Genomic DNA, 102,724 nt, shown 5'->3' on the forward strand with positions numbered 1-102,724 from the left:
CAACCGCCCCTCCCAGTATCTTTCTTTCTCGCTCCTTCCCCAAGCTGGCTGGACCGGCGCGGACTTGCCCCAGACCTACGGGGAGCGCCCCAGGTCTTTAATGACAGCTTAAAAGTGGCTGTTGGAAAAGTCGAAAGGGATGGGGCTGACATGGGGCGTGTTTCGCTCCTTTGCAAGACTCGAAAAGGGAGCTGGGAGCTGTGCGGCTGGCCCCAGGCCCCCGCGCCTCGCCGCCAGCAAGTAGGTGGGGGAGCCGCCGCCAGCTCCGTCCCGCTCCCAAGCCTCGCCCGCTGCGCCCTGGCCGCGGGCGCAGAGAGGGTGCGGGGCATCGCCGTGCCTTCTCCACCCTGCTCATTAACCTGCCTGCTCCACTCCGCTCCTCGCAGCCCCAGACACGGGCTTCTCGAAGCAGCACCCACGACCCGCTCAACGCAGCCGCCTCCCCGAACCCCCGGCTCCGGGGGGCAATGAGGGGGCGGTGGAAGGGGCACTGCTCCTCGGGCATTACTTAGAGAAGCGAGACCGCCCCGCCCTCCCGCCGGCCCTCCCTTTCTCCCGCCAGGGCCCGCGCGCCAGTCCGCCAGAGGGTAAGTTGGGAGTTTTTCACCCCCTCCGACAGCTCTCCCTCCCCTTTCATTTTTTACCCCTTCAAAGTTTTCCTAGAAGTGGGGAGAAGGGTGGGGGAGAAAGAGGGTCCAGCCAGCCTCCGTCCTCACTCTCTCCCTGTCTAACTTTCCCCACCTCCGCTCCATCTCCTGAGCGCCGCTGCCCCTCCGGAGCTGCGCTCCAAACTGACAATTGGAGCGCGGCTCCTTTAAGAGCCCAGCTTTGCCTCCCGGTAGCTGAAGGTCATTAAACACAAAAGCTCTCAGCGCTGCGGTCCAATATAGCGCATGCGCCCTGCCCGAGGACTGGCAGAGAGACGGCAATATGGCGAGAATGCCTGGCAGCGGGGACTGTAACACCAGCGCGGGCGGCAGCGCCAGCGCCGCCGCCGCCGCCGCCGCCGCCGCCGCCGAGAACAATGGGGAGCGGGGCGAGGGCGAGCGCGGAGCAGGGGGCCGCGGCCGCCGCCACGGCCGCCCACACTACTGCAGCGCGGGCGAGGAGGAGGAGGAAGAGGAGGAGGAGGAGGAGGAGGAGGACGAGATCCAGGAGGTGCGGATAACGGGGGACGAGGAGGACGGAGGTGGGGGGCTGGAGGAGGACGAGGAGGAGGAAGAGGAGGAGGAAGAGATGGGGCTGGACTGGGACGAGCCCCTGGAGCCCGAGGACTCGGCCGGGGAGGAGCTGGAGCCGGAGCCGGTCCATATGATCCATATGGACCAGAGCGCCGCGCTGGAGCCGGAGGCGCCGCCGCGACTGCTGGCGCCCCGGGCCCGCGGCGGCCCTCCCGGGGACGGCGCCGAGCTGGACCCCGACGTGCTGCAGCGCCCCGAGCGGGCCCGGCTGAGCGAGAACACCCGGCTGGCCACCCGCTACGCCGTGCGCATCTTCCGGGAGTACCTGAGCGAGAAGGCGCAGAGCCCGGACTTCGAGACCATGGACAAGGGGGCGCTGTGCCGCGTGCTGCGTTCCTTTTACGCCGAGGCCCGCTCCAAGAGTGGCCAGCTCTACAGCAAGTCGTCGCTCATCAGCATTCGCAGTTCCCTCAACCGCTACCTCAACGAGCCCCCGTACTGTCGCACGCTCGACCTCACCAAGGACCCCGAGCTGCGCAGCGCCAACCTGACGCTGGCCGCGGTCATCCGCAAGCTGGAGGAGCAGGGCGCCGGGCCGGTGGTGCAGAAGCAAGCCATCACGCGCGCCGACCTGCGCAAGCTCTACACCTCCAGCGTATTCAGCACCAACACGCCCTTTGGGCTGCTCAACAAGGTCTGGTTCGAGACGTGCATGTATTTCTGCACGCGCGGCCGCGAGAACCAGCGCGAGCTGGAGGAGGACTCTTTTGGGCTGGCCATGGACGAGGACGGCCGCAAGTTCGTCTACTTTAAGTCCCTCGGGCCATATCACAAGTCGCGCTCTTCGTCGTGGAGCAAGAAGCGCGCGGAGAGCAGTGATGAGGAGAACTTGCCCCGCATGTACGAGACGGGCACCGAGTTCTGCCCCTATGCCAGCTTCGTCAAGTACCTGTCAAAGCGCAACCCCCTCTGCAAGGCGTTCTTCCAGCGGCCGCGGGACCACTGCAGTGAGGGCGATGTGACCTGGTACGAGAACAAAGCCATCGGCAAGAACTTGCTGGGCACCAGGATGCAGATGCTCTCCAAGGCGGCCAAACTCTCCAAGACCTATACCAACCATTGCATCGGCGCCGTCTCCATCGCCACGCTCAACAGCATCGCGGGCATCGGTACCAAGCTGGGCTCTCCCGCCCTGCAGGGCTGCTACGCTGAGGCTCTTAACGGGGCGGCTCGCCACCACTCCCACCACCCCCCTACACATCCCTCCCATCACCACCGCCCCCAGCCGCCGTCACTGGGGAACACCTATATCCTCCCCAAAGACAGTCAGATCGGACCCGACGTGAAATCCGAGGCTGCGCCCAAGCGCGCCCTGTATGAATCGGTGTTTGGGTCGGGGGAAATCTGCGGTCCCTCTTCCCCAAAACGACTTTGTATTCGCCCCTCGGAGCCTGTGGATGCGGTGGTGGTGGTTTCCGTGAAACACGACCCCCTGCCTCTTCTTCCAGAAGCCAATGGGCACAGAAGCACCAATTCTCCCACCATAGTTTCACCTGCTCTTGTTTCCCCCACCCAGGTAACCAAACTAAACTCTATGCATGAAATGTTTCTTTGGTACCACTTGGAGACTAACTTGTGCTAATGCAGGTCTGGGTCAGGGGAAGTTTGAAAAGGTAGCAAATATACTGAATCAGATTCGATTTCACCCTTAGAAGCTTAACTCTTGATTCTTTTCTGGAAAGTTTACACCTCGCCTTAAAAGATGTGAGAGGGAAATCGCCCTAACAATCACTGCTGCATAGTAATGCTAAAATCTTCAAAGTTTGGATAACAAAAGGGTTAGCTCAGCGCTCTACAGCCTCTCCATTGAATGCATGAGTTTTTATAAGGCAAAGAGTGCAGGAATACTGTACATATCAAGGAAGCAGTTACCTAAAATATATTTGAATAAAGTAACCATTAAATTACTCTTACATATTCACCATAACATAGGAAGTTAGAAAAACAGTTATAAATTATTAAAAAGAAAATATGCCAATCCCACTTCCTGTAGGGGGGTGGGAAGTGGAGATACTGGCAGTTGAGTGCCAGTAACATATAGTTGAATGTAAAGTGACATCTGGGGTATAGTTTCCATAAACTAAAGTCAGTTGTTAAAGTTACTAGATGGAAAGAATATCTGGCCTACCAGCCAGGCTCTGAGTTGGAGTATATACCCTGTGATGCCCAGCACTGAGGGCACTAAAACATTGCTCTTTCCCTAGCCCCATGGAGCTCACCACCCAGGGGGTAGATAAGACTTAGGACTATAGATGATTAAGACAAACAGCACAGGCAAGAACACCAAAGTAAGAGTCATGGCCCAGAAGCTGAGCCACCTTGGGCAGACCAGTTTACCTCTCTGGGTTTCAGTGTCCTCATCAAAGAAAAGGGAACTGTTTTAACTTTTAAATTATTTCATTCTAAGCAGTACCAAATTCTAGGTTGAGACTGGGGGGCTTACATAGATGCTTCTTATCTTGTGATTTTTCCTGGAGGAATATATTTGCATTATTAAAGTGATGCTCATCTTCTGGATACTCTTGTCTAGGAGCCAGAAACCAGAGGTCTTTGAGGGGCTATGCTCTATTCTACAGGCAGGAGTAGACACCTGAGGCTTTATGACTGTGACTTCCCTGCCATCAAGGAGAAGTAGGAATTTGGACTGTAAATCTAGAGGTTTAGTGCAGGCCCTTCAAGGAACAGATGTCAGGTACCTCTGTGCTTTTTCCAAAGTGGAAATTCCAGTTCTGGACCAACACACCCTTTCAAACATTTACCAGATCATCAGCAAGCCTCAAGGCCAACTGAAAGGGGCTGTGAATGGTAATTTAAACAGCGAAGTTCTCTAAAATACATGAGACCTGTAGGCTCTGTGTCTTTCTTTCTGTACTTCTAGTGTGTGTAGTACATTTCTGGCAGACCAGGAGGTTGTTTTAGGGAGTTTTAAGGATGGAGAGGAGAATTTGGATTTGCTTTTTCTTTGAAAAGCAAAAATAACTTCACATTCTTTCTGCTAAAGTAAAAACCCTTAAAATGTCCTGGTGCTAAAGTAAAAACCCTTAAAATCTCCTGGTTCAGAATAGCATCTGATTAAGAATTAAAAGTCTAAGAGAGTTTTTAAATTATATACCTGCTTGGAATCATAAGGAAACAGTTTGTCTACTGGCATCTGTCTGACACCAGTATCATTACAGAATCATGACTTACTGTCCACAAAAGTTAGGCTGGGTTTGTTTAGTTGGCTGTGTTTTGTTCTAAGGAATGCAATGACTCCGTCACAGTCTTTTATTTTAACTGAGTGAGATAAATCAATTCTATAAACCTGGATACTGATTCTTTTATTTTTCTTAAATTGCCAGTTAACTTCCAAGTTAAGTATAGATTTAAGTACCCATATGTTGGTTATATCATTACCATGGCTCTCAAACTAAGTCCCCTGTAGTTAAAGTACTTCAAAAAGTTGTTCTCCTTGCACATATTTAATAGCTTTTCACTTATGTTAAAGTAATTTTTTTTAATCAGCATTAAGATATGTACAGGAACTCTTTGGTGACTCCTGTAGAACTCATTTTATGAAGTCTGAGGATTCTAAGTACACAACAAATGTTTGCTTTAAGTGAAAAGCTGATTATTAAACATTTTCCTCCTCTATTTATTAAAATCACTGTAATGATTGAGGTCCAGGGCATTTCCTGGAGATTAATAACCAGCCCAAGGCATTGCTCTAGGTTGTCAACTCCTCTAGCTGGCCATCACTCCCCAGGAAATGCCATGTGTACTTTAAGTTTCAGTCATTATTTCTTAATTATAAACATGGGCTGTCTAAGCTTAATACTGACTGGTCCTCATCAAGTGGCGTGTCACTGAATTCCACTTTTGACCATGTTATTCTAGACTTCTTTAGAATACAGTCACACCCTGATGATGCTTTAATTCTCTTCTAACATTGCAAGTTTCTCAAGAAATGAGGAACCTATTACTTTAAATGCATTGACTCTTTACTTCTTGAGGACATTCACAAGTGTGTCATTTATGGGATTAGTTGAAAAATGAATGTACTTAAGAATTAACAAAGATTATGGAATTTGTGGTTTTTACTCATGTGAAGTGCCTGGATTTTAGTTTTTATTGGGGAGGGAGTTGAGATGGTTGCTTTAACTCTTAAAAATATATGGCTTTGTTTTATTTTATTTATTTTATTTTTATTTATTTTTCTTTAGAGAGGAAGGAAGGAAGAAACATCAATTTGTTGTTCCACTTATTTATGCATTTATTAGTTGGGTTTGTATGCGCCTTGAGCTGGAGTTGAACCTGCAACCTTGGCATATTGAGAAGAGATGACACTCTTAAATTGATTCACTCTTTAATTCCCTTGAATGGGTGTGTTCAGAGTAGATGGTAGTTTTAGTTCCCTTTTCCCCAATGAGGTGTTGTTATCTAAGATGATCCAGTTATTGGTGTAACTTCATAGCTCCCAGGTGATCATTTAGAAAGGTTCATCAGCACCCCCCCCCACGCACACACATCTTTATAACTGTTCTCTTTGCATGAAAATACAGCATTTTTCCTTCCTCCAGAGAACAGTACCTCAACTCAGATAGATGACAGGGAATTAGTCTTTATAATTTACACAAAATAAAGTATTAATAGGAGCTTAGATTTTAAATATAGTTTTGTTGGTTAAGTTTTTATAGACTGTGCCTCTCTTAAGTACCAGAGAAAAATGTGAACACTCGCTTCCTAAAATACACTTAGAAGCACTTATGAGCTTGTGACAAAGCTGCGCGTTGCACTTACTTGACCCTAACCCAGATTACTTCCAGAAATACTTTTAATTCTGAAAGGAGAAAGTCTGTTAGTGGAAGGATTCTGGAGTCAGTGATACACATCCACTGTTTCCGTATCATTGTCTTTGCTGCAGGCCAGCGTTGGTCCTTATGGGTTCCAAGCCGAGAATTGGAACAGTCTCCCTGTGGGGCACGTGCAGTCAGTCATTCCTGGCCTGCCTGTGAGAAGCCAGATGCTGATAGCACTGGGAAACCAGTTTTCATTCAGATTCAGGTGCTGCAGGGTGGGAAGGGAAAAGGAATATTCACTCTATTTACTTAATAGTTCTATTTTGCATTTGGCTCTAGGCAGAAGGGATACTCTTTTCTACTGAAAGGTGGATACAGGCTTCTGTGAAAGGTGTAGTGTGTTTAACAGCGGTAGCAATTGTAAGAACTTTTTTGCAATGGTTATCTGGAACTATTAGGATTAACTGCTCTGTTTAAAATGGATATTTTCCTGATTTTTAATGTTATTTTGTGGCTACATTTTCTTTTTCTGCTATTACGAATGTTTGCTCTGCTTTAGGAAAAGTTCTAATTGGTGGAGAAGCTAAATGTCATTAACATTATGTAGCTTTTTTTATTCATTCGGGAAACAATGACTGAGCACCTACTACTCTGGCTCTTGTACTAGGAATCTCTATAACTTAATCTATTTTCCACTTGGCAAGTAGGATTATTGGCAAGATTTTGGCCTCATTAAATATTAAAACTAGATCAAAATGAAGGAAGTTAAAAGGTAATGCACTCAACGTTTTGCAACAGTTATTTTGGGAAAGAAATCTGTACTTTTACTCTTGCATATTGTAATCAGTACTCAGGTGTATTATTTTAAATTGCTATGAACCCACATGTATGTCAGCTCATATTAAATCTGATTCAGGAAATAGAAAAAGAAATGTTTGCTGCCAACAGAAAAAGTGGATCCCACTTATCTAAAACATAAGTCCTGGTGTCATCCTGGTTTAAAAGCCTGGCTCCCCTAAAAATCACACCCAAAAGGTCATTCTCTTCTCATTGCATATGGATTTGCAGTGAGAAGAATACCTTCTAGTTGTACATGAGATTACTTTGGCAGGTTCTCACCTTGGCTTAGTAAACCAGTCAAAACTCCGCTTCGGTCATCTAATAAAAAGTTCAGTTTCAAGTTATCTTTTGGTATCATAACTGCTATTTTAAAAGCAAAATCTATATAGGACTTACTATGTGTTCACCTATGTTGAAAACCTTAGGGCCAAACAGCTAGTAGCCTGTGGGTCTGTCATATGCTCAAACTTCAATTTCTAGGACCTAATTTACTTCTCTTGATTGATCATTTACTGCAATATACCAGGTAGTCAGGTTGCCTTTTTAAAGGATTTATTGGAGTATCTAGATAGGGGATAAGGGAGTGGGAATTAATTAGTCCAAGAAGGGATATTGATTGACCTTGATAAATAAAACATAAGAAAACATAACTTTAGGATTTAACACATTGTACTGATGAGCTTTTTTATTTAACATTAGCAGTATTCTAAAAATGCTGAATTGAATTCAGCCACTGTTCTGGCACCTCTTTCTACCTGCTGAGCGCTGCCAGGAGGACAGGATTCAGTAGTCCTGTCCTCATTCGGGGTTTTCAGGGGCCTGGCAAGTTTGTGGGCTGCAAGCTGAAACGATTCTCTGTTTGCTACATGAACATCACAGTGGCAACAGATGAACTTTTAAAAGTTTCAGCTCTATAAAGTTTTAGGCTCCGTGGATTTTCAGATTGACAGGAGTTTCTCTTTGCCTGCTATTCTTCTTTGAGAGAGGATGTGCTCTGAAAGGTGTTGAATCTTTTGAACAGAGAATGAGCTTCTTATTCTATATGATCTAGAAATCAATGAGTATTTAAGCCGTCTGAGGTAACTTACTATAAAAAGGGCTCTGGGCTAAGATTAAACCTGCATATGAGGTTGTATTACCTATACCCATGGCTGTAAACTAAACAGCAGAGCACAGTATATCCCCTAGAACTGCTACAGGAGGCCCAACCCAATCTGACGTGTTTTAGGTTTTCAGTAATTCTCTACGTCCATCTGTTCAATACTCCTTTTACAGTCAGGCTTCCTTCCTTGCAGCGTATACTTCAGCAACCTGACGTAGATTCTTCTTTCTCCCTAAAAAGATGCATTTATATATGGCAGTAAACTTTCATTAGTGACTGATACATTTTTATTCATATCATATCCTAAACTTTGCTTAAATCTTGGGTAACAGAATTTTCAAGAATAATGGAAGTAGGAGTATCTTACAATAGTTAGATGAGTGTCTCAGCTTTCCTTGGCATTTTCATCACAGCTGCTGGCTTTGGGCTGCTTTGGGAACCTCAGTGGGAACTTGCTCTTCCTGGTAACGCTCTGCATTCTTAGATTTGCGACTCTCCACATTCTGACTGTCCAGGCAGTATGCTGGGTTGTTTTTAATATATGGGGTACAGGGAATTCCTAAGTGCGTTCCTCACACTGAAGGAGCAGCATGAGGAGGTAAAGGTCTCCCACGTTGAGTCCATTTATATGACCTTGGAAAACTGGGGACTTTGGGGAGATCATGAATGAGAGGATGGGGATATGCTAGAGCAGCTCAGTTATTCCTGCATCACCAGCCCATCCTCTGCCTTTCAACTCCTCAGCCCCATCTCCACCCAAATATAGACATTGAAAATTATCTTTATAATGCAAACCTTTCCTGAGTGTATCTAGACTCTGTTAAGCCTTGAATTACTGCTGTTCCCAGATCACCTGGCAGTGAACACTGGAAGATAGGTGTTTCGATATGATCTGTGAGGAAGGAGGTAAAAATGTGCTACCTGAAAAGGGCAACAGATTTAAGAAAGCATCTGGTAGGAGGTTTCTGGGAAAAAAAGAAAGAATTTGGAAAGGAATGCTGAAGGATGGCAGATAAACGTGGCTTCCTTTGTGAATAATTCGGTTATTACCGAATCAGAATGTCAAGACTAGTTTGGCAGATTGTAATCATCAGCTTCTAGTTTTATTCCATGTCTCCTGTCCAGGTTACCCCAGTTTAGTCAGATGTCCCACCATTTAATCCCCATCCTTCCTCTCTTAACACAAGGAAAAGGGAACTATTATTTATGGCACCGATTCCCATTTGGGCACTTTCTACCACATACCAGCGACCTAGCTAGTAGTTACACTATATGTATTCTTATCTAATAATTGTAGATTTCTCTACCTCCCCATCTGTTTAGACAAAATGTTCAAGTATAGATTTAGATAAACACACAAATTTCATCCATGAGAAAATCCTCTGTTTTATTATGGCAGTCTGAGATATCAGTGTTTAGAATGAGTTTCTTGAGCTTGTGGATTAGGTCTGATACATAAACTTGCTATGGTTTTTGCCATGTCGTTTTTAAGGAACTAACCTTAGAAATGTGAGTTATTTCACCACTCCTAGCTTCCTAGCTATTCTGAGTCAGTGCGAGGACAACTGGAACAGACCCACACAGGAGTGGTTGAAGGGAGTTTTGGGTCCATGAGGCTGTCATTTCAATGGGCTGCAATCTCTAGAGATAAATGTGACTCCCTTCTTGCAGAGTTTTGATGTCCACTGTCCCATCCTCTCACAGATTCTGTATTTATGAAGCTGACTGTAATCACTAGGAACAACCAAGGTGAACTGTGGGCTTTAGAGTGGTCCGCCTGCTGGCAGCATCTGGATCATTTGGGAGCTTATCAATGATGTAGGATCTCGTGAATCTGTTCCCCCGAATTAACACTTTGCATTTTAACAAGATTCACAGGCAATTTATATGCCCAGAACATCTTGATGAGCAGTGGTCTTATGTGGTCTCTCATTTAATCCTCACACAGCCCTTCAAGGAGTTATGTTTATTATTTCCATTTTACAAAGGAGGAAACTAAGGTGAATAGGTGTTAACTAATTTGCTTAAGGTCTAGGAACTGGTAAATAATTATGCTGGGATTTTAATCCAGGCCTGTCTGATCCCAGAGTCCTTGCTTTTAAATCCATAGTTTGTTGATTCCCAAAGGCTTATCATCCATTTAAATAAAAGAATCCAATAAGGGGGTGATATTACATTGGATTCATATCACTACCTTACATGCTTTTCTAGAGCAATGTAAGAAGGGAGAACTTGTTAAAACAGGGAAAAATTAAAAAGCAGAGAACAGAATCGAATATAATTGGCCCTTGAACAATGCAGGGGTTAAGGGCGTCCATCACCCCACCCCATGACACACAAAGTTGAAAAATCCACGAATAACTTTTACTCCCCCAAAACATAACTACTAATGGCCTGCTGTTAACTGGAGGAGGCCTTACTGATGGCATACACAGTCGATGAACGTGTTTTGTATGTTATATGTATTACACACAATAAAGTAAGCTAGAGAAAGGAGAATGTTATTAAGAAAATCATAAGCAAAAATACACTTACAGTATTTATTGGAAAATATCTGCATGTAAGTGAATCCCTGCAATTGAAACCCATGCTATTTGAGGGTCTATGTGTTTCTGTTTTGCTGTGTGTAGTCTTCAGCCTTTGCTGGGTCTGGGACTGGAACAGCCTCTTTTGAGAACCTTTATCTCATAGTGGTTAAGAGCAGGCCAGATCCCCTGGGCCAAATCTCAGCTCAGCCTATAACCTTCCTGTGCTTGAGTTTCCTCTTCTGTCAGTTGGGGTCTGTGCTGATACTTAGGGCTTGTGATCCTCAGGGCTAAATGAGTTGTGTTTTTTCCTGTAATTTTACTATCTTAGTACAGAATGTCTTAGGATTGAAAAACAGCTGATCTGATTAGATAAAGGTCCCAGTCTCAGTCTTTAGTTCTTCTCTTGTAAATATCTTGTCTAGGTGCTGTGCGGGGCCTCTCTGCTGGCCCTCCTTCTGGGGCATTCAGTGACTCAGCTCAGTCACCCTTCCTCTGTCCTCCTCATAGATAGGAAATCTCAGGAGCTTCTGGCTCCCTGGCTCACCCAGGTCCCGCACCCTCCCACTGGTGTTTCAGAAAGCCCATCCATGTGGACACTTTATTTACCCCAAGGCCTGGTTTCCTCTACTTCTAAGATTGGCATGTGCCAAGGCCGAGGCAGGATTTAGCTCACATCTGCTTCTAGGTTTGTTCTGCAGACCCATCTAATTTCTCTTTGTAGGACCTTGGCAAATTTCACGTGCTAAAGGGTATGGGGGAGCTCTGGTGGACATAATTGCTGCCCAAAGTCCAGCAGATTCACAGAAGTTAGATTAGAATGAACTCAACAGCTTTTCACAGAAGATGAAATTTTATCTGGAGTGGTTTGGGATTAGGGGAGCAATCATAATACCGGGACTCTTAAAACATTTTGACAGTTATTATAGCAATAACTTTGGTAAATTCTAATTTCTATATTCTCGGAGTAGGGCCTATATTTGGCTAGATCCTGTCTGGTGCATAATTGGGCTATAATTTTCTAATACTTGACTATTTTCTTAGAGACTATATAAATCAATAAAGTTTGATGTATACTAATATGTATTTTGAATAGACTGTAAAATCAGGGTAATTGGTTGGTGTTTTGATGCAACGTTGCTGACCAGTTAACCCCTTTATGATTTGCTTTTCGTTTGACAAGGTGTTCTTAGAAAATAGAAATGACTGATATGCAGGATTTATTACCTCTAATAACTTATCCCTTTAAATATCTACAGTATTCAGCTACCACAGTCCTAATAGGAAACTGTGTGGGCTTTTGTCATTTTAATTTTAATTAATAATTAATAACTTCAATAATTCTATTAATTTTATTAAGATGGCTTATCTGGAATGTCATTTTCTACTTTGTTACATCCTTTCTGGAAAAACTACATAGAACAGATTTTCAATATTCTAGCTTGAACAAGTATCTCTTTGTTTTTTACTCCAGAAAAAGATTTATAGAATTTATTTTTCAGTGGACTGAGCAGTTTAAAAACACGTTACTACAGAAACATACAAACATGAATAAAAGTATAACAAGATTATTAGAAAACTGGTTATGCTAGCTTAATTTTCTTTTTCTCTAACTTGGTGTTCATTCACATGTTAATATTTTATTATTTTATGGTTTTTAAAGGATTTATTTATTTATCTTCACTTGAGGACATGTTTTTTATTGCTTTTTAGAGAGAGAGAGGAAGGGAGGGAGGGAGAGGGGAAGAGAGAGAGAGAAAAAAAAACATTGATTGGTTGCCTTCTCATGTGTACCCCAACCAGGGATCAAACTCTGAACCTGGGTATGTGTCCTGACCTGGAATTGAACCAATGGCCTTTCGCTTTGTAGGACAATGCCCAACCAACTGAGCCACACTGGTCAGTGTGCATGTTAATGTTTTAAAAATCAACAGTAGGATATTCATAGTGCTGGTGATTTCACTGTTTTTAGGATTATTTTGTAAGGGGATGGGGAGTGGTATAGTTCCAGGTATATTTGTTAAGTTTTGTCTTGTTTTTTTTAATTTATGAAAAGAATCACGGAATCATAGATTCTGTTCCCAGCTTTTAAGTGATGTGTTTTAGAACCACCTCTTGGGTTGTGAGTGATGATCTCAGAAGAGGAAAGTCGAGGGAAAGGAGACTGCTATACAGAAAATCTCTGAACATAGGATTCATTTATAAAAGCTTTTACTATGTACCAGGGTGGGAATTTGGAGGTAAGGAATAACTTAGAAGTAGTTCAGAGATAACACTGGAGAAATTGTATGGGAATACTTAGGGCAAGTCAGAAGGAGGACTGCTGGAGAGGAAGAAGAGGATCTTATCTATTTAATGACTGCTCATAAGTAAACACTGGAGATTAAACAGTGTGTATTACTATCTAAGAAATGGGACCAAAGTTGGCCTAACCAAGACTAAACATTTAAACCTCAAAATGTGTAAGGAGAATGTGAAAATTTGGAATAAATACAATCTTGCCTTGTCAAACATTTAAGCCTTTTCTTCACTGCACATTGAGGCCTCTTGGGAAAGCCTTAGTGCGCTACTATTGTAGGTGTCCCAGCGCGAGAGAATGAGTACTGTGTAGTAGTCCAGAGAAGTTCAGAACTGGTACTATGCCACAGTTTGCATTTTAATTATAGGTCTTAGTGATTACTGAAAGCCTGGTTCCTTTGGTAGCCAGCATTATTTCTGTCATGTCTTGGGTCTGTAGGACCGTACTATGAATAATCAATTACTAAGACACTTGTGAATAGTGCTTCACCATTTGCAAAAGGGCTTTCTTGTATATGATTTCATGCCAAGGAAGCTTTGTAGGGCACTTCCTAGTGTCAGGTATGGGGGAAGATAGATGGTGGGGAGATTCACAGTTTTGTGAGGGAGACAGACAAGCAATCTGAAGAATAAACCCTGACGGTGGGATAAGTCCTGTGATACTTAGTCTGTACACACAAAGTATGAGCAAACTGAAGGTGGAGGTAGGAAGTGAGGTACCCATTCTCCAGATGAGAAAAACTGATCCTCAGAGAGGTTAAGCAGTTTCTCCAGTTTAACTTGCTACCAGGAAGCAAAGTTAAAGTTCCAATCCCAGGGCCAGTCCTCTTCTACAGTGGTAATTTTTTAGCTGTAACTTATAGCTAACATTTTAAAAGTGTTGTTCTTAGTTATTGAAGGGAAAGAGGGACATTGGGTTTTGTGTTTTCACGTTTCAGGAAAATAAAAGGGAACATTCTCTATTAGGGGGACATAGAATAGCCCAGGCTTCCAAATGTCAGCAGGTGCTCAAGGTGGAAGTAGCTGAGAGCTATTGTAATTTGGGGATCTCTTCCTCATATAAAGTCGAGCTCCCCAGGGAGCCCTGCCTGTGGTGGAGAAGTGCTGACGGGCTCCTGAGCCCCACACTCGCTGGCTGGAAGCAGGTGGCTGGCCTCTGCGGTTCTGTCTGCTCCCTGACTCTTGGGTGATGGCAGAGTTGCTCCCCAGGGCCTTCAGTCTTTTCCACTTTACTCAGAGCACTTAATTAAAAGAAAAGGAATACAGGACTGACGCAGAGTTATGACTAGTAAAAAACACCAATAAAAATGACTGTTAAGTGCCTGACAAATAGAAAATGTTTAATAATACTAAGTTGCTTGTGGGGCAAGGGTTTACCCCTTGGCACAGGATGACAGGCCTCTCTGTGGAGGCTTTTCCCGGATGCTGCTCTTGGCAGGCAGACAGTTCTTGCCCAGCCAGAACAGGTGAGCAAAATGGATTCTGTCATCCTGGAATCACCTGACTTCTTACTGCAAGCATATTGTTGGGAAGTCACAATGACAGACATGTAGATAATACAGTTCTGATAAAGAGGACACTTTGGTGACACAGGAGCAAAAAAAGGGAAAATACACTAGGGAAAAAAAAAGGAAAGGGGAGGCAAGTAGCTAAGGTAACTCCAGTTTTATGGGAAGTTTAGAGCAAAGCCACCATTCTCTCTAAGTTCTAACTAGACTTAACAAAGGATAGACCGAGTTCAAGTTACATGAATAATTAACCTGAATGGCAGGTTACTTAGTTTTTCATCTGTTAAATGGGGATAGTGGGAATACTGCTGTTGGGATTAGTAAAATCCCATATTAAGTGCTCAGTAACTGGTAACTTTTTTAAAAATTTCTCTTGGTTAGAAATTATTGACAGGCTAAGTATTAATAGGCCTTCAGTGTTCGGTAAAATTATCCACGTCATAAAAATATATATGATTTGATTTTTTCTCATTATCAGCAATAAATGTATAGAAAATGATCTCTTTATATTTTTCATTAGAATGTTGTGATGCCAGTAAATCATATTCGAAATTTATTTAAATAAACAAATATCTTAATCATGTAGAATACAAAGCTAAGATCTTTTAAACATCTATCATTAAAAGCAATACATAAGACCAGATGACAAATTACAAGGTTTTGTTTTTTTAATAATGGTTTTTAAAACATCTTCATGGCCACTTTACAACCAGAAAAGATCTCATCCAGATACAATAAAGAATATGAAGTTTTCTGGCAATGTATTGGATCAAACAGTGGCACTCTGTTAAAGTGCTAATTTCAGAGAGATTATGTCATTCTCTGAACTCTCTTTTCCTGCTTGACAAATAAAATACTTGCTCAGCTGACAGAAATCATCAAATAATTCACATTCTAGTCTTAGTTTATACCAACTTGTTTAGAAATGAGGTCAGCGAATACTATCTGCATTATGAAGTCTGAGTTGTAATTAGATTATTAGCCTTCAGTGCATCTCTTGGTATTAGGGGTACAAAAGAGCAACAAAGTGGGTTGATCAGTCCCACTATCAAGCAGAAGCTTGTTTCAAAGAGAACTGAGGGACATTTTTTTTTATTCAGAGAATAAAAAAGTCAGATTTCTTCCAAATAGGATCAAGACTATGCAGTAACCTTATTTATCTTTTTGGCTTACTGTGTTTTGAGAGGATAGCACAGAAAAATCAAAGTCCACAAATAGAACTTTGCCAGTCAATCATTCATTCTTTAAACGTCTTAGCCCCAATATATACTAATTATTTCTTGACACCAGAATGCAACCTGCCCTTGATTTTAAGCAAAAATCAAATAACTATCACAGAAGTTAATAAGGCCTAATCCTATGCCAGTAAGGTATTTGAAAAGTTTCATCTAAACATTAAAAAATTTAGTTCATTTGGCACAGGTAGAGAACCACAATGGAAGGAAAAAAATGATGGTTTCAATAATTTGTTCATGTCAAATGGAAAGGTGGGTGTGCCCAGCTCCCAGTGGATTAGTCATGAAGGAAACTGAGCTGCAAATCCTGCAAATCAGGTTTGATGCATGTGATGGAAGTAGTAAGCAAAATCGTGACTATTTTTTTAATGCTTATGCCCTTAGTCATAACCAGTTTCAAAGCTATGTGGAAGTCAGATTTGAATATGAAGAGAACACTTCTCTTATCACAGTCTTAAGTTAGGTCAGAGAAGTTTATTGAAGAGATTCACCAAGTTGTTTCCTCATGGTTTAAGACTCAGCTGAGGACCATCCCTTTTAGGAAGTCTTCTCTTGCCTCCCCACACTAGGTTGGGTGCTCCTCATCCATGCCAGTAACACTCTGTAAGATTTCTTTATACTTTCCTCGTCTTCTGCATATCATGCCTATATGTCTTTCTTCACAGATAGTGTATTAAAAATAGCAACTAGTCATTTTAAAATAGGTTTTCATTAATTATTCAAAAATAATAACTGTGTTAGCATATTTATATTAAAAAATAACTTTTCCAAAACAAAAATAAAATTAGTGAAAAGAAAAATTAAACAGTTAAATTAACACAAGACTAGATTAATAAAAGGAGAACCAATTTAATATGTGCACAAGGGAGAATAATAATATGCTCAGATCATGAAATGAGGCTCAAAGAAATGATTTGAAGCTTTAAAAATTTTTTAGACAAGCAATAAATTTGTGAGAAATTGACAGGACAAAGACAGTTAGTGCTCATTAGAAAGGAATCTAGGCCAGGTTTACAGGCATCCCTTAGTTAGAGGAATTTAAACAAAGTAGTAAATTAGAAAAGAGGCAGTTAAGATCTGATTACACAGACTGCAGTTCTGAGTTGTTTAACCCGAACAATAGTGTCCTCCAGGTGCGAGGAGGTCACCTTTCACATGGGAGATCTGTCCTCCATTCAAGGAGACAAGGGAGGGTCAAGACGCCCTCTGGCCTCCTCCACTCCTCTCACTTGAATTCAAAGTAGGCATCATGCCATAGTGGGATATTTGGGGGTAGCCTATTGTGGGCCCCAACAGTATGTAACATGTTACTGTAAATCCTCAGTGTATTTAATCCCACCTAATCCTCATAAGTAGCCTGCCCCAGGAAGTATAGTTAGTAAATGGCAAACCCAGGACTGCATCCCAGGTCCCTCACTTGTCGGCTCATTCAGCCAGTATTTACTGAGCACCTACTATGTGTTAGGCACTGATGACCCATCGTAGAGGTCTCATTTCTCAAGGACTTGCCATTCATGTGGAAGTGGCAGACATTAAAACTAACAAAACTATCATTAAAATAGACTGAAGTGACTGGGTGGCTCCTCCCTCCTGACATGCAGTCTCTTCCTTCCATCAGTGGGTCCCACGCATACAGAGGCAGGCCACACACGCTGATCACTCATGCTAAGTGATCACAGACAGAGGCTCTGCATGGACCAGCGCAGATGGAGCTGACTGGCCTCCATTCTTCTAGATCAAGTGGTCACTTTTGGATGAGCCACATCAGACGTAGTGTTTCCCTGATTAAAATATTAAGGGAAGGATGGGTAAACCGTATAGAATGGGTGTTAGCACAGTTCCTTTAAGTACTCAGAGTGGGTGGCACAGCGGACCACCTCACCTTGAGACTGAGTGGCAGAGCCTGGTCCAGAGTCCGGAACTGACCTTCATCCATAGGCTCAGCGTGTCTTTCTTGGTCGACAAAGTCCCGTCTCCTCACTTGCCAGGTTTTGTGCCACCTTTACAATGAAATCGGTTCAGACTTAATTCAGTTGGTTCTCAGCCTGGGCAAGGTTCTCCCTGCCAAGAAATACTGCCTAAGTAGCCGAGGGAGTGAGGTCTTTTCCAGTCAGAAAATCTGTGCCGTTCTCCCCACTCCCTCTTGGAAAAAGAACGCAGGTAAGGTGTTGATGGAATCAAAAGAAAATATTAACATAGGGAGGCACTTCTTTGTGAATCGCTTAGTCTGTATTAGTGATGCTAAAGAGCTTAGATTAGCATTTGAGAAGGAGGTATCAGCTGGCCAGCCTCCTGCAGGCTAACCAGGGCTGAGCCGTATCCTAACCTCCCTAGGCTTAATCAGGCTCAGGCACCTAAACCGATTTACCGGAAACGGCTCTCAGTAAGACAGCTATAACAGGAATACCTGGTCCAGTGACCTTTCAAATCCCTTCTGCCCTAAGAACCTATGATATTCTCTCCTGGTAAAAATGTCTGCACATCAGTTTTTGACAAATCAAATATTTGTAAATTAGATGGCAGTATTTACACTGAGGGAAACTGTGTTTTTAGAGTCCTTGTTTGTCCTTGATATGATATCGGGTCAGGCTGTTTAAAGTCAAACATACTTTGGTATACTAACAGCGTCTGTTGCCATTTCTAATTGGAATTTATTTCTATGATATTTGACTTAATGTGATGCATAAAGTAATGAATCCCACTCAATGTATTTCTCAACTTGTGTTTAAAATTTTCTAATTGATTTAGGGCTATTTTATCTTTGTTTAATTTTTTTTTCAGTTACATACAGTTGGCATACACATATTAGATTCAGGTGTAAGCATAGTGATTAGACATTTTACAAAAACTAGGAGTGAGACTTAATCTTTTCATGATTTTTATTCATTCTGTTTTTTTACAAAAGTCCGTTCTCGGGATGTTGCCTCTTGCTCACTGCTCTCTTGCCAATGCCTGACGCAGTGGGTGGCACATTTAAGGTGCTCAGAAGTACTTGTGGATACAAATACAAATATTCTGTAATAACATTTTAAGGTTAATTTATAATCTTTGCCCTCCTAGCCCTGAGCAGAAAGGCTCTTAAGTATTTTGACTGATCTAAAAAAATGAAGACATTCTTTAGATGTCAAGGTTAGAAATAAAAAGCTCCCCCAATAACACTTAAGGGGAAAAAAACCCCACCTTTCCTTAAATATTTGTTGCACACCTACTGTGTGCCAGGCACTGTGCTATGCTCTGAAGGGTCAGGTGATTAAGACAGTGCCCCTGAAGATTAAATCATGTTTCCTGCTGGGTATGTTCCAAATTTAATTTGTCCTCTTCTGTTGATTTCTCAGCACACAGCGAGAATCACATACACCCAAATAAATCACCAGCCACGTTAAATGTGCTCATGGTAGCAGTTCTGTCCTAGAAGGGGTGTGGATCTGATTGGCAGGTTGTTCCCTCTGGGAATCGGGAGGGGCAGGCCTTAGATTGACTTGTCTGAAGTCACCAGACCTGTACTTCATCCTTTTCTGTGCTTTAGGTCTGGACCAATAATCTTCACCTCTCTGCCTCAAGCCGATGCAGATTTTCTTTCCTTTCTCCTTTCTCCTTTCCCCACAACCCTCACTTCTCCCCCCCTTTTCCCTGGCTCCACCTCCAACCCCATAACAACTAAGAGAGATCCTTTTATGAAGGTATCCATTTGATTTCACAGAAGCATCCAGTATTTGGTATTTGCTCAACTTATGGAATTAACAGTGCACAGCTGAGAAGTTCCTTAGGGAGGGAACTACAACTTCAGGGCGCCAGTGTTACAGTTAGGTTTAGGGAAAAGAGTTCCTTTGATTTGTCTGCCTTTCTGCCTGTCCGGCTGTCTGCCTTGGGTTTTTATGGTTGCTTCACCTCTTCTCACTCTCCTATGTTAATTCTATTAATATTAGGACATATCCTATATTGTTTTAAGAAATATTGATTCCTTTTAAGAGATTTGATCATGGACTCCAGACGCCTTTTTGATTGTTTACAGCTATGGAAAATAAAATCAGTTCTCCTACAGTTTAATACTGTCTGGGAAGTTAGCTCTGTTCTGGTTTAAGCACAACCTCCTTGGGTTCATTTTCTTTTAAACTTAAAAAATAAGCTCTGAGAGGACAAAATACAGTTAAGGAAAGGATATAAACATACCAATCTGTTTTTTCTTCTAGGTAATTTTTTTCAACTGGTATATTTCTCTTGGTTCTTATGTTATTTTCCTTTGGGCTTTAACTCTTTTTCACTTGAGTGGGATACAGAGAGAACAGAAAGGGGAAGAAGGATTTTGATCTGAGAGACATGATAGAGAGAGAGCAGTGCATGAGCCGAAAGCCCAGAGACAGAAAAGGGCATAGATATTCCAGAACATTCCAGCACAGAAGCGTATTCTGTGGGCTTTGTGCATAGAGAAGGTTCAGGAAGGGGTGAGAGAGAAAGCTGAAGGTTCAGCAAGGACCCTGTGGTGTCTAGGCCACATTAAAGGTTTCAGACCTCCTGTTGTGGTGTGGGCAGTTATGAAGACTTTTAGCAGAGGAGGACAGGATGCACCTGGCTTTTTTCTTTTTCTTTTCTTTTCTTTTTTTTCTTTTTTTTCTTTTTTTTAACAAGTTCTCTTCAGTGGAGATGTGGCCCATGGTTGCAGAGGGACTATAGAGCAAGCGTGGAGATTATGTTATCTAAGGACTAAGATGGTGGTAGTGGAGGTGGAGAAGGTAGAGACCTCAGGACGTGGACATGATGCTGGGGGACAGAAGGCCATGGACCGGGCACGTGGAAGTGCTGCTTTTTGAAACAGGCCACTGCAGGGGACCTGCAGGGGCGGGGCACCCGGCACGCTCTGCTTCAGAGGTGGAATTTGAAAGTTCACCAGCTTATAGATGATAACTGAAGCTACGTGGGATGGAGTATTTTGCTTAGAAATTGTAGTGGGAAAATACAAGAGGACTCCCAAGAAACCCAAATGCTCAGAGGCCGAGGAGTCGCAGGCAGAGAGCCACCACAGGGGCCGGGCTGCGGGGGAAGGAGGGCGCTCCCCTGCCCGGCGGACCGGGAGCCCAGGGAGTGGCCGGCGTTGTTAATGCAGCTGAGCCTTCAGATGAGAGGAGGCCTCGGTGCGTGTCCCCCGGGTCCTCTATAGGGAAGCCTTGCATGCCTGCGAGGCCTTTGCAGGGCAGTTCTGTGAGGTGGCGGGCAGTGGGCAAAAGCCGGACTGCAGTGAGCTGAGGGAGCAATGGCAGGGGAGGGAGAGGTACCAGCCAGCGAGGGCGGGGGCTTCTCTCAGGTTTGACTGCCTGAGAGAGGGAGGGAGGGAGAGAGAGGAAGGGAGGAGCTGGAGGGAGGTGAGGGCTGGAGAGGAGCTTGTGTGTATAGATTTTGTAACTTTTAATATGGGAGGCACCTGGACATGTTTACATGCTGATGGGATGAAGTCGGTAGAGAATGAGGACAGGTGGTGGCAAGATCCGCAGGACAGGTGGAGTGACTGGCTTTGGTTGTTTTATTAATATTTGATTTACTTTTCTAAAACCATGGAAGGGAAACTCTGGCCCAGGTTGGACTCAGACAACACTGCAGCCTGGGCTCCCTGGATGGTCCTCAGAGCCGCCTCCCTGCATCCACTCACAGTGCTCCCTGGGCGTCCAGGTTCGGGGTCATAAGGGATCTCACCTCCCTCTTAAAGCATGGTCCTCTTTCGACCCTGTAGAGACGCCGCAGCAGACCAGGAACACCCACTTCCCCTCCCAGCCTCCCCTGCTGTGGCTCTGTGCCAGCAACTCCTTCTCTGCCCGGCTTCCTATTTAGGAGGAGAACCTGAACGTCCTTTGTATTTGAACTGAATCTGTGACAAAGCAGAGGATCAAGTTCAAGGCAGGGGCCCCTCTGATTGAAAGAAAGGCTAGATAAAATAGGAACACTGTCGGAAAATGTTTCTCAGACCAGGGGAAGAGGATGAGTTGCATTCTGTGCAATGAACATGCTGGGTTTTGAATTTCTTGGAATTCCAACGGGCTCTTGTTAGTATCACTTTAACGGATTTTAAGTGTCATGCCTGTATGCAGAGAGAGACAATTCCTAGACTTCGTTCTGAGTTGGGCTTGAGTAAAGTAGATGTTCACAAGGGAAAAAAACAGGCTTCTACTTTCTGGCTTTTTCTGAAAAAAAAAAAAATACTGTGTTTTGCAACGTGTAGTTTTTTAAATTAATATTTCTTAACTGGTGAACTTTATTTTTTAGAGCTGTTTTAAGTTCACATCAAAATTGAACAGAAAATTTAGAGAATGTCCATATATACCCTGTCCTGCAAACGTACACCCTCCCCTACTATCAACATCCCCACGACAGAGGGGTGGTACGTTATTACAATGAATGAACTACAAACTCCGTAGTTTACATTAGGGTTCATTCCTGGTGTTGTGCATGTGATGGGTTTTACAAATGGACAATAACAGGTATCCACCATTGTAGTGCGGTACAGGTGGTTCGTTGGCCTGAAACTCCTGTGCTCTCTACCTGTTCATCTCTCCTCTCCCTGTACGTGTTTGCGGCAATCCTTTTCCATGTAAACAAGAATGAAGATCTTGGTATAAAACCTTACTAATAGCTTTGTTTTGGCTTGAGTACCTTTGTACCCAAAGGAAAATTCAGTCACAGAACTGGTGTTATGACTTTAAAGCAGCGATTTTCAATCTTTTTCAGCTCATGGCACACAAACTCCTTACTAAAATTATGCAGCACCCCCCAAAATATATTTTTTTGCTGATCTGACAAAAAAAAATAGGTGTAAGTTTGATTCATTCACACCACATGGCTACTGTTGTGTTGGCTGTTGTCGTTTTTTTATCTGACCATCTAAGGGGAAAGAGGTCAGTGCCCCTGACTAAATCGTCAGGTGTTACATGCTTTAAAAATTCTTGCAGCACACTGGTTGAAAATCACTGCTTTAAAGCCATGACATCTAAAGTCCAGCTTTACTCTTCTCTCTGTAAGTATTCCTGCCCCCCCCCCCTTTTAAGGTCTCAGTAGTGAACATTGCACCAGAAGCTTTCTTCTTACTTCTTTGGGGGACGGATGGGAGGGCAGAGATACCTGCCCTTGACAGTGGCCTGCAGCTGAGGATGATTCTGGGCCCCTCTTGTGTATTGTGGTGTGCATTTCTGTTCCTAGAGGGCTGAGGGCCGGCGGGGCGGGGGGAGGGGCGGGGGGTGCAGTTGTGGCTTCTCAAAGGCACTGACAACAATGTTCATGGCAGGGACACCTTAAAAAAAAGAGAACGGTAGTTTGGTGAGTAAGGGGTTAAAGCACTAGGTAGGGTTCAGGGCTCTGCAGTTACTCATTGCTACTTTGTACAGAAAATATATTGCTTTAAAGCTTAGGGAAACTGGTTAACTAAATTCTGACTTTTGAAAGTTGTTGGGAAATGCGCAGGGTGAATTGAACCAAAATTCCAGTTCTTCAGAGAAGGTCCCCCTCTGCTTTAAGCTTCGTTATCTGTCTGCATAGTGTTATCATTACCAGTCTTTACCCAGCTCTCCTCTGTTCCCACCATTGCTCTGGAGGCCTTGGAGAAGACATAAGAGAAGGAGGAACCGCTTCTCCGATGTCACTGTGCACCATTCTGACATCTGCTTTTTCTCATTGACCAGTATTCGTGTTTACCTAGTACTTTTCTGTTGACTATTTTAGATTCATCCCCAGAGACAGTAGCCAGGGAAACATGGATTTGATGGGCTGGTTATGTTTTCTAAAGCTTATTATAAGTATTTAGAAACAGGAAAATAGCCTCTATGTGCGCCCTAAAATAACTCTGCATCTTGGCTGGTTGGGAATGCCCATCCCCCACAGTCTCCTGGAGCGGGAGGGAACCCCCAGGTGTCCTGAAGGTTATGAAGTGAGGCCTAGCAAATTCCTTATGCTTGTGAGAGGTGGTGTCCCTCCTCTGGGTGCTGGAAATACCAAGGTGGGGCTGCTCCCTTGCTGTCTCTTTTCCCATTCAATTATCTCACAGCTTTGTGCATCCTTGGACTGTTGTTTTCCAACCAGAGGAAAATGCTGTTAAATGACTGTCCTCCTGCCCCCAGGACCGTGAACTGAGGGCCCCTGCCCCGAGGGACAGGGGTTTAGAGATATTTAAATAATTTCCATATCTCTCAACTACCCTTTCATAAACACCTAGCACGGGAGCTGTGTAGTCCCTGGAAATGGCAGCCACCCACCAGGCTGACTAATAGTCTAGGGGATGTGAGCCAGGCTACAAGGGGGAATAGGTCACAGCAAGAAAATGTGCTATAGTAGTTAATGTTCTACAGAGAATAAAACAAAGTGATGTGACAGGTGGTTGGGGGCGAGTGGCGCTGCTTCGATGGGGCCTTCAGGGAAGAAACCTCAGAGGCAGAAGAACATTCCAGGCTGAGGGAATAGTTTGTGCAAACGTTTTGGGAAATCCTTGGAAAATACCAAGTTAGTTCAATCTGGGATGCAAAGAAGGGAACGCGGTGGAGCAGGCGGTTGGACCTCACTGGAGACAGTGGGGATTTAGGAACACTGGCTCTCACAGGGCAGTCCCATCCCAGAAGTCAGCCCCAGGGACAAGGCCGATGGCAAAGCCGACCAGAACGAGTGCACCCTTGCAGTTGAGCATGAGGCCTCAAGCAGGTGATGTAATCTCCTAACTACATTTGCTCTGTGAGGATATCAGCAGCCCTGCCTCCTGAGGGAGGTGTCCGTAGACTAGTAGGCCAGCCGTGTCTTCCTTAACCCAGAAGGCCTTCTGCAAAGTCATTACTGCTGGAAAGAAAGTTGCATTGAGAAATAAGCCGAGATTGTAAAAGCTGGTGTTCAGATAATTCTGTTTTCTCCGGATTCCTCAGAGGAAGGCTCTGGAGACGGGTGGCTGGATTTTCTAGGATAGAGATGTTTTAGGGAAATGAACTCTTGATATTCAGCTTTCTTTCCAGAGGACCTTTTGGACGGAGTTCATCCAGGCAGTACTTATGAACAGTGAGATCAAGGCATTTTGTTAGGGGAGGAATAAAAGTTGTGGCTGTAACAATTAACTCTGGAAGGGCATGTGTGGTTTTGTGCCTTTAGCTATTTTTAAATTTAAAAAACTATTTTATAACTTAACACAGATACACTTTAAAATTTTAAAATATACCATGAAAAATAACCTTGCCTCCTACTTCTGACTCTCAGTTCTCCATTTTCATCCCTAGAGACAACCAGTTATATTTTCTTATGAATTCTTATAAATTCAGACATTTAATATGCATCTCCAAACATATTGCATACATCCTGTGGGCTTTTTGAAAGGCAGAGCTTTCTTAAATGTTTGGGTGTATGGCAATTGCTCAAAGGTTTGGAAAGAGTAAAACAAGATGAAAAGAAGGTGGGATCATTCATGGGGATATTGATTTCTGAGTGAATTTGGGGGATCACATGAATAATAGAAACCATGGCCAAGGGGAAAATAAAAGTCATATATACAGCTAAAGAGAGCTAATTCTATCTGCAGAGACAGAATGTTTTGGAAATACAGTGGGACCTAGAATATTCTCCTTATGTATACTCTAGGGGGATCTTTTGGTGTCTTTTATTCTTTCTCTCACCAAAGCCTGAAATTGGTGGGGGAAACCCGTGGCACCTTTTCCTTGGCACCCCTGGCAGGCAAGTGTGGTCCACAACTAAGGGGGACATGCTGTCCCTAGAGACAAGCAGGACCCCTACTGGAATGTGGGCAGTTAACTCAGATTAGGTTCAGCATCCTAATCTAGTTGTCTGGGTGAGCACCTCACCTCCAGGCATGGGGAAGAGGGGTTCCATTGGCATTTGCATTAGAAGCCACTCAGATAACAGTCAAGAATCTCCTGAGTTCACATTTCCCTGGCCCTACCCCTTTGACCAGTGCCACTGCTGAAGGTCTCAAATCCTGTCCTGGACTCTAAATAATTTCCAATTGAGACAGTAAAAACATTGATTATTCTCCATATATTAGAGATGTAGAAATTGGGTCTTATAATAGCCAAATCCCTAGTCAAGTTTAAATAAGTCATTGTGCACAGTTGATTTTCCTCAAAGTAAGGGACAGGAAACACTGGTCCTGCACTAGTAGGTTTCTGTCTATAAACATAGGGTTCCCAAGTCTGGTAAGTCTGGGGAACAGCGCTATTGTGTTGGAAACCCTATATGAACAAACCTGTTTAACTCAGTGTTTTCCAAATTTATTTGATCATTAACTCACTACCTTCCTCGCCTGGCAATATCTAATAGTACTATTTCTCATACCATTTTGGGAAACAAAAGTCTACAACATCACCAGGAAAAAAATGTAATTTTTTAGTAACTCAAAAAATATATTTTTGTAAAAGTTTATCTGTACTATTTAAAATAATTTAGCTCTAATAATCTTACCTATAATCATTTAGAACCTGCAGAAGGTACCCACACGGCTCCCAGTCACCAATACTGTTTTCTGATTCATGGAACAGCACACAGGCACCTGGGAGATGCTTGAGATCTGCTGTAGGTCTCAGCCACCTACTGGCTTTGTGACTGGACCAAATTACTTTTCTTCTGTAAACCTCAGTTTCTCTACCTGAAAAGGATGTTAACGTTAATTTTTACTTTATGATCGTTGCAAAGGTTAAATGAATGGATTCACATAAAGCACTCAGCACAGTGCCTGGCATATAGTAAATGCTCAGAAAATACTAACCTTTATTATTCATGAGCTCCATGCAGATTTTCTGTTCAGCGGTCTGGTAGGTAGATTCTTGTCTCAGGGATAGATGCCATCAAGATTTGATTATGCGTGAGAAAATCACAGTTGGCTATAGTGTCCAATCTTAGGTAACTAGAGGGAAAAAAAATGTGCCCTCTTGTATTAGTTTCCTTGGGCTGCCATAACCATGTGCCACAGACTGAGCAGCTTCTACAGCTTGAACAGAAGTGTGTTGTCGCACTGCTCTGGAGGCCAGAAGTCACACCATCTCCGGGGCTGGTTCCTTGTGAAGGCTGTGAGATCAAATCTGTTCCAGGCCTCTCCTAGTTTCTGGTGACCTGCTGGCAATCTTTGACGTTGCTTGGCTTATGGTCACACCACCCTGATCCCTGTCTTCCCAATCCCATTCCAATGGTGTTCTCCCTGTGTGCTTATCTGAGTCCAAATTTTCCCTTCTTTTAAGGACACCAGTCATATTGGATTAGGGCCCATCCTACTCCAGTATGACCTCATCTTAGTTAATCACATCTGCAAGGACCCTATTTCCAAATAAGGTCACATTCTGAGGTGCTGGAGTTTAGGACTTTAACATATGAATTTTGGGGGACACAGTTCAACCCCCAACTGCAGTACAGTAGGTCAATCCCAATAAGAGCAAGCAAGAGAAAAGATTTGGTCTTGTACTGTTGTGAAATTTTGTGCTTGCTTTTTTTTTTCTTAGAACTATATTTTGAATCATCTTTATGCAACAAAATGCATCCATTTTAAGGGTGCAGGTCAGTGAGTTTTGACAAACGTATATTCCTATGTAACCATCACCCCAATCAAGATACAGATCACTTCTGTCTTTCTAAGTTTTCTCCTCTTTGTCCCCCACCCCCACAGCCCAGCTTCCAGGGAATCACTGGTCGGCTCCCTGCCACTGTAGATTAGTTGTCATGGTACCTTTTCTAGCATCTCATAGAAATGAAATTATGCAGTATATATATTCTGTGCTGACTTTTCTTGCTTGTGTCTGGTTTTAAAGCAAGGCATTAATCCACAGGAATCTAGTGTAGAAGTTTTTAGTATCTGTAAACCCAGTCCTTAGAATTCTGTAGCTAGGTGGGACATAATTTCGATAGGTCTTTTAAAAATGTTATTATTCCTTACTATGCCTGTGGTCCTATATTAGACACCTCATACTCTCATGAAATTCTCTCATCAGCCTTGCGAGGTAAGTATTCTTTTCTCCACTTATAAAAAGAGGCATTTTCTTTTATTACTGGTCCCTGGAAAATGGGTTTAATTGAGGAAAAGTTGAATGTTTGCCAAGATTATAGCTTCATAATATTGGAATATGCCCGTAATAGTGTTTTTAGTGAAGTGTTACAAGGTCGTTGTAAACATTAGATGAGATTGTGATGTTGGATGTTGAGTAGGGTGCCTGACACACACTAAGGGCCCCAGAGTGCCACTTGTCATTACCATTTCTCGTGGACTCAAAGGCTGTCACAACTGGAGCCCCTTTGTTATAACCCAGGCCCAGCTCTTCACCCTTCAGAGCCCAGGACAGTCCACCCTCCTCCGGAGAGGGGTGGGCCTGGCAGAGGGAGGGTAATCCTGCTCCCTCTTTCATTCCCCTCCCTCACAGTACTTCCTTTTATGCTCTTCATCTGTGACTCAATGGTAAGCTTTCCATGAAAAGAGAAGATTCCCCATGAACAACTGTGGGCACTGGGAGGAGGTCTGCCTCCTCGGTTTGGGATGGGAGAAGGTTTACTGACTTTGGGGGACCAGCCCTCCAGACTCACAGCCTTTAGGAAATCGAGGCAGGAGATGCCTGCCCAGCATGGAGATATTGTAACGTTCCCATTCAAAGCAGGACTGTTCTTACGCATTTCAGTATTTCTGGTGCCAGCCAGGCTAGAGTAAACGTTTATAGGCATAAATAAGTTAATCATTCTACAGTTTCTTGTTTGGGACATATAAAACATTTTAGAACTAAAGCATGGAATTGGGTAGCACCATCTTTTTAGTTTGGGGGTTTTATTTTTAAGTTCTAATTTGTTGTATTTTTCTCATTCCTTACCCTTCATATCACTTTTGAGATATGTGCGATGAAGGTCTATTAGCAGGTGTGTTGACATCCACCTCAAACTAAATCTTCAAATTATCTTCATATAAATCTTGAAGGGGTAGTAATTTCAGCATAAGTGGCCATTAAAAAGCGAGAATTATGTTTAATAACCTCTACAGAGTACCTGAGGTCCTCTGTTGTGGAGGCTTAACAAATACTATTCGTCATCAATAATTTAGATGGGCTATTATCTGACTTCCATTTAGTTTTACAAGGTTACACAGGATTACAGTTCTGTCTGGGGAGATGAGAGAGAAAATTGCTGGGCACATGGGTGCCTTGAAGCAGAGACTATCCGACCATTCTCAGCTATGGGCTCTGAGCAGTCTCCCAGAGCCTCAGTTTCTTTTTGGAGGGAAACATCACGAATCAGCTCTTTTCCAGCCCCGAGTTCATTTGCTATTCATTATCAAAATATTACTATGCAGATTTTGTTACAAAGCTGCTAACTCCAAATGACCCTGTGTTACAGATTAACATTAATTTTGTTATGCGTATTGTCAGTCTTGACATTGAGGACATATTCATGCTAATTAAGACAGGTACAGTGAATAGGCTTGTGCTAGAGCTGTCTCATTAAGACTGAATTGAATTGATTTTGATATGTTCGTGCAAATTTTTACATTAAAAGTAACAAATGGCAATTTGTTCCAAGTATATAGACTTTTACCTCGAACAGCTACCGTCCGCCTCCACAATCGTTATTTTTACATTTAAAGTATGTTAATCTCTTACTTTATCTTATATTCTCCTTTATTCCTATCCAACTAAATTATATTAGTGCAACCAAAAATTGTTTTAGAGAGAGAAGTGGTAATCACTGTTTAATTTGTTGAACATTTTAATTTTTGTACTGTAGTCCCTCTCTATATTGCGGTTCACTTATCGTGGCCTCACTCTATCGCAGGATTTTTAAAAATATTATATTTAATTATTTACTGCGGATTTTTTGCTATATCGTGGGATTTTGCGGTACTGTACAGTAAATACTAAAATAAATCTAAGGTTCCTACTTCGCGGATTTTCAGCTATCGCGGGGGGGGTGTCTAGAACGTAATACCCACGATAAGTGAGGGATCACTGTATATCAATTAAATGAAACAGGATATCAAGTACATTATTAGCATTCCAGTGATGGAATTTATTTTGAGTCCTAATTTATATAAACAGTTGAGTGAATATTAATACTCAGATCACCTTCTCCAAAAGCTGATAAACAGGTGAGAAAGTTAAGTGCTATTATATGAACTTCATCTGATTAATTTTTAGGGTAGAGTTTCCATTAGAAGGCCAGTGCATTTTCAGATGTAAAGATTTAGAATGTTGTGTGTGCGTGTTTCAACAGAACACTTTTCTTTAAAATACTGGACTGGCTTAGAAATGAGTAGTTAGTATTTTAACATCATTGTCATACTAGAGTCTCATATTTTGCATATTTGTCATACATAAGAACTACAGAAAGGAGGGCTGTTCTGTATGTATTTCTGAGGGCACTTCCACTCATGTGGGAGTTCTCTGAGCAGTGGCTAAGGCCATCGTTGGAGTTAGGAGTTTCTGAAGATCTGTTAAAAACACTACTTGTGAGATTTAACATAATTGTGAAAGTTTCGCAAATTATTCACTGTCTTCATTGAAATAGAAATTATACTTAAACAGATTTGAGAATAAAGTAAAGCAGCTTATTGTTTTTGGTGGTTAATAATATCAAACATTTATTGATACACATGTATATCAGATAATGTGTAATATCTTTCCTCGGTGGAAAAGTTAATAATTGTAAAGTTTAAGTTTCTGGATGTAGTCATCCCTTGGTATCCATGAGGGTATTGGCTCCACAAACCCCCCACCATAGGTACCAAAATCTGTGGATGCCCAAGTCCCTTACATAAAATGGTGTACAGTATATCAATGCTATAGTCAGCCCTTCACATCTGTGAATTCCCAACTGAAAAATCTTACTTTCAATCCACAGTTGGTTGAATTTATGGAAGCGAAACCCATGGATAGGGGGGCCAGCTGCATTTGTATAGTGCTGCACACTATGCAGTATAAAATCAGCTGGGATCTCACAGCAAGTTCAGAACCACTGGAAAACAGAGGCAATAAAGAAATAAGAATGTGCCCTGGCCAGGCAGCTCAGTTAATTGGAGTGTCATTCCATGTACTGAAAGGTTGCCAGTTTGATCCTCAGTCAGTGCACATACCTAGGTTTCAGGTTCAGTCCCTGGTCAAGGCATGTATGGGAGGCATCTGATCTCTCTCTCTCTCTCTCTCTCTCTCATCAATAAAATATCCTCGGGTGAGGATTTTTAAAAAAAGAACGAAGAATGGTTGCATGAGCAATATATGTATAGACCAGTATTTTTTAAATATCCCTTAAAAATAATCATTAAATTCTTAAAAAATAATTGTTATTTGTAAAACCTTTAAAACCATCATTGAAAATAATAGCTTACTTTTAAAAGAAGTTTATTTCAGGCATTAGGTAAATGCTTTTCATAACTCTCTACTTTTTAAAAATATTACTAGTTTTTTCACAATAATTATATAAGGTATTATTATCATCTTAACTGGAGAAACTGAGGCACAGAGCAGTTAAATTACATGGCAGGCATGTGGTGGCACTAGAATCGAAGCCTAGCACTCTGGTCCTGGAGCTCATGATTTCACTCTGCCTCTGTAAATCATCACTAATTTTTTCCAAATAGAATTTATAAAGAGTAGCTGTCAATTCATGAGACTATATACTATACTTTTTTTTACTTCATTTAAAAATGTTACTTTTATTACAGAATAAATATCCACCCAAGTTATTCGTAACATTTCCCATAGACTCTGTGTTTAAATAGTGTGCCGCTATAGTGCTGAATTACATTACATGAAGCATTCTGCCTGTTTGAGCCCCAGGTTAGTTTTTTATTTCCCCTTCTACACCTACTCCCTACACTAAAGTGGGCCTAATACCTTATATAGCCATTGGAGAGAAGGGAAAGAAGTCTGTATGAAGGAAGGTGAACAATGGGAAGCTCTGGAGCACCCACGTTTTCCATTCTCTTCTGGAATTCAGTATTAAGTTACTCAGCAATAGTGCCCGCTAAATGCCAGGCTCTGTGCTGGTGACCAGGATCCAGTGAACAAAACACAGTTCCCATCCCACAGAGCCTGCAGTCAGGTTGATTTCCAGGTGACTCTGAATGAGTACATTTCATTTGTGAAAACCCTTCCCTCTGGGTTGGGCCTTGGTGGGATTTGACTCTCTGGTGCTGATCAGCCCCTCCCCACTCACCTGGTCTGTCCCTCAGAGCTGCAGGGATCCAGAGCCAGCCCCACAAGGCTGGTTAGCTGCTGCCTTGTCATTTATTTTAAACCTCAGCAGTACCGACACCCCGGAAGCCCTGCTTCTCAGAGTATGGACTGCTAACCCGGGAGATTCCTCACAGCATGGATGTTTTTACTCTGCAATATGACAGCATCAGGCTTCTGCTTTGAGGAAGTAGGAGGTGTTTACTTAATTTCCACAAAATACCTTTCACTGTATTAGAGTTTAATTTTTCCTTAGTTGACATGGGTGCCTATTAATGCCATGAGATTGTGGGCTTTGTTTTTCTTTTTATTTGATGTGTAGGATGGGTAGGTAACAAACCAAATGGCAGTTGAGGGCCATTGCCCTCAGGGAAAAGAATCACTGAGATCATTTACTGGAAAGAGATCAAAGCACTCAATTATAGAGCCCTATAGACTTGCTTTGTCATCATCAGTACTGTTTATTCATTTTCTACTGTGTGCAAAAATAAAAAAGTATTTCATTAAGTACTGTGGGGGGGGGTGTTGATAGGAAAAATAACTGAGTAGTGCTTACCCACTGGCTTCATTCTGCTTGTATCTGTAGGCTTTCAGTGGATGGCTATAATTCTCCACTCACAGGCTAGAATCATTTATCTGTGAGCTCATTTGTCAGTGAACTTTCCATCTGGGTCAAGTATCGACATGGTTCCCTAAAAATTAGGCATTAGCCCCATGATCTTCAGAAGGAAGCAGTACAGAGTGGGATCATTCAGATTTGTTATCAAGACGATCATAGCAAATTGCAGGACCTGGAGAACTTTTTAAACCCACCTCCTAAACTTCTCTTATGGCTTCCCGCTTGGAGGGATCAAGTAAGATCCTACCCTGGAATAAACAAAGGGAGCCGCGGACAAGTTCACAGGGATTAGAAACTGCCCTCCTGAATAGTTAAGTAGACAGATGCTTGGAAAATGAGATAAACTAGTCCGATCCACCCCACTCCCCCCAACACACACACTGTTTCTTCTTGTCTCTCCTGTATCTTTCCTTTCCACCAGTTTCTCTTCCCATCTCCCTCCACATCACTGGCCTTTTGTTCTCACTTTCTGCCCCTCTTCCATTCCTTTTCATCTTCTCATTTGTTTTCTTAGCCTCTGTACTTGAGCTGTTTTCTGTCCCTTTCTTCTGTAGCGTGGACCGCTCTTTTTCTCCTTACACAAAATTTCATTACCCACCTCACCCGCCACCCCCATGGCGTTATATACCATGTCTTGTGGTTAAATAACCATCTAATAAAATTAAGCTGGGTCTTTTAAGAATACCAAAGACATTCTGCCACACATCCCGCTTCCTGGAGCAGAAAGACTCCAGCGTAATGCTGTCTGCTGCCACAGGCAAACGAAAGGCCTGTTTTCAGAGTGATCCAAGTTCTAGTGGATCAGACACCACCAGATTGCTGCAGACCAAGAGAGCACATTTGAGACAGGAGAATGCAGGCTTAGATCCAGACATTTTCCTTCTCACTTTAAATCAACTAATTTTTTAACCTAAGGCAATTAATCTACATATTCCTGCCTATTTTCGTTTTTTGATTGAGAGAGTATTGGCCTTGTCCTCCTCCCTCTCTGGATCTTTTAAAAGACTTACAGGTTATGATTGTTTATAAGGCCTTTGGTGTTCTGGGTTCTCATAGGTCACTACTTCATATGCATAAGGCACTATATAAATTCCAGGTAATGATTTTTTTCTTAATGCATTTCCATTTTTGTACCACTCTTTTCTTGCTATTCAGGTTGAGCTTTAATAAGTTGTTTTTCTTTTTTTTTTCACTCTATTTGTCATTTATTTTAAGATATTTCTCCCAGAACACAGATGCCTCCTTTATAGTATGACTATTGTAAAGAATAATAGCTCATTGCAATAAAATACCAAGGAGGATGATTACCTCACTGCTGTCTTTACTGCTCATTCGAGTTCTTCCTAATCTGTGATTTCTGTGCTATCTCCTCTCCCATCTGATCCTAAGCAAGAAGTTTCATCAATCAATGTCCCATCTAAAACATCCTGAGAAATAAGTGCTCATACCAGGGATGGCAGTTTAGCTGCAGGCACTGTTGGCCTCCCAAGGTCACTGGCCACAGTTGACTGCCAGCGACCCAGCTTTGGCCATGTCGTAAGGAACAGAGCCAGAGCAGCCCATTGATTCACTTCCACTTTTATTTCAGTTCAAATTAGAATAATGTAATTCAAATGGGAATCATGTAACCAAGAACCAGAATGACCCAAAGAGCCAGAAGAGAATCATCTGTAAGGATAAAGATACCTAGTACCAGGTCCACCTAGGAGAAGTCTTGTTGGTAAACCGGTAGACTGCTGGCATGCCTCTCAACACAACACGCCACCCCCTAGCTTTGGTGTGTAAGCATTGAGACCGCTTCCCTCAATCGCCCCAACTTTTGATTACTCGGTATGTCTTTTTGAAAAGATGACACTGATTCTTCATAAAAGGGATTCTTTATTGAAAAGCATCTGTTTTATATTACATCACCAAAAGTTTTTTTTTTCCTATTTTGTAGGGGAATCTGAAAAGAGATACTTTCAGACCGCTCTAGTATTTAGAACAATGCAACATATAAATAAATAAACAAGATTCCCATGAAATAGGGTGAAGTAAAGAATCTCTCTGAAGGAAGCATTCTGCTTATTAAGCACCATATTTTATTGGCCTTTTCCTCCTGTCAGTGAAGGCAAATGAAAAGCAGTAGTGATTAAAATCAGTCTTCCTAATCAACCAGAGAAAATGCTGTGATAATGGAGAAATCTCTGTGTGTTGGCCTCTTTGTTGTTTTTTTTTTCCCCCACTGATGCTTTTGGAATGCCTTTCATGACCACATCTCCCTTCTTTCAAAGGTATTTTAAATTTTAATTCTGATATCCTAAAATGCTAACTTTCTTAAGACATTCAAACCTCTTCAGTTTACACTTTTTAAAATCATAGAATTGTAAAAAATCAGGACCGAAAAACAGTATTATACACCAACTGACAAAACTGCATGTATGATAAATGGGAAAACATGAAGTGAAAGATGAAATAATTTGCTAAGGCCACATAGCTCATCAGCAACATGGTCTGGGCTAAAACGTCGGTCTCTGTTTTCTTGAATCCTCGGGAAACTGTTTCTGAATTTAGAAACCTTGATTGATGTCAACACCACGAGAAGCAAGGCAACCACTTTCCTCTTTAAAAGGCAATTGGGTCAGAATTAGGAGTGTGATCCTGGTAATGTGGAATTACCAAATATAGGTATGTCTTAATTTAAAATAGTGTGCCCTGGATTCATAAAACCTGGAATGGTGTGTTCCTTGCTGTACCAAACTATCGTTTGCCCCCAAAATGATTCCCTTAGGAGTGTCAATAATTTGAAGCATAATTTGATTTTTAAAATTTTTATTTGCATGGGGATCTCCTGTCATCAGGAATTCCTCTAGCTGCTTCCTCCGTGCCCAGCCTAGTACCAAATGGAGTAGCCAGCCAACATTTTTTAAATGAATGAACAAGAGAGCAAATAAACTTTTTGAACACACCTTCTAAGTTAGAGTGAGCCAGTATATTTACAAACCTGTGTAGCTTAACATTTTTATTTTTTATGCAAATAGGCCAATAGACATCTAAGAATCTTAAGAGGAGGTTCCCAGGCACTCAATTAAGGTTACAAGGAATTTAGCTGTTGACACTGCTGGACAAGGAATTTTTATGACCACATCCAAAAAGTCAATAAGTCAAGTTTATTGTCTATTTAGAGGCAGATGTGTCCTGTAGTTAACATCTAGGACTAGCAGCTAGAGGAGTAAATAAAATGCCAGGTCTCTGTTGTGGGGAAATGGAGTCCATGATGGGGGCAGGAGTCCATTTCCTGGGCCTGCTGGCTCCTGCCCCCTGTATGACCGACCACTGACCGTCCTTTTAACCCTCCTGCCAGTTCTGTTCATCCTGGGACAGACTGACTGGAAGAATGTGGCTGGATGAAGGCAAATCTATTCCTCCTCTTGTGAAAGTCAGAGTACAGAGAGCCTAGTAATGGAGAGAGGTAACCTTATCCTGGTACACAATGGCCAGCGTGTAACTATCCCAGTAAATTCATTACTGGATAATTACAGGCTGAGCCACTTCACCTCAGAGTCAGCTTCCTTCTCTGTGAAATGGTGATAATACTTAACACACTGCAGAGGTTTCTGATTTCAGACTAGAAGGCCCTCTATGAGCTCTAGATGCTGCTTCATTGCCAGCCTTTGCTACTTGTGTCTTCCATCCAAGACTGCGTGTATAGAACACCGGCTTCTCTAAATGCAGGTGTGCGTGTATAGCTTTTACCATCTTACTCACTGTGTTTTAGATCTGGGAATGGAGGGGAGCTGGGAGAGTGGACAGATGACCAGATAGTTCCCAAGAGTGTGGAAATCATAGGCTCCAGACCCTTTCTTTTAGTATCAAACTAAATAGACTTCTGTGTCAGCTAAATATGACTTACAGTGACCTGAGCCCCATTTCATTTTCTGTTCTGCATATTTCCTCTCTGGCAATAAAATATAGGGAAAGGAAGCATTATCCCTATGGTCAGTTTTATTTCTGTATTTATTTATTCAGTCCTTCATTTAAAAATGTCTCCCCCAAAATCCTGATTATGAAGGTGAAATATAGCAGCATGCCAAGTATATGTTAGTTGATTTAATTGGGCAATAAGCTTTTTCCTTTTTAAAAATAGCATTTTTTAAAAATTTCAAAAGTATTAAATATTCAGTACTATAAAGCACTAAAGAATAAAAACAAAATCAAAATTTACTTGTAAGATCATCACCTAGTCCTAACCCCTAGTAATATTTGCTGTGTTTGATTCCAGAAATTTTTATTGTCACATACTCATACTTTTGCAAAAATGGCCTTTCCCTTTAAGAACTGTTACAGAGACTGCTTTCACTTTAATGTTGTTTTAATTTTTGAGGTTAGTAACATTAATAGTTGAGCTGTAGTGTGTATTCAAAAATACTCTGTGAGCCCTGACCAGTGTGGCTCAGTTGGTTGGGCATCATCCCTCAAAGCAAAAGATTGCCGGTTCAATTCCCAGTCAGGGCACATACGTGGGTTGCAGGTTTGTCCCCGTTGGGATATGAATGAGAGGTAGTTGGTCAATGTTTCTCTCTCACATTGATGGTTCTCTGCCTCTCCTTCTCCCTCTCTTCCTCTCTCTCTAAAAATAAATAAAGTCTTTAGAAAAATAAATGAAAATACTCTGTGATGTTTTAAGTACATTTAAAATATCCAAGAAATCTAATTTAAAAATTAAGCTAACTATTAAAAAAAACAGCAAAATTATATGAAAGTGTTCTTTTTTTTCAAGTTCATTTTCCTTTTGGGAAAAAAAAAAAGAAAAAGCAGAGAAATTTTGGCAAATGGTTTTTCTTTTCATGGTCCCAACTTGGTCATCTAGTAAGGGAGCTCCTCAGATACATATTTCATTATGAAAAATGAAAGAACAAAAAGGCGCGTTGAGGGTACTCACCCTGTGTCTGGCAGAGATTGTGCATTGAAATAGATCAACACTAGTAAGAGGAATAACATTTTGCTATTTCAGATCAGGACGTAATTGCAAATTAATTTAACACAGTTGCAGTCATTCTGAAACAACTTTGAAGCCTCATGTTTTTGATTTCTGTTTCTTTAAGCTATGAAATTAAGATTTTGATCTGAAAAGAAAATCAATACAGCTCAAGTGCCATTTCATGTTATGAACCTGCTGTGATGATTCCATTCTCTGCTTTCTTCCATCCACTTCATTCAAAGCACATAACTATCATCTCATTATGCTCTATCCTATTTTTATAATTTATCTATACCCCACAATGTAATATCTTATCAGTATAAAATGCTGTCTTGCTCACCCATGGATCTTTACCTTCCAACTACATTAAAAGTTCTCTGAATGTCTCACTAGACCCACAAAAGTCTCCTCTGTACATCTGGTTTACTGGTTTGTCAAATTTCACTTTTCACATGCAAAAGGAAAGAAAATCCCTTAGCCCCCCCTGTGCCGCACACTGTGTTGTACGCCTTCACAAACATGTTTCTTTCATTGTCAGCTTCACCTCTGTGTAGGGTGGGAAGATTCATCCCTGTCTTAGAGATGAGGAAGCTGGAGTCCGATAGGTTTGGTTACTTCTTCAAGATGACACACAGAGGCTCAGCCTGAGTTCCAACTGCATCTTCAGATTCCAAAAACCACAGTGCTTTCTCCTGTCCCCTTGAGGTATTCTGTATAGGTGACTTTTCCAGCTCTATAATGTTTTGAAAGTTGTTTTTCCTTTAAAAAATGTTTTTCTTTATTCTTTTTGAACAGAAATCTTTCTTCAATAGTATGTTATAGACCATCCAATCAAAGTTAGTCTGGGGTTTGGCCTTGGGATGGCTTGATTTTGGATGATTTTTGTATGGGCTGAAATACCAATGACCACACTTGTTATGAATGCATGAACTAAGAGTCAGTAGGCTCTATGAGTTTGAAGGGGGCTCCTGTGAATAAAGTGAGTGGAAGACTGGGTATCAAATTTGGATGCTCAGAAGACTTCATTTTGATTCTCTGCTGACTTCAGAGATTGACAGAAACTGTCCTCTAAATAAACCGTGTATACAGTACTCATCAATCTTAAAGTGCTGCTGGGGCTTTTTTTTTTTTTTTCAAACTCCTGGGAAATTATAAGAAAAGATTTTTTTTTCTCTTCAAGATCATTCTGCTATTTAGTTTAAGTTAATATAAACCATAGAGCTTGACACCTGGTTGGAGCCCAATAAACAGTAGTCCTTGAATGAATGAAGAAACAAATGAGGCCTCTTACAAAATGCATTGACATTATGGTTGGAGAATCTTGTTATATGATTAAGTAACTGTGGCCAGTAAAGTGATGTTTTTCTACAGAACCATTATGGTGAGTCCAATAGGATTGTGTCAGGCCTGAAATAACACTCCTGAGGCAACCACAAATTACCATCCTAGGAAGAAGGATCCTTGGCTAAGGTACTTTGATTACAGTTTGCATGCCCTAAATGGTTGGCCAACCATCAGGAAATAGAATTAATCAAAACACTCTATGCTCCAGACAGTCCTTATAATATAGATGCTACTTGGGGTGTACGTGTGTGTTTGTGTGTGTGTGTTCACATGTATTTTAAATCAGGTTGAAATTTGTGGAAAAGTTATGATCTGTATTAAATCTGTTTGCTGGTCTTCTGAATGATAAGAATTACATATCAAATAATATAGGTAACTATTTTACTATTGACATGCTTTTCTGGAAATACCCCTGAGAAACATGTTTCTTTTCCCAGTGAAAGAGGTAATATAGTCCAACTTGATAGTGTAACCCGCCATCAGGCAGGGGCATACATTCATAACAAATAAAGTCATTAAAACTTGCAGTTTCAACTTCAGCTCCTTTGTTCAAGGCAGGGCCCCTGGGGCTCCTGTTTGAACAGCACACAGCTAGGTTAGATTTAGGAGGCAAATTTTTCATTAGCTTCTTTTGAAAGATGCCTGAAGTCAAATCCACTGAAGGGTTTTCCTACGAAAAAGAAATCATTCCTGCTCTGTTGGGTAGGTGAGATGGAAGATTAAGCTATAAGGAAGCCGCAGAATGGAAGCATCTGGGAAATGGGAATGTTAAGGGTAAACCAATCAACATGCCAGGAAAATCCATCCAGGATAGAAATGGGGAAAAAAGAATTAGAAATAAAATCTCAGACGGCTGCTTTATGTCAGAGTATGTTAGTCAAATTTGGTGAATCCTATGAAAGGAAATAATAAACATTGTTTTGGCTTTTTAAAAACACCATTTCGTGCAAATTTAAATGAGTATCTGAACAGAAAAGTTTTGATTGGAGGAAGTCTTTCAAGATTGTTTTTGGTTTGTTTTCTTTTAAAGTAGAATTTTGGGGGTGAGGGGAGTGACTTAAGTCTTAGGCGTCCATACGGATACAACTGTGTAACCCCCAGACCGAGATTTAGAACTTTCCTGGCTCTCCAGCGGGCTCCTTTTGACTCTGTTGCTATCAGTACCCATCACAGGTGGCCAGTGGTCTGAGCTTTGTCATTACAGATTCGCTTTACTGTCTGCTACTTCCTGTAAGGGGAATGGCAGAAGATGCCATTTTTGCAGCTGGGGCTTTTTCCCAGCACTTTCTCTGGGAGATCCACAGATGTTGTGTGTGCGCATCTTCGTTCCTTTTCCTCACTGTGTGACTCTTAGTTTCTTTTATTTTCATAAAATCAACAAAGAAGGGAGAAATGGTGTTAGAAGGGGAGAGGGAAAGGCAAGTTTTGCATTCGTATTAAGTTCTAAAACACCACTGTACCTCCATTTCCACATGAGTGATAAGTTCACGTTTGTCATGGTTTGGGCTTTATGTATTAACAGAACTTGAAACAAAGTTACTGTGCTGTCTAACATAATAGCCACTAGCTATGTGTGGCTATTTAAATTAATTAAATTAAAATTAAAATTAAAAATTCAGTTCTTCAGTTGCACTAGCCACATTTCAAATGTTCAAATAGCCACCGGTGGCTAGTGGTTACTGTACTGAATGGTGCAGATACAGGTTTTCCCATTATTGCAGAACGTTCTGTTGGGTGGAGCTGTTTAGAAAGCCGGCTGTTAGTGCCCTTCCTTGTCCTCTTACACTTTTCCAGATATAAGAAGGGTTTTATTTATTTATTGTAAATTATCATTTATAGCTGATCCTTAAACAATGGATGGGTTAGTGGACACTGTGCAGTAAAAATTTTGATTATAATTTTTGACTCCCCCGGAACTGAAGTTGTCTCTTGGTATCCATGGGGGATTGGTTCCAGACTCCCCACAAATACCAAAATCTAAGAATGCTCAGGTCCCCTATATAAAGTGGTATAGACCAGTGCATACGGTCAGCCCCCCACATCCGTGGACTCCCAACCACAGATCAAGAACAGTAGAGGTATTTATTTTTTAAAAATCCGTGTGTATATTGAACTGCATAGTTCAAATCCCTGCTGTTCAAGGGTCTTCTGCAATTCTGTGGTTCTCAGACCATGATGTTACAAGCTTCTGTTCCCTGCATTCTCTCTTCACCTTGGGAAAAAAGAATGCTCTCCCATGTTGGGGGCTTGGCAGTAGTGCTTGGAACCCTCCTTCCAGTGTCCCACTGTGTGTGGACTTCTCATTCATTAGATCTCAGCATAGACCGTCTCCAGGGAATCTTCCCCATCCTACCTTTCTGCCCTGAAGCCTGGTTTACGTGTCTCCTTGATTAAGCAACCATAGTAGCCCAGCCTTCCTGCTTAGTAGGAGTTGCTTCTACTCTGCTTCTCTCTCCCACTGAACAGCAAACCTGGGAAGGCCAAGGACCAGTCTGTCATCTTTGCTATTGACTGTCCCTCCCTTGGTACAGTGCCTGGCACATAGGAGCTGTTCATAACTAATGTGGAAAGAAGGAACAAGGACCTGCACAAGGAAGGGGCAATAATTGAGTAGCTTAGTGTTAGGGCGGGACTCCTCTCCCCTGGGTGAGGAGTGCATTTCAGAAGGAGGTTCATCAGAGACAGCCTTCTGTCTGGCCCCCTTCAGAACACACATCTATCTGTGCTCTGAGCTGTTTCTTCAGTAGTGATGATGCATATCTTAATCATTTGCACCCCTTTCTGGTTAAAGTTTATAGTTTTTGTTTCATCAAAAGTAATATGAAAAGACATGCAAACTGAGATGATGAGGGAGTGATTCAAGGGAAAGACTGATGGCAAAGTAGAGTTGATGGTGGTAATACGATAGAAAATTCTGCTGCACATGTCAGCTGGCAGCTGTCCTTGGCATCATGGGCCAAGTGTCACCAAGTCAATGACCTCATGGGGAAGCATCCAGGGAAAGTGGGGTGGAGGGGCAGGGATTCTGTCAGAATAGGTAACAGAAATCCCAACTCAAACTCCCTTTAAAAATAAGTTTATTTTCCCAAGTAACAGGAAATCTAGAGATAGGAGGCTCAAAGTTGGTTGGTTTGGTGTCCGCACAATGTCAGTGAGACCCCAGGTTCCCTCCAGCTCTCAGCCGGCTGTCCTGAGCAGCAGCCTCATCCACAGGCTGGTAGGGAAATGGCTGCTGCCGGGACAGGCGTCCCATCCTGGACCTTCGTGTCTAGATAAAGAAGAGAAAGTGTCAACTCCTGTCACAGGAGAGGGACAGGGGTTGCCAGAATTGTTACCTAAAGCATCTGCAGTAGGGGCAATCGATACTGAGTAGCTGCTGTGTGGGCCAAGAACTCCCAGCCCCCCAGCCCCAGCCTGTGGGGTTTAAAAGTGCTTTCAGCCTGCACCAGTACAGAGCATACTGAATGAAAACCCTTGACTCCTTCAGCTAATATATCAGTTAAGGCCTTAGAAGTGATCTTAGCTAAGAGGACGATACAGAACAGGAGCCGCTTTCAGAATGGGAAGCGAGTCTAGAAGAGCTGGGAAGGCTCACCAGAGACCTAGGCAGCCAGAGCCCAGCGATCATGAAACGCCCTCCTTCCCCTGAGGGGTTAATCCCCCTCCCCAACCCCAGCTGAAGAAACACTGGTTTGATTTTAAATTTAGCAATAGCCATACATTTATGATTTACACTGTAAATGGTATAGAGTCTGAGAAATCTGGAATCCTTCAACCAATCAGTTATGCTTTTTTATTCTCCTTCTAGATAGACCTCGCAGTTAGAGCTGTGCTGAATGAGGTCACAGTCTAACTACAGTATTAACCCTGCAAATCTGTTCATTTTCACCCAAGTACCCTCAGGCGGGATATAGAATGTGTCCAATTGAAAAACTATTACAGACACTGCAGTGTGCTGTGATGGGCTGAATTATATATAACAAGGAGGGGTTTGCGGGGGATCTTGAGCCAGGAAATCATTTTCTAAAAGGAAGTTAGGTAGTATGTATCTCTTAAAAGTAGAAGTCATATGATTGCATTTTCAAAGGATAAATGTGTTTTCTATCATCCAGATTTTAAAATGCTACTTTTAATATTTCTGAACTTAAACTGTTTTATCTTTCCTACCAACTATATCTTTTTTTTTTTTAGTTTTTTTCTCCCCTCTCCAATACCTCTTTAACTTCTTTTCTCTGCATCACCAGCATCCTTTGGGGTTTTTTAATATCTATCTTGCATTATTGAAAATATCCAGGAACATATAAAGAATAATAAGTGAACACCCATGAACCCAGCACTCAATTTAAGAAACAAAACATCACCTCTTTTTCTGTGACTATTCCTGGGCTCTGTTTAAGTTCGCGTGGGGAAAAAGCACAACACAGGCGGTCAGCACTTAGTGGCAAGACCCAGTCACCCCCCACTTCACGGTTAGATTCAGGGCTTCAGAAAGCATGGGCATCTGTCGTTCTGCCTGGACATGTAGTTAATGCCAAGTAGCCCAGTCGTGCCCCAGGTAACTCCTGAAGCTGTTTCAGATAACAAAATCTATGATGTTTTGCAAATTTGTACTTTTATCACGCTGGGTTGTAAGTACAAAAATTAGATGACTTCCCCCTTTGTAATCTCCATCAAAGGCATTTTTTAAAATCCTTTTATTATGCCTCACCACTGGCTTTGGTACACACTGTTTCCATGTCTGAAGACAGTCCCTGGCTACATTATGAGTCTGAGGGTATATTTGTGGTGTTCAGAATTCAGACATAAATGCTATTTTAGCTTATTCCTCAATTGTAGACTTTACGTATTTGACGCCTTCATTGAGTGCCCGAGATCTGACTTTACTTGTCTGTGGTTTGGGCTCTAGAAGTAATCAGCCATGTTTGGAGAGTGTTTGAAATATTTATATTGTCTCCATGGAAAGGATGGAATATTTCATTTTCTCAGAGTACAGTTTCTTCCCATGTTCTTGTTCTCGCTGCCACTGCCGATCTCCTTCTCAAGAATTCTGTCTGCCCGCATCGTACCTTTGCCTGTAGGTAGGGCTGAACCTGCTACATTGACGTCTGTCTCTGCTGCCCCTGAGGAATTTGGTTTCTTCAAGAGGCCCGTATGGAAGAACAGCTTGCTTGTGGCATATAAGCACATACTTATCACCAGAGGGTACAGCAGTCCCTTTACCTATAGGGGATGCCTGAAACTGCGTATAGTACTGAACCTTATATATACCATGTTTTTTTCTTATGCACATGTACCTATAATAAAGTTTAAGTTATTCTCGTGCTTTGGGGCCATGAAGTAAAATAGGGCTACTTGAACACAAGCACTGCAGTGCTTCGACAGTGGATCTGATAACTAAGACCTCCAGATAAAGTGACTAAGGGATAGGGAGTGTCTACAGCATAGATACACTGGATAAAGGGATGATTCATCCTGTGCGCCACACAGCTGCATGGAGAGAGATTTCATCATGCTACTTAGGATGGCGCACAATTTAAAACTGATGAACTGTTTATTTCTAGAATATTCCATTTTGTATTTTCAGGCTGTGGTTGGCTGTGGATCATTGAAACCACGGAAAGTGAGACCACGAATAGGAAGGACTATTGTACACTTTTTTCAAAGCATCTCCAGACCCACAGCCTTACAAGGAGATAAAAAGGGAACAAATGATAGAGCATGGATAGATTGTTTTTCATCTGTTGGCAGATAAACTTATGGTACCTATTTACAAGGTTGCTTTGAGTATGTGAGCTGATGGCTAAACCAGTCATGCCCTCTTTTTCCTGATTTGAAAAATAGAAATTGAAGAAAACATTTTGCAGAACACAGGTGCTGAAAAGTCTGTATTTACTTCAACTGAATCGCATTTAGGAAGTCTTCAAAGAGAATTATAAAGCATACATGTTTTATTTCAATGTGTATTGTTTTAAATGTTAATCATCTTTTCATCTGGAATGAATAGTGCTTCTCCACATGCCATTTACCGGTTGTCAAATGCGAGAATTCATGAGTAAAATTTGTCATAGTGCTCAGAATGATTTGAAATGAACATTTGTTCAGCTTCTTGATTCTGAGCATGGGAAGTTTTCCCTTTGTTACCGAATTTGTTTCTCTAACATTCATTATAACAAAAGTGAGAGCTTGCTGGTTTTATTGCCTAATGAGTATCATCAGCTCTAGTCACTGGCTTATTCTTTATGATGTATGTGTTTCCTTTCTCGCCTCTGAAAAAAGAAAACGTGTCTAACTTGCTTATCTCTCTGTAGGACAGTCGGCCCAATATGTCAAGACCTCTGATCACTAGATCTCCTGCATCTCCACTGAACAACCAAGGCATTCCTACTCCAGCACAGCTCACAAAATCCAATGCACCCGTCCACATTGATGTGGGCGGCCACATGTACACCAGCAGCCTGGCCACCCTCACCAAATACCCTGAATCAAGGTAATTCAAAGATGGAAACATCACACTCAGAATGCATGTTTGATGATCTAACTGTTGCTTCTTTGACCAGCATAGCAGCTTGCTTGGCCTAGCCAGGGCCACGGTAGGGACACGAAAGCGCCATGCGGGCCACCCTGCTCCCAAGGCTGCTTTCGGACGTGCGTAAATCTTCTACAAGTCAGGGCTTAACGCACTTCTTAGTCAAGGACATGTAAAAATGTCATGGGACAATGGAGTTCTGTGCTATTTCCGTCTACAAAGATCTTCACATTTTTTAGTGTAGTACGAAAAGAACAATGACTTCTACCCTGGACCTTTCTCTATCCTTTTCTTCTAAAACATACTTGCTTATCAGTTTTTAGAGTTTTATAGGCAATCACTTGCCCTACCAACTTGTGAACTAGGGAAAAAAAATAAGAGAGACTGTTATCTTGGGGCAGTATATTTAGAACAGTATGCAAAAATCCAGGAAGCCAGAATAGTCTTGTTAAAAAAATGAAGAGCAATGGAACTTATGAGAGTTCAGGGCTGATAAGTAAATATAGTATATGAAGGAGGGTGGTTTACAAATAGGCAGTACACACTATGCTTATGAGTCATGTCCTCCCATCACCCCACCCACCCATTTGTAAAGGAGTTCCAAGGAAACAATTGACTTTGTACCCCTCCTGGGACAACCCTCCTGGCTCTTGACTAGATTGGGGGTTATGCCCAGATCCTGCAAGGGAGTTTATCTTCACCAGCTTTGTTGGTGGATAGGGGAGGAGGCATGAACTCATGTGGGTTGAAGTCAGGGAAAAGGGAGCTTCTCTGTTTCTGCTCGTGTGAAATGGAAACACACCACTTGAGCTTCTGGAAGGCACCAATAGTGTTTTTAAGAATCTCTTACAAAGTGACGGATAGCTTACAGTCTATGTAGATAGCAGTGACTTAAAAACCATTGTGATCTTGATAACTGCATGAAGACTTTTTTTTGTTTAGTTAATCTCACTATTATCCAAAATAACTATATATTTTTTAGCACAATGATCATATCAGTCACTTAGTATTGAGTCCCCACTTTAACCTGAGGTGATTGTGGTAGGTCTACAAAATCATGTTACATGATAGCTATATTTATCCAGAATATTATTGTATAAGTAGTGATCATTTAAAAAAATGTCTATTTGCATTTCTTCTAACCTTCTGCTGATACCAACATCAACGGTAGAAAATCACCATGTCAATTCATGGGGGCAAGTCACAAACCATACGTAAGGGTCAACAAGCAAATCTTAATCTACAGAAAAGTTCGCAGGTCTGATCTGATGCCCTTTTGCTTCAGTCTGATTTTTAAACTCTGATCCAGGAAGGAAGTTAATAATGGCACCATTTGCCTGTGATGTAAACAGTAGGTTTTCTTCTAGTGCTCACTGCAGCTGGGGGGGTGCCTTTCCTCTGACTAAGGCCCCACAGTGGTTTAAGCCTTTGGGAAGCTCCCAGGTTTCACTTGGCCCATTGTTAGTGATTAGAGGCTCTATTTATTCAGTTTCTGTCTCTGAAATAATTTGCCACTTTAATCATTTTGGCGCTTTATATTATTAAAAACCTCAAATAGTGTCTCATTGGGAGAGTCTTTCTCTGGCCACCTCTCCATGGATTTTTCCCCCTATGGGTATTTTTTTTGTGGGTTCTTCTAAGAGTCTACTTATTGTCCCTCATCAGCCACACCCCGAGATTTCACACATCTCAGTACACAATATCTATTGTCTCATGGCAGCTACTAGCCACGTGCAGCTGTTGAGCATTTGAAATGTGACTGGTCCAAAATGAAATGTCTTATAAGTGCAAAATATACACTGGATTTTAAAGAGTACCAAAAAAATGTAAAGTATCTCAATAATTTTATATTGATTTCCTGTTGGTGCAATAACATATTTAGTTAAATAAAATATATCATTAAAATTAATTTCACCTATTTATTTTTACTCTTTAATGTGGCTACTAGAAAACATAAAATTACATATGTCTTTTGATTTTATTTGTTAGTGCTGAACTACACCAAATGTTTTTAAAAATCAAATTAATTCTAACCCTCCCTAAACTAATACTTGTGCATCATGTATTGAATCTCTCTTTCACCAACTTAATTAGAAGAGATGAAATTGTTCATCTTTCTTTCCCTATCTTTCCCTGTGCATCCTTGTCACCAGTGGGTCACAGTATCACACCAGCAACATCAAAAATAATTTGTGTTTTGTTAGTCCCAGCTTTGAATGTTGATGCTGCCATTTATCTAATAGTTGTTTGGCCACAGATAGGTCCAATTTCTTTTTTATTTTATTGTTTTTCTATTACAATTGTCCCACTTTTCCCCCCATTGCTCCCTGCTCCACCCAGCCCACCCCTTCTCCCACAGTCAGTCCCCACTCCTTGTCCATGTCCATGGGTTATTTATACTAGTTCCTTAACTATACCCTTTCCCTTCTTACGTGCTGCCCCCTGTCCTCCCCCACCCCCACCCCCCACCCCCCACCCCCCGCCCCCTGATAACTGTTAGTCTGCTCCTTGTTTACATGCCTCTGGTTCAATTTTGCTCTTTTGTTTGTGTTGTTCATTAGTTTCCTGTATTAGGTGATATCATATGGTATTTGCCTTTCATTGCCTGGCTTATTTCACTAAGCATAATTCTCTCTAGTTCCATCCATGTTGTCGCAAATGGTAGGAGTGCCTTCTTTCTTTCTGCTGCATAGTATTCTATTGTGTAAATGTACCACAGTTTTTTGATTCACTCATCTACAGATGGGCACTGAGGCTGTTTCCAGCACTTGACTATTGTAAATAACGCTGCTATGAACATAGGGGTGCATAAGTTCTTTTGAATTAGGGTTTTAGGATTTTTCAGGTACAATCCTAGCAGTAGAATCGCTGGTTCAAAAGGCAGTTTCATTTTTAGTTTTTTGAGTGAATCCCATGTTTTCCACAGTGGCTGCACCAGTCTGCATTCCCACCAGTAGTACACTGGGTTCCCTTTTCTCCACATCCTCAACAGCACTTGTTGTTTGTTGATTTGTTAATGATGGCCATTCTGACTGCTGTGAAGTGGTATCTCATTGTGGTTTTTATTTGCACCTCTCTGATGGCTAGTGATGTTGAGCATTCTTTCATATGCCTATGGACCCTCTGTATGTTTTCTCTGGAGAAGTATTTGTTAAGGTCCTTTGCCCATTTTTTAATTGGGTTGTCTGTCTTCTTGGTGTTGAGTCATATATGTTCTTTATGTACTTTGGAGATCAAACGCTTGTCTGAGGTATCATTGGCAAATATGTTTTCCCATATGGTTGATTCCCTTTTCATCTTGCTGATGTTTTCTTTCACTGAGCAGAAACTCTCTAGTTTGATGTAGTTCATTTGTTTATTCTCTCTTTTATTTCCCTTGCCCTAGGAGATATATTGGTGAAAATATTGCTATGTGGGATATCTGAACTTTTCCTGCCTATGTTTTTCTCTAGGACTTTTATTGTGTCCCAGCTTACATTTAAGTCTTTGATCCATCTTGAATTTATTCTTGTATAGGGTGTAAGTTTGTGGTCTAGTTTCATTTTTTTTCATGTCCCTGTCCAATTCTCCCAGCACCATTTGTTAAAGAGGCTCTTTTCATTCCATTTGATGTTCTGTGAAATATTAATTGACCATATAGACTGGGGTTTATATCTGGATTCTATTCTGTTCCATCGATCTATAAGTCTGTTCTTATGCCAGTACCAGGCTGTTTTGATTACAGTGGCTTTGTAGTATAATTTGACATCAGGTATTGTGATTCCTCCTACTGTATTCTTCCTCAAGATTGCTGTGGCAATCGGGATCTTTTTTGGTTCCATGTAAATTTTTGAAGTATTTGTTCTAGGTCTGTGAAATATGTCACTGGTATTTTAATAGGGATTATGTTGAATCCATAAATTGCTTTGGGAAGTATGGACATTTTAATGATGTTGATTCTTCCCATCCATGAACATGATATGTGCTTCCATTTATTTGTATCTTCCTTAGTTTCTTTCTTCAGTGTTATATAGTTTTCCAAGTACAGGTCTGTTACCTCCTCGGTTAAGTTTATTCTTAGGCACTTTATTTTTCTTGTTGCTATAGTAAATGGGATTTTTTTTCTAATTTCTATCTCTGATATTTTATTGTTGGTGTACAGAAATGCCTTTGATTTCTGAATATTGACTTTGTACCCTGCTATTTTGACAAATTTACTTATTATGTCAAATAGTGTTTTAGTGGAGTCTGTAGGGTTTTCTATGTACACAATCATGTCATCTGCAAATAATGATAGTTTTGATTCCTCTTTTCCAATTTGGATGCCCTTTTTTTTTTTTCTTGTCTGATTGCTGTGGCTAGAACTTCCAAGACTATGTTGAATAGGAGTGGAGAGACTGGACATCCTTGTCTTGTTCCTTATCTCACGGGGAATGCTTTCAGTTTTTTCCCATTGACTATGGTGTTGGCTTCAGGTTTCTTGTACACAGCTTTTATTAGGTTGAGGTATGCTCCCTCTGTTCCCATTTTGCTGAGCGTTTTCATCATAAATGAGTGTTGTACTTTTATCAAATGCTTTTTCAGCATCTATGGATATGATCATATGATTTGTCTTTCATTTTGTTTATGTGGTTTATTACGTTTATTGGTTTGCAAATATTAAACCATCCTTGCCTCCCTGGGATGAATCCCACATGATTGTGGTGTATAATCTTTTTAATGTGTTGCTGGATCAGGTTTGCCAATATTTTGTTGAGGATTTTAGCATCTATGTTCATCAGCAATATTGGCCTGTAGTTTTCTTTCTTTGTTGTGTCTTGACCTGGTTTTGGGATTAGGGTAATACTGGCTTCATAGAAAGAGTTTGGGAGTCTTCCCTCTTCTTGGATTTTTTCGAATAGTTTGAGAAGGGTAGGCATTACAGTAGTCCCTCTCTATATCGCAGTTCACTTTTCGCGGTCTCACTGTATCATGAGATTTTGAAAAATATTATATTTAATTATTTATCGTGGATTTTTCACTATATCATGGGATTTTGCGGTACTGTATACATATTTGTTAAAGCTATGTAGGTTTAAGAGTGTAGAATAAATATAAGGTTCCTACTTCATGAGGGATTCTAGAATGTAATACCTGCGATAAGTGAGGGAATACTGTAGTTCTTCCTTAAAGGTTTTGTAAAATTCACCTGTGAAGTCATCCGGTCCAGGGCATTTCTGTGCCAGGAGTTTTTCGATTACTACTTCAATTTCATTAGTTGTTATCTGTCTAGTCAGGCTTACTGCTTCTTCTTGATGCAGTTTTGGAAGATTATATGTTTCCAGAAACTTGTCCATTTTATCTAGGTTGTCAAATTTATTGCCATACAGTTTTTCATAGTAATTTCTTACAATCCTTTGTATTTCTGTGGTATCAGTTGTGATTTCTCCTCTTTCATTTGTGATTTTGTTTGTTTGGGTCTGGCTAAAGGCTTGTTGATTTTGTTTATCTTTTCAGAGATCCAGTTCCTGATTTTATTGATCTTTTGAATTGTTTAGTCTCTGTGTCATTTAATTGTGTTCTGATCTTGATGATTTCCATCCTTCTTCTCGCTCTGGGTTTTGTTTGTCATTGTTCCTCTAGTTCTTGTAGCTGTACGGTTATATTTTTTATTTGAGATTCTTCTGTCCTTTTTAGGTAGGCCTGTATTGCTATGAAGTTAACTCTCAGGACCACTTTCGCTGTGTCACATAGGTTTTGGGCTATTGTGTGTTCATTATCATTTGTTTCCAGAAGCTTCTTGATTTCTTCCTTGATGTCATTGTTAACCCATTCATTATTTAATAGCATGTTATTCATTCTCCATGAGTGTGAATGTCTTTGATTTTTTTCCTTGAGGTTGATTTCTAATTTCAAGGCATTGTGATCTGAGAAGATGCTTGATATAATTTCAATTTTCTTGGATTTGTTGAGGCTTGTTTTGTGTCCTACCATGTGGTCTGTCTTTGAGAATGTTCCATGTGCATTTGCAAAGAATGTATATTTTGCTTCTTTGGGGTGAAAAATTCTATATATATCAACTAATCCATTTGACCTAGAGTGTTGTTCAATACCTTAATATCTTTGGTGTTTTTTTTGCTTTGAAGATCTGTCTATTGTTGACAATGGGGTGTTAAAGTCCTTTACTATGAGTGTGTTGCTATCAATATTCTTCTTGTAGTCTTCCAAGATCTTCCTTATATATTTGAGTGCTCCCATGTTGGGTGCATATATGTTTACCAGGGTTATATCTTCTTGATGGATTGTTCCCTTAAGTATTATGGAATATCCTTCTTTATGTCTTTTTATGGACTTTGCTGTGAACTCTGTTTTGTCTAATATAAGTATTGCTACCCCAGCTTTTTTTTCATGTCCATTTGCTTGGAATAGTTTTTTCCATTCCTTCACTTTCAGTCTGTAGATCTTTTGTTTTGAGGTGGGTCTCTCATAGACAGCATATATGTGGGTGATGTTTTTGTATCCATTCCGCTACCCTATGTCTTTTGATTGGAACATTTAATCCATTTACATTTAAGGTTATTATTGACAGGTATTTATTCATTTCCCTTTATACATGTGTTCTTCTCCCTCTTTCTTTTTCCTCTTCTTCCTAAAGAAGGCCTTTTAGCACCTCTTGCAATGGTGGTTTGGTGGAGATGTATTCTTTTAGTCTTCCTTTGTCTGGGAAACTCTTTTATTTCACCTTCCATTTTGAAAGAGAGCCTTGTTGGGTAGAGTAGTCTTGATTGTAGGCCTTTGTTTTTCATCACTTGAAATATTTTTTGCCATTCCCTTCTGATAGCCTTATTGGAGCTCCTGTGTATGTTAGTCGCTATTTTTCTCTTGCTGCCTTTTGGATATTCTCTTTGTCTTTGAATGTTGCCATTTTAACTATGATGTGTCTTGGAGTGGGCCTCCTTGGGTTCATCTTCATTGGGACCCTCTGTGCTTCCTGTACTTATGAGACTTTTTCCTTGCTCATGTTCGGGAAGTTTTCTGTCATTACTTTTTCAATCAGGTTTTCTGTCCCTTGCTCTTCTTCTCCTTCCGGTATCCTTATGATACAGATATTGTTGCATTTCACGTTGTCCTGAAGCTCTCTTAAACCGTCTTCATTCTTTTTCAGTCTTTTATCATTTTGTTGCACTGTCTGGGAATGTTTTTCTGCATTGTCCTCTAGCTCACTGATCCAGTCCTGTGCTTTATTTAGCCTGCTTTTGATTGCTTCTACTGTGTTCTTCCGTTCAGAAATTGTATTCTTTATTTCTTCCTGGCTCTTATTGATAGTTTGTATGTCCCTTTTCATGCTGGTGTAGTTCTCAGTAAAGTTACTTTTAGCTTCCCTGGTGTTCTTTGTAGTTTCACTGGAGTCCTTTGTAGTTCCCCTGGAGTTTGTTGTAGTTTTCTCTGAGTTTGTTGAGTTCATTGAGCTTCCTCATTACCATTGTTTTGAATTCCATTCTGATAGTTCGCTTGCCTTTATTTCATCTATCCCTCCTTCTGGGAATTCCTCCTTTCCTTTTGGTGGGGCGTTGTTTCTCCTTCTGCCTGTTTTAGGTGGCTCTTCTTGTTTGTTTCTGTTCTTAGACTGACCTGCTTTTATTTCGTGCCTTTTTGGCGTGACCTTCTTGTATACAGTTGTTGAGCTGCTGCTCTGGCTGACACTACTTGGAGGGGAGTAATCTGTTTAAGAGATTTCTCCCGGAGCACTGGGATGATTCTACACTGGGATCTAGTCTGCTGCTCTCACAGCTCTTTTTCCAGAGCCAGCACCCAAAACTTATACAAAGTGCCTCTAGTTCACTTCATCCTCCTTCACTCATGCAGGCTGTGGCTGATGGACCACGGGCGCTTCTGCCTGCTGGCCTGGACAGACCACAGGAGGGCGTTTGAACACCGGGCGGGCAGGCTACGGGCTCTTCTGCGCACTGGACGGGGCCGGCGGTGGGCAGGCCAGTTGCACGCTAGAGCAGGCTGACCGCGGGTGCTTCTGCCCGCTGGCCTGTGCAGGCCACAGGAGGGCGTTTGAGCACCGTGGCAAGCAGGTCACGGGCTCTTCTGCGCACCGGACGGGGCCAGCGGTGGGCAGGCCGGTTGCACGCCGGGGCAGGCGGACTGCGGGCGCTTCTGCCCGCCGGCCTGTGCAGGCCACAGGAGGGCGTTTGAGCACCGTGGCAAGCAGGTCACGGGCTCTTCTGCGCACTGGCCGTGGGCCAGTGGTGGGCGGGCCGGTTGCACGCCGGCGCAGGCTGACCGAGGGCACTTCTGCCTTCTGGCCTGCGCAGGCCACAGGAGGGCGTTTGAGCACCAGGGCAGGCAGGTCACAGGCTCTTCTGCGCACCGGCCGGGGGCCAGCGGTGGGCAGGCCGGTTGCACGCCGGGGCCGGTGGACCACGCGCGCTCCCGCACGCAGGCCTGGGGAGGACCACCAGTGGGCCGGTTCTGTGCCGGGGCGGGCAGACTGCGGGTGCTTCTGCATGCAGGCCAGGGTGGGCCGCAGGCGGGCGCCTTGAGCACAGGGGCAGGCAGGTCGTGGGCTCTTCTGCACACCTGGGGCCGGCCGCGAGTGGGCTGGTTGTGCCAGGGCAGGCAGACCGCGGGCGCTTCTGCCTGGGCGACCCGGGGTGGGGGTGGGGAGTGGACGAGTGAGCTCCTGTGGGTGTGTTCCTCAAAAATCTCGCCCCCACCCCACCTCCAGCCTTTCCTCCCTGGTCCACAAAAAACAATCAAAAGAAGAAAACATACAAACAGACACAGACACAGACACAGACACACACACTCACCAAAAAAAGAAAAGAAAGGCAAAAAAACGCTGCTCCTTACCTCTCAGAGCCAGATGCCACCTGGCCTGCTCCTGACTGCCAGCGGGCAGAACCTCGCTCTCCCTGATTCCTCTCAGGGGAAACCTAGTGTCACTAAAATATCTTTGCACACTGCCAGCTGCAGCTCGGGGAGCCAAGCCAGCCAGAACTCGAGTCTCACCCCTTTCTCCTCCAGGATCCTCACCAGAGAGGTCGCTCCAAGACAATCTCCCCTGCTGTCAGCAGCGCCAAAGCTCAACTCCTGCCAGTATCCAGATATTAACAGAGATACTCTGTCCACAAGGAGCCTAAACTATAGACAGGTCTCGGAAGCAAGCAAGCGCAGCCTCCCCTCAATTTTCTGCCAACTTTCTTCTCTCCGATAGGTCCAATTTCTTAGTGCCTGTCTTCTCTCATAAAGTTGATACAAATATGTCTTAATGCAAGGTTATCAGGGCTGTGCCGAACATTTAGTATTGCCTTTACACTTAATCTTCTGCCAAACTTGGCAAGTTCTTCTTTTAAAACTGCCTTCCAAATTCCAAATATATTTCATTCGTTTCCTAGACCATGGAAACAGCCTTACTTCTGGATTCTTGCCCGAAGGCTCAAGGGATTCCTCACCTGCACCTTCTGGCACCTTATCTTAAATACCCCCATCTGTCACAGAACTGCTGAGCCATTCCAAGATCATCTCTGTCATTAGGAGATATTTTTAAACATATGTCAAGACTTGTTTTTGAAACAAGCGGATGATGCTGGTTTAGATGTTGAATTGACCACTGCATGTTGCTTTGCTCCCTCTTGGGTTTTTTTTTTGTTGTTTGTTCTTATTTTTGGTAACTAAATATTCATTTCAAAGCAACCATCAGTTTAATGGGACCCATACAAATTTTTTCATAGTCAAAGATACAGGGAAGAAATAGTTCTTCCCCCATAGATATCAGGTTCTCCTTCCAACTTCTGAGAAAAGTTCTTGCATATCATCAACCCTTTTGGGATAAATCCTAGGACATTAGAATGCCCATGAACATAGAATTACAAATAACTCTAATTCCAGTTCTCTAGATTCCAGGGTACTATGAGCCCTCTCACCCTCAGGGACTATTCTCTGCCCCTCCCACCCCCTTGACAGCACCCTGGTTCCTCCCACCCACCCTTTCTTTGGTGTAGCCCAGAGGAGAAGAGGGCTTTTTCTTGATTTTATATTCTAGGGCAGCCTTGTAGTGTAAAAGTACTAATTTGTTTAAAACAAGTGATCTTAAAAGATGTAATCTATTTCTACAATTCCAAATGCCCTGCAAAGAGCCTTTACTCCATTTTGAAATACTGTGATTTTTAAAAAAATTTTGTCTCTGTTTCCTGCCCTCATGGCTAAACACCATCTTTAGAATGTCATCCCCAGAAAGTGGTACAGTGGACCACATGGCTAAACATCAGAAGCATTAAAAGACTGTGCGAGGCCCTGCCCAAACAGATAAAATAGGAAACTGCAATTTTCCTAAGAGATTCTGATTTTCACCATCTAGCTTTGAACAACTCTAGAGGGTATGGTTTCTCCAAACAAATATAGGCTTCTTCCTCTAAGAGTATTTCATTGATGTCATAATGGCCATTCCACCAAAATAAAATACCTGATCTTCATAACTTTAATTACTAGGGTCACCTGGCTCTACTGTGTGTACACCCATGTGCTTTTTTTGCTTGTAAGGCCTGACTGAGTAGGACCTCAATAAGCAAGTTGACTTTTTCTTTTTTTTTTTTTTAAATCTCACAACAGGTTAATCACTCACATTGTTACTCACTTCCATCATCAGGTGTTTTTTTAGCTTAAGGGACTGAAATTTTAAAATTAAGTTTTGCATGCTTTAGTGATGTGTTCTGTTTTATGAATCTTTTGTGTAAAATCCAAATCAGCTCTTTAAGAGATGTTTCTGAGACAGAAGCTGCTCCACACCACCTCAGTAATGAACACTATTCCCTTCCAGAGTCTCCGCTTCTGATTGCTGTTATGAATTGTAATCACCAAGAAAAATACTCAGTTCAGGTCTGCAATAATTTTACATCAAATAAGTAAAACAAAAAAGTCAAGAAAAATATATCACCATCATAAATACATTTTGAATGGATATACAAAGAAGATAGAATATATTTTATTGATTTCTAAGTCATAAATAGATATATGGGAGGTGGTCCTCACTTATATTCTCTTTACCTGGGCCCTGCAAATTTTAAGGACAGAGCTAATTATATATGATTCAGAAATCCAAGACATCCATTGTTAACATCATGGATAACAAAAACCCAGGTATCTAAATAATTTGTCATAAGTAATTAAGATTGGTACCAAATTACATGGCCTTCTTAAAATCTGTTGACACTCAAATATCTTTTGAGCCAAATGTGTATGTGATATTGAAGACGCATTCTATGACTGCTTTAAAAGAAGACATGAGTCTGATTTCCAAGTTAGGTTCATTTCATCTTCCATTATTACCTCGAACAAAATCAATATTAATAGCAACTATACTGGTTTTTAAAACCAGAAAGTGGACTGATACTCCCAATTAACTGAGCCTAAGGGGTGGTAATGAGACAGAGGTCTTAGGTAAAAGGGCTGACTGTCAGCCAGTGACCTAGAGGTGAAAGACAAGACCTTATGTTACAATCCTGAGCCATCAATCTGACTGCTGGACAGGGCTTTTGTGTATTTTACACTCAATATGTGAGTTAATGCCCACATAAGCAGTTAATGCCAAGTTAGTCTCTCCTAAATAGCAGCAGAGTTGCTAAGCACGCTGGCATATGTAGGTAATTGCAAAACTCAAGAGACTCAGCCTTGCAGGTGACACCCATGGTCACCCAAGGGGTATGTACCTTTGGAGCTGGAAGATGGAGATGCTTTCCCAGCAGGGATCTGGCTTCTGCTTCACTCTGATGTGTCAATCATCCTGCCCTGAGAGGACAGTTGGACGAGAGCAGTATTAAGGGATCGGTGCACACACTCTCGGGATGACTGAATTCAGATGTTTGGATTTCCATGTTACTGTTGCATGCCAGCCAGCCCAGGGAGTTTTCTGTAATCCTGTGTTAGGGCTGGGGATTCTGTGTTGTGACTTGAGGACTTCACAGTTCCAATTTCACAATGCCAAAAAATAAGTGTATCCTATTTGCCAAACCACTCCCTGAGCTTCCTTTCAAATGATTGCATGGCACTGAATAGAAAGCTTTTAATTCTAACCAGTTCCTTAGATCATCATGATTTATATAATTCAATGTATATATCAAGTTAAAAAGTCACAATAGATTTTGAGGAGGGGGTTAGATGAATAGAAGTCAACCTGAGATCTATAGTCTCAGCACAAATGGATAGAAAAAGCATATCTTTGCTGCTGTGAAAACATCTGTGGAAATGCATAAAATAAGAACAGTGTAACTAATGGTGAAAAATTTTGATTGGCAAGATTGGTTGATCTCTGAAAGAATTAGTTTACAAAGGGTTTTAAAAGAAGGAAAAGCACCTGGCAAATGAAAAATGGAAAGTTCCTCCAGGGTAATAGAGGAAATTTTCTTCTCTGTCTCTTCATCTGGCAATATTGCTTTTCTAAGCTTGCTCCTCAGTTATATAGGCAAAGAGTAACCAGCTTCAAAAGACTTTTTTTTTTTTAAATGATGAAACTGTTCAGTACTGAAAAGCAAGTTCTTCAGCAAACTTATTCTGACCTCCTAGCAGATTCAGCAAACTTCCTTTGCCACTTGGGAACAAAATAGGCCTAGCCCTTCAAGTAATCTAACTCATAAAGTCTTGTCTTAGAGCATAATTCAAAGGAAAATGTAGCCATTCTCCAGTGCCTATAGCTTTCTCCCTGTTATGTTCTTTTGTTCATTCAGATTGTTTCTGTGTGCCCTGTTCGCCATGGCTTATACTGGCTAACACAAGTCTTGGCTCTCTTGTAGTTTACTTGGGGGAAGGGGAAGACAATCAACAAGTAAAGAATCAAAAAACAACATTTGAATTAGCACCAAGGGAAGTAGAAAGTAAGAAAAACAGCAGAACAAAGAGGCCCACTTTGGAATATGGTTTGCTCTTATTGTAAGCCTAAAGATAAATTCATTCTTACATCTTGTTTTTTTAAGAAGCATCTTTATTTGTTCATCTAAATTTTCAAGACACAAATCTAGTTTACGTTTTAAAGTTAGAAAATATTTTGTCACTCAGTATCACAAGTCATGTCTAATTTATGATCCATTCTCTGTTCTGAGTTTTGTTATTCACCTCCTGTTACCCAATGTGTGGCAAATATGAGTGTATTCATATATATTCACCCTGCATTTCAGTGGGAGGGAAATACATAGTGAACTTTATTGTCTGGGCCACAGATATGGGACAGCTCAAGGTCAGATCATCTTCAGGTCACCTCACTAGTATATCAACACAATGAGGTTTCTGATACATATCCTTTAATCTTGCATTTGTTGGTCACTGGTGTTATATTTGGTTTTGACTAAAGCGAAATTAAAAGATGTTGAAATTAATGTGGACAGGAGTTCCCTGGAGGTCAGCAATAGTCAGGCTGTTTGATCCCTTAGCCCTTTCTGGGTCAAAGCAGGACCCAGTGCGCATGTAGAACTCTGTGCCTGATGGTGGAGCAGTGACAGCAGGGACAATGCTGAGTATCTGAAGGGACACAACTCAGGGCGGGACTGTGGGTCATGATCTTGATTTTTATTAACTTCTCACTTATCAAGGACTCGGCTTCACTTAGACAGACACACTCTCCCTGGAGGGCTCTTTCTCGCTTAGTTTCATCCTTGTCTTCTTGGTACCTAGTATTGTGCATGACACAGAGTGGTCATTCAAAAGCTTCTTTAACATATGAATTAAATAGTGGGTAAAATATTGTAGACAGAGGCCAGATACTCAAAACAATGAAGGGCAAATAACTGAGTAAAGTTATTCAAATAGAAAATTAAGTTTAAAGACTGGGTTGGGTGCATTATCTATGTTATCTCATTTAATGTGCTGCAGTAACCTTGTAGGTAGGGGCTATTACTTACTTCTGCTCACAGATAAGAACACTGAAACTCTGAGGGATTAAGCAACCTGTTCAGTCTTAGCAGCAAATGGAAAAGAGCTTGGATTCCAACTCCCACTCTGACTCTAGGCCCCTTATTTTTCCCCTGTTTTATAGCCATGCTTCTTAATGCCAGGGGCATGTTAGAATCAACTAGAACTCCTTATTGTAAAAAAAAGCACCTGGCCCTGCCCACAAAGGTTCCAGTTTTATCGATCTAGAGCAGGGCTGGGCCATGGGATTTTTTAATGCTTCCCATGTTCAGCCACATGGTCTGTCTTACCAAACCTTCTGGAACTATGTTCTGAAGGTGGTCTTCTGCCAAGAGGGCAAATCACCTACAATATATCAAACCACTTTATTTTCATGATGGCCTTCACCTAATTCCCTTTCAGGCCCGCAAGGTAGCTGGTGCTCCCAGGCTGGTCACCCACAGCCACAAGCAGCCTTGTCTTGTCTGTCATTGTCTCTGTGTGTCATGACTAAAATATCTGAAAAGCACCACCTTAGACTGGGCAGTGGGATAAATGGGTCTTGTTCTTATTTGCCTTTGGATTTCAGGAAGTTCTTCTTTTCAGGACCTAATGCCCAATGTACAATATAAAGTCTGCCCATAGCAAGGGACAGAGTTGGCCTTGGACCAGTGACCTTGCCACGTGCTGATGGCTACTTGGTTGTATCTGTCAAAAGAAAAGCCTTAGCAAAACAGGTGGTGACCAGCTCTGGCCCTAGGCAGGCTGTGCCTACCCGGAGGAAGGGTACACTGGGCAACACCAGGATACAGAGGACTGCTTATCACATTCAGGGTGTCTAGGCCCATAGATCATTAGTCACCCCCTTCCAGCTGGATGCCTCCCTTCCCATTGTTAATGGAACAGTAGACCAAAGAGAGCCCACGAAACTATCTCAGGGTTCACTCCCATGTGCAAAACACAGATGCATGCACCAATCAGAGAATAACTATAAAGACTTCTAAAATTCATTTCTAAAACATGCCCTCTAAATCTATGCCTTAGGTTTTTAAATAATACTAGATCTCGTCTTTAGTGCCTTGCCCGCTGTGCGTGGCCCGCAGCAATGCTTGACAAGTGTTTGTTGAATGTTGTTGAATGGGTTTTGCTGTGATCTGGAGCAGCTCGGCCACCACAGCACTGCTGCAGCGTGAGAGTCAAACATTCTGAACCACCAGGTGCTGGGGGGACGCTAGGACTTAATGGCAGGCCTAGTCCAATCTGGGCAGCAAAGATTTACATCCTTTTTTCTTCAAGACAGGGCCCAGAAAGGGATTTTCTAATTACCTTGAAGGGGAAAAGTAAGAAGAAGGGAATAAATCAACCCAGTCACAACTGAGACACTGAGGAAACATGAACAGAAGGGTGACACCTGCCTTCAGTGTACTCCCTCCGACTGGTACCCGCCTCCCCAACCCCCTCATCAGGGTCATCTGGAGATTCTTGAAAACACAGATTCCTGGGCTCTTCCCACTATTTACATAATCTGTATCTCGGGATGTGAGGAAAATCTGCCATTTTCACCAACCCCAGGTGACCCACCTGTACCTCAGGGCTAGAGCACAGATCTGTAGAGAAGGGTGGGGACAGCGGTGGTGTGCCAGGGGACAGGTTGTTAAAGCAAGGCTTTTCTTATTGATTCTGGCTTGGGTCTTATCACTTGGGATGATAATACTGCTGTACTCATTTTTGATCTGTCATGATGAATAACATCATTGGACAATGCCAAGGTCATTTTGCTCTTTTTTTTTTTCTTTATCATATTTTCATACAAGAAGGAACTTTTATAATAATAAATTGTTTTATTTGCTGTTTGAAAAGTTAATTAATAATTTCAGAGAAGATCTCAGTCATCTCTTACAAGGTTAATGTGTGAAAAATATAGTCTGCTGTGTTCTTGAGAACAATTTCCTCAAAAGGGCTTAAAATAGACATTGTTATTTCATACCGCCCAGCTCCCACGTCGTGTGACTTTGCCCCCTCGCACCCTGTAGTTTCTGTCAGTCATGTGACTCTGACTCAGGTTTAGCGCTTCATTTGAGAGCTTCTTTATGGCCAATGAGGACCAACATTAAAACATTTTAGTTGGATTTCCAAAAGACAATCTGCCTTTTGGCCATGTAGAGAGCTTTGTGGGCAGGAATGTTACACCCTTGTGTGTCTGTATAGTTCTGATATCATCTTCCCATGGCATCGTGATCTGTTTCACATAGATATGAAGCCTTGTATCAGAGAGGAATCGCGCCTGCGTCAGAACACAGTGCAGTGTCTGTGCTGGGTGCGTTCTTGCTGGAATAAAACAGCGTGCAAGTCATTCTCAAGCTGAGGGAATCTCTTTTTCATAAGCCAGTGCAGAAAATAAGCTTTGCCCTCGTAACCTCCAAACAGAAGCATTTATTCACAACCAGAATTCATGATATTATAACTTGCATTTAAAGTTTGAGGGGAAAAAAAGACCTCTGAGCAAATCACACTGAGGGAGGTCTTATGGGTCCACTGAGCACACAAATGCCCTCTACTGAAACCTGAGGTGTGTTCGTAGAAAGGTTCAGTTCACTATGTCTGCCCGACCTTTCGGTTTCTTATTATATAAATAATTATTAAAATGCCATTTCTTTTCATTAGAAATGCAGGCTGTATAGCCTCAAACAGATGAATTATCAATATTCAGCCCGGAGATAGAAAGTAGCAAGAACTCGTCCCCAAAGCAGTGCGCTGAAGTGGGTGCATAGTGTTTTACGCGCTGGGCTTCTGAATGTGGCCAGGGTGGTCTTGGTGGGAAGACGAGGGAGTGTGATTGGTGGGTGGAGGGTGAGAAGTCCCTTGTCCCCTTACAAGGTGTGCGCATTCCATGTATTCATATACCAAAGGCAAAACCCGGAAACCCCAATCTGGTGGCAATCCCATCTGCACGAGTAAATTTTTATTTTTTAATTCATATTTCAGACCCACACTTATACTCGCTATGTGCTGGACTGTCTGAATGTAATTGAGATGCAGTGTCAGTGGAAATGACAGTGTCACTGGATAATGGCTTCCCATTGCTACACGTGTCAGTGTGCTTCATAATTACATTGTTTGCTGTTTATCTTTCTTGTTGGTAATGATTATTTTTACTCTTGTGCAACTTTTCTTATTGTGTTCCCCATATTCAGAAGATAATGCCTAATAGCCAACCACCACTTTCAAACAGTGGAAAACCTTGCCAGGCGGGCTTCATAATTGAGAGGTGAATTTGAGCTCGCCTGAACTTGTTGTCGTGATTTGAGCTGAATGTGCTCCAGAACTCCCACCCACCCTCATTAGGCTTGGCGAGGCCCCTGCCACCCCTCCGAAAATTGATTTTTTAAGCAACAGCTTAGAAGGCCCTGAGGGTTTGAGGGCTTACCTAAAAAAAATAAAAACTTCTAGTTTCAAAGCAGTGCAAACAGTCAATATCAAAAGAAAAAAGAGGGATCTCTTAAGTGATCCCAGTAATCCATAATCTTAGGGACCCTAAGGAAGGCACTTTATCAAAACATCACCATTCCGATGATACATTACAGGAGGAACAAGAGGGCATAAAGGGTAGAATTCAGAGAAAATTGTTGGACACATTAAAATGCACCGTAATAAGTGTGTAACAATCAAGCAAACCCAGGGAACCATGTTAAATATGAATAACACTGTTCCTCACCATGACAAGATGTCTGACAATTAGAAAACCAAACAGTGACGATACAGTTTGTTTTTCCAAGTACATGTCCTGTCAGGCTCTTGAAGAAACCATTTGTAATCTTTTCTGTCGATTTTACAAACTTAGCAGAAGTCTTTATTTGAAAACTGAGATTTGGCTTTAGTGCACTTATACACGATTTCCAAAAGAAGTTATAGGGACAACAAGAATGGGAAATAATAGTATCCAATGACTACTAAAATGTGTCCACTTCTCTACATGATCATCTGAAAACGAAGAGAAAAAAAAGAGGAATTCTTGTTATTAGCTGGGAAACTTTTTTTTTTTTTAAATGCTTTGCAGGTTGGGGCTTGGTTCTGTGTTTTGTTGAAAGGGATAGGGAGAAATATCAATAGATACACCTACAGCCCAGCATGTCTAGGGACCGGCTTGGTGCCTCTGGGTAAATTCTTGAACTATGATAAACCAAGCCTGAGCCCCAGAAGGGTGTAGACGGTTACACAAGACACACACCTACGACAGCGCATTGTTGGCTGTGTTGCAGCCGAAGGCAAAATGCTGTCAGCAGGCTCTTTCGTTATTTTCCAACCACACACACCCGAGAATGTTGTTTTTGAATCATGAGCTGATTTGTAGTTGATATTTTGCACGTCATTTTTGACCTGGTGACTATTTAAATGATCTTTCGACATAAATTTGAAACCTTAATTAAGCTTCTCAGAGTAAAAAGCCAATGAGGCACATCATCCATTGTGATCTGAAGAAGCAATTAGACATTTTTTAAGCAAAAGGGTGCTATAGACATTTTATATATTTCTTAAAATATTTAGATACTTTTGAAGCTGCATAAATATAACTCTTCTCCATTTTTCAGCTTTCCTTCCTTCTTCTAAGGAGTATAACTCACAGTCCTGTGGCGAAATCTCCTTCCTTTGCCTTTGTCCCCGTAACACCTAATTTCTTAGTGTTCTTAAGCTTCCTAGTCATTCTGAAGTCATGAAGTAGAAGAATAATTCATTCATTTTCATTCATCCAGCTACCTTTCATACTGGAGTATTTGAATTATACTCTGTTGCTGTTCGAAGACCCTTGAATGGTGTCAGTAGTGTGTGTGTGTGTATGTGTGCATGTGTGTGTGTGTGTGTGTGTGTGTGTAGGAGTGGGAAAGGGGTACAAATGCATTGGGGTAGATTCACTTATTTTCTTCTATACATCTTCTATTTGGTTTTCAAAAAGCATTTACCTATCCTCTTGGTAAATTATACTTTTCTGGTTCTTTCTTTTTTTTAAGCACTGTGTTAAGCCTCTGGTTTTTCACTTATAGGTACTAAGCAAAAACTTTACATTCTTCATTGTAAGCTGCTGCTTTCGTGGCCCCATTACAAGAAGGAAAAAACTGGTACATTGATAATAGAGACAACTGGTTTTGCTATGGTCCTCTCTTATGTCATAGAATTAATACGATGCTTTTATTTGCAATGACTACTATGACATTGTAAGAAAATCCTGACAGTCTGGAATAGTAAACTCCAAAGGAAGTAGGAACAGGTTCCATTCCATATCCTGTTGTTACCAATAATCTCAAAGTACAACAGAGAGTGGGGTACTGGGAGAGCAGCAGTCACAAGGGAAGGGCCAAAGAGTCCGTTCCACTTATCAGAGAGATTGATTGCACAGATGAAGGAATCAGGAACATGTCATCAGATAAAAGGCACTGGTTCAATAATTAGAGCTGCTAACACTCGGGAGCCTGGGAGTAAGGGCACTTACTCAGAAACAGATTAAATTCAATGGGTACACATGCAAAAGGGTATCTGTGACAAGAAGCTAGAAACAAGAAACTGGAATGCAGCTGCAAGGGTGAAGAAAGATTGGCAGGAGGTGCCAGAGCCAGAAAGGAGCTGGGAGGTCTGGGACAGATGGACACTGAGAGTCAGGGACAGTGTGGATGGTAGGCTGGCCTTCACTCTTGGGGAAGAAGAGACTTCATAGCTCAGCAACCCTTGGCAAGTTACCTGACGGCTCTGTGCCTCAGTTTCTCCATCAGTAAAATCAAAATGTTATGTGTAAATATTTCACATAGTTGTTGTGAGGATTCAGGCAGATCATCTGTAAATTTAGCAGAATGTCTAACACAACTGCCAAAAAAACGTTAGCTGTTATAATATGTTTTTTCCCCAAATAGTAATTATTAATGGGAAACATATTCTAGAGTTTTAAGTCAAGAGAAAAATAGTTTGTCCAAAATTCCTCCAAATACAGGCTGTTGGGAGGCAGGTGGAGGTGGACTGTGGGGCAAGCTCCTGTGTGTGTGTGTGTGTGCATGTGTGCGTGTGCATGTGCGTGTGCATGCTTGATGGCCCAAAAGAAAGAAGAAACCTCAGCAGAAACCATTGGAGCCAAAAATACCAAAGTGGGCTCCCAAGGGAGATTATGATAATCTATCCTGGACTGATCTTAGAGAAATAGTCATTTCCCCTAGAGAGCATATGAAAGCAGGCATTTGCTCAAACCAAAGGGCAGGACTAGGTAATCTTAACAAGTTTCCTTCCATTTCCAGATGCACAACAGTATTTTATATGCAGTCAGAACTCTGTTTGGGCAGAGCACACACTTCCTGGAGGGCGAGAAGCTGTCAGCATTTACTGAGCTGGTGCCAGGCGGGCGCAGTGCTTCGGCAGGAGCGGTAAGGGAGTCGCTGGCCTGTAAGGGTGTGGCTCCCAGCTGGCTCAGCACTCCCACCCTCTGATGGTTAATTCTGGCCTCAGGGTTGATTAGCTGGCTGCAGCATCCTCATCTGTACAATGGGGATGATAGTATTTACCTGGTAGGGTTGTAAAGACTCAGTACCATGTCCTACATGTAGTGAACATTCAGTAAATGCAGCTTTTATTGGACAGTCATTTATTCCTCCTAAGAATTCTTTGGGCTCTACAGTATCCAATTTCTCAGATGATGAAATCAAAACTCAATCTGATTTAGTCTTAAAGATGGTAAAGCCAGGATTCTAACCCAGGTCTCTGAGTTCTGGAGCTGATTGTGCCAGGGGCTACCAAGACATCACTGAAAGCGCCGTACCCAAGCTCTTATGAATAACAGTGTCCTTATAGGCTCTGCTTAAGTCAGTGCTTTGAGAGAGGTGCTCTTCACTTGCTGTGTCCCCACCTCACCCATCATGTTCTTTCTCGCCTGAAATCCCTTCTCCAAGCCCCTCTGTGCCCTTCTTATACCTAGTGATTGTTGAAGTTCTGCACAGGCATCCCCTCCTGCAAGAAGCCTTCCCTGCCTGCCCCAGGCTGGCTAGGTCCCATCCTCTGTCCTGCATAGCTCCCAGTGGGACTATATCATGCTCATTTTAAAGGCCTGGCAGAGCTCCAGGAAAGTGGTAGATAGTCAATAAACTTAGAAATTAAAAGTCTACTTCTGTAAATTCTGGAGTGTTTTATTTTTAATCTGGTTAATTATAATAATACATTGTTCATATTAAATGGTGTAACTCTGCTAATTTTTAAAATGTTTCTAGCCAGAGCTAATGGGGAGGACTCATGGGTTCCTGGAGGATGATCAGCCCCACGTGGTGCTGAGCTCCCCTAAAACCATTGGTATCCCCCTCAGTAATCAGTTCTCCAAAATGCTGAGTTCTGGAGTAGTTTTTGCTGTCAGATTTTTTCTCATATTTTAAACTTGCCTTTCCTTTCTCACCTACTTTCTTGTATCATTCAGGAAAATGATGCTGCCTTGGGGAGTGTACTAGAAATATTACTTCCCCATAAATAGATGTAATTTGTTTTGTGTGTGTGTGTATTTGTTTTTACTAAGAAGGTATTGTTCCTCTTCTCTTAAATCACCTCTATTTCTGTAACAAGTTCTGAATGAATTTTTATCTGTGTTCATGAAATATAGATGAAATTTCCCAAGTGTGGAAACTAGAAAGAATTAGTCCTAGACTTTTTAAAAAGTTTTAATACTTTAAGCAAATTAAATGCTGCTTGTATCATTCAGACTTTTAAAACAGTAAGTTGACTGATGATTTCCTTATATTTTTTTACATTAAAATTATGTCTAGCATAGCATTCTCTTTTAAAAAGAAAAAATGTTTACTATGAGCATTAAAAAATATATGCATAGATCTCTGGTTTTCATTTCCTCACCACTTGTATGTGTTTTCGTTCGTTTCAGTATGAGTGGCTTTTATTCCTTCCCTGTCTTGTTCCAAATATTTTGTTAATTCTGTAAGCTACCTTATATCTATAGCTCTGAACTGAGCCTCTGAAAGGTTTCCTATTTGTTCATCTGTCAGGTTCCTCACCTGCTGCCTGGTGAGCTGCGTCACCAGGATTTCAATCGTTGTCTGCTGCATTTTGACAGATTTGTGTTTTGCTTTGCTTCTTGGGCAGGCTGTAGGGGGCGGAGCCCGTGTACTCGTCACAACTGGCGGCGGTCCGCAACCTTTTTCGCTGCGCTGTGGCGGTTTGTGTGGGGGTGGGGGTCCAAGGTGGATTCCAGCCGTTATCCTCCCCCAGGAGACTAGAATCTGTACCCCCACCCTCTGGGCCTCTCCGTCCGAGGCAATAGGGGGGCTGCCTTTCCCAACGTTGGGGTTGCGAGCTGCTGGGGCTCGACTGCAGCCGGGATTGCTCCCCCTGCCACTGTCCCCGCTGCTACGCAAACAGCACCGCCCGACCTTTCCATTCCGGTTGCGATTTCACCCCTCCTACCCGTCCGAGCAAGCACCGCTGGTTTATAACTTCACACATTGGGCTTCCATGTAGTTTTATCTTCTGGAATTTCTGGTTATCTTTTTTTTTGAGGTAGTTGTATTCCTTTTCTAGTTGTAGAGGGAGACCGAGAATATTTGGCTAAGCCTCCATCTTGGCCGGAAGTCAGAGATCAAATCAACAAACCGGAACATAGAGAAGGAACAGACAGTCAACCAGTGCAGAAAGAGGAAACAAAAAGTAAAGAAAGTGAGGAGAGGATCGGAAACCTCTGGGACAGCTATAAGAGACCAAACATTCGGATTATAGGATTGCCAGAGGGTGAAGAAGAACTAGAAATTGAAAGACTATGTGAAAAAATAATAAAGCAGAACTTCCTGAACTTGGGGAAGGAAATAGACTTACAGGTCCAGGAAGTACAGAGAGTTCCAGAAAAACTGGACCCAGGGAGAACCACTCCAAGAAACATTATAATCAAATTGTCAAAAATTAAGACTAAAGAGAGAATCTTAAAAGCAGCAAGAGAGAAGAAAAGAATCATGTACAAAGGGGTTCCAATTAGACTATCAGCTGATTTCTCAAGGGAGACCCTGCAGGCAAGAAGGAACTGGCAAGAAATATTCAAAGTAATGAAAATCCAAAACCTACAACCACGAATACTCTATCCAGCGAAATTGTCATTCAGAATAGAAGGGCAGAGAAAGTGCTTCCAGGAAAAAGTAAAACTGAAGGAGTTCACCAGATCCAAACCACTGTTATATGAGATGTTAAAGGCACTGGTTTAGAAGAAGGAGGATCAAATTTATGAACATTAAAATGAAAACTGCATCACAAGAACCAACAACAGAAGAAAGGGAATCGAAACAAAGGCAAACTAAAAAGGCAACGAGAGTGGAAAAAGAACTATAGGTATGGGGAGCATACTGGGGGGAGATCAGCAGGGAGGAGGAGGGGGAGAGGGAGGAAGATGGTGCAGGAATTAAGCATAGTAGAAGGGAATGGAATAGACAGGAAGATGTTGAGAAGAACTATATGCACAACCAATGGACATGGACTAAAAGCAGGGGACAACTGGAGGGAGGGGGGCCACCGGGTGGAGAGGAGCAGAGGGAAGGGAAATTGGGACAACTGTAACAGCAAAATCAATAAAAAATATTAAAAAATATATATGCATAGAGAGAGAGAATACAGTATTGAACTCCTATATCTTAAAGTTTCACATATGGCCCTGGCTGTTGTGGCTCAGTAGATTAGGTGTCATTCCATAAAGCAAAAGGTCACTGGTTCAATTCCTGGTCAGGGCACATGCCTGGGTTGTGGGCCAGGTCCCCAGTTGGGGGCATGTGAGGGGCAACTGATCAATGTTTCTCACCCTCTCTTTCTCCCTCCCTTCTCCTCTCTCTAAAAATAAATAAAATCTTTTTAAGAAATTACAAAGTTTTCTATGTGAATTTAGCATTTCTCTTTTCACCCACCCACTTTGTTTCCTTCCTCTCCAATCTCAACAAAAAGGAGGAAAAGGTCTTCATTGGTTGCAATGCTGTGCCCTCTACCCATATCTCCTTCTCTCCCTGCTATTCTGAGTCCAAGTTCTACCTACAGTGACAGCTCTCTATACACCTCTCGCTCATGCGCACACACACACACACGCACACACACACACATACACCCATACACACACACGATTATTCATGCACAAACATACATACCCTAACCCAGCCCTCTGTCCTATTCGCCATCTTTCTTTGGTTTCAGATGTTAGAACGGAAACTTAATTGGAAATCTACTAACTTGGATTAGTTAGGCAGAAAAATGTACAAAGCTACAACTGCTTCTGAAAACAAAATTATTCAATGGAAAATTTGGATTTTGTTTTTTTAAGTAATGCCCTACTTTAATTGATTGCTGGACTCATGGCAGATTGTTTTTAAGTTTCCTCATCTTCCATACTTTTCCAATTTTTAACAATGAATAGGTGTCACTTTTATAATTTAAAAGTATCCCCAAAAAGTAATGCTAAAGAAGGAATTTGGAAGTTGCCTCAGAATTGCTTAGCAAAATAAATCTGGACCAGAAACTAAATTAAATCTTCTTCTTAAGTCCAAATGATATTTTCCATGGCTTGAAAACCCAGAGATGGAGAAAAAGGGCATTTCTTAGCCAAGGGGAGCCAGTAGGTGAAAAGGCCCAACAACCTGTGGCTTGCCCTTTTCTCACCATCTTTATCCCTTAGTCTGTCTTTGGCATTTCATTCCTAACCCCACCCCTGGGCAGAGTCTTCTCCACCCTCCCTGGGGCACTGCAGATGAGCCCTTCCCTCCCTGTGTAATTACCATGTGTGCACCAGCCCTGGAGAGTTAAAAGGATTAACCCTTGTCTCTGGTAAAGTAGGGCCTGGTGTCATGTAACATACCATGTTACTGCATGGACACTGTGTTCTGGCAGGTTAGGAGGATTGGGTGTGTTAGGAGGATTGTGATTGTGGCACCTCAGAAGGGTTGGAAGCCTCTTTAAGTTAAATTTTGTTAGCTCTAAAGTCACAAATCCCACAGGGGTTTGTCTGGATTAAATGTAGCAACACAGCACATAATGGAATACAAAAGCTTCAAGATAAATGGAGTTGGAACCTCATGTGTATTCCTCTCCCCGGAGGAAGTTTCCATTGTCCTAAGAATCCTCACTTCCCCATCCCTTTTCACACACCTTCATTAATTATACAAATTGTTTGAAAGTAACCTCTGAAGGCTCAGAGTGCTTTGGTTTGGTTCAGTTTAGGGTACCTTCTCAGTGTACCCAGACCTCAAGTAAACCAAGTCCCCGAGCCTCAACTTTTTGCACCCCATTTATTAGGTAAATTAGTTCCCTACAAAGCTGATATAACTAGACTTGCTTGGGATAACATACAACATTAGCAAACTCTATTGAATTATAAAAATGGTGCATTTTACAAGGGAAGTTATTCAGCTGTTGTCTTGTTTTTTGTTTTTGTTGTGTTATGTTTTTGAAATTATAAATAAAAAAGCAGTATATATAGTGGTCAGGAGTGCAGACTTCACAGTCAGCTCTGTGTCTAGCCAGCTGTGCATCCTTGAGCATTATATATTTGGAACTCTTTTTCCATTTGTAAAACAGGAGGCTGAACTAGGTCATCCTGGAGATCATTCACTTCTAAAAGTGTGGTTAGCTATTTAAGAAGAAGTGTTATGACAGTTCAAAGTGACAGAATGACTAACTGAAAGCATCTCAAGTGGATAATGTTGACTTGCTCCTCTTTAGTCTTTCTGCTCACCCTCATGTGCACTGGTTCTCAACTCAGCTGTTCATTAGACTTATTTAGAGAGCTTTTAAAATGCAGACAGATGCGGGACCCCAACCCTAACCTCAGAATATCTGGCTGTGGGCATCAGTGTTTTTTAAAAGTTCCCCAGGTGATTCCATTGTGTAGCCAGGGTTAAGAACTACTGCTCTATGCAAATAACACAGTCACAAGCAATGCAAAGGAGACAGGATGTGGATAAGCCACAAGCTGCATCTGTGAGATGTGATTTCAGATATGATATTTCAATTTTGTTTCACTTCTAAATTTGTTCTTTTCCTTGACATCACTAAGAATATACCCTGGTATCAGTCCCCATCACCCTTGGAACCAAGTCCTTGACCTGGCTGATACAGCTCTTCATGACCTGGCTTCTGCTGCTCCAGCCTCAGTTTTCAGTTGACCTGATTCTACACCCCAGTAGAGAGTAATCACATGCCAGGCTTTTTACAGCTTCAAGCCCTTGTAGCTTCCCTACCCCTCTCCTTTCTTACCTAACCTTACCTTACACCTCTGTACTTGGCCATCTTCTGCTTGTCCTTCAGGTCTCCAATTAACTTTCTCTTTCTTCCCTGCCTCCTCAAAATTGAGCTGGGTGCCCTTCGTGTGTACACCCATAGCTCTCGATACACGCCCAATGACATACTCCTTCACACTACACTTGATCTGTATTCCCACCCCACAGACTGTCAAATTCTACGAAAGCAAGGAAGGTAGCTTGTTCATGACTGTGAACCCTGTATGTTCCATGGTCAGGCTCGGTGAATACTGGTACAAAGAATGAATCAATAACTGGATGACTGCATAATAAAGAAGGAAAGAGAAATTCTTAAAAAACTGAGTCACAGTAAATTAGAGAAAACAGATCCTATAAATGAATGAATACACAAGAAAAAATAAATTCTTAGTGACTGACTCACACTGAGCCAGGTAAATCAGGTCCTATCCCTATACTTTCATTTCATTTCATTAAAAACCAGTCTTTAATACCTGAGAGCAGGGAGCCACAGTGGGGAACCAGACTTACATTCCCCCAAGAAGAGCTTAATTTCCTTAGAGATCTGGTTCTGCATTATTTGCTCCATAAACAAGAGTAATCAGTAGTGTGGTAATATTAAAAAGCAAGGGAGAGGAATATATTTCATTATCTGTTAAGTACAATTTCAGTGAACTTTATAAACCTAGCAGTCAATGAAACATTTACAAATAAAATGACAGATGTTTGGAATTTACTTCATAAATCCCAGTGGGGAGAGTGAGGCATCAAAGTATAAGGTGAAACAAGATTGGCCAAGAGTTGATAGCTTTTGAAACTGAATGGACATGTGGCGCTTTGTTATATTATTTTCTCTACTTTGGCATAAGTTTGAAAATGTCCAAAATAAATGTAAAAATAAAATAAAATTGTAGAAGAAACTTTTCCTTAACATTGCAACTGGTTCAATGAGTGTTAAAAAAAAAAAAAAAAAAAAAAATCATTCAGAGCCAGCTTGGTCTTGGTCAGTTGAAAAACAGGAATGTTCTCCAGGGTTAGTAAACTGTAATCAGTTCCACGCAGTTTTCAGGCACCAGAGTTTACAAATCACTGCAGTTTTGATTTGTAACTCCATTCATATGTCCACAAGAAATACAGCCTGTGTCGATTTTCCCCTTTATTTGCTTAGCCAAACAATGGTTTCCACAGCACGTTCAGCCCAATCTCAAGACAGACCAGGGAACGCCCTTTTACGATCACTGCCACAGACCTGTTCTTCAACATTGTTTCTAGGACTCCAAACATTCCTGCCTTTAAAGTTAGCAAAAGTCAGCACCACTGTGTTTTCTTTTACTGTTCCTAACATTTGTTGCCTCAGATGTGGGGACTCTTTCTTCTCCAAGAACTCTGTCACCTGAGTCAGGAATGTGCATTCGCCCGCGGGCCAGGGCCTCTTCTTTCCAAGTCTTCACCCTCTCCTCACAGAAGGTTCCGTGTAGTCCACGCATCTGTTGCTTCCCTGAGCAGGAGACCAGGGGCTTTCCGCCGCCGTCCTCTGGCCTTCCGGCCTTCCCGTCTTCCGGTCCACCAAGCACGTCTTCCTTGCCTGCCGCAAGCTCACAATAAAGGGTCCGGGGTCTCCCAGGTTCCGGCCCGTCGCAGCGCCGCACACGGGACCGCTGCCTGGCTGGGGGTTCTTACCTGCCTGGTGGCGTCCGGTCTCTGCTCCTCAGCTTCTTGCCCCCTTTTGTCTTGAATGGTTACGCCTGGGGACTCCACTCCTCGTACTGCCTTGACCAGAGGCTGCCGCCACCTCTCTGCCAACCCGCCCACGTCCCCTGCATTGTGTCTCCTTTCAGATTTCCCACCTGCTCTTTCCTTCGCATCTTTCCCCATTTCGGCTAAGATGTGAAGGTGCTTCTGACGGCAGCAAGGCCCAGTCTCCCATATTTGCCAGAGGTGTTTGTGGGATGGGTTTGGCAGCGTAAAAACCGTTCTAACGGCACGTCTCTCCTATCTTAGAAAAGTATAACAATACACTTCAACCAAGATTGTTCTTCTGCTCCTTAAATCCCATTCCTTTTTAGTGCCAGCAGTCTTCTAAAAACTGTTTTCATGGAAATGTTTGTTTCCTTTGGGATACCTTCTGTTGCTGTACTCTTTCTGAGCAGCCATGACCCTGTTTGATATTTTCACCAACTCCAAGGAAAAGTTAGTGTAACTTTATAGAAGAAACAGGCAATTTTATAACAGAAATGGAGTCACAGGGAATTTACTTCACCCAGATTACAGCTAGCAACTGGCCCAGCCTCATTCCATCCCCCCCCCCCCCCGAGTTGCTCCTTCTCTTGCTCACTCCGCAGAGATCTAGTAATCACTCATTGTGTGCCAATGTACGTTTAAGTCTAGATTTTGGGAATGAGTATGGAAGCATAAAAAACATAACATTTATTTAAGAATGAAATATTTTTACCTCTTTACTAAAGTGGTTTGCAATCATTGATACTAATTTTTTCATGCCACAATAATAATCATCATACATGCCTGTGTTTCAATACAAAGCTCTTGCTGAATAAATATAAGACAGAAATAAAAAAACGCTAGACCAAAAGCTTTCATTAGGTAGTGGTAATTCTTTTCATTCCAGTCATTGTTGGGAGGCCCCTTTAAGATCAAACAGACCATGCACAAATCCTGCATGCTACTTAACTAGTTGGGCAAGTTATTCTTCATTTTGAGCCTATTTCTTCATCTTTAGGAGGTTCTGTTACATATATAAAATGCTTAAGATAATGTAAGGTTTCTGGAAAGCACTTAATAAATATACCTCCCTTTACTTCCCGTGTCAACTATAAATTTATGTTATTCATAGTAAAGGATAAAACGTTTTAATAATAATCAAACCAGTCTCATTCTTTCTCATCTTGGAAACACTATAAATAAGTGACTAAGTATATTTTAGTTTCACTGCCTCTTTTTCATGTAGCCTACTGTTTGATTGATGTGTTAATGAGGGATGAATGACGAGGTAGAATGCAGTGCAGCAATCCTAGGATGGTTATAATCCACACCCTGGTTAATCACCCTCAATTCATGGGAAGTTGGATGAAATATATTCACTGAGAAAAATATATTAAGTTTTAGAAATGTGACCTGACCATAATTAGTTTCTTTCTTCTTTTCATTTACTACTTTCAAGTAGGACATGAGTTTTCTAATTATCTTGAAAGATATTTATTGAAACAGAAATTCACATGCCTTTCCTGGGAGGGAGGAGAGCAGCTTTCCTATTTGTTTTTTGTATTTTAACAGTGGTGGAATTATTGATCTCTTATTATATCTGTCCCATATAAGCATAAGATTAGAAATGTATTATTTCAAAATCATCTTTAAAATGATACTCTGAGTCAAAGCAATAAGTTCCACAAAAGCTTTTCATTAAAGAATTGAGCCACTTTTCTGCCTACACTGTTAATGAAAAGCAAAAAAGCACCTTTTAAAATTTTATTTATTTTATTTGGTTTTCTTTTTCATAATTACTTTAATAGTCATTAGCCAGTCCTTTACTTGCTCATGATATAGATGTGACCACTTTCTATTTACTGAATATATACTAAAGTGTCTAGGTTCAACCATCCTTCAAAGGTTAAATGATAATGAATGCAATACACTTGAACTGTAGCACACTGTTCAAATGTTTATGCTACAAATGGGAAAAACATGGATTGCTGTTTTCAAAAGTTGCCCATAGTCACATATGTTCCAGAACTAGGTCATATTTTTTGGTTGGTCTAATGTCTTTTTTTTTTTTTTTTTTTTAGTCAGATTTTTAGGGTGGTCAAATATGTGTTTTTTATAATGATGCCTGGCTGTTACAAATGATTTTTGCTGATATTTTTCAGTTATTATTTTTTATAATTAAATGTAGATCTTAGCAAATAGGTATTTCTTTATTTTTGGAAAGTTTGGGATTCATGGATGGGGAAAGCTCAGAAAACAGATTCTTAAAAACAAAATTGATTTTTTTTTACGAATTCATTTAAAAGGCACAATAACATTTTTGAGTAGCAGAAAAGGTTGTTTTGAGTAACACATGGGGAAAACCTTGATTTTTCATTACAGTGATAGCACTTTTAGCCATAATCACCATGTCAGGAACATTTTATTTACAGGTAAAGGACAGTCAATAAAAAAGAATTTACTTGAGGAAGCCTAAGACTATTTTGAATTGCCTGGTCCTGAGATACTTATCAAGCAGGGGCCAGTATTTCTCAAAGAACCATAACCACTTAAAGGGTAATTTTTCCTGCCTGCCATCTTCAAAACTGCTACCTTTGACAGTGACACAAAATGGTAGCTCTTAGTTTTAGTGGCTGAACAATTGATTCTAATTGTCTTCACTGTTCCCTCTTTTCTATCACAGAATCGGAAGACTTTTTGATGGTACAGAGCCCATTGTTTTGGACAGTCTCAAACAGCACTATTTCATTGACAGAGATGGACAGATGTTCAGATATATCTTGAATTTTCTACGAACATCAAAACTCCTCATTCCCGATGATTTCAAGGTGAGGGATTCATGTTAAATTACTGATAGCAGAAATAAATGATTTGTTTTAATGTACTCCCCCCCTCAAATATTTCTAATTCTACATATTTAACATATACCAACTTGAATGGCATCGGAGGTCTCTGAATTCATTATACTTTCTTCATGAAATAGAGTTACATGGTCATTAAAGTTTCACATGAGCAAAAGAGGACCGCTTTTTATTTAAATAACTAAATTAAAATTCATTTTAACCCATTGAAAAATAAGTTGGTTAAATTCATAGCTTATCTCTGCTAAGTCTTAATGAGGTAGAGAATAAAAGAAAACCTCCTTACCTTAATAAAGATGTTTTCTCTGAGAAATTTAGAGGAAACATTATACTCAGCAGTAAAATTTTAGAATTTCTGTCTTTAAAGTTAGTACCTAGTGTTAAAGTTAGTTCCACACTATGCTGGCAAATGTAGGCAATGAAATTAGATAAAAAGAACAAATAGAATGTGTTAATTATAAGGGAATATACAAAAATGTAATCAAATGCAGCTGTTAATATTTCTCTAAATAGAAGTTTCTCAAGAATTAACTAAATTCTAATAGAACTAATAAAGAACTCATTAAAGCATCTAAATTCAGAATGAATATATTATAATCAATAGCTTTTCTATAAAATAGCAAGAGCCAATTATAAGATATAATGGAAAAAATATACCACTCACATTAACAACAAAAACTATAACACCTAGAAGTAAAGCTACAAGAAAAACCACAAAGCCTGGTTAAGAAAACTGCAAATCTCTATGTACAAGTATAAAAGAATAATTGAATAAATGAAGAGACAGTCTGTATCCCTGGATGAGAAGCCTCAATATTGTTAAGATGTCAGCTGTCTCCAAATTACTCTACCTATTCAATGCAAGCCCATTTTAGTCATAGATAATTTTTAAAATGAAAGTCGATCCATTTATAAAGCTGTGTAAAAGAAAAAATTCTGAAGAATAGCTAAATTATTGTAAATGGTAATAATGGTAGTAGTCGTGGGCAATGGTGAATGTTCTACTAGATGTCAAAACATACTATAGAGCTATAGTCATTAAAAAGTGTGATCCTGACTGGGCTAAAATTTACAAATACGTCAGTGGAGAAGAACAGGGTCCAGAGACAGATGTGTATAGAGAGGAATTTGATATATTATAAAGGTGGGAAAAGAAAGAAATAATCAGTTATGACACTGAGATAATAGGCATCAAGACATTTGGAAAAAATCTAAAGCCAGAGTCCTATCTCATATCATAAGCTCACAAATATTCTAGAAATAAATGTAAAAATTAAAGCTATAGAAGTATTAAGAAAAGTATAAAGAAATTTCTAAAAGTATAATTTTGAGGCAGAGAGGACCTACCTAAGAAAGACTTAATTCCCAGAAGGTATCCTTCAAAAACATTTTTTAATTAAAGATACTATATATTGAGAAAGATGAGTATCAGACTGGAAGATATATTTGCAACAGAAGATCAATATCAATCAGAAAAGAGCTCCTAAAAATTTACAAGAAATATGCAAGCAACCTGATGAAAACACTTTAGATAAAGCAAAAGTTTTTCTAAAGAAAAAAATAGAAATTGCCAATAAACATTTGAAAAGATATTCAATGTTTCTAGTATCAAAGAAACAAAGCTTAAATTAGATACCTCTTTTTACTCCATCAGATTGGCAAAAAAAATTTTAATTGATAATATACAGTCTTGGGAAATTTACAGTGTGGGTGGGAGTGAAAATTAAACATTTTTGAGGGCAATTCAGCAGTAATTTTAAAATTTTCAAACATACATATTCTTTGATCTAGCAAGTCCTTGTCTGTTAACTTATTTCTAGACATGTTCACATAAATATGCACAGATATATGTACATAAAATGTTTATTGTAGTCATATTTGCAACAGTAAAAACTGGACACAACTAAAAATGTCCTACAGTGGCAGATGGTTACAAATATAAAATATCGATACTCCAGAATACAGCTGTCCCTCACTATATCGCGGTTCTCATCGCGGCCTCGCTGTATCGCAGGATTTTTAAAAATATTATATTTAATTATTTATCGCAGATTTTTCGCTATATCGCGGGATTTTGCGGTACTGTGTATGTATGTTGTTAAAGTTATGTAGGTTTAAGAGTATAGAATATGTTTAAGAACATAAGTAGTGTTTATAAAAGTGTGGAAAAGGTTAATAAGGGAGTGGGAACAGTTTATAAGTGTGTGGGAAGGGTTTATAAAGCCTTAAAAATATATATAAATACTAAAATAAATGTAAGGTTCCTACTTCACAGATTTTCACCTATCGTGGGGGGTCTAGAACGTAATACCCGCGATAAGTGAGGGAATACTGTAGTTTAAAAGAATGTGGTAGCTCTATAGCTGTTAATGTGGGAGGGGGTGCAAAAATCACCAAAATGTTACCATTCAGTGAAAATATTAACCCTTTGAGTGGCAACCTCGCTGTGAGCGATGATGACAAATTTTCCCAAAAGTGCCAGCGTTGCTTCCAGCGACTCTATTTTCAATGGCTATAAATGTAAATAACAATTGAATAATTCGTATTTTATGTTTTGTTTTCTTTTTTTGTACCTCAGGTTATATATTGATATAACTTTTTCTCATGTTGATCCAAATTTTAAATTACATATGGCAGTCAAAGGCTTAAGTTCAGAATCTGTATAGAATGTTCCTATTTATGTAAAAATTTTGTGCATGTATGCATAAATACATTTTTTAAGTCTGAAAGAATAGACCCCAAATTAATTAGGGGCTCAGGAAACCTCTCATTCATCCTCTCCTTCAGGATTTTGAGCAACAAAAGGATGATTAGCCAAATGGAAAAGAGTACAGTATAGACAAGTACTATCATGTACACATTTCTCTTACATGAAAACAACTATATACATTGGGCAAGAAAATAAGAGAAATAACTGCAACCAGTATGTGCAGCCTCCTGCAGCCCTGGAGTGAGCCTGAGAAAGACTGGAGACCCTGCTGCTCCCCAGTCAGCTGCAGGCCCCAGAGCCTCTCAGGGCATGCACCTCACGGTGCCCAGCATGATTCCAGGATTAAGACATGTGAAATTGGTTTGTGCAACGTGGCTCCTAAAAAGTCTGCTACTTCATCAGTAATGATCTCTTCCAACTCAGGAAGGGAAATGTACTGAGGGTCTGTTTCTAATATGATGCCTTCCTGCAAGGTTTTCAAGGATAATCTTTAAGGCACTGTGTATCCAGCAGTCCCCAACCCTTTTGGCACCAGGGACCGATTTTGTGGAAGACAGTTTTTCCACTGCCGGGGTGAGGAGGGAGACAGGAGACACTCACGCAGTAATGCAAGCAAAGCTTCGCTCACTCACCTGCTGCTCACCTCCTGCCATGCAGCCTGGTTCCTAACAGGCCAGGGACTGGGACTGGTCCATGGCTCAGGGGTAGGGGACCCCTGGACTGTATACTGTTTCTTTCCATGCCAACATTCAGACCACTTTCCTTCCGCTGATGCCACTTCATTTATCCAGCAAGCATCTTATGCAAAGGCCAAAGTGAAGTCCTCTATCTCCAGTCCTCAGTCTTAACACCTGGGGACGCACCTGTTCCAGCACAACTGCAGAGAGAGCCGCCTGCATTTAGACAGCAGGCCCTGGGGCTGCTCAGTCGACCAGCTGCATAGTTGAGGACAGCAGGCTGCTTCACATGCTAGCAGCAGGTGGAACAGAGGGCTAGGAAGAAAGTCAGGACTGTTTCTAGCAAGTAGGCACTGGCCCCACGTAAAGACACACAAGGCGTCTGGAAAGGGCCTGCTGTGCATGGGCAGGGTCCTCGGCCCCACTAACCAAACCTGGTGCCGCCCATGTCAGGCGTTCACCAATCAGGTCTCGACTTTTTCCTGTGTGGGAGAGCAGTTAAGTGAGTAGAGAGGAAAGGGCTGAAGGTGTGATGTGGAGGCAATGGGAGTGGCTAATGTTTTCTTACTCTCGTGTTTTCCTAGAAGGCAGGCCTTGGAGTTGGGAAAGGGGATGAGGGAGGGAAGTTTCTGTTTTACGTGATTGCATTTCCAAATGCCAATTCAGAATCTCCATCTGGGTAGTTCACTGGCTCTTAAACTTAAGCTGCCCAAACATAAGCTGGCCTCCCCTTCACCGCTGCCACTGCCATGAAACCTGCTCCTCTTCCTTCATGTCCTGTCTCAGTAAAAGATGCCAGAGTTCACTTGCCTGCTGCAGGTGGGAACCTGGAGGCCATTCTGTACCTTTTCCTCTTCTTCACCCCCCACATAAGATCCATCAGTGAATCTGCCCATAGCACCTTCCGGATATGGCTGCATCAGTCCACTCCTCTCATCCACCTCCCTAGTCCAAGACGCAGCAGCTCTCTGGATGACTTGGAGTCACTTCATAATCGGTCTCCTCTCTCCCACCCTTAACCCCTTTCATATACTCAACATGTTGAGACCAGGAGACACTTTTTAAATTAAACTTTATTTTGTGGTCATTATAGATTCTCAAACAGTTCTAAGAAATAATAGAGAGCCCTGACTAGTGTGTCTCAGTGGGTTGAGCGTTGTCCTGCGAACCGAAGAGTCAAAGAGAAGGTTCGACAGTTCAATTCCAGGTCAGGGCACATGCCTGGGTTGCAGGCCAGGACCCTGCTGCGGTGTGCCAGAGGCAACTGATCAGTTTCTCTCAATCAGTGTTTCTCTTCTTCCCTTTCTCCCTCCCTCCCCTTCGCTCTAAAAATAAAATCTTAAAAAAATAATAATACACAAAATTATAGTATATCACAACTGGGATATTGACATTGACACAACTGAGGTCCATAATATTTCCATCATCGCCAGGATCTCTCCTGTTGCTTTTATAGCCACATCCTTCTCCTTTACCCACTCCCTCCACCTCCCACCCTATCCCTCATCAAGGAACACATTTTAAAAAGATAGTGTATCATAATTTGCTCTGCTTAAAACTCTGCATGGGGCTTCTGCTTATTTATGGAGCAAAGCAGCACACTCTTGTCAGAGCCCACAAGACCCAGAAGGCTCCAGCCCCTGCCTACCTCACCTGACTGTTACCCTACAGATAGGCCCTCCAGGACTTCCCTTGGTTCCTCAAATGCACCATCTTGCCCTCTTCAGAACAGACCGTTCTGCCTGTCTGATGCTCTTTCCTAAACAACAGAGATGAATACTTACAAATATGATGTTTGTAACCACTGAGAATCAGGGTGGGTACTGGCAAACCTAAGCTAGACTAGGCACAGGGTGCCTTAGTAATGATAATGAGTATAATAAGCCTGAGTGACAAATAAAGGCCAAGGAAAGGACATCAGGCACACAGAAGATAAAAAGCATGTCAAACAAAACTCATGTATCCCAGGGCCCTTGAAATGTTTCCCACGGAAACTGTGGGTGACAGGCTATAAATTACGGGGCGTTCTGGAACCTGGTGGAGCACTAAGCTGAGGCAGCCTTTCAGCCCTTGTGGCTGATGTTGGAATTGCACCCACAGCACCAGCCAGTATGTAGGAATCACAAATACAGGAGCACAGATGAGCTCTGAAGTCTGCCTGTCCCTGAGCAATGTAATAGGTTCTTTCTTCTTCACCAGAGTTTATTTCCTGACCTTGGAAGAGGGACATAGATAGCATTTGGCAGGTGGAGAGACTCTTTTACTGGGTTTGCTCAGAAGAGCGTTCCTTGATTACCTGCTTCGCTCTCCAGCTATTTAATGCTGGGTTGAGCAAATGTATGACATCTTGAAATCACAGCATCCTACGCCCCTCAGAATCTCATTCTGCAAATGTGCTGACTGAGCTAGATACCCATTTAACAATTTAGATAATTTTGTATTTCAGAACACCGTTTGAGTGGCAGCTGCTTGTGCCCCGAGCCCACTGAAAGCTGTTGGAATCTGTCCTCTAGACAGCTATTGGAGAATGTCTCTGCAGGGTTTTATTATGGACATGACTGTGTCTCCATCTTCCCTTAATTTTCCCTTCTCCCAGTTATACTGATTGGTTTATTGCTTTATTTTCTGCTTATGCACATGCACAAACACACACACCTAGTTATAATTCCCACTACACCAGGAGTCCAAAGCTTTGGTTCCCTTTTTGATGGGGAACTACAAAATTCTCTCACTAGCCTTTTATTCTGAACATCTTTGGTAAGTGTCCCCCAGGTTGTTAGCATCTTTTGTGATCTCTGGATGAATGTCCACCATTCCTAGATATAGAAAAATTTGCTGGCAGTCAACCCCCAACTTACCTATCCCTGGCTTAAGTTCAAAAGTCTATTAGTTATTTTAAACAAACTTTTAATATTATAGAAGTATGAGGGGGGACATCAAAAACCCAGTATTTGTTAAAAATTGTGTATTTATTTTTCATCTTTAAACTGCAGTCACCTTCAAAGTTCCCTCCAATTAATGCAATATACCTATCGAGACTTTTTTTCCATTGCTCAGAACAGTTTTTGAATTCATTAATTTTTGTGCCTTTTAGTGCTTCTGACATTTCTTGTTTCACCTGTTTTGCATCAGCAAACCACTTCTCTTTGAGGACTTTTTTCATCCCAGGAAACAAAGACAAAGTTGCTCAGGGAGAGATTGGGTGAATAGGAAGGGTGGGGCATGGAAGCCATGCCATTTGGGGGCAAAAACTGAACACTCAGCGTGTTGTGGACAGGTGTGCTCATAAATCACCCATCACAAAATAAGCGAACACGTTGAGTCTTCAAAAAAAATTCACTAAAGCCAAACACAGCCTCTCACACCAGATGGTACTCTGATACAGGTAGGTTCCTAGAACACTTACCCAACAGGGAAGCCTGTACTACAGGGGGCCTACCACCCTCCAGAAGATAATTTGGTTTTGGGGTTGGTTTTATTTTTTATTTTTTATTTATTTATTTTTTTTGGTTTCCCCCCTTATATATGTACATTGCAAAAAATTTGAAAATAGACAAGCCAAAAAAAGTTTAAACAGCCTAGTCCCACCATTCAGAGTTTGCCAGTGTTAAAACCTTAGTGCTTAGCCTTCTGAGTTTTCTATGCTTATTTCAGACAATAATCTCTATCTTTTTATTTTAATATAATTTTATTTCCTCTAATATTGTAACCACATTCAAATTTCTCTTGCTCACCCCAAAATGTCCTTTATAGGTAGGTGGTTTTTCCAAATTGATATCTGATCTAAGACCACATTTGAATCTAGTGATGTCCCTTCCTTTCATTATCTACCATAGTCTCTTTTTATATGATGCCAACTTGCTGAAGAGACAGTGCCAGTTGCCCTACAGAATGTCCCACCATCTGGATTTGTATGATTGCTTTGTCATACATAGTTTAGCTCATGACTTCATCCTCTAGTTAGCTTCCTGTAAACTGTAAGTTATATCTAAGGACTTGATGGGGTTAAGTTGAACATTTTGAGGAGAATGTACCTCTAGAGATATTGTGTGCCTTCTGTCACATTGGCAAATACATGTGGTGGAAGCACCATAAACGATGCAAGGACTGACCGTTCGATCAGGGTGACTTAGGTTGCAACAAAAGTGATCTCTGTCAAGCTCGGTTTCTCATTTTGCACTATCAACATTTTGAGCCAAATAATTCTTTGTGGTAGAAGTTAAATTCTTTGTGGCTGTGCTGTGCATTGTAAGCTGTTGAGCAGCATTCTTGGCCTCTACCCACCAGATGCCATAGCACCCCCCTTCCCAGTTATGACACCAAGAATGTCTCCAGACACTGCTAAAATGTCCTCTAGGGTCAAAATAACTTCCAGCTGAAGGCCAGGAGTGTAACTAAAGAAAAAAAGGAAGGCAGTATTTATGGGAAGGATTCTAGTTTATCTCACAGAACTAGTGGGAACATTCTCTAGAGCGGCAGCTCTTGAGGACCTCGGTCAGGAGAGCTTGTGGGCTTCTGGAACACTGCCCTTCACGTGGCTCTGCGCCAGCAACACCCAGTGTCTCTTTCTCCTTCCTTGGCTTGACAGAGAGACCATCTGATTGGCTCAGGTTGGCTCCAATGCTTGCATGTTAGTCAATCATCTGTGGCATGGCTTCTAGATTCCCATTCCTGAGGGTCAGACTTTCTCAGAGAGGGCACAGTGAAGATCTGAGTAGACCCCCAGGAACTTCCTTCTTCTCTAGTACCCAAGAGCATGCCCACTTAGAATATCTGCTGCAGCCCATGGTCTCTGCTGCTGCCACCTAGAATCTGTGTCCCTGGTACACAGACTGTACTCGTATTCCTGCTCAGGCCACTTGTCTCCCTTAGAAGCAACACTGGCTGCATCAGTCAGCCCCTGTCCTCACCGCACCCTGCACACCAGGTCTGACTCCTGCAGCACAGTGTCCAGGTGACTTGCCAAGCCAGAGTGTGGCTTCACGATACAGACAGATCTGCCCTCAGCTTTGCCATCAGCACACCGTCATCGTCACCTGTGTATCCTTTAGCCTTTCTCTACAAGATTCAGAGGGTGGTCTGGAGAAAGTGGCTGGATAGAGAAAGAGCAGCACTTTGCTGCTGCTTCTGTTTCCTCTAATAACCATCAGGATAGATCTTAGGCTGGGTATCCTTGCCCCAGATAAACAAGACTAGCCCCGAGAAGCTGGAAGCAGGTGCCACTGGACAGGCAAACGGAAAAAGCTATGGCGGCTCACCTCCCTCTCAAAAAAAGTCTTTAAAGGAAAGTCAGTCCTGCAGAGCACTGTTGTTTTCTTAAGATGAATGCTACTTGAATGCTATTTTTGAAATGTAAAATATAAAATCTTTTCATTTCCCTTCATTTTCTTGGTGCCTGTACTTCGCAGGTGCCCTGAGACATATATCCCCTGTCTTCTGGGGAAGCAGGCACTGCCCAGGGCTCAGGAGCAGGACCCACCGCCCCAAGCAGGGGTAGAAAGAGCTGCTAGAGCTCCTGGGAGGACTTGGATACGTGCAGCCCTCTTGGTACCCGCAGCGCTCAGCATGGCATCTGGCACATGGACAGATCTTAAAATGAGTGGTTGAGTTGCCTTTTGAGGGCAAGAACCTGTCAACTACAATGTAAAACTTCGAGTGCTTTAGGAGTTAAGTAAGCCTTTGAACTGCATTGTAGAACTAGAAACGGTGGGTGGTGAGCTGAATTATGGCTCCCAAAGGTGTCCATATCCTAATCCCCAGACCCTGTGAATATGTCACTTTGCACAAGGGACCTTACTGGTGTGATTGAGTTAAGGGTCAGGAGATGGGAGCTTATCCTGATCATCCAGGTGGGCCCAGTGGAATCACAACAGTCCTGAGAAGTGAAAGGGGGAGGCTGGAGGGTCAGAGTCAGACAAAGAGATGTGATGAAGGAAGTGATGTGATTGATTGCTGGCCACAGACCAGCATGTGGTCAGCTTCTGGGAGCTGGAAGAGACAAGGGAACAGATTCTCCCCCCGAGCCTCCAGAAAGAAGGCAATGCTACCGACACCTTGACTTTTTAGCTCTGTGAGACCTGCTTCTGATTTCTGACCCCAAAAACTGTAAGAGAAGAAATGTGTGTTGTTTTAAGCTAGGGAAAATTTTTTCTGTATTCCAAATATTTAATCAAGAGGTAAGCTTTTGAAACATGGCCCATTTGCATTTTGGAGTCCACCCATATTTCCCTTCTTGTTCCATATATCTATCTCCATGGTCCTATTAGGGAAGCTCAGTTTATTCATCTATAAAATGAGATCTTGATCTTTCTGCCTCAAAAAACCATTGTAAATCTCAAAAAAATAATTTAAATATATATTTTCTAGGATTTTAAAATTATTTAAACATAATAATAGGTGTGTGAAGAACCTATTTCCCTTTAGCTGGATGTGAGGCTAAGCAAGAAATATGGGTGATGGCTCTCTTAATTAGAGAAGATTAAATTGGCATGGGAACAGAAAAAAGTGATGGCATCTAGAACATTCTGGAGTTGCTTTGCTAAAAGCAGACATGGAAGCTTTGTGTTCATTTCCTTCAAAAGACGAAGCGGGGCTGAACCTCCTCCTACTCCATTAACTCCTGCTCCTTTCCACCTTGTACCTGCAGCATAAGCTAGAGTTTGTAAAAGCCAAAGAAAGGCATGGTGAGCATTGTCAGAGGACAGCTGAGGCTTAAGGAAAGGTTTCAAAAGATTAAGAGACCAGAAGGAAATGAGCACAAGCCCAGAAAATCTGAAAGGAAACATTATAAACTCTTTAAAACATGGGATTTAGACAATGAAGTGCAATGATACTGATTGAAGAGGGAAAGAAGGAGGAGGTTTTTTAAGAAAGCAGCCTTGGGGCCCAAGTCTGTTCTGCAGGGCATTCTCTGAGGAGCCCAAGCTGCAATCATGCATTAGGAAGGGGAGAAAGACGAACACAAAGGAGCCTGCCGAGAAAGTGAATGGCCAATGTGCACTTAACCATGCAGAAAATGGTAACAGCAACGAACAGGGACCTTTTTTAGTTCTTGGGCTGTCCGATGCTTGGAGACAAGTCAGTGCGGAAGCTGATGGCCAAGAGAAGCCCATGCGCTCAGCTGTTTCCTAGTGTTTGCTTCCCCCAGCACAGAACTGATAGAACAGTGTGGTAAAGGAAGAAATGGAGTCCAGACAATCAAGAGAATAAAGGAACCAACACCCGATGGCTTGAAGTAGGTCCAAGGTAGGCCCATGAGATTCTGTCTCAAGTGCAGGATGACCTTGGGGGAGCCCTTTTAAACCTTCACTGGAATAACCACTAGCAGAATCCTTGAGAAATCACCAAGCAGGGCCAAAAGTCTAGTAAGAGCCAGTGTTTCTGTAATTTTCCAAAAGCAGATCACGATGAATGTGAACAACATTACATAAGGAGGCACTCTTGTCAGTCCATGCCCAGGTGTCAGAGTGGATTTTTACATGTGTAGCTCGTAAACTCAGAGGGGAAAAGGTGGTGGTGAAGATTCAGAGTCAGCATAGGGGAGCTTGCAGCCCCTAGTCCTGTTAACCTCATTGCCTTTGGGTTATGCTAGAAAAACTGGTAGATTGGGGCATTTTAATGGACACAGACTCAGAGTATCTGGGCTAGATGCACCTTTAATGTGCTTTACAGATAGGAGACGGGAGCCCTAAATAGCAAGACATTTAGCAAAGGCCACAATTATGGGCTGGATGATCTTAGAATTACAGGTTTATAACTGCTTAAACAGCCAAAATCCAGAGTCTTAATTTATTACCTGAACAAAGTCCTGTATATAGCCCTGTCCTCTCAGTACTTGAAGAGATGATTCACATATACAAACAGAACACCCAGTTCAAAATGGCACAAAAATGAGAGGGAGACAAAGAACACTGCATGAGAGAATCCATATTTTTCTCAATACATTGAAACAAATTCAGAATCTATGGTATGCAATTTAAAGAGAGAGAGTATTGTATGTCAACTGTAATTGAAAGATTTTTTTTTTAAATAAAGGGATAAATAATGGAGGTTTAAATTTTTTTACAAATGATGAATGAGGAAGACTTAGCTCAATACGTACCAGCTCTTGTGAAAAAAGTGTAGGGATTTCACTTGTATGCAAAATGAGAAGAGAATAATGGGACTATCAAGAAAGCTAATGCAGCCTTACGCTGTGTGGTCGGCAGAATCATGGCCTCCAAAAATGTCCATGTCCTAATTCCTGGGAGCTATGAATATGTCACCTTACATGGCAAAAGGGATTTTTCAGATATGATAAAATTAAGAGTCTTGAGATGGGGAGATTATCCTGGGTAATCCAGGTTGACCCAATGTCCTCACAGGATTCTTATGAGTGAAACAAGGAGGCAGGAGGGTCAGCGTAAGAGAAGAGATGTGACAATAGAAGCAGACACAGGAGTGATGTAGGGACACAAGCCAAGGAGTGCAGGAAGCCACTGGAAGCTGGAAAAGGCAAGGAAAAGGATTCTTCCCCAGAGCTTCCAGGAGAAACACAGCCTTAATGCCCCATTTTTGACTTCTGGCTTCTAGAACTAAATAAATTTGTGTTGTTTTAAGCCAGTATATTTGTGGTGATTGTTACAGCAGCCATAGTGAACTAATACAGGCCATTAAGAGTGGTTAGTGTCCAGCCAGCAAAGGTTGTACAATGCACTCATCAGATTACATCTAAAGTGTGATCACAACAGTTTTGGTCTGGGTATTAGGAAGCATACTGACAATGTCAAATACATACCAGATGTTAAAGAACTTCTATGTCATAACAAATGAAAAGGAGCTGAATAGATTGTGCATTTTCACCTTGCATAATGTTAAGACATAACAGTTGTCTTCAAATGTTTAAAGGGTTAACATGTCAAAGAAAGATTAAGATCACTGAAACCCCAGAGGGAAGAATTAGAACAAAAAGTTGGAGTTACAGGGAAATTCCGGTCATTTTAAGGAAAACATTTACAACACTCAGGGCTGCAGAGTAAATGCAGTGTGTTGTTAGGTAGTGAGCTTCCCATCACTGGAAGTATTCATCAGAGGCTGAATGGTCACTACTCAGAGATGTTAGAAAGAATTCCTCCATACGGTCAAGATCGGTCAAGAAAACTGATCAAAGCACTTTAATGATTTGAGGACTTGGTAACTCTAGAAAGACAAAGCATATTTTCACTGGAGTCCAAGCCTTACTTGTGCTAAAATTTGTAATTGAATCTCATAGGGAAAAAAAGGCAGTAGCAGGGGTTCTCACTTCTGTTCCTTGTGTAATTCTTAATGCTATTTTTAAACCTCCTTGAGAGCTATAATCATGATAAGTAAAGTACTGAAGTAAAGTAAATAAAGTACTGAAGTCAGCATCTCACAGTTTGTACTTCCAAGACAGCAAGGCCACCACAGTGGGGGGCCTTACTCTGACCAGGAGGAACCTGCAATCTCTTCATTCCTACCCTCAGTTCTCAAACCAAACAGTATCTCCTGTGGGTCAGGAGGCTAATAAGCAGGGAGCAATATGTGAAATGAAGATAATCAGAGCAATGGGCTGCTCTCCTTTAGGAAATGGAGACTCTGGTATAATGGAATTGCTAGGAAAAGACAGGATAAAGAAGCACCCCATTCTGCTAATGAGTATCAATAATAGCATCTTCCACCGGGCCCAAGTTTCTTAATATAGAAAGTGGATGAGCCAGCTAGAGGCCCCCTGGTACTTTTCCCGTCTTTCCACGCTGTTTTCTCTGGACATTTTCATAACACTGTTGCTTGATTTGCAAGAGAAAGAGCAAAGTGCCTAATAAAAACAGTTCTGTGGTCATCCTGTCCCATGCTCCACCGGTGCAGAAGACAGACGCCTCTGACAGCACTCAGGCTGGGTTTCCCGCATCCGCCCTCCTGCAGGCACCAGGCACGCCTGCTAGATCCCGCCCGAGGACAAGGCAGAAATGCCTGTGTCAGTTGATTACAATGTGCTCAGTGGACGTGTCTGGGCAAGTATCCACTCGCCTCACACCCAGAGATGATTGTGGCCATAGCTACGTTTAGACATAATATTGACCTGCCTGATAACATTGTTCCTAAGTTGCTGCCTCCTCCTCATCCTGCTTTGTTCTCCCCTTCAGCTGTGTGTGTGTGTGTGTGTGTGTGTGTGTGTGTGTTTTAATACCTGTTTGCTAGATTTAGATGTTTAAAGGCAAGAGGAAAAGAAACCAGGCCTACAGACGGGGTGATGGTGCTTTCAGAAATGGACTTGTTTCCTTTCCTGCACCTCTGCCCTGAGGGGTCAAGGCCCAATGTTGTTTGCCTCTCGCACTTTATGACGGCAGCACAGATTGGATCAGTGGCTGAGGACAGTGAGTCAGCCCCCGTATCTCCATCAGCCTCCCCTCCACCATCACAGATCAACACCCTAGTGTAAGGTGAAAGCAGTGTGGCCTCCAGGCGCCCACCCACCACCTCTCCAGCCCCACTCCTACCATCGCACAGCCCCCAACTCTTCTGCAGAAAGTTCTGGTGTTGCCACTGAAGGTGACCGAGAGTACAGGCTGCCAGGGAATGGAGCTCAGGCTTCCGGTGAAAGGTGCACAGCTGTGTCTCCTTCGCCAGGAGGATATAAAGTGGATTCCCACCAACACAGTCAGACTTTAAATTCCCAAAGGCATTTCTCTACAAAAGGAGAAAAGTCTTGAGTGAATCTTTTCAATCTCAGTTTTCTCATCTGCAAAATGAGAATAATAATGACTCTCAAGTCACTGGGCAGTTACGGGGATTATAGGACCTAATTCACGCTGAAGCATGTAGAAGAAGGCCCACCTGGCCCTTAATGCTCTCAGCTCCTTCTCTAATCACTGAACAAATGAATTGAATGAGTGAGTAAATGCAAACTGAGTCTATACAAATGTGTTACAAGTGAAAATTTTACACCCCAATTTAATTATTGAAATAACAGAGGTGAAAAATTCACCTCTCATGTAGGCGTTTTCAGTACTTTATGTTTGTATTTTGCACTGTGAGATATGTATGTATGTTTGTTTGTTTTTCAGGACTACACTTTGTTATATGAAGAGGCAAAATATTTCCAGCTTCAGCCCATGTTGTTGGAGATGGAAAGATGGAAGCAGGACAGAGAAACCGGTCGCTTTTCAAGGCCCTGTGAGTGCCTAGTGGTGCGTGTTGCCCCAGACCTCGGAGAAAGGATCACACTCAGCGGTGACAAATCCTTGATAGAAGAAGTGTTTCCAGAGATTGGTGACGTGATGTGCAACTCTGTCAATGCAGGCTGGAATCATGACTCGACGCACGTCATTAGGTTTCCACTGAATGGCTACTGTCACCTCAACTCAGTCCAGGTATAGCATTGTCATACACTGTGTGGCATCGAATGCCACTTGTAATGCTGTTACTTACCCTTGCCTTCACATGGTGCCTGCCCTCCAAAGAGCTGGGAAACTCTCTTGTGGTACACTTCTGGCTGGGTTGGTAAACCTGTTCTCTCCTCTGCAGCATTCATTCAGTCATTCCACAGGTATTTATCCAACATCTGCTAAGTGCCAGATGCTGGTTTGAGCACTGAAGATAGAAAAGACAAAAACAGAGACAACAGCTCCATTTTCATGGAACTAACATTATGGGGATGGAGTTGGGGGGGAGGGGCAGATGGTAACCAACACAAATGTTAGTCAGGTAGTGAGAAGAGGGTATCTGGGATCGATTATTCCAGCACTTACCAGCAAGTTCTGAAGACCTGAGGTAGGAGTAGGGTTGGGATATTGAGGAATATCAGGAAAGCTAGTGTGGCTTGAAGAGAGTAAAGCCGGAATGGGGAGTGCAAAGAAAAGAGGCCAGCAAGTGGCCAAAGACAGATTGTGGATCACCTCGTAGAGGATGGTAAGCACTCTGGGATTTTTGGTTTGGGTTTCTTTTGGTTTGGGTTCATTTGCTGGTGTGAGTAAATGGACCACTTGAGGATTTTGAGCAAAAGAATGACATGATGCAACTCACATTTGAAAAGGAATATTCCAGCAGAAGGTGGAAGACAATGGAAGGAAGTTAGAAAGATTTGGGATTTCCTTTTAGCAATTTAGCAACTATAAAATACTGAAAGACAAAAGATATCAGAGTTCAGTTCTTTATTGTTCAAAGCTTCCTCTACCTTTGTAATTCCTGTCCTCATCATGGCAAAGAATCCTTTCCCGTGAGGTGGTTTGGTCTCGCAAACTGGGATGTTTCTTGCTCACAGGCTACATTCCTGCCTCTGCTGGGGAAAATCTCCTTAGAGTGAGCTGTTCTTCACCTTTTTATTCACCAAAGCCCATCTTGATTTTGAGCTTAGGGCGTGTCTTCTTCACCCAGTCCTGCTGTTCACTGGTGGGCATGCATTATGAATTTATCTCCAGAAATAGAAAAATGCAGGGTACAAGGTTCATTTTTTTTCTCCTATGAGGACTTCTAAAAATATTTTCCAGCATCTGAAGTTTTAATTTCAGAAAGCTTACTCCTGCTGTTTAATCTTATCTGTTAGCTGTTTTGCAAGATAGCAGATCATAGTCCATATAAAATTAGATGACCAAAAAGGAATAATAATTTTTAAAAACACTAAGGGTTCACTTTACATGGACTACATTTTGAAAGTTATTTAGTAACATTTCACTTCATTCAAAAAAATTGAGCCAGGTATTTTTTTCAAGTTATGATTAAGCCATCTTGCCTTTAGAGTGGCATAAAAGCAATTTAATTATACCCAGAGTCCTGGCAGTGAACATTTGCAAGTCTGATATTTGTTGGATTCCTAACAAAACAGAATGCTTTAGTCCAGTATTCCATATTTTTGCCCAGGAATTGTAAGAACTGTTTCCGGCATTTAAGAGTGTCAGACATGTAGTGACAAACATAGAGATTTTTTAGGCATTAGGTATTTGTTTCATTAGAGAATAGATTAGGTGGCTTATGTTTATATGAGACATATAGAATTTATTTTGGATATGTGTTCTAATATATCACCATTGCATTTATTCTTGCCTCCCTGAATGCACACAAGGCAATAAACCTATTTCACATGCCACAAACTTGAAAACATGTAGGTAAACCTCAGTTGTCTTCAGTTTGTTCTGCTTTTGAAATGACATCAATCTTCCAAGCTGAAATATATTAACTCAGTATTGGGACTCTTGAACAATGGCAGAGTTAAGAGTGAATGAGTTGAGAGTGACTCACTGGCTGAGTAAATTCAAATAATATCACTGACTTTCCATATCCTTCATCTCATAGACTATATTTTAGTGGCAAATGAGCTTTGAAATGTCAACTTTCTTTCCCCCAGAGAAAGTAGTGTTGCACATTCCAAAAAACATAGGATTAAGGCCAAATGGACCTCAGCTGGAAACCCAATACCATCACTTGCTGTGAGCCTCAGTGTTCTCATTGATGAACTGAGGTAACACCACCCATTGTGCCAGGAAGTTGTAATGATTAAATGAACTTGGCATGTGGAAAGCTAGCACATTTTAGATCTTAGAAACATTTGCTCCCCCTCTTCCTGCCCTTTAATTCAGTCTTTGTTTAAAAGCAGAAACTTCAGGAGACTTAGGGGTTGGATAAGCGTAACCAGAGCTGTACACGATCTCAAACTTTGGGATAGTTGTTTGGGCTGTTAATGTGGCCAAAGGACGGATCTCTCCCCTAACTGGATGCTTGTCTTGGCCCCTCACAGGTCCTCGAGAGGTTGCAGCAAAGAGGATTTGAAATCGTGGGCTCCTGTGGCGGAGGCGTGGACTCGTCTCAGTTCAGTGAATATGTCCTGCGGCGGGAACTGAGGCGGACGCCCCGCGGACCCTCCGTCATCCGGATAAAGCAAGAGCCTCTGGACTAAATGGACACATTTCTTAGGCAAAAAAGGAAAAAAAAAACACACAACAAATAACGCAAACAACAAAAAGGGACATTTATGTGCAGTTGGGACAGCAAACCAAGTCCTGGACCTAAAATTGAATAAAAGACACATTTATATCTGATAGAGACCACACCTGTATTCATATGAGAACAATTGGAATAGTGATATCCTCAAGGTGTAAAAAATATATAAATATATATATATCAAAGGGTAGGAAATGCAAAAAAAAAAAAAAAAAAAAAAAGTGGTAGCTACAGTTGGTGCTGTGATGGCCGTGAAGTGTCCTGGGCCTCCTCAGGCCTCTGACCGAAAAACAAGCCATGAGCAGTGAGGACGCGTCTCCTTACAGTTTCCATTGCTGACAGCCATCCATTGTTTCTTTTTCCTTTGTCTTTCTTTTTAACTTTTTTTTTTTTTTTTTTTTTAAACACACCTCGACTCAATATCTTTGCATATGGAGGTTTCATGTCTCTCTTTAGGCTGGGACCAGGCAGGACTTCAGAAAAACTCATGAGAACATAGCATTCAAAAGACATTAGACATGAAATTTTAAATGTAGTTTGTACAGAAGTCACACTTTTTTGTCTGCCTCACAGATGTGAACGTTACTTTGTTTTTAAACTGATCAGTTTTGCAAAGGGGCCAGAATTATTACTTGTTAGAGTTGCACCAGTTTGAGTCTGCTGCTTTCCTACAGTTTTTCAAATTTTATAATGTATTAAATACAATAAACTGTTTAAAAAATAAGGTCTGTGTGAAACAAATGTTTGGGTGAAGCTATATTAAAATGAAATTTTCTTTTTAAGAATTTTCTGTGTTGGGCATCAAAGAGACCTAAAAGCTAAGGCCAGTTTTGAGGCCAAAACCCCACTACAGGATAAGGATGTCGTCACCTGTGCTGAACAGTACTCTTCCCACTCAGCCCATGATAAATCTTCCTTCTTTTGAACTCTTCATTTACAAATATCAGCTACCTCTTGCCACAGAGCAAACCACACCAATGTAGCAGCTTAAAACATTTTATTCTCTCTTGTGACTCGGTAGTTCTCTTGTGTGGATTGGCCTTCACTGGGCTGCTTCTGCTGCCCGTGATATCATCCAGGGTGTGACTGGGCTGGGACACCCAAGATGGCTCCCTATGGGGCTGCCAATTGATACTGGCTGTGGGCCTCTCCTTATAGCTGGGGCCCCTCCCAGCATGGGATCTGGGTTCCAAGAGGGAGTGTCCTGAGCTCAGGTGTTCCAGGAGGGAGGAAGCAGAAGCCGCCGTCTTCTGAAAGGGTAGGCCTGGAACTGTTGCATGCACTTCTGCAGCAATCTGTTGGGTCCAGGTGTGGGGAAATAATATCCACCTGTGGGTGAGAGTGGCAAAGAATTTGTAACCAACTTGAACCTACTGGAACATCTGTCCAAAAGATCCGAAAAGTAGGGCATTCTGGTTTTGGAGGAAGTAGGGAACCTCTCAGTGCCAGAATAAACACTTTGGTATTAGCCAGAGAGGTAAGAAACCTGAGATTTCAATACCACTTTGGAATTAAGCCCTCAGCTTTTCCAAGGTATTAGTGATCCCGGAGGCTCTTCCATCAGCGCTGCCATCACCTCTCCGCCCTACTTCCTCTTCCTCATTCCAGACACTCAAAATAAACCTGGCACGATAAGATTGACAGGCAAACTACAATGTGTTTCTGCTATGGAGTTGTTCCTGTGATGATGAGCTATTTCCATTCTGAACTTTCTCTCTTTTTTTAAATTAAAAAGTCTGTGCCTGAGGACATTAGCGATGAAAATATCTGGCTTCTGAAACTAAAAGTAAGTTGTTAATGGCTCCTATCACCCCTGAAACAGAGAGACAGCCCAAACACTCAATTACTCTAATGACGGCCAGCCAGGCTTCCATGTAGCTGTTGAATTTCCATTTATTTGAGACTAACACAGCACTGGCTCAGATGGAGACAGCCAGGGCTGCTCCTCTGGCTGCATGCTCCACGTCCCACTCTCATTAGGCAGAATTTTCCTAAATCAAGAGCCTTCACATCAGGACATTCTGTTGGTTGTCATCATTTAACATTTACCAAGTACTCCCTATGTACAGTTAGTACTGTCTCAACCAATCACTCCACTGAATCGTATTCCTTAGCTATCACCATCCACTTCATTCTTTTCTAAGTTCTGTGCCCATCTATACAACTACGATCCAAGCACACATTCTTTTTTCTCTGGATTTTTAAAAATTAAATTTATTTGGTGACATTAGTCAATCACATTATATAAATTGCAGGTGTACAACTTTATAATATGACATCTGTGTACTCCATTGTGCAACTGCATGATGCAACTCAGTGGAGCTATCATTATCACATGCAGTTTTCATATTTTTAGGTCTTAAAACATAGTTTCCCAGATACCGAAGTACTCCAGGAAAATGCTGGTCAATCAAAATATATTTTTCTCTACCTTATTATCCAATACACAGCTCATATTTAAACTTCACCAGTTATCACAATAAGGATCATTATAGCTGTGCTTCTTTTCCGACTAGAGGATCTGATCAAGGTTCATGTGTTGCATTTATTAATAATGTCTTTTAGATTCTAATTTAGAAAGCTCCCATCCCATTCCCCTTTTGTTTTTGGTGTTAATTTATTTAAAGAGTCTAGGTCAATTGTTTTGTAGTTTGCTGCACAATCTGGATTTGTTTGGTTGGTTCTTCATTGGTAGAGTCAAGTTAATTTTTTTTGCAAGAATACAACACAGATGATGCCATGTCCTCATTGCATCACATCACAAGAGTATGTTTGGTCCATGATGGTGAGAGTAATTTTTAATTTATATTTTTAGTTTTTATTTTTTGCTTTCATAAATCTTATTGCATGTCAGTTATGTTTTTTCTTTGGCGATGGTAACCTTGACCATTTGGTTGAAGTGACAGCCACCAAAATTCTCCAATGTAAAGGTAGTTTTTCCCTTCGCAATTTATAAGTAGTCGACTCTACAAATGTCCTGTCCCTCAACACAATTTCACTGGCGATTTTTAACATTTATTGGTAATCTTTTCCAGAATCGATCATTTACCTTGGTGGTTATAAAAGTGTACTCAAAACAACAACGAACTCCTATGGTCTACACCATTGGTATTTGAAAGATTTTTTTTTTTTTTTAGCAAAACAGTTCTTTTCTTTTTGCAAAGCTTTTTTTTTTTAGTATATTTTATTATGTTGTTACAGTAGTTCCAATTTTTTCCCCCTTTGCTCCCCTCTGCCCAGTACCCCCCTTCCCTACAGCAATCCCACCCCCTTTAGTTCATGTCCATGGGTCATGCATATAAGTTCTTTAGCTTCACCCTTTCCTATATTATTATTAACTTCCCCCTGTCTATTTTGTACCAACCGATTATGCTTCTTAATCCCTGCACCCTTTCCCCATTTCTCCCCCTCTCCCCTCCCAGCTGATAACCCTCCAAATGATCCCCATACCTATGATTTTGTTCCTATTCTGATTTGCTTAGTTGGATTTTATTTTTTTAGATTCAGTTGTTGATAGTTGTGAGTTTGTTGTTATTTTAGTGTTCATAGTTTTTATCTTTTTCTTAAGTCCCTTTGACATTTCATATAATAATGGCTTGGTGATGATGAACTCCTTTAGCTTTACCTTGTCTGGGAAGCACTTCATCTGCCCTTCCATTCCAAATATTAGCTTTGCTGGTTAGAGTAATCTTGGTTGTAGGTTGCTTTTCATCACATTGAATACTGCTTGCCAGTCCCTTCCTGCCTGCAAAGTGTCCTCTGAGAAATCAGTTCATAGTCCCATAGGCACCCCCTCTGTCGGCAACTCTCCACCTCTCTCTTGCTGCCCCCAGGACTCTGTCTTTATCTTTCACTTTTGGCACCTCAATCATGATGCATCCTGGTGTGGTTCCCTCTGGGTCCAGCTCACCTGGGACCCTCCTTGCTTCCAGGACCTGTATGTCCATCTCCCTCACAAAATTTGGGAAGTTTTCCTCATTTTTTTCAATTCTTGCTTCCTCATTCTGCACTGGTTGACTATTTCTTTCTCGTGTTCCAAATCATTGATTTGAACCCCGGTTTTCTCCCCTTCACCATTGGTTTTGTGTGGATTTTCCTTCATTTCACTTAGCATAGCTTTCTCTTATTCTCTTATGTGTTTGCCCTCAAGCATATCTGTCAAGCCTGTGAGCATCTTTTATCACCAGTGTTTTGAATTCTACATCTGTTAGGTTGTCTGTCTCCTTATCTGTTAGGTTGGCTATCACCTCATCGCTTAGTTCTCCCACTAGAACCTTGACCCGTTCCCCCTTTTGGGCCATACTTCTCTGTCTCCTCATTCTGACAGGCTCCTGTGTTTGTTTGCCTCCGCATCCCAGGTAGAGCTGTCCCAAAATACAGTTATTTAGGGCACACAAACTACAGTCTCTGACCTCCTTTACTAAGAAGCATTTTAGAAAAGTAGAATGAAGCAAGCCATTTCTAAACTGGTTTCTAAATTTGGTAAATTTCAACATAGTAATAATAGTAGTCATGAACTTAATGTTTGCTCCATGCCAGGAACTGTGCCAAGCACTTTAACTTGCATTAACTCGTTGAATCCTTATGATCATACTAGAGGTTGTATTATCCCCATTTTTCAGTTAAAGAAACTAAAATTCCAAGACACCAAATAAATATGAAAAATGCTAATGTGCAGTGAAGCTTTATAAGGAGGGCCCAAAAAAACGTATTTGAGAAAAAATAAGTTTTCATGTTGTACTGGGATGAGGAAGAAGGTAGATTATTAATTAAAAGCATTTTCACCTTAGAATGGTATTTAGTATTTCGAGCATCATTTACAATATGTTTCACACTCAGTTCTGGTGGTACTATGATGGCCGTGGCATGGTAGGGACCTGTACATCAAGAGGCAGAATTAGGAGATGCATGTAGGTAACAACAGTACAAGGCACTAGGGATATGTGCTATTTCATACTTACAAACCAAGGATATGGACATTCCAAATGATAATGGATCACAATAGTTGGGCACCTTAGAAAAGCAACACAAGGGAGGTAGCATTTGAAATATGGGTAGGTTTTCACAAAGAAGGGGTACAAAAGGAGGGCAGAGGCTCAGCTGGGAAAGCATAAGACAGCTCAGAACATGGTGTGGGGTGCAGGGGGTCACTGGGGAAGAGTGGGACATGCTACAAAAGGAAGGTGGAATTGAACTGGAGTGGGGTTGATCTTGAGTGCCAGGCTGGGGAGTCTGATTTCATTCAGTTGTTGTTGGAGAATCACAAGTTCTGTGACTATTCATCCAAGGATCTGCAGACTCGATTGCCTTGGAACAGTCTGTTGGTGTGGCGGGCAGTTAAGTAGCATTTTTCCATTTCATCCATCATGATCTACCTGGTTAAAAGCTGACAATCCAAAGATATATGAGAGAATAAGACATCACATTGGGTGTAGGGGTGACAAATTCAGATGCCTACAAGGGCCAGGTGAGTTGCACCAGTTAGGAGAGAGAAGCAGGAGCATGTGTACCCCATTCACAGGAGCAGCCCCTACTCAGCTCCACAGGTTCTCCATCAAGAGAACAAGGCTCCTGTACAGTTCATTAGATTTCTGTGAAATCTCTAGATATGCAGATGTTGGAACCAATTCATTTTTTCAAATGTACAGACAAAAGAAGATGTCCGCAGAATTGGTAACTTTGGAAGTTATGAAATAATAAAGTGGTTTTAGACATTCTAGAAGAATCCCATTTGGGTGGAATCATACATAATGACACAAGAACTAAATCATTTGAGGAGTTAAGTTTTATAAAAAATGAATATTTGAGGCAAACTTTTAGGAATAATACCATTTGATTATAAAGAGTTAAGTCCTGGTATATAACTGACAATAGCAATAATAAGCTACCCTCACCGAACATGCTAAGGGCTTTACAGATGCTCTTCCCTTCAGTACTCATAGAAACCCTATGAAATTGGCTTTCATTAGTATCTCAATTTTATAGATGAGAACATTGGTAAGTCAAAAAAATTTCTGAAGTCCACAAGAAACTTGGAACAACAACACATACACGATGTTTGATTAATACCTATACTCAGCTCTTTCTGGTTTTCTAACTCATGCAAAAAATGATTCTGCTCTGTCATTGGCAACTGCAGTGTACTTTATTACAAGACACTAGACAAGAATGTCACTACAGTAACTTACCGCTTATAGAGTAGGAATTATTAATAACATCTGTGACCAACGGAAGCCCTGAGAAGACAGTTGTCTGATATTCAAACAGTCAAGCAGTTGTTCTTGGCAAAAGTTTACATCGGTTATATCAAGGTTCCCTAAACTCACCTGTTAAGAAGACACACAAAAGGCACTTGTTAAAGTTATAGATTCTAGTCCATCAGCACCACCTTCACCCCATCTACCCAGAGATGTCCTGAATCTCAATCTCTAAGTGAAGAGCCTGGGAATATGTATTTAAACAGTGCCCACCATAGGCAACTCTGCAATCAGGCAAGTTTGGAAAAGACTGGGTAGTTGTGCTCCTTCAATCTAGGTTAACAACAGTAGATGAGAAGAATATTCTGGGAGCACTTTTGTGACATATGTTTTTATTACTTCATTGATGTTTATTAAACAACAGTTGAATAGGTCAGATGGAGTTAGTGGGATGGAGAAATACTTACCTGAAATTTAACCCGAGGACCTTCATCCTTTCCTAGTTAGGTAGAGAACTGCCGATCCCATAAGAAACAGAACACCAGCTACAGAATTTTTCACCTCCTCTTAAAAAGCTATCGGAGACCTTCAGTGGATTGAGCATTGGTCTGCGAGCCAAGTGTCACTGGTTCGATACCCAGTCAGGGCACATTACTAGGTTGCACATCAGGTCCCCAGTTGGGGGTGTGAGTGAGAGGCAATCATACAGTGTTGTTTCTCTCCCTCTCTTTCTCCTTTCCCCTCTCTCTAATAAAAGAAAATAAATAAATAAATAATATATATTAAAAAAAGCTATCAGAGACTTGAATGAACAAAAACTTTACAGACAAGAAATACCATAATTACAGTAGCATCTACCATCTGTAACAGTAACTTACTACAGGTGTGCTGGAATCCCCTTTCCTCATTTTTAATTTGTGAGTCTCCTTGAAATTTAAATTATTTCAAACCTTTAGACTGTGAAGAGATGTGCAAATCTATAACCCTAACCATTTACCACAATGCATATGCCTCTCCTCTTACTTGCTTGGATGGGCTAGAGTCAGAGAGCTCCAGCTCTTTCACACAACTCCAAGTTCATTCCCTCTCTCTATGTCTTCTTTCCCCCTCACTCTCAGTGAGAAACCCAGTGTTTTATCACTCCTCCCAGTCTACCTATCAGATGATGTTTGTCATAATAAGGAACAGACAGTACAGATATTAAATTATGCTCTTGATTAACAGGATTGAAAATTCCAGAGAAACACTTGCTATGTATTCCATTCAAACTTTGGAACTTGATCTGGAAAGCCTGTTCTGGAGGCTGAAGACCACATCCTGATCATGGAAACATCCCATTAGTTGGAAAAGAAGCAAGACAAGAGGGACAGTTGACTACTTTCAGTCTGAGGAGGACTAAAAGGATCATCTAAAGGTCTGCAACTTGAGCACCTATTTGATGAAACTGGTTTTCCTGTCAGCAGTAATGGGCAATGGGATTGGCATGGTGAAAGGCAGATTGCTCATGGCTGTGAAAACTTACATTTTTCATTTATTAGTCTTTATTGGAAACATTATTTTATTATTTAAAATACTGTTTTCCTGTAAGTCACAGTCCCAAATATTTGGTCTCTTAATATCTATAGATCCCTAAAATTTGGGAATGCTGTTTAACAGTTTACATATTCATGAAAATAATTCAGTTATCCCTCTTATTTTAAGCAGAATAGATGTGTTTTCTAAAGTGCAACATTGACCTTATAATCTTTTCCCTACTGCCATTATAATTTCAAAATCAGAGTGGTTTCCCATAGATACGGGAGAAAGAAGACAGACTACATACACCCCCTGCCCCAATCCTTCCTTCCAATAGGCTTCTGCCTCTGTCCAGTCTGCCCTCCATACCCCACTCAAGCCCTGCCCATTCCTTGGAGCTCTTCTTCTAAGCAAAGCTAGTCATTACAAGCCCTTTGTGTTAATATTTAAAACATACAAAGGGAACAACTTACCTAAAACAGAAACACTGACAAATCAGCAGGACTGCATGTACATGGTATTGCACAGGGCCAGTGGAAGAGCCACACGGCAATGTGAGGCCACAGGTCACTCACTTCTCAAACGCTCACCCCTTGGTGTGAACATCTTTTTTGTGTGTGTCACTGCTCTTCTCAGTCTCCTCTCTCTCTCTCTCTCTCTCTCTCTGCATGAGCTCATCCATCAGTGGCTTCCCCATCACCTGTGCTTCAGGCCTGACCTCTCCCAGAGCTTCAGGCAGGGTAGCCAGCTCTTGGGATATAGTGACAGTAAGACATAATCAGATCATTTCAATATATTTTGGGAAAAGCAATGACAGATGAAGGGTCTACAAAACGTTTCCATTTGATTATACAGAACCCAATTGATTTTGGCCCCTAGATCTTTCCTTTCTCCTTTTAGATTTCCTGTCTCAGTTCAAGATGCTCCTTTCCATCCACACTAGGAATCCCTTTTCTGCCTTCCCCGCATTACTTGGTCACCAAGTTTAACACAGTGTCTCCTAAATGTTTACCAAATCAGTCGCTTCTTCTCCATTATCAACTCCTCCTATGTAGACTATTTCTATAAGACCCTAATTCATTTTTGTGCAGGGAACTGGGAGTGTTGCCCTTAATCACACCCTCCATGTTACAGCCTGCTCACTGCCCTGTTAAGAGCCCAACAGTGTTTCCCCGTTGCTTCCAGAAGCATGTTGTCTCCTTAGTGTAGCATACAGGTCCCTTTGATCTAACCCTACCTCCCCCTCAATCTCATCCGTGGGTGCCCCAGCCTTCTGCATAATGGTTTTCACTCCTGCACGGGTTGTATTGTTTTAAGTCTCCCTGCTTTGAAATATATGCATATTTATGCTCTTCATTCCTTAAGCACCTACCACTCATCTTTCAAGACCTCCTTCACCTATCACCACCTTCCCATGTATACCTTGCCTGGATGATCCTTTCCTATGGTTCTAACTCACCCTATTTGTACTTTTATTATTGCATTTACCACATAATACTGAAATATCTACTTACATACCTACACCTAAGGACCAAACTCAGATCTTCAATAGGAGAAATCTGACTTATTTATATGTATGTCACACCTAATAGGTGCTAAAGAAATGTTTCTTGATGATAAATTAAATAAATAAGTGAAGTCTATTAGTACTAGGACAAAGCAGAGTATGGGTTTCATGTGACTAACTCCTTCACTTGAACAGCATGTAGTACTCATAAAAACTAGATTAAATGAAAATGTATGTAAAGTAACTAGTATGTAGTAGGAAATCAATTATTAGCAATATAAATCCTTAAGCACTATGGGTTTTTTGATGTTTACTTTGGATTTCGCTCAATTTAAAGTCACGAAAGACTTCCACATTGAACCAGTTTGGAATAACAGGTCTAT

At 41.5% G+C, this 102,724-nt stretch overlaps 1 protein-coding gene and 1 long non-coding RNA gene across 3 annotated transcripts; one reads left to right on the forward strand and one right to left on the reverse strand.

The window, feature by feature from the left end:
* The first annotated feature begins 247 nt into the window (after window positions 1-247).
* KCTD1 (potassium channel tetramerization domain containing 1) lies at window positions 248-93,846 on the forward strand. Of its 2 annotated transcripts, none has more exons than XM_090285688.1 (5): window positions 248-587; window positions 44,916-45,094; window positions 75,626-75,770; window positions 90,254-90,559; window positions 92,920-93,519. In XM_090285688.1, exons 2-5 carry the CDS (start codon window positions 44,931-44,933, stop codon window positions 93,076-93,078), a joined length of 774 nt encoding a protein of 257 aa, XP_090141814.1. In that variant the 5' UTR covers window positions 248-587; window positions 44,916-44,930; the 3' UTR covers window positions 93,079-93,519. The 2 variants fall into 2 exon arrangements, with proteins under 2 accessions (XP_090141814.1, XP_090141813.1); XM_090285687.1 differs by lacking the exon at window positions 248-587 and adding an exon at window positions 632-2,757 and having other exon boundaries at window positions 92,920-93,846.
* Window positions 93,847-97,900: 4,054 nt separating this feature from the next.
* On the reverse strand, window positions 97,901-99,374 carry LOC150002726 (uncharacterized). Its single transcript, XR_016512636.1, has 2 exons — window positions 99,311-99,374; window positions 97,901-98,508 (listed from the first exon to the last, which is right to left on the reverse strand). It is a non-coding gene; the product is annotated as an uncharacterized LOC150002726 (long non-coding RNA).
* Window positions 99,375-102,724: the final 3,350 nt, after the last annotated feature.

The sequence above is a fragment of the Furipterus horrens genome, unplaced genomic scaffold, assembly GCF_987537825.1.
Source record: "Furipterus horrens unplaced genomic scaffold, mFurHor1.1.pri manual_scaffold_8, whole genome shotgun sequence".
NCBI lineage: Eukaryota > Metazoa > Chordata > Mammalia > Chiroptera > Furipteridae > Furipterus > Furipterus horrens.

What these genes read in the sequence shown, in the direction of transcription:
- KCTD1 (XM_090285687.1), top strand. Translation starts at nt 931, where the DNA reads ATGGCGAGAATGCCTGGCAGCGGGGACTGTAACACCAGCGCGGGCGGC. An exon ending in CTCTTGTTTCCCCCACCCAG is followed by an intron (nt 2,758 to 44,915) that starts GTAACCAAACTA and finishes ATCTCTCTGTAG; the next exon opens with GACAGTCGGCCCAATATGTC. An exon ending in ACCAAATACCCTGAATCAAG is followed by an intron (nt 45,095 to 75,625) that starts GTAATTCAAAGA and finishes TTTCTATCACAG; the next exon opens with AATCGGAAGACTTTTTGATG.